This window comes from Aricia agestis, chromosome 21 (assembly GCF_905147365.1).
Source record: "Aricia agestis chromosome 21, ilAriAges1.1, whole genome shotgun sequence".
NCBI lineage: Eukaryota > Metazoa > Arthropoda > Insecta > Lepidoptera > Lycaenidae > Aricia > Aricia agestis.
Window position 1 is genome coordinate 2,665,997 of NC_056426.1, and position 144,179 is coordinate 2,810,175.

The 144,179-nt window shown below is 38.4% G+C and overlaps 3 protein-coding genes and 1 long non-coding RNA gene across 6 annotated transcripts; 2 read left to right on the plus strand and 2 right to left on the minus strand.

Moving 5' to 3' along the window:
* Positions 1-820: 820 nt before the first annotated feature.
* LOC121737659 (linear gramicidin synthase subunit C) lies at positions 821-37,819 on the minus strand. The gene is made up of 17 exons (XM_042129325.1): positions 37,742-37,819; positions 16,023-16,149; positions 15,365-15,512; positions 14,904-15,037; positions 11,244-11,420; positions 8,879-9,105; positions 8,163-8,439; positions 7,259-7,426; positions 6,802-6,960; positions 6,432-6,571; positions 5,917-6,007; positions 5,291-5,503; positions 4,775-4,916; positions 4,202-4,344; positions 3,263-3,409; positions 2,301-2,458; positions 821-1,915 (listed from the first exon to the last, which is right to left on the minus strand). Exons 2-17 carry the CDS (start codon positions 16,138-16,140, stop codon positions 1,769-1,771), a joined length of 2,589 nt encoding a protein of 862 aa, XP_041985259.1. The 5' UTR covers positions 16,141-16,149; positions 37,742-37,819; the 3' UTR covers positions 821-1,768.
* An 18,724-nt stretch (positions 37,820-56,543) lies between these two features.
* LOC121737562 (cilia- and flagella-associated protein 58-like) lies at positions 56,544-86,328 on the plus strand. The gene is made up of 19 exons (XM_042129216.1): positions 56,544-56,688; positions 57,576-57,704; positions 59,224-59,317; positions 59,673-59,808; positions 60,431-60,608; positions 63,369-63,488; positions 67,621-67,815; positions 68,005-68,126; positions 68,567-68,706; positions 69,293-69,431; positions 70,254-70,303; positions 70,676-70,854; positions 71,918-72,127; positions 80,279-80,429; positions 81,748-81,872; positions 83,582-83,739; positions 84,880-84,997; positions 85,512-85,578; positions 86,132-86,328. The coding sequence occupies exons 1-19, from the start codon at positions 56,608-56,610 to the stop codon at positions 86,305-86,307; spliced, it is 2,568 nt and encodes an 855-aa protein (XP_041985150.1). The 5' UTR covers positions 56,544-56,607; the 3' UTR covers positions 86,308-86,328.
* Positions 86,329-89,537: 3,209 nt separating this feature from the next.
* Positions 89,538-114,724, minus strand: LOC121737563 (C-terminal-binding protein). Of its 3 annotated transcripts, none has more exons than XM_042129220.1 (13): positions 114,588-114,724; positions 107,552-107,618; positions 100,608-100,735; positions 95,759-95,873; positions 95,013-95,157; positions 94,293-94,424; positions 93,680-93,879; positions 93,065-93,164; positions 92,559-92,689; positions 91,979-92,149; positions 90,874-90,986; positions 90,177-90,291; positions 89,538-89,859 (listed from the first exon to the last, which is right to left on the minus strand). In XM_042129220.1, exons 3-13 carry the CDS (start codon positions 100,688-100,690, stop codon positions 89,797-89,799), a joined length of 1,368 nt encoding a protein of 455 aa, XP_041985154.1. In that variant the 5' UTR covers positions 100,691-100,735; positions 107,552-107,618; positions 114,588-114,724; the 3' UTR covers positions 89,538-89,796. The 3 variants fall into 3 exon arrangements, with proteins under 3 accessions (XP_041985154.1, XP_041985151.1, XP_041985153.1); XM_042129217.1 differs by having other exon boundaries at positions 91,979-92,161; XM_042129219.1 differs by lacking the exon at positions 107,552-107,618 and having other exon boundaries at positions 91,979-92,161.
* Positions 90,502-94,632, plus strand: LOC121737564. Its single transcript, XR_006037157.1, has 3 exons — positions 90,502-90,684; positions 90,716-90,719; positions 94,622-94,632. It is a non-coding gene; the product is annotated as an uncharacterized LOC121737564 (long non-coding RNA).
* Positions 114,725-144,179: the final 29,455 nt, after the last annotated feature.

The following is a 144,179-nucleotide window of genomic DNA, read 5'->3' on the forward strand; positions in this document are numbered from 1 at the left end:
TACCTACCTAAATGAAAAAAATAACTAAAAAAATCAAAAGCTTATTTTTTAATTTTTTGTTTTATAGGCAAGTATTTTTTTTTTGTATTAAGAACTCTACAAGAATTCCAGGGTCACAAAAAAAATCAAAAAGTTACTATGATGACTTATAAATAGACTTCCGGTGCCTCAGTTACCTTTACTTTGATCCGCTCCTGTTCTCAGTGACGTCATTGCAATGACATTTAACATGCGTACATACGTCATTACTTATTTCGAAATTAAAAAAAAATACGGTTGTGGAATATACAAGTCGCTGAGCAAGTCGCATACGGGCATCAGACATTTTAATAATTATTTTAATTATCATTTATTGTCTCTGAATCCGACAGCGTAAATATGACCTTTTAGTTCTAGGTTTACAAATTATTTATGTTTGGTTTATGTATTTATTTCTTGTAATTTGGATACATACGATGATACGACAAAATAAAATGTTTGTTGTTCTATAATAAAATTTTATTAGTTTTATACAATTTATCGTTAAGTAGGTAACTACACTATCACAAAAGTAGCATTTACTTGCTATTATTAATAGCATTTACTAATATTATGTCATGAAGATCTTCTTGGCTTATTTGTCTAAATTGACGTTAAAATTGAAGTTAAAACTTTGTAACAACTAACAGCTGAGATATTACTGAGGAGCGCCATCTATTGGTGAGTAGTACTACTCAATAACACTACAGTGAGTTTGATTTAAAAAAATATTTCTCACTTTGAATTGTCATTATTAGTTATTAGAACTCAAAAGCTATCTTAAAATAAATATATATTGACATCGAAATTATAAAAATAAAATAAGTAATTATTCAAGTATAAATACTAAATTTCTTCAAATTCTAGTCTATCTACAACTGGAAAGAAACCTATCTCACTTATATTAACTATTTAAACCAGTTTAAATATTTGAGACTCAATTTTAAAACTTCCAACCATTACTTATATAGTTGAGAAAACATTATAGCCACTAGCTTTTAACTAAAATATCATAGTTTGAGCTCATCCTACAAATTATAATTTTACAAAACTGATTTCTACAATAGATCATCTTAGTCAGCCAAGGCAAAATTATGCTAACTATGATTCAACTAACACAGTTAACACATGGTAGGTAATATAATACAATATTAACAATAAAATGTAAATTTCGTTTTATTTCTTTTCTTTCTATATGAGTATTTTCTACTCTAAGCCAAGAAAAAAATACATTTTTGGTTTATAAAAATTGTACAATTTAGCATCTTTCATATCACAATACTGTATGCATTGGTTTCCAATCAATGTATCCAAATATCTTTATCACAGATAAAATTTCATCACTGGGCTAGCATATACGCTTGAAATATACTTTGATAATCATAATGAGGAAAAAATATATCTAGCCAATATATCATGTAGTTACCAGCAAAATAATCTGTCCTATTTACAAGACTTTACAGACAGAATATATTACATTTTCAACCCTTTAAATGATAGAATCAAAAAATACAACATCAAGCTATATGCCTTTCCCTATAATTTGTACTTTAACTGCCAATCTCATCTTTAAAAGCTATAATATTAATCCATAGCTTTTGATAGGCCTAATAATTTCTAAGCTGAGGATAGGCTGTAACACACCTTTCACATGAAAAACTTCAAACTTAAATTGCGTACACACCTTCAAAAGAGAGCAATTTTGGGTCACTTTTTGCCTTACACCTTAATATACTACAGATAACTTATTCTAGTGAGATTCTATTGGCTTCCAGCAAACTATTGCTCTCATATCATCAGGGGCTTGGCCGAAAACTCGCACGCCGTTTGAGTCTACGTATTGGTTCACTTGGTAGTCCAATAGCGTTTGGAAACCGAGCACATCTCTGCCAAGTTGCTGTAAAACATAGAAAATATTAATATAATAATGTTAAATAAGATATTTTAAAGAATTTTTAACGAAAATTTCTCAACACCCTACGCGTGACTCGTGAGGTAAGTTTGATATTATATGGCGCGTATAGATGGCGTTGTTTACTAGTTTCATCGTGCTATTATTTTTGTGTTATGCGCTTTTATTTTGTTATTAATTTTTTTGTAACATTTTAAAACTAAGACACGACTAAGACATGAAATTTTAAATGGTTCCATCGCCTTTAGCTACTCGACATGCACAGGAATATACTTTTAGCCAATTTGCAATTAAACTTCTCTGAGTGCGGTCGTTAGCCTTAATAAGTAAAATATAGCCATCAATCGTCTCAGCCTTTTTCTGTAGGTACCTGTGTAAGCGGACTGGTGTTAGTAGTGAACACTCCTAGAAACCGCCTCTCTCTCGCCGCCTGCTCCGTTGCCAGTTCTAACGCCCGGATGGCGAGGACGTTCTCCTGCGGGGACAACGACGCTGACGTGGCCATCATGAAGGAGTGGAGGATTGTGCCTGTGGAGTTCGATTGGTAAACCTGAGCCAAACATTGCTTCATTTTGGAAGACAGTGAATAATATATAAGAAGGTGTTTTTGTAAATCGTAGATAAGATTATTTATAAATTAAAAAAAATACTTCTGTACTGAACCAATGTGGGCACCTAGACGATTTTTGTTGCGCAATATCATTGAACAATATCATTTAACAATTTATTTTACAATACGATTGAAAGTCGTGCGCGTTCAATAATATTGACGGTCAATAATATTGCACAATACGTGATATTGAACAATAAAATTGATCGTCTAGGGGCCCGCTAAAGCAAGGCTTGTGACAGCTTTGGTCATTCAAGAATTGTACAAAGTAGGTATTTGTCTTGTCTTTTGACGAGCTAGTTGTCGTCTATTTATAATCGATTTTGTACATCATTATCAAGTACCTGTTACACCATATTATAGCATTTTTCAACAGTTTTATGAGGCAAGTACATATAACTTAAAGAAAAATTGACAAGACTGAATTAAGGTACAAGTTGGAAGCCGCCTACATGAAGTAGTAGCAGACGACGTGTCGTTGCGACACATCATTTCTATGTATTTCTATGAATGTGTCGCTAGCTTCATGTCGCTGCGCAGGGTATTTCATGGAAATACATAGAAATGATGTGTCGCGACGACACGTCGTCTGCGGTTGCTTTATGTCGTCCGCTGCCTACCGGCACATTTGGTTTCCGTTATTTCCAGCCTAACGAACTTATAGCTCTTCGAATATTTTCATTTTTCATGCATTGCAATAATCACAAAAAAAACTAATCTACCTTTCCCCTCCGGCAGCATGGTGTCTCTAACTGAGCCCTCTACATACTCGAGGAAGGCCATGATCTTGCCCAGCCCGCCTGGCAACTCCACTTCCGGCTCGTCACGAGCGTCGAAGTTGAGAGCCACGGCTAATGGTGTTCCGTTGGCTGAAAGAAGAATTAAAACGATAAAATTCATTAGGTATTAAAATAAAAGAGAAAAAAAAATCGAGATTGATTTGCGCCAGTCGATAAGTAATCAAAAATGCCTTTGACTGCAGCCAAAGCATCTTTAACGAGGCAAATTGTTTATAATCTTATCTTCTTATATATAAAAATGGATTTCCAAATGTGTTAGTAGCGCTAAAACTCGAAAACGGCTGAACGGATTGGACTGATTTTAGTCTTAAAATATTCGTAGAAGTCCAGGGAAGGTTTTAAAGTGACACGAAGTTCACCGGAACAGCTAGTATATTATAAAAATGGATTTCCAAATGTGTTAGTTGCGCTAAAACTCGAAAACGGCTGAACGGATTGGGCTGATTTTAGTCTTAAAATATTCGTAGAAGTCCAGGGAAGGTTTTAAAGCGACACGAGGTTCACCGGGACAGCTAGTATTACGAGTATATATAAATAAAAATAAAATTAAAATTTTGTAAGTCTCGCAAAAACTAAGAAACGGCTGAACCAATTTTAGTAATTTTAGTCTTGAAATATTCGTGGAAGTTGGGAGAAGGTTTATGAGTTAAGTGATACAGTGATACGAAGTTCACGGGTCATCTGGTTTTAAATCTAATATCGCAACAACAGTTAATGCTATAATACTCTCGATGTCAGCTTTAAAACATAAAAAGCTAGCATAATAAACCCATTTGGATACTACGATGCTACACACATGTCACATACAACCTCTCACGTTGGGGGCTAAAAGTTTCAAAAATAAAAAAAAATAAAAACTACCATCAGTGAGCACTCTGCTCAGCCCAGCTGTCAGTAGCGGCGCCCAGCACGCCTGCAGGCACAGCGCATAGTCCTGTTTCTGGATCTCGTTGAGAAGACACTGTTCTAGCTCGGCCTTCTCGTAGAACGAGGTTACTATCATTCTGTGAAAAATATTCATAAAAAATATATTTAAAAAGTGTTTTGAGTTCCCTATTGGACGACAGATGGCGTTGCACAATGTAGTTAGAAAATCATAATATTATGAAATTCAAGGCCCACCTTCATGCATTGCAACGAAACATTTTTATTTTTGATCTTCACTTGGGTATTTAAGTATTAAATAAATAATATTATAAAATAGAATTTTTGCGTCTGCGTGATTCAAAGTCTGATAATACATAATATTTATGTGGTGTCTCAAGTTTTTACAGAAGTTTATCTATATAACAGCTGATGTTGATTGATTATTAAGTATTATTGTTTTAACGTTAGCGAATCAAAGTTGCAAGTGAATAGAAAATCTCGCTATTAAAATTATAAAAGTATGGGATAGCTAAAGAAATAAATTTTAATTTTCGATAAAATACTCACTCAAACACATGGTCCTTATGTTCGTCCCTCATGGTCTCCACTTTAAACTTGTTCTCGTTATCCTCGTCGGCATCGTCGGGGTTGGTGGTCAGACGAGAGAGTACTTCGCCCAAGTTAGACGCGTTGAGGAAGTCACTTATTTCTGAAATAAAAAGAACAAATTAAAATTTTGTATATTATTATATTTAGCAATATTTTGCGAAGATTTTCGCGGAATATTGCTAAAAAACGATAGGTACTGATTTTGTTAACTACGAACAATTTTTTTTTGAGTTGACAGATAATAACTATTATGTTAGTCAAAACTGCGTAAGCTGAAGAAAACTTGGCGTATATTTCTGTATGTATTTACATACATACAGAAATATACGGCGAATATATTATGAGCACGATTTTACCTACCTTCAGTAGTCTAATTAATTCGAAACTTTGCATTAAATTTTGGAAAAAAAATGTTTATTTAGTTTTTTTTTTACTATTATTTATTACATTATAATAACAGATATTTAAACTCACCAATATAATACCCCTTGTCTCGCAACCTGGTGATAGTGTACACTGAGTTGAGCGAGTTCCCTCCCAGCTCGTAGAAGTTGGCGGCCACACATAGGGCTCCGCGCGCCGCCCGCCCGAGCACCTCGCCCACTGTCTCGAAGAGCACCCTGGCCGCCTCCTCCTGGCCTGCCTCTACACCCGTGTAATCGATGTCCAGGGGTATGGTGGAATCGTCTGGAATATAATAGCGGGCTTACTACTGTAAAAATGTATGTAATATAGAAGTAATTGATTCATAAGAAGTTTAAACTGTGAAGATATAAGTACGTCATTTGGTCGGGTTATATCAAGTTGGATGTGATCTTTCGGCTGGGTTTGACAGAACGCGATCAAATTACGCAGGTCCCCAATCTGCCTCCGAATTCTTTGATTATAGCACATCTACTGGGATGAAATTAATTCATTTCCATTTACATTATTCCAGCGCTGGATTGTCGATTGGGATAATGTAAGGTGGCTATTATGAACTTACTTTTGCTTTTCACCGCTAGACGGCGCTTTTTGAAGTGAGCGTAGTAAGCCCAAACGTGATTTAAAAAGTAACTATAGTATAATATATTAAATTTCTAAACCAAAATAAATTTTACCATTATTATTTGTGTTTTCATACATCTTGAGCAGCGCTTGCCTATCGACTTTGCCGTTCACCAGCAGAGGTACTGTGTCTATGACGAGCACCTGAAAATAATAATAAAAAAAAACTGTAGTTTTATTTACTATAAGTTAAATTTTATTTTGTATTCTGAATGTTGATACTTATTAGAGCTAGGAATCTTTTTTAATTTCTTAATTTATTACTCTACAAGATAACGCCCGCAACTCCATTGCACCAAAATTCACTTATCACGTCAAAACGGCTCATTTTTCCGGGACAAAAAGTATCATGTCCTTTCACCTTTTATCTCAGAAAAATGCGTCGCTAAAAGGGGTCTAAAGTTTATATAAATTAAATAGTATTATAGCGAGATGAATTAAAAACCTTGGTGGAAACCTCAGCCGAGGCCCCAGGTGCGACGGCATATAAATATAAAAATACTTCATTTTATATTGGCTCGTGCGTGCATTTTATTGGCTTATAAGTCATAATACAATACAATCTTACCTGAGGGATCATGTAGTGTATGAGAGAACTCTTCAAGGCCGCCTCAATGTGGTGTCCAGCCATCCTGGCGTCCGGTTTGATGGTCACGAAGGCCAGGATCTCAGGGTTGCCAGTTGCCAGACCGTAGCATAGAACCACAGCTGGTAAATAAAAATACTTAGCATAATTTTTTTGTATCTTTTGTATTAAAATCAGTTGAGTATTTTCAACAAAATCTACAAAAACAGTAAATTTTTGTTTGAGTCATGAATGCAGTCTTGTTACTTTTTGTCGTAAATGCTTAACAGCGTCCATTTAGGATAACGCCGTGATTCTTCTTTTTATTTAAACCACTTTTTTTCATTCATTCACTTCCATGAACTTTCCTCACCTTTATCAACACCCTGCACTGCAGACACAGCTCTCTCCACCTCCTGGAGATCCACCCTGTGTCCTCTGATCTTCACCTGGGAGTCCGTACGGCCGGCGAACAAGATCACACCCTTCTCCAGTATACCGAAGTCCCCAGTACGGTATAGACGTCCAAAGCCTGATGATGAAAAAAAAACATGTGGCACTCGAGAACTGATGCGGTAAAGCTATCACAGCATCTTTATCAACTTATACAATTATAATTCTCATTCGTTTAGTCGCACGCACATAAACACCGTGCCGAAGTCTGCCAAACTATAACGACGTTAGATAATGCACGGCAACGCCGCAACGCTGTGCCCGTCGGAGTGGGAGGTGTTAGGTTTATTTTTGTTATGGTACGGAGTTTCTTGCTTCGGTCGCCGCACTCGAAGCTCGCGATAAAAGCTATACAATAGCTTGATAATAAAACAAACCTGGATGAGCAGCATGAGGGTTATCACAGAACTTCTCCGGCGCCTGTCCCCCCACGTAGCCTTGAGCGAGGTTGGCTCCAGCCACCCACAGCTCGCCAGGCTCCGACTGCCTCGCTGGGTTCATCTCCTCATCCAGCAAGTATACCGCACAGTTGTTGAGGGGAGTGCCTGGAAGAGTTGATTTATTAAGCCGTTAGACTATAGATAAGATGTGGGACAAAAGAATACGTTAGGTATTTTAGTTGGCATATGCATTGAGATCATCAGATAATCGGAGGGGATAATAGGACAGGCTAAAACATCTAATTTACGTATTTATCTTATGTTTTGGGAATGGTTATTCAGAGAAAGTTCTTTGATCTTCTCTTCTTTTTTGACATCATTAGATCTCGAGTGGCTGCATTTTGGCACAGACTGCGCAACTCGGGCAATAGGATACTTGCGGCTATCTCTGACGACTACTACAATAATCTTATGTACGTGCGGTGGATCTCTGTTCACATGAACCAGAACAAAAAGTGATTTTTTTTTCTGACACCCCTATACAGTGTTAACATTATTTTACGTAACATTTTACACATACTCGTATCGTGTTATGGGTACTTATGCCTGAAATAAAGACTTTATTTTATTTTTATTTTTTATTTATTTTGAGCCCTCATTTTTCTTAAGTCCCATTTCCAGAGATTCTAAAAGCTATAATATTTCAGTGCAACTGACTTTTGTAACGATTTCTGATAATATTTAAGATTTCTACTAGACGAAATTATTCAAATAGATATCTTGTGAAAGCGCATATCTTGATGAACATTGTTTCTAGCATTCCATTCCCATCTGTCTAGCATACAACAGAAATAATCTAGTATAATATAGTTAATCCCAATACTCATTTCTCATTCCTCACCTATAGGTATAGTCGAGAACATATCCAACTGGCACATCTTCTCCATAACATAGTATGTCACATCACCCATCACCTCAGTACTGCCGTAGAAATTGGCCAGCTTGAACCCGTTCTGATCACCGAAGTATCTGAAGAACTGAGCTGCTAGATCTTTGCTGAGAGTTTCACCGGAACAGACCCAGAGCTTGAGATGTTGGAGGGGTCTGCTTGATGGGTCCAGGGAGAGATACATGAGAATGGATTTGAGGAGTGTCGGCACGAGGACTAGACGATGTATCTGAAAATGTAATGTAGTGTTAGTCGAAGAAATTAGAGCGGCCTCAGGTAATATAGACCAGTGGCGGCCCTAGGGGGTGCCGAACAGGGCAATCGGCGTCGACAAAGGCCTACCAAAGACCTTCTGTCCGGGGCCTCGCAATGGGTAAGGCCGCCACTTACATAGACTTTTTATTGGTGATAATGTAAGGTTTCCGGGGGGGTATTATTTTGCAATCAGAATAATTCGTTGCTACATCTAGTAGATAATACTATTTCTACCAAAAAAACCACGAGCAATATAACATAACCTCCTCCTCCTTTGAAAATATAATGTTTTCGTGAGTTATTATTTTAAAATAGGAAGTCTAGTTGATGATACTTTTTTTACCAAAACAACTCGGGTAAAAATATTATAGCCCACATTTTTTAAAGTCAGTTAAAAATGAGTCCATGCTCACCCGATGCTCAGCCAAAACCCTGACTAGCTTCTGTGGGTCTCTCGTGGTCTCTTTGGACAGGATGAGCAGGCATCTGCCATGGAGCAGCGGCCCCCAAATCTCACAGACAGAGTCGACAAACGTCAGCGCGGTCTTCCAAACGCACGTGGTCTCTGTATCCACGTAGGGCATGGTTTGGAACTGCCACCAGAGACGATTGCAGATTGCCGAGTATGGTATCCTTACACCTGTGAAATTTGGTATTATTTAATGAAGGTTTTTGATATTATATTTGCCACCAGGTGCCGCTATGTAGCCTTAGGGTCTATCGTGTCAAACCGCTGTTATATGTCACGACTCACAGTAATATGCCTATTTGATACCCTCAATGTAATGGGTAATTTTATATAAAAAAATATAGAAACGGGTCTAGTAATTCTTCAATACAAATCAAATTATAAAAAAACTAGCCTATTAGGCATCCGTAGGATACACGAATCTATTGACATCCTATTCATTTACAGAATTGGATCAGTGTTTTAAATTAGATAATTTTTAACGTCTTGTAGTTTCAGCATTATCATGTAAATCAACTTAATGCTACTTGTCAAAAGATGGCGCTTTTTAACGTATCCTAAAACATATTTCAATAATAAACGAAAGCAAATTCAGAGCCATACCTAACATGCTAAATTAACTTTTGCAATCTTCTTTATATATAAAACTCAAAGGTGACTGATTGATTGACATAGTGATCTATCAACGCACAGCCCAAACCACTGGACCGATCGGGCTGAAATTTGGCATGCAGGGAGATGTTATGACGTAGGCATCCGCTAAGAAAGGATTTTGATAAATTCCAACTCCAAGGGTTTAAAATAGGGGATGAAAGTCTGTATATAATAATCCTTCATAACGCGAGCGAAGCCGCGGGCAAAAGCTCGTAAAACAATAAAAGGAAATACAAAGTTTATAATGCAAAGATCCATTTAAGTAATTAAATAATAACAATTACCTAATTAAGTTTAACTGCACAGTAGCAGTTCTAAATCTAGTTAGACCGGACATACAAACCTTGTTTTTTCTCGATGATAACAATTATGTAATTGTGTGCACTAAACAAGGTTGCCTAGCGTGTGTTTTAACAATCGTAAGTTAAGGTTACTTCAATACGGAAAGATAAATAAAAACATTGTACCGTATGGTTTTAGAGTGAATTGGAGTTAAATTTAGATTGGACTCTGTTTTATTTTTAGCTCTGTTATATATTTTTTAAGTTCTTAAGCTGTACATAATATTATTTAAATAAGTATATTAGACCGTATCTCACAATAATTTAATTATTATTACTTTTTATCGCAAGATGGCGTTACAAGGCGTTTTTTAAATGAAGCATAATAATTATACCTAAACCTTTTTATAATAATATGACTTTTCAATAGAAATGACGTTTGATTTCTAAAGATAGATAAAGGCGCTATGGGTACCTTACCCATATTATTATTTATTAGCCACTATCAATAATTATAAAATATCATATTTTAATATTTATCTGACTGTTGCTTTCTTAGTCCAAGGAGTCTTTTTTTATGATAAGTACTATTATTTGGTCCAAACCACATACGTAAAATGTACTAAGTATCAGAGAAGTGGATTCATGGGCAGATGGCAGATCTACGTAATTTAATCGCGTTATTTATTTATTTTATTTATTTAACCGTTTATTGCACACAAAAAACATGTAACAAGTTATACTTATAAAGAAAGATGACACAACAAGTACTGCTTATCTCTAAAGAGATTTCTTCCAGCAGACCTAAGAAGAGAAATTTGATCAGAAAACATAAGATAGGGCACGCGTGCACAGATAAACACAAATGAAATATACAACTAAATGATTACTATGTTATACAGTATTATATGTACTTACAACAAAAAATAACTAAATTAAAATAATAATAATAACATACTTACTATATTATAATACAATATGTATGAGTAATTCTCCGATGCCCCTCAAAATGTGGTCACACGCTCTTTACTACTACACTAATAAACATACAGCCTTAGGACCAAACACACGTTATTCCTCATTTATATAAGTATCTGATTTCAATAAAAACATCTATAATTATTTATAGTTTTTGTTTAATGGGTTATTCAATGTCGAAATCGGGGGCAAAATCGGTGTTCTCCGCGTGTCACACTCTGTTAGCGCTTACGGAAAGCTTTAATAACTTTTGTATTCTATTCATTTATTCGCGTTATGTCAAATCCAGCCGACAGATCACGACATGAATTGAAATAACACGACCAATTTAAGTAGGTCCGTCAACTGCCTACAATTTTTTCGCTGGTATGTGTACCAGCCTACATCTTAGTTTACCTTTAGGTATCCCCGTGCTGCCCGAAGTGTACAGTATGATGGCGATGCTGTTGGCGTCCTGTTCCACCAGAACCTCCAACTCGTTGAGGCGGTCTGCTGGCAAAGCTGACGCTTCCAGGGACAGCTCCTCGAAGGACACCGCTGGGACACCGCTGCTTGTGAACATGGATGCGTTGGCTGGAAGAAGTTGAATTGAAGGTGACGCCGCGTTAAAGTAAAATTCGTTTTGGATATGTTTTAGATCGCTTCATAGAAAACAAGAAATGGAACAGCAAGAAATGGAAAGGGCGTAAGCGACAAAGTGGTTGTTGAATTATTCCAATCCAGCACTGGATTGCTGCTGGATTAATGTTAACGGCAGGGGCGTAGCGTACCTTGGCGGGGCCCCATATAAAATTTGTTTGGGGGCCTTAGGAAGGGTAAAGATTTCTCAAAAAAGAAAATAATGTTTGCTTAAAATTATAAGAAATATTTACTTATTCATCATAATTATCTATCTGTCACTTTTTAAAAAACAATTCAAATTAAATATTATTAACTCTCCTTGCCTTTTTTCTGCAAACTAATTAATTAAATCATTGATAGCTGATGATTGATGACTTTAGTTTTTCTAAATTTTCTGCCTCTATGGACAATAGTGACAGGTCTGACAGGCGTTTCTGTCCCATAAAAGTTCTATAATTTTTTATCAGTTTTAATACGCACAATATTTTACGCACCTTGGGGGCCCCCATAGGCGGGGGGCCCCGTATAATTGATACGGCTGATACGGCGGTAGCTACGCCCCTGGTTAACGGGCACTAGAATGGACTGAATTGCATTCCGGTACCCGTTTAGATTATTACAGCAGCAAGCCAGAGCTGGATTGGAATACTGGATTGGAATGTACACCGGCCATAAAAGTGCATTAATAAATCTTGTGAAATATATAAAAACAAATTTCAGGATAGCTGAGTCGAGCTGATGATGATTCTATTATTATTTAATTTTTCCCAGCGAGCGTACAACGACCTGCGCGTTCAGTACAACAATACTCTTAGGATGCTGTTGGGGTTGCCGTGGAGATGCAGCGCGTCAGCCGTCAGGCATGTTCGCCGAGGCGCGCGTGGACGGGTTCGCGGCCATAATGCGCAAACGCTGTGTCTCAATGCTGGCGCGCTTGCGATCCTCCTCCAACGGCATCCTAACGGCCGTTCCCAATATTTGATCTATCTCTGGTTTTGCCCTACTAGAGATAGGAATAGCTCACAATTGACATAAAATATATGTCTCTAATGTCTAATGTGAGTTATTCCTATCTCTAGTAGGGCAAAATCAGAGATAGATCAAATATTGGGAATGGCCGTAAGAGTTTTCACCGACAGATGGGAATCTCGTCTTCTACATAGGTGGATTACGATTCACTGTTGTTAATATGTAGTTAAAGATATGTAATTTTACTAACAATAGGTTAAGAATAAATTGTTACTAACACCTATGGATGAATAATCTGAAATAAATTATTATTATTATTATTATCTAGCCTGAAGCCAAACGAGCGTAATTTGTGAGTTGTGAGTCGCAGAATAATTTCGGCTGGCAGTAATTATACTCCATTCAGTTTCATACAAAAGTCCTGTGTGATTCACACGAGCGTAATTTTAATTTTGTGAGTCATGATTTGTATGAAAAGATTGCAGAATTTCGGTCGCGTATTTACGCAACTCACGACTCACAAAATTACGCTCATTTGGCTTTACCTTAAATTAAATCACCAACTACCAAGAAAATATCCTTTTTAACCTCCAACAAAACAGCAGGACGTGTATAAGTTTGAAGTGTATGTCTGTCTTTAAGGTGTGAGTGTCTGTCCGTGACATAGCATCCAAACGGGTGGACAGATTTCTGCTTTTTATTTGTTTAAAGGCTGAGAATTGAGATTATCGAAAGTGTTCTTAGCAATAGTTCATCGCATCGTCAGCCCGCTTAGTGCTGAACAATTTGGGTTTATCGTGAAAGGTTTTGAATTGGGTTGTTTAAATAAACTTTACCCCTAGTCCTTTTATTAGGGTTCCGTACCCAAAGGGTAAAAACGGGACCATTACTAAGACTTCGTTGTGTGTCCGTCTGTCTGTTTCCAGGCTGTATCTCAAGAGCCGCTATAGCTGGACTTCTGAAATTTTCACAGATTGTGTATTGACCCTTCGTGCGCGAGTCAGACTCGCGCTAGGCCGATTTTTTATATACCTACATATTTAACATCACCCGTAGTCCCCTTTGAGAATGGCTGATTCATACCATTCTCCACTAATCAGGCAATAACAGACTCCCTATTAATACAAATCAGTGACCATTATTTAATAAGTACTCGTATTAACATAATTTTCACATAAACAATGAATTAAATTAACCTAAATTGTGCTTAAATTAGTCTTCACTCCATTATCAAGATTACATTGTAACAAAAATTATAGTTATTATAATTATTATTATTTATCATTTTGTATCTTAATAGTAAGTCATTGTTTTCTCTAATAATTAAAAAAATATTTTATTTATGTACTTAATTTTAATTATTTTAAACACTTAAGCACAATTTCCTACTTAGATATTTCTTCTTATATATAAAGTGTGACAAAACTAAGTGATTATAGGGAGTATAAATGTGTCCTTTAATAAAAAAATACTCTTTCAGCGCTGCTACTTTCACTGTGAAAGTAGCAGCGCTGAAAGAGTTTTTCTTTTGTTATTTGTATGGGTAAACGCCCCAGCGTCATAAATTTTTATATACAAAAGTTAAAAGAGTATACTCTTTCAGCACTGCTACTTTCACAGCGAACTCTATACAGAGCACCCATACACACGTCCTAAAGTAATATGACTTAGTTTTCTTACACTCTGTACTTATATGCGTATTATTAATTATTATCTACGTAAGCAAAAGATAAAAGCGCAAAAAAACCTCATCATAAGTTCGTTTTTTTAACCGACTTCCAAAAAACGAGGCGGCTGTGGATATTTTTTTTTATTCTTGTATGTTCAACGATTACTCCGCCGTTTGTGAACCGATTTTTTCGAAAACAAAACAAAACTTGCTTGTTCTCTGAAATGAAATCAACAAACAATCTTTTGCCTTCACCTTGATTAACATAAAAGCGTGTTCAGTTTTTATTTAACCTTTGAAACTGAAAAAAAAACCTACCTTCTGTTAATTAGTTTATTTATTTCCCTAAATCCCTACGTATTTGGTCAAATATGTCTGAATAATAATATTATTTAGATCAGCTATTCTCAAATTAAGCTCCGCCCAGCCCCTGGGCTGCCCTGGGCTTGTAGGGGAGCCCCTAGCAAGCGATACATAAATTGTTTTCAGAAATGTGATCAAACACCAGAGTCCAGCATGGCGACAATTCATTCAAAGACAAAACTTTCATTTTCTTTGGGGGTTCATCAAAAATGATACTTCTGAAAAGAGTTTTGCCACCAAAAAAGTTTTAGAACTGCTAAATCTGGTGGATGGATTCCAATTTTATCACCAAAGCGGTTCTTAAGATACAGACTGGAGATAGACAGTCGACAGACAGCGAAGTCTTACTTAACAAATTCCACTAATGGTCCTATTCTTACCCTTTGGGTACGGAACCCTAGAGTGAAAACTGTAAAACTGATCTGTTAACTCACCAGTCTCATCGTATATAACAAGCGAAGGCTGCGCGTCCCCCAGTATGTGCGCGATCCTGTTGGCGGGGAAACTGGGCTCCATGGGGAGATACGCCCCCCCACACTTCCAGATACCCACCAGGGACATTATTGTGCTGGAAATTGTAAGTAGATTAGAATGGGTAGAGACTGTAGATAGGGTTAATATATTATGTTGCTTAAAGAAGAGACAATAATTAACACTAAATATTATTGTTTTTTTTTTTTTATTATTCGCCCCTTTTTAACACTAAGGTTTAGTATTAATTAGGGGTAAATGAGAACCCATACTTTGTGTACAAGTATGGGCTCCCATTTACGCCTTATTAACGCTTTGGGTACAAGTCAGAACCGACACTCAATTTTGAATTACAACGGATTAAATGGCAACATACTTTTAGGTTTCGGTTCCAACTACATCACCTCTCAGAACCATAACTCACTTGTGTGTGGGCTGCATGCACACAGCTATGACATGGTCCCCGTCCCGGTTGGGGCCGCTGGGCCGGGCGTGAGCGGCGATGGCGCGGGCGATGGCGTTGCTTCTTCCTTCCAACTCCGCGTAGCTGACCCGCACGTTGCAAGTTTCATCTAGAAGAAGAATTTTATCACCATTTAGAATATGGATTTGCTTGTGCGATTCCCTTCAAATATTATTAGATGAGACGGCACTGTTGGATTACATTGATAATGGTTCCTTCGTAGCTATTGTCTACTAGAAACTTTCAATCTTATTGTCAAATAAATTGTTCAATAATATTGTTCTATGATATTGCACAATAAAATTGATCATCTAGGTGCCCACTTGAGATTCTACAGCCACTATCAAGTTATAAAACCCCCGCTGAATTCATCATAAACTATGCAAGACTTCAAAACGATCTGAGAGCAATCCAAATCAGGCTTCCTGAAATTTTTTCGAGAAGTTTTCATTTAAAATTTGTACTTAAAACCAATTATTGTAACCTTAATAAGTTTCTCAATTGTAACTAAGGGAATGAGCGAGATATCATCAACGCTAGTAATCCTTACTTAATGGAGCCCCATGATCATAATATTTGTTTGTGTAATGTGAGAAATAAATAATTGTATTATTATTACCAGCATACACCAAGGCGGTTCTGTCGTTGGCGGCCATGTTGAGGTGGTGCGTGAGCGGGGCGAAGGGAACCGCCGCCCGCCCGCCCGCCACCACCGACACCTGCGGCAGGGAACCCATGCTCTATGTCTGGAATAAGACATTTTTGTTTATTACCCAATTCTGGGTTTGGTTTCCATTAAAATATGAAACCCATTACAGAGCTCGGCTTTAAGCTAGTCTGGGCGAGCGAAGCGAGCCCTAGTATATCCCACAACCTGTACATTTTGTGGTACACTTTACGGAAAAACTATCACGCCTATTGGTTTGTGCCGTAACATAGCAATCTTTATTTTAAATAATATTATGTAGATGTGTTATTACCAGTCAGTCAAGGTGTGACGACGCTAGCCCTCACAAAGCACGGCTTTTAGCTAGTATGTATCTTATATATTTAAACGAGCAATTCTTGTATATAAATATATAATTGGAATCTCGGAATCGGCTCCAACGATTTTCATGAAATTTAGTATATAGGGGGTTTCGGGGGCGATAAATCGATTTAGCTAGGAATCATTTTCAGAAAATGTATTTTTATTCGTGTTTTATCGATAATCGATAAACAGAAAAATATGACTCTTCCTGACATTGTCTGTCGATTGCGTCATATTGCCCTAGAGCCCTAATTATAGGGTATAGCCCAGAGTAAGAGCCAGACACAACCAGATTTTAGTTATAAAAAAGCTGAATGTTCTCCTGTATATGACCCCCCCCTAAACATGGGGAAATGCTTTACGCATCCCCGGCAATTTGGGGATATCGGCCGGGGTATGTGGGACTCCTGCTACCCACTAAAACCCACTTTTATTTGAATATGAAGTTGCACCTAAAAGCTACAGCTTTTTTTTTTTTGAAATAAGGGGGCAAACGAGCAAACGGGTCACCTGATGGAAAGCAACTTCCGTCGCCCATGGACACTCGCAGCATCAGAAGAGCTGCGAGTGCGTTGCCGGCCTTTTAAGAGGGAATAGGGGAGGGTAGGGAAGGGAATAGTTGAGGGTAGGGAAGGGAATAGAGTAGGGGTTAGGGGATTGGGCCTCCGGTAAACTCACTCACTCGGCGAAACACAGCGCAAGCGCTGTTTCACGCTGGTTTTCTGTGAGAACGTGGTATTTATCCGGGCGAGCCAGCCCATTCGTGCCGAAGCATGGCTCTCCCACGTATATGTGTACATTCAATATCATATTATATGGTACTATTATTCTAGATTCTAGTAATTAAGAAGAGTTTTCTGAATTGCTTAAAGAACCTCGTAGGAGTGGCATCAAAGGGGCATTATATTAATTGCTATTAATTTTCTTTAAACATTTTCCTCCGATTTTCTTTACAAAATAAACTGGTAATAGTTTTCGAATTAAAAGAAGAATTAATTAAGAGTTTTCCTTGTGAATTATGAGAAATAATATTTTTTATTCAGTTCCAACTAATAAAGTTCGATAGACTTTGGTTTTTAACCGACTTCAAAAAAGGAGGTTATCAATACGACGCGTATGTATGTAATATTTCCAGAACTGCCCAATTTTCGTATATGTTAGTCTATATCAGCATCTGAACAAATGTGCCAAATTTCAAAAGTATATGTATGTATGTTCTTATGTTTGTGTTCAGATATCTCTGGAACTACCATGTGTTCTGATTTCAGTAATTCTTTTTTTGTTGTACTAGGTATTGTTCAACTTAGAGAATAGTGCTAGTTTCATCAAAATCGGTTAAGTAGTTTTGGAGCTAGGGAGTTATAATTCTCAATAACGTACAATTTTGAAGTCGGTTTTATCTTTTTAAAATACAGCTATTAAATTTATGAAATATCCTAGGAAATACTTTTATGGTCATTTTACCACTAAATAGCTAAAGACCGGTCGACGAATGCAAACAAATTCGGTCACTGACATGTAAATAACTGAGTAGATGACGCCCGCAGCTCCGTTGCGCCAAAAATCGTTTATCGAGCGGAAAACGTATTTTTACCGGGATAAAGGTACCTATCCTATGTCCTTTCCCGGGACTCAAATTATCTCCATACCCAGCAAAATCGACTCCACAGACATAGATCAAGAAAGATACCGCATGTCGCTCCATTTGTATGAAAACGATCGTGCCACTTTTTTACCACCTACTGTGACGTACCGATGATGAGAAACGTGTCCATTATCTTGGCCTACAGCTCAATAAGGCACTTTTAGGCATTTAAGGTACAATTCCGTGACATGACATGTGCATCGTGACAGTCGCGCGTGACCTACGACTGTCGTCGGCCGCTCGCGACAATAGTCATTGTATGAAAATGTATGGCACCGTTTCTAACTTTGACAGACGCGCGCGGCCGACGACTGTCACGATGCACGGAATTGTAAAGGTATAATTACAAAGGCATTTTTAAAATTCCGATTGACGTCCGATTCTGATAGCAGACTAAAGAGCAGACTTTCGAAAGACGAGCATTGCTCGTCGTTTGGGAGCGTGATATGGTACGCGAAGTACATACACATGCGGTATCTATCTTGCTCTATGTCTGTGATCGGCTCACTGGTTTGGGTCACAGACAGACTCATTTGCATATATACAGGGTGTAACAAAACTAAGTGATAATACTTTAGGGTGTGTACATTCCTTTCCATTCCTTGTAGAGAGTTCACTGTGAAAGTAGCAGCGCTGAAAGACCAAATTTTTTTTCACTTTTGTATGGGCAAGCGATCCAGCGTCACGAGCTTCCCCATACAAAAGTGAAAAAAAATTTTGGTATTTCAGCACTGCTACTTTCACAGTGAACTCTCTACAGGAAACATATGTACACGTAGTTATGTTACACCTTGTATAATATTAGTAATGATGGATATTGCAATTATTTTGAGCCATAATTTGTTTATCGCGCGGGGACGGTTTATTTATACTACGACGACGACCTCCGTGGCTCAGTGGTTGAGCGTGTTTTCAGCGCTCAAGTCTTCGGTTCGAATCCCACCAACGGAACAAAAAATTTTCTATGTTCCTGGGTCTTGGATGTGTATTAAATATGTGTATCATATAATAAAAATCTTAAATATATGTATAGTATAAAAGTATTAAATATATTTCCGTTGTCTGGTACCCGTAACACAAGTCCTTCAGGTACTTACCACGGGGCCAGACTGACGTGGTGTGAAGCGTCCATAGATATTATTTATAGTAACGATAAAACCTACTAGGTAGAGAAAGCGTCAATATAATTCAACGCTTAACTTCATAAAGATGATGATGATGATGATGATGACAAGTTCATTGACCGTCTTCGCTTCACCAGTTTTTATCACCGGGTCATGGTTGCACGTTCGCTCGCCGAACATTCCAATATCCTTCGCGATCCTTGTATCATATCAGTAAACATCGGATTATATGCATAAGTATGCATATGCAATTACAATATGACTCTTGATTGTGCATATTTCATTCATTGTACGTGCATATTTTGTGCATATTTCAGCCATTTTACGTGCATATTTGTATGCAAATATGCAAGTTTCAGTACTTTGATAATGCATATGCATATCAGCGTTAAACTCCTAAGGGGTCATCCATAAAGTTGACATACTGTACTCGGCGAAACATGGCGATAGCGGTCATTGACTCCCTGTCAAAAACTTGTCATTTTCTTTATAAACCGTGATTGACAATGAAGTGTCTGATGTTGTCAATAGCGGTTTATAATTTTATATAGAAAGTGACAGGGAGTCAATGACCGCTACCGCCTTGTTTCGCCGAGTTCAGTGTAAATGGGGGGAGGGGCCGACGAAGTGTGACATAGAAGAGAGTCCTTGTCACAAGGAAGGAAAAGGGGTCCTATGGGAGGGTTGCACCAGAGGCGTGGTTAAAGTTAAGGTTAAAGTTATGGTTATAGTTAAGGCTAAATTTAGCTTTAAGTTTAACTTTAACCTTAACCTTGACCGGAGAAATTGGCAGATGACTGTTGCGTTTATTTTTTTATTCATGCTACAGGTAACGGGATTGAGAGTATAAAAAAAATTCAGTATCAGTAAAAATCGACAGGAAAAATATTTCTTAACAATAAATTTTCACGAAAAAAATGACGATTTATGTAGGTATGAGCGGTTATGGTTAAAGTTAAATATGGCGTCCTTAACCAGAGATTTGACATTTCGCACTGTAGTTATAGTTAAAGTTATAGTTATAGTTGAAGTTAGTTGGTGCAACCCACCCTTAGTTATGCGACATCACATTTTAAATGGAATAAATTGTATAGCTTTTAAATATTGAGGTGGTTTAATTTTTTGATGTAAAATTGTAAAGTGACGTCACATTAGGGAGATGGGAGTCTCACCAAAAAAAAAACTAGGCCTTTCCATCCATTGTGGATGATTTGTAACGTACTTTCAGAGCGAAGTGACCACTCCTCAAATACCGTAGTTCCTGGGACAAGATTTAAATGTCCGTGTGGTTGCCCAAGCACATACGGCATTCTCGCAACATAGTCAGCCTAGTCCAGAGGAAAGAACTAGTCAATACGTCTGGGACCAACTATGTGCGGGTTTCCTCACGATGTTTTCCTTCACCGTATGAGCGTCCGTATTGTGTACTTGAGATCAGGAAATCTTATATCTTTAAACGAGCAATTCTTGTATATATATATATATATAATTGAAATCTCGGAATCGGCTCCAACGATGTTCATGAAATTTAGTATACTCGTATAGGGGGTTTCGGGGGCGATAAATCGATCTAGCTAGGAATCATTTTCAGAAAATGTCTTTTTATTCGTGTTTTATCGATAATCGATAAACTGAAAAATATGACTCTTCCTGACATCTATTGGCGAATAATAATACTATTTTGTTGGTAACTAATTGTTTAACGACCAGCAGATGGCGTTATTAAGTAACACGAAGTCAATGAGTGTTTTTGCTATACCGAGCAAAGCTCGGTCATCCAGGTACTGTATCATTGTTACGCGTCCACCCGGGAATCGGGATCGAACCTGCACCTTCTATGAGTGCGAACCAAAGGCCGCGGATGCTCTATGACAAGGAAGGGGGTCTAAAAATTATGCAAATCGTGTGACGTACTTTATGGATGATCCCTAATGCGTGATCCTTGTACATCTGCTAGATATTTAAAGACCTAAGTAGATGAAGTGGCTAACTACTAATTTGATTTTTTTGCATAAATGGAGACTGTAGGACTATCGCGAGCCAGCCCGTTTGTGCCGAAGCACAGCCATCTAGTACTTAGATGAGTGAATGTATACTAGGTAAAGGCCGTCAGTAATTTTGTATTGGGCAATCGCCGCTCACTTCAGGTGCCACTGATTTTATTATCAGATCCACTAGGCATGACGTTTTCTATATCGCTTAATCTGTATAGAATCGCCGATCAAAAATGGAATTGACATAATATGAGTCGAATGTCGACTTTATATTATCGACGCTTATGTCAATTTCTATAAAGAAGCGATAAAGAAAAAGTCTTGGCTAAAGGGCTAGATCTAACATTAATCTTATATCTTTAAACGAGCAATTCTTGTATATATTATATAATTATATATAATTGGAATCTCGGAATCGGCTCCAACGATTTTCATGAAATTTAGTATATAGGATAGGGGGTTTCGGGGGCGATAAATCGATCTAGCTAGGAATCATTTTTAGAAAATGTCATTTTATTCGTGTTTATCGAATACCGAGCAAAGCTCTGGGAAAGAGTTGAATACGATTGGAAAAGGGCTAAATCTAGCTGGAAAAGGGCTAAAGCCGAAAAGCACGACCGAAGCTAAATGCATGTCGAAGGTAATACAAAGCCTATCTTCAAGAATGAAGAATTCTGAATTCGTTCGATGTTCGTACAAAATAACAAAAATAAGTGATAATACTTTAAGGTGTGTACGTGTTCCTTGTAGAGAGTTCACTGTGAAAGTAGCAGCGCTGAAAGACCAAATTTTTTTTTCCCTTTTGTATGGGGAAACTCGTGACGTTCGGGCCCTTGCCCATACAAAAGTGAAAAAAATTCGCCTTTCAGCGCTGCTACTTTCACAGTGAACTCTCTACAAAGAACACGTACACACCCTAAAGTATTATCACTTATTTTTGTTACACACTGTATATATCTTCAAAGATTATAACTTCATTCGTACAAAACATAAAATTATCTTCGAAAATGATGGGCTCGACAAAATATCTTCAGAAACTACATACAAACAAGACTTGTTTAGTGTTAGATATCAAATGACTATTTGCCTACACCCCTACTGCCCCCCGCAGTTTCCCAAAACAATCTTAAAGTTTTCCACAGCCTATTATTAATCATAGTTTAAAAGTAACATGGAACATTCGGCGACTTAACGTGAAGTACAAAAAGACAGACAAATTGAATTTTAAGTATGTTAGCAAAAGCATCATTTTATTAGTCATAGAACGTTATTATTTCGTAACACGACCTTACAGTCGTAACTCCGTCTGTCCGTCACTATTATTTAACTTTATTTCAATGTCAAGACTTTTATTGTAAGCAAATAACAGGAAAACCATGACGTCAAAGTAGTAAGTACACTAGGTGACGTTGACGTTGACGAAAATTTAACTGGGTACCCTACATTTTTTGGGATAAAATATATCCTATGTCCTTTTCCGAGACTCAAAGTATCTCCACACCAAATTTTTGGCTGCTTTAGGCATAAGGCCATTTAGCCGAAACTTTTTCGTTTTCGCTTCGTTATAGAATCGCCGATCAAAATGTATGGAATTGAGATAAGACGAGTCGAACGTCAACGTCATATTACCGAACGCTTATGTCAATTCCATACATTTTCATCGGCGATTCTAAAACGAAGCGAAAACGAAAAGATTTTGGCTTACCCCCCAGATAATATACCTAAGTTATATTACTTATATTTTTTGAAAAACAACCTCTTTCAGATCTTATCTCACTTCACCTATAATTATCACAAAAACACAACCCTTTTTCATTAGTCAGATAAGATGGCCTTATAAAGAGAGGTCACGAAACCGCTGGGACGAAACGTTTCCGTAATTTTAGTACCATCTTCACATTTCTTATTCACATTTTTTGTTATTAGAAGGTCAATTTTATAATTGTTTATAAATACAAACGCACTTTTAATTTTATTCTCCCTTGTATAACTATATAGTTTTGACATTCATGTAAAATGTAATACTCCCCATACCGGTTTCGGTGACGGTGGCCGGTTTCATTGAAACCAGCCCAGCTACGCAGGAGTAATTTTATAGTGCCCAAGTGTGTGCGCAGTACACAAGAGCACTCTCTATTCCTTTTACTCTCATAACTCAGTGGGACGGAAGACCGACACGACTGGCGAGAGATCAGGCGCAGGACCGACATTTTACATGCCCATCCGACGCATGGATCATCTTACTTGTCAGACAATCAGGTGATCAGCCTGCATTGTCCTAACCAAACTTGGAAATAACATGTTTCCAACGCGGGATTCGAACCCACGACCTCCGGAGTCGAGAGCGACGCTCTAACCACTAGACCACGGAGGCGTTCATGTAAAATGTAAATGTAAATTAAAACAACATTTTAGTGATAACAGTAATACAATGAATGCGATTAATTATAAATCCGCAAATATTGTTTCCCCGATCATAATAATATTATTAACGTTATGTATTGTAAAATTTTTCAATAAGCGTTAAAACTATGTTTTTATTTAGTTTATAAGAAGTTATTTTTTCTTTTTTTCAATTTTTTTTTTGCCTTGTCTCCTACTATATATTTTAAACATAATATTGTTAATTAATAATACTCATTTCATTCACAATATTTCATTTCATTTCATCCCATTGTCACCTTTCATTGGAACACATTTCATCCATAAAAAACTGTGCTGTATTATTTTGTATTTTGTTAAATGTGATTCTGTTGGTGTATCAATAAATAAATAAATAAAATTCTCGTGTCACAGTGTTTGTGCGCGAATTCCTCCAAAACGGCTCAACCGATTTTAATGAACATTCGTTAGGCCTGAGAATAGGTTTTTATCGATACTAGAAATAATTTATATGGCAAATAACGTTTGCCAGGTCAGCTGGTAGTAATATATAACTACAATTATTATTTCGCCCGCGACTCCGATTGCTATAAGCCAAATATATTTGTTTATCATATTATTAAACTTACCGTATTTTTTTCTGGATGAAAAGTGTCAGTATGTTCTTTCCCAGGACTCAAAGTATATCTACACGAAAAATCAGCAAAATCAGTTCAGCGGTTTGGGCGTAAAGAGAAAACTTTAGATATTGTGTTTTATTTGTGTTTAAACAGATAGAGCAACAGGCACATTTTTAGGGTTCCGTACCCAGGGTAAAAACGGGACCCTATTACTGAGACTTCGATGTCTGTCCGTCTGTCTGTCTGTCCGTCTGTCGAATACTAAAAACAAAATAAAATAAAAAATTAAGTGGGGCTCCCATACAGAAAACACAATTTTTGGCCTAATTTTGCTCTTAGATAAATGCTACGGAAACCTTCGTGCGCGAGTCCGACTCGCACTTGGCCGATTATTTAATATTATAGTATGGATCTCCCTTACCCTTCGAAAATCCAGTTGGCATTACCACAATCCTTTTTACACACAATGTTAAATACTGGATCGATGATAAAAAAAAATGAAAACCTGAATATTATGTTCATACGATAAAATATTTTTACCTTGACAATCACATTATTTTAAAACATATATCCGCATTTATTCTATAAGTGAAAACAAAAGTTTTTATTTATAAGTTTCACCTTCACTATCTTTTTTTTTTGTTTCAACGTTTTAAGTAAAGGGGCATCCGTAAATTACGTAAGCCTACTCACATCAAATACCGATGAGGGGCAAGAAGGAGTCTCACAAAATGAAAAAAAATCATGGCAGCGAAGACAATAAATAACAGACTTGACACATATATATATTTGTGCACTATTGTATATATATAAAACAATTATATATTATGAATGTATATCTATAACTATTGTATTAACATATTAATTTTAAGGTATTTCAATATTCTCTGTCCCCTTAGCATTTTGCACCTACCTCACTAGCTCTGCAGCACCCATAGGTTTGGCTGGAAGAAAATGCCACAAGGCTTTAAGCCCGCCTTTGTGCAACAATGTGCAAAAGTTTTAAATCTATATATATAAAACTCAAAGGTGACTGACTGATTGACTGACATGGTGATCTATGAACGCACAGCCCAAATCACTGGACGGATCGGGCTGAAATTTGGCATGCAGGTAGATGTTATAACGTAGGAAGGCTAAGAAAGGATTTTGATAAATTATAATCCCAAGGGATTAAAATAGGGGATGAAAGTTTGTATATAATAATACTTTTTAACGCGAGCGAAGCCGCGGGCAAAAACTCGTGAATCTAAAATATTATCTTACTTTTTACACGAAAATTCAGAACATTTGTACTTATATCTAGATATCTTACCATAAAAAGCTATGTAAAATCTCTTTTATCGTAATTTATACAACTTGGTTTTCGTCTCGACTAATGCCATAAAAATTGCAAACATTTTAGGCACATTTTGCCAGCGAAATATAACCATCCATAGTACATAATATCATAATTGCGAAAGTCTATCTATCTGTCTGTTACGGGTTACCTCTTCATGCCCAAATCACTAAACCGATTTTGTTGAAATCTAGTTTTTTTTACGACAGCTGAAATGTATCACGTGGGCTCCGGCCTGACCGAGCATAAAACCTCGCTCGGTCGGAAGATCTTCCTTTGTGGCCTCCTCGCATTTTCCCACAGTTAATTAGCTGAAATTATCGAGAGTGTTCTTAGCTATAGTTCATCATCATCAAACCGCTGAGTATTGAAGGGTTGATCTACTTACTTATTTTTTTTTAATATGATTTGAAATAAATAAATAATTATTACTTTAAATTTTAATATATTTAAATAAATGTGAAAGTGTGGATGTTTGTTACGCTTTCACGCAAAAACCATCAAAAACTATTCGTGCATGACTCTCGGAGGTATCAGAAGTGGCATAGCATAGGATACTTTTTATTTAAAAAAATATGTTTTGCGAAAAAAAAATAACGTGGACGCGGACGAAGTGGCAACAGCTAGTGAACAATAATACAACACCTTATTTTACCGTGAGATAATTTTTTCATATTGACTGTATTAGGTGAAGGCTACGTTTAATGGTACAATTATACTGTTACAACTACTTTAAACTATCAATCGGCAATTATTAATAATGCAACTCAAATTATTTAATAACACTGTTTAATAGGAAGCAGAACTCGCCCGGCTGTCACCCACGCCGTTTTAAAAAATAAAAAATAAAATAAATATTTTGTTGATGTATGCGTAGTTCATGGTGAACTAATGCAACAATCTCGATCATGTTTTCGGTTTAAAACAGAGAAGCTAGATCAAAATCAGCCTAGCCATTTGGATGATACGATGCCACGGACAGACCCACACACAAACTGACAGACAGACGGACAGATACGGACGGACAGACGTCATATTTAAACAAACCTCTTTTCTCGTGAGAAGAGGTGCTGGCGATAGGATGAGGCCTAGCATCATGGGCGTAGCGAGGTACGGGCAGGGCACCAGCCCCCCTAGACAAGTGGCAAAACGCTAACGCTAACGCTAACGCTACAAAATGTATGGGATTTGACATTAGTATTCGCTAGCGAAGCGATGACTTATGTCAAATCGCATACATTTTGTAGCGCTAGCGTTAGCGTTAGCGTTAGCGTTTTGCCACTTGTCTAGGGGGGCTGGGCAGCTGCATAAATGTCACGCCTCGTCCTCTCGTCAGCATATCTTTCTTAATCTCTCTCTCTACATCCGGGTTCTGTATCTCGAGGCTGTATCTCAACGACACGCCTCGTCCTCACGCCTATCTTTCTCTCTCTGTCTCTCTATCTCTACATCTGCATCTCAGCGTCACGCGTCGTCCTCGCGGCCCGTCACGTATTTGAATATGAGACAGCACCTGTTTCTTGCGGGCTCGCTTTCTCGTCAGTACCTCTTTCTCAGTCTCTCTATCTCTTTATAACTCAACGTCACGCCTCGTCCTCTCGTCAGCACTTCATTCTTCCTGTCTCTCTATCTTTACATTACAGATGTAAATCATATATTATAATATACGAGCTTTTGCCCGCGGCTTCGCTCGCGTTAAGAAGTATTATTATATACAAACTTTCATCCCCTATTTTAATCCCTTGGGGTTATAATTTATCAAAATCCTTTCTTAGCGGATGCCTACGTTATAACATCTACCTGCATGCCAAATTTCAGCCCGATCGGTCCAGTGGTTTGGGCTGTGTGTTGATAGATCACCATGTCAGTCAGTCACCTTTGAGTTTTATATATATATATATATATATATATATATATATATATATATATATATATATATATATATATATATATATATATATATAGATTATCATAGATAAAAAGTATTTCTATATCTCTACATCTTTCTCTCTATCTCTACATCTGTATCTCAGCGTCACGCGTCGTCCTCACGGCCCGTCACGTATATTAGTGTCGGTCAACGGTCACGCGGCCTTGACACACTAGCCCACGGTCTGCTCTGATTGTTATAGTAAGGCTGTGTGCACAGTGACACTGTTTACTTCGTGTGGATGGTTTTGTACCATCGAGGAAATTGATTCCTAGGCAGTTGACAGACCAACGTCATATGGTCGGATCATGTCAATTCATTGTGATCTGTCGGCTAGGTTTGACGTAACGCGACCAAACTACGTAGGTCCGCCATCTGCCTAGGAATCATTAACTTCGCTGGTAGTACAAACGGTATAAAAAATATAGTCTCAAAAACAGCTGCAGATTACCAAATTTTTCACGATGTTATTCATACCTTATAATGATTTATTATTGTAAAGTCTGTCTGTAACGTCTTCACGCCCAAACCTCTGAACCGATTTTTCTGTTTGGTAAGAAGATACTTTTTATCCCGGACAGGACTTAAAGGGCATAGATGGTTTTTAACCCGGAAAAATGTACGGTTCCAATGCGATAAACGAATTTAGGCGCAACAGAGTTGCGGGCGTCATGTAGTGCTTAAGAGGGCGACTAACCCAAAAAATCAAACATCGTCCTTCTCTCTTCACACTTACGTCTTTCATATGCCAGGTGAAAAATGACGACGCGGAATCATCGCCAAATTAGTTTTTTCTCAATAACTCGATAAATATACCACATTTGAAAAATCCGCTAGGTCGATCTCTCAATGATAGAGTTTTATACAATGTGTTAAAATATAAACTTAGTTCAATGCACGGTTATAGCAAAAAATGAAAAATTCGTGAAAATTAGATGTATCTTTGTAATTTTTTTCTATCGAGAAAATTTTAAGATATTGTGTTTTTGCTCAGGGCCTGTAGACAAGTGGCAAAGCGCTAACGCTGACGCTAACGCTAGCGCTACAAAATGTATGCGATTTGACATAAGTCATCGCTTCGCTAGCGAATACTAATGTCAAATCCATATATTTTGTAGCGCTAGCGCAAGCGTTAGCGTTAGCGTTTTGCCACTTGTCTACAGGGGCAGATCGGATTCTTGGAAATATAATGCAGTTAATTTTAGAAAATGAAACAATTCGGGGCTTATTTTCAAGTATAAAAATGAATTATAAAATCGAAAATGTTGGGTTAGTCGCCCCCTTAATATATTACATAATATATTTTTGAACTACCACGCTTAACTTTTAGGGGTCAAAATCATATAATTATTATAGACAGTGTGCACATGGTCTTACTTCATGCTTTGTATTGTCAAACTGTTATTTAATAGTGGCATAATAGTGTTTTACGAGCGGTCAAGGTTCACCCAAAACGCCTTCAAGACTTGTCGTTATAATATCATAATAATTATAATGGTGCAAATCCTGGCCTGTCATATTTTTAATTTTACAAAGCTTATGAAGCAGTACGTGGGGCAGCCATGCTTCGGCACGAATGGGCGGGCTCGACCGGAGAAATACCACGTTCTCACAGGAAACCGGCGTGAAACAGCGCTTGCGCTGTGTTTCGCCGAGTGAATGAGTTTACCGGAGGCCCAATCCCCTACCCTATTCCCTTTCCTTCCCATCCCTACCCTCCCATAAGCCCTCTTAAAAGGCCAGCAACGCACCTGCAGCTCTTCTGATGCTGCGAGTGTCCATGGGCGACGGAAGTTGCTTTCCATCAGGTGACCCGTTTGCTTGTTTGCCCCTTTATTCCATAAAAAAAAAACATAATAATTGCATGACGATTTTTAGGGTTCCGTACCCTAAATGTAGAAAATGGAAACAATTAATTCTTCAAGTCTGTCTAACCCATACCATATACATAACCATAAAGTTAATATTACCTATCGGAATTCCGATCGGGATCGGAATTGCGATCGGGATCGGGATTCCGATAGGTAATATTAACTTTATGGTCTAACCGTCCGTATGAGTTTTGACACAGTCACTTTCTTTATTTCAATTATAACCTAAAAATAACGAAAAAAATAAGTTGAATTATTTACAGTAAATCTGTAAAAATGTCATACATTCATACTCGTAATGTAACCTAATAATCCTTGAAACAAAACGCGAGTCTCTCCGCCACTCCCTCCCCCCCTCCCTCACGTAATTTGTGGACATCCCCTTTTAAAACGACCTCGAACTACGCACTATCAGCATATTATTTCGGGATAAAAATTAGCATCTTCGTTTCATTAGAAGCTGACCCTCACGCATCGCATCGCATCATAATATCATTACTCATTTTTATTATGAATTTTGTCGCAGATATTTGCGATGCGATGCGAATTCGCAGTTATGTGTGGGAGCCCTAAATGCCGTTCTAGACAGCTTGCAATATTTTCCATTGTCGCTGGTGGCGTATTTATTTTCATTTTAACGAAGACTTCCTCGTCCGCATATTTTACATCGAAAACAAAGTAAATAATAAATAGCTTTACATAATATTTTTATTTAAAAACACTGTGGGAATACACAGACAACAAAAGAAAGTTCAATTATGTACTTATCTATAGAGTGTAACAAAACTGAACAGTGATAATACTTTAAGGTTTGTGTCCTTTACATAGAGTTCGCTGTAAAAGTAGCAGCGCTGAAAGAGATTTTTTTTTTCACTCTTGTATGGGAAAATGCGCTTGCCCATACAAATCACAAAAATAAAATTACTCTATCAGCGCTACTACTTTCATTGTGAACTCTATATAAGGGACAGACTGTGGAAATATATTTTATACTTTTATACTATATACATTTATTTAAGATTTTTATCATCCATCCATGAAACAGGAACATTGAAAACTTTTTGTTCCATCGCGTGGCGGGATTCGAATCCGCGACCACCGACTTGAGTAATAGTCACTGAGCCACAGAGGTCGTCAAATAATAGGTATTTTGTAAACGTGTGTCCTTAGATGTTAGATCCCTTTGGCCTTCGCCACCTATTGTATTTCAAATCGTGACAACTCAGAACTCCCGTATTTCCTTACCTTGGAATGTTTGAAATCACAAGTCGGGTGCATACATTTCGGCGCTTACTTCCGTTATGCCAAGGTTACGAATTATCATGTGTGATAATAGTTATCAAAGGTAGTTATTATTATGTCTAGTGGTTTGTGCAAGGAATATATAATTATCTAAGTTATTATTACAGTAAAATCGCTGACTTAACTTTCAGTTAGCAAAATCATCGATGAATTAAAATAGCGCTATTGATATTTTGAACCAAACATTTCGACGCAAAATTCGTTTACCGTCAATTCCTGGAACCCAAAGTCGTGTCATAGCAATTATTATCCAAATCTTCTTTTCAGTGGTTTATGCATTAAACGCAATATATAAAATAGGTCACACACTTTCGCATTTACTTTATAAAGAACAAAAACTCAGTCCACTGTCCAACATCTTTCAGATTTTGGACAGTGGACTGAGTTTTTCGTTTCTGCCGGGAAGAAATTAGGAAAATTATTAATATAACTTTGTAATCTGAACTAACAACTGATAAGTCATATTCTACTGCGCACACTTAGGCACCAATATCGAAATTTAGGAGCTACATATTAGGGTCCTAAACTGAAATACTATCAGAGACATTGATGCATAGGCATTAGGCAGATGGCGAACCTAAGTAATTTGGTCGCGTTATGTTAAACCCAGCCGACACTTCACGACTAGCATTGAATTCGCATAATCCGACCAAATGATGTAGGTCAACTGTTTATGAATCAATTTCGATGGTACTTTCAAGTCCGTTGCCACCAACTAGATGTAGTTACGAAATCGACGGCCCTGAACAGGAAAATGCACCTGACGCGGACGGCCGCGGCAGGACGTTGCAATAAACTCTAGTGCTCGCGAGTAGGGTTGTCACTTATGAAATAAATTCCTAATTGTAGTTACAAGAAATTAAAAGCATGTACAATTATACAGGTTGTAACAAAACTAAGTTATAATACAAATCACAAAAATGCTCTTTCAGCGCCGCTACTTTCACAGTGAACTCTATATTAGAGACACATGCACAGTGTACTGCAACCTTAAGTATATTATTACTATCTTTTATTGCAACTGTATTTATAACTAGATGGCCCGGTGAAGTTCGTATCACTTTCTGCCTAATATGTATAAGCAATAGAGCCTTCCATGGAATTTCACGAATATTTTAACGGATTTCGATTTAACTGTTCTCGAGTTTTAGCAACAAGGGATTAGATTTTTTATTTTAAAAAAATCGTTCTCCTACGATAACCTTTTCTTGTATTGTTGACAAGGAAATGCATGTATATATTATAGCATTTTCAAAAAAACCTTAAATATTACAAATATTACTCAATCGAAAAAGTATAATGATTCCATGGGATGATAAACAAAACCTAATCTTCTTTACGGGCAACAAATACACTATGTCGACGAGTACTTGGGCCAGTTAGTTTCGTTTGGCAATAGACAAGGAAAGGAAGTCGATCGCCGAATCGAAAACGCCTGGAACAGCTACTGGTCCATGAACAAGCTGATGAAGGGAGGCTTACCAATCTTCCTGAAGCGCAGACTCGTCGACATGTGTATTTTGCCCGTCCTAACCTACGGTGTGCAAACTTTGTCATTGACCGATTTGCAAAAGTCCCAACTGAGGATTTGCCAAAGAGCAATGGAGCGCAGTATGTTGGGAGTAAGTCTTCTGGACAAAATAAGGAACACAATACTGAGCTCACAAACAAAATCACGGATTTAGGAGTTAAGGCGGCTAAGCTAAAGTGGGATTGGGCTGGCCACGTTAGCCGTATGCATCCCGACCGCTAGGCAAAGATATCGACAGAGTGGGTACCTGAAGGAAAAGATGGCGCGATTAGCTGGAGGCGTACCAGCCGGGCTGGCCAACGGTGGCGCTGGAGCGAGACAAGTAGAAGACCCTGGGGGAGACCCGGATACCACCTGCAACTTTTCGCCATCGTCCCACGCGAAAAACATACCATCCTCATCACCTTGATGAGTGGCAGTCTTCCACAGTGCGTTTTTCGCGTAACTTTCTGCCGCGCACTGTAAAACTCTGGAACGAACTGTCACCAGCAGTATTTCCGGACCTATACGACCTGCAAATCTTCAAGAAAAGAGCGTATTCCCTCTTAAAAGGCCGGCAACGCACCTGCAGCTCTTCTGATGTTGACCATAGGCAACGGTAGTTGCTTACCATCAGGTGACCCGTCACCCGTTTGCTCGTTTGCCCCGTTATTTAATTAAATAAAAAAAAAACCTTTGTCCAGCAGTGGGATTGGGAGGCTAACCAAAATAAATCTTCTTTAAGTATACTTTTTAATTTCTCACTTGTGCCAACCCTATCTGCCCACATGCACTTCACATGTCAAGTATTTCGATCACGCCGCTCCGTTCTCATCAGCATCAGACCACTTCAGACCACTTCGGAGTTCAGACAAAGCTTCCCATCATCACCGAGTCAAATCAGGCACAGAGGTGATGGGAAATTGAAAATGGTTAGAAACGTAGCGGTCCGGCAGACGTTGTCACTTGTCTAATGTGATGTTTCTGAATTAGGCTGATTTGTGAATCTGAACCAGCTGGGCGCCACCCAAAATAATTTAAAAAAATCATTCAAATCGATCTGCAGGATCGAGGCTGGAGGAGTGACATACAAACGTACAGTAGAATTATATATAGAGAGCGTGACAAAACAAAGCGATAAATATACTGGGTGTGTACATGAATCCCCGGTATAGTTCACTGTGAAAGTAGCGGCTTTGAAAAAAAAAAAAATTTAACGTTTGTATCGAGAAAAGCACGACTCTGCGCGCATACAATTAAAAAAAAAACTTAAACTATCATACAGTTGAAATGTCAAAAACAGTCCTTCCGTAAATACTGTGTGCAGCCGGCCGCATTTGGAGAGATTTAATGATAACTTTGGTTTTTTGAAGAGTTTAAAAAATGTACGGAGCTTACATCAGAAGATTTTGACATGAGCCCCATATATTTTCTGTCAGACACTATATTAAATTAAAATTAAGTATTAATTAAACGGCTGTTCATGAATTAGGCTGTCCACTAGCCTAGTAAACTAATCACAGTTGGCCTTAAGCAAAAACCCGTCCTTACTTTCCGTCTTGACGGCCGCATATTCGACAGAGGACTGACCTCAATGTGTTATATAATTGCTATATTTTTATTTTATCTATCGTTGTTTATGATCTAATATTATTTTGCACAGGATATAATTATTTAACACACCTTTTTCAGCTTTAAATGTCTTCCTATGGCTTGCTATTACGTTTTTAATTTCTTGCGGTAAAGATTTGGTATGGACATGTTCAGGCAATTAATTATTCATACTAATATATTGAAATTCTGACTGTCTATCACCTCGTCATGCTTAAACCGCGGAACCAATTTGGATCAGGTATGGAGACAGTTTAAGTATTTATTTTCAACTGGCCTTTCATGATATTCTCGATTTTTCTTAGTTTTCAGACTATGGACGAAAAATAACTTTAATTTTACAATGTCATATTATATAATATTTTGATAGTAATGAAATTACCTATAATTTTTGGAAAAGAAAATATATTTTATAAATTGAGCCGAAACTAGATTTTGTCTAATTTTTTATTTTATTCGCGTGAAAATTCGTTTTTCCGTGATGAAACCTATCCGTTGTCTTTTCCCTGGATCTAAAGCATACCCATCTATATATGTGTAGTGAACATCTAAGGTAACAGACAGAAAAACTTTTATTTATAATCATAAAGTTAATATACCTAGCGGAATAGAGAAACAATGAGCTGAGCAAGTGAGATGTCACTATCAGTAACACTGGGTGATAAAAGAGACGCGTGATTTGAAGTGGCAGAACCATTTTTTCATCTGTTTTGACATTCAGTCTGCACTTATCAATTTGACAATTTGAGCTCTAAGAAAAATGTATACAGGAACATCATTTTCACGCACACGTAAACAGATTTGTACACACACATGTAATTCAATTTTGGTTTCGTTTGACAGCTCGAGATTGTTTCTCTATTCCGCTAGGTATACATAATATTAACTTTATGCTTATAATATACTTGAGTATGGATATAAAAAAAATAATTAAATCACTTTACCACAAGCAAATATTACCATTAATATAAATTATTATAAAAAACGGCCTCACTACCGTTTTTCAATTATTACAACTATTAAATATAATAATGTAAACACATGACGGAAGCGAACATTAATAACACATAGGTTATAGGGCTTAAAAAGTACTTAAATACAATTACTAGACCAGCCATTCTCAAAGTGTGCTGCGCGGAGCTCTGGGGGTCAGTAAAGGCCTTGGTGTTTCTCGAGAGACATGAACTGTTTTTAGAAATTTCATCAGAGACGGAGACAATTCATTCAAAGAAAAAACATTATTTTTTGTGACTCCGTCAAAAATGTTATTTCTAAAAAGAGTTCCACCACCAAAAAAGTTTGAGAACCGCTGGTCTGGAACATTAGGTCCTGCTGAGTGTTAGAAAAACTTGTGTTAATATACAGACAATTCGGAGCTAAGGTTTATATACAGGTAGAATGTAGATACATGAAATATGTATCAAAACAGAGTAATACTTAAAGATGTACATCATTCATCAATCCCTTGCATAGAGATCACCGTTTCCTTTAGTATCCTTAAATTGTTTAAGTAGCTGAAAGATCAATTTTTTTGTGATTTATTTGCCCAAAAGGGCAAGTGCCCCAGTGTTATTAATTTGCTCAAACAGAAGTTAAAAAGTAACTCTTTCAGCGCTGCTACTTTCACAGTGATAGACACAGGGACTTATACATAACCTGTAGTACTATATCACTTTGTTCTCTTATAACGTGTAGAGTTCACTAATTTGAATATACATTAATTTTAAAAATCTATTTCACCAACTTAAATTATGTTTAGATGCGAAGTTTAGAATTTTTTAGTTTTTTTTTTAATAAAAAGCACTTAATTTTCTAAGGAAAGTATCCAAAAAATTATAAAAGACCCCTTGCGCCAAAATTCGTTTATAGATCGGGAACCATGCATTTTACCGGGATGAAAAAAAGTATATCCGTACTAAATCAGCAAGATCGTTTTAGCCAATTGTATTATAGTAGTACTCTTCACGCCACAACGGTTTCAGCCGTTTGGGTATAAAGAGGTAACAGACAGACAGACACACTTTCGCAATTATAATATTAGTATGGATAATATATCAGTGACATATACAGGCTGTAACAAAAATAGGTGCTAATACTTTAGGGTGTGTACGTGTTCCTTGTAGAGAGTTCACTGCGAAAGTAGTAGCGCTGTAAGACCAAAAATTTTTTTCACTTTTGTATGGGGAAACTCGTGACGCTCGGGCCCTTGTCCATACAAAAGTGAAAAAAATTATCTCTTTCAGAGCTGCTACTTTCACAGTGAACTCTCTACAAGGAACACGTACACACCCTAAAGTATTATGACTTATTTTTTTACACACTGTATAAAATAAATAATATTATGTATTTCAGTTGAGATATAATTAACACAGTAGCACAGAAGTATTTTCTCTTCCTGGTCAGTGGACTGACGTTCGAATAACTTTTTTTTAACAAAAAATTAATATGTCACTGGAACATAACAACTTTTGTGTTGTTTTATTCATAATTAATTAACATGTTCATATTGAAAATTAAAAACAATTTTTAGCACGAATGAAGTACTATAATAATATCACATAATATTTAACATTTTGAGAGACTACTTAATCCACACTAACATGTCTTTTCGTGATAAAATAATCGTCCTTCCATCCTTTCCCAAGACTAAAGAATTCTCAATCAAGATTGACTTTGTCTATGATTTTCATGAAGAGGGCTAAAAAGGAAATGCATATAGATCTACCAGTGGACTGAAAACCAACAATTTATAAAATTCAGCACTACATAGATCACAAACTCAGAATAACTCAGAACTAAAAATAATAATAATAATACTTAATAATAATATAATAATATCTATGGACGCTTCACACCACGTCAGTCTGGCCCCGTGCTAGGTACCTGAAGGACTTGTGTTACGGGTACCAGAGAACGGAAATATATTCAATACTTTTATACTATACATACATTTAAGATTTTTATTATATCTTACACATGTCAAGACCTTTTTGTTCCGTCGGCGGGATTCGAACCCGCGACCCCCGACTTGAGCTGCCAGACACTCAACCAATTGAGCCACAGAGGTCGTAAAATATTTACTTATAGCAGTACGTAGTGCAAATAAATTATGAGAAAAGTTTTAAGAAAATTACTTTATGGAAGTCAAATAAAAAAATCACGTAAATCAAGCTATCATTATTTCTATTTTAATTTTTAGGAATCGACGAAATAATATAATAATATCTATGGACGCTTCACACCACGTCAGTCTGGCCCCGTGCTAAGTACCTAAAAATAATGTTGGCTAATTCTCTACATATTGGGTCTTAAAGTTAAAATAGATTAATCTATTATATAAATAGTAATGAACTTTCAATTTAATCTGGCTCGAACTCGAAAACGGCTGAACTGATTTGGCTAATTTTAGTGTTGAAGTATTCGTAGAAGTCCAGGGAAGGTTTATAATTAGGACGAAAGTAATACGAAGTTCACCGGGTCATCTAGTTTATATAAAAAGTTTTCATGAAACTGAAATGTATACTGTAAAATTAATAATAACATAATTTTTTGCTTAATATATTGTATAAGTTTTGATAGTATTGTAATTTGTAACGTAATTACTTAAATTTTTTTTATGGATATTAAACTGAGAATAAAATTATCATTACTTATTATTATTATTAATAGCGTAAAACTGACATGCTTTTGTTACATAAAAAGCTTGATTGTTGTATAATGGTACTGACCTATCACAATGTTCCTTCATAAAACACTTGACGTATGGCGCAAAAATTATAGTTTTTTTATTTTATTTAAATTAGTGTTATAGACAATAAAATATATTAGCCTATGAACCTATTAAAATTGGCATAACTTTCCCCAAAAAATTTAAGCCCCGAAATATTTTTCGCACCAAAAAAATTTTTCAAAATTTTCACTGCCGAAAAATTTTTTTCTTTCTTATTTATTGTATAAAAAATATCAAGTTTCGTACTTACTTTATACACAAACACACACACCCCCGCTTGTACACTACTGCGCTAGTCTATGCAAGCGAGACGGACTGGCTGCTGGCGGTAAAGCGCTGCTATTATATAGACTACAGACTACAGTGTTGTCCTACTGTACTATCCCATACTACTGTACAGTGTACGTCCTACAGGGTATATTTAGCCTGAACGGTATAGACCTACAGCTTTTTTTATGAAATAAGGGGGCAAACGAGCAAACGGGTCACCTGATGGAAAGCAACTTCCGTCGCCCATGGACGCAGCAACAGAAGAGCTGCAGGTGCGTTGCCGGCCTTTTAAGAGGGAATAGGGTAATAGGGGAGGGTAGGGAAGGAAATAGGGAAGGGTAGGGAAGGGCCTCCGGTAAACTCTGCACTCACTCGGCGAAACACAACGCAAGCTCTGTTTCGCGCCGGTTTTCTGCTGGAGCCCGTGATATTTCTCCGGTCGACCCGGCCGCGGCCCATTCGTGCCGCAGCATGGCTCTCCCACGTCAGGTGACCCGTTTGCTCGTTTGCCCCCTTATTTCATTAAAAAAACTCAGTCAATCAGCTAGTTATAATTAATGCAGAAATGTGTTTGTCTGCTCTTCACGCTTCAACCGCTGAACCGATTTTGATAAAAGGTATGAAGATACTATGAGTCTTTGGAATGATCATAGAATACTCTTGAAATGAATATGTACGATTCCGGCGTACTTAGTGCGTTTAATAACTGCACAACTTGGTTGCGAGCATCAACTATGTACAATGTATACTATCAGAGAAGTTGATTCCTAGGCTGATGGGGGACCTACGGTAGTTTGGTCGCGTTACGTCAAACCCAGCTGACAGATCACAAGTGTCTAAACATACTAGGCCGAAGTTACGCGGCGTAAATTCCGCATGATTACCTACGCCCGCAATGTATTTTAAATTACCGATGGCACACTATTCCGTCGCGTTCCGTCCGTATTTTGTATGCGTTTGACATTGCGGACGTAATCATGCGGAATTTACGCCGCGTAACTTTGGCCTAGTGTGTTTAGACACTAGCATTGAATTGACATGATCCGACCAAATGACACGTTGGTCTGCAACTGCCTAGGAATCAATTTACTACATAGTACTTAATATACGTGTATTATATTATAATTTATAAACAGACATAATTATAATATTTAATTAAAGAGATAAGTAGCGATAGGTCAGTGACCGATAGATTCTCGGCGTCCGGGCTATACAAAGTTTTCACTTTTTGCAAAATGCATTTTATCATGCTCATTTTCCTTGACAATAAATTATAATGTGCATTAAATAGATCAGGAAAATTATCACCGTTTTCCTCGTAATTTTCTTGTTGCTGAAAACTTTCAAGCAGTATAAATTAGAAACGGGAACGCACTGAAAGATCCTCTGGTATAGCTTATATTCCGATAGCTGTAGATATGTACTTAATTAATCTTGATCATGACCTTGCATCTTATGAATGAACCTTTACCTTGTCCAAAAGATTTCGTTATTTTTAATGAAAATAACTAATTTATTTATTTAACCTACTTCAAATAGATAATAAATAAAGAGGCAGCTATATAAAAATAGTGAGTCATAATGGCCTGGCTAACATAATATAAGTACAGACCTATTAATTAATCTATTATTTAATATAGACCATGTTAGTACTGTTAGGCTTGTTATCCCTAAAACATTTTTTTCATTTCATTACTATCAAGCTAATTTTTCGTGAGTAGATTAATTTTGATAAGACGAACAACAATTTCCTTTGCGAAAAATCTCGAAAGTGCTAACAAAGATAGAAAGGATTTAATATTTCGATTTGATGGTCCTAAAATATGGATTGTTCTTTGTAGGACAATGTTACTGTTAAATTATATAAATATTAACCTATCAATATACAAAATTTCCGCTAGTTAGGCCGTAGGGTTCCGTTTTAGGGTTCTGTAGTCAACAGGTAACCTGATCGACTCTCGCAACATTTTTCTAAATCCTTGCGCTTGTGTCATTGATCCTTACAGTTCTGTACTTATTTATAACAATCATCTTATCTTATTAATAGTGAAATATATGATTATTATTATTATCACAGGTCAAAAGATATTAGAGGGATTCCCATACCGCAAAACTGTCCAGTACAAGTAATGAGCATAAGTAAACTGTATTAATTAAACATTATAATATTTGCACATGATCTGCGCATACGCAGAGGCGTAGCCACGTGACGTACACATGACACTTGCATCACCGTTTATTACCATGTTTTATCCCGGAAAAATGTACGGCTCCCGCGCGATAAGCAAGTTTTGCCGCAGCGGAGTTGCAGGCGTCATCTAGTTGAATAAAACCACGAAAAATTTTGTTTACAAGTTCAGAATAGAAAAATGTAGACTGATGTAAAATAGTCACATAAAATAGCAATTATTCCTCTGAATCAATTCAGCCAATGAATTGACAAAACTGTCAAACTGACGAATGTCAAATTAGTACGATTTACTAGACATGAATTGCAAGCAGAGTGACCATTTTGCGATTTAAAAAAAATGAATCATATTATGATTCATAATATGATTCTATAAAGCGACCATTTTAGCCCCGCTGATTGTATGAAACAGAGCGCGAACCTTGCTAGATCTGTGGTCTGAAAGGTGAGATACCTATTATACTGCACATACATACACTTGGGCACTATAAAATTACTGCATAAACCTGGTTTCTATGAAACCGGCACCGTCACGGAAACCAGTACAGGCGTTAATATTACATATTATTATACTATATAGATGACATACGTTAAGCAAGATGTTACTGTAAACACCGTTATCCTTGAAACCATCAAATAAGTCCGTCAAAATGAACAACTTTTTCTATGAGAAGAATGCTGGGAACTCAAAAACATCCGTCTTTATATCCATACAAATTGCCGATCCGGGCATCCGTATGGGTATGAAGACGACATTTTCTTTTCAGTTCCCAGCATTAAACTCGTAGAAAAAGTTGTTCATTTTGACGCGCTCATTTTTTGTGGTTTCAAGGATAACGGTGTTTACACTAACATACTGTATATATAACGTTTTGATTGCGTTGGAACCGTATTTTTTTCATTTTGATGGGCATTTGATGGTTTCAAGGATAATGGTATTAAAACTAACACACTGTATACAGTGTGTAACAAAAATAAGTGATAATACTTTAGGATGTGTACGTGTTCCTTGTAGAGAGTTTACTGTGAAAGTAGCAGCGCTGAAAGACGAAAAAATTTTTTCACTTTTGTATGGGCAAGGGCCCGAGCGTCATACAAAAGTGAAAAAAAATTTTGGTCTTTCAGCGCTGCTACTCTCACAGTGAACTCTCAACAAGGAACATGTACACACCCTAAAGTATTATCACTTATTTTTGTTACACCCTGTATAACGTTTCGGTTGCGTTGGAACTTGCAACCGTATTTTTTCCAGGATAATGCTTATCCTATGTCCTTTCCCGAGACGCAAAACTTCAGACTAAATTTTATCTAAATCGCTTTTTCAGGACTCAATATATCTGCATACCAAATTATAATCGGTAGAACTGTTTAGGCGTAAAGAGGTAACAAATAGACAAATAAAGTGTCCAAACACACTAGGCCGAAGTTACGCGGCGTAAATTCCGCATGATTACGCCCGCAATGTATTTTAAATTACCGATGACAAACTATTCCCTCGCGTTCCTTCCGTATTTTGTATGCGTTTAACATTGCGGGCGTAATCTTGCGGATTTTACGCCGCGTAATTTCGGCCTAGTGTGTTTAGACTCGACACTCGCATTAGCAAGGATAAATCATACTATTTACCTTTCTCTTGAGGAGTACCGGAAAACACACCATGTGTACTTATGACATGAGTCAGTGTACAATATGTCACGAGGGAAACCCTAGACCTAGATGAGACACGTGGACCTAGGATGCCTTGATAAACGGTTACAACTTAGATAAGACCTAGGTTAACAGTTACGTAATACTTTTCACGTCATTTTACAATGCTATATTTTTTAATCTGGTTTTATTTACTTTTGTAATAAACGAATGATGCCCGCAATTCCGTTGCCCAGAATTTCTTTTATCATGCGGGAACCGTACATTTTTCCGGAATGATCAGTAACTGTACACTTTGCCTTGAAGGAATTGCTTCTAGCGGTAATGCTGCCAAATCGAACTTATTATATTTATGTTGTTAATTTTTTTTTTGTAAAAATATTTGTTATTGTAAAAAAATAACCCTAAAAATTGCTGGGTTGAGCACAGAATAACAGTTTATCCATTTATATTATTATAAATGCGAAAGTGTGTCTGTCTGTCTGTTACCTCGTCACGCCCAAACCGCTGAACCAAATTTCATTTGGTATGGAGACACTTTTAGTCCCAGAAAAATCGTACGGTTACCGCGCGATAAGTGAATTTCGGCGCAACGGAATACGCATGATGACTATTATTTTTTTCTCATCGGTAATTGAAAGACACTTAAAAAATAGAAACATCGTTGAAAGAATGACTCTGATAGCTTAAAAATTCACCAAGATATGACAATTCAAATATCTCATTAAAAAAACCTGCCCGAAACGCTCCATACAAAGTGCTACGAAAGTATGACGTCAGTCTTTCGTAGTTTGTACGCATCGGGAGACAACTTTCTTCGACAGGTATATTAAATATTGCGTTTATGAAAGTGGTTTGATAACAAAAGTTGCTTTTAATTGCATAATCGAATGGTATACAAATATTAAAAAATTGAATTGTAAAGAAAAACGACTTGAATACGCATAACAAAAAAAATACAAATGCTATTCAAGCTGAAATTTTGGGAACACTTATTTTTTGCCATGATTTCTTTAATTTATTAACAAAATTCGCTAATCTTTGACCTTGTCATCATCCCTATTGTGGGTATTTAGTAGCAAATACTTTGCAGAAGACGTTACTAGAAAATGTTTAATGCTCATAACGGTAAAACAATAAAACACTGATTACAATCATAGGCTTATCAAGGACGATCGTAACGTCACCATCATCACTGATCATCATTTAATTATGTAATTGTTTCCCACAATAAACAATAGCAAAAAACTCGCAGTGTGAAATATTCTTTGTTTTTCTCTCTATTCATTTTCATTTTTTTTCTCTCTTCGTATTCATTTTTTTTTCTCTCTAGAACGCCTCCGTGGTCCAGTGGTTAAGAGAGTGGCTCTTGACTCGGAGATCGTGGGTTCGATTCCCGCGTGGGAAACATGTTATTTCCAAGTTTGGTTAGGACAATGCAGGCTGATTACCTGATTGTCTGACAAGTAAGATGATCCATGCGTCGGATGGGCATGTAAAAAGTCGGTCCAGCGCCTGATCTCTCGCCAGTCGTGTCGGTCTTCCGTCCCATTGGGTTATGAGAGAAAAAGGAATAGAAAGTGCTCTTGTGTACTGCGCACACACTTGGGCACTATAATACTACTCCTGCGTAACTGGCCTGGTTTCAACGAAGCCGGCCACCGTCACCGAAACTGGTGTGGAAGTTTTTTTTTTCTAATGCGTCCTTCTTGCTCTTTGGTGGATCAATACAAGGGATTAATAGTAGAGGGACATATGACATATCGACTCCGATCTGCAGGATAAAACGGTTATCAGTAGAGTAATTTTATATAACTTTTGGTTCTTTAACATAATATGTATTTGAAAAGAAGAATTATTATTATACTCAGATTAATTTTATTTTATGAGTTTTTTTAGTAAATTCGTTCTCCGTATAAAAACTATTTACATTGTAATAAATTCTTTTATCACAATATGTTCAGCGGTTTGTGTTTTGCTAATTAAGTTACTGATATCGATATACAAGATAAAGATCACGGGAGCTAACACACACCCTTGAGGTACCCCGGCTTTGACATTGACACAAAATCGCTCGCTCGCGTCGAGAATACTTTTATTCCAAGGTCAATATGTCCAATGCTTCACATAAGCCTACGATGAAAAAAGTTGGGGAGTTTGTTAATTAATTGAAGTAGTTCTTGTGGAATAAGGGCAGTGATGAGAAGCCAAACAAAAAAGGGTTTTAATGCAGACTAATAAAGCAGGTCTTTGAACCTACTTCCATACCATAATGGCTGTTGTGCCTATACTGATTTTAATAGTTTTTATGATGTCAATAGTAGGTTCGGGTAACAGGTGGGGTTACAGAATTTATAGTTTTCCCGATTTTCTCCTTCTCTGATATCCATATCCATTCTTACTTATATTATAAATGCGAAATTGTGTCCGTCTGTCTGTTACCCCTCCACGCCCAAACTGCTGAACCATCTATACATACATACATATAAATAAAATTGGAGTGTCTGTTTGTAATATTGAAAGAACCGGTTTTTACTACATGCATATGAATCTATATACGATACATACACCAAAACAACATTTTTTACAATTTTTGTCTGTATGTCTGTCTGTCTGTTTGTTCCGGCTAATCTTTGAAACGGCTGGAGCTATTTTGCCGGGAATTTTTTTGGTAGATAGCTGATGTAGTAAGGTGTAACTTAGGCTACTTTTTAACCGACTTCCAAAAAGGAGGAGGTTATATTATACTTTTTTCATATTTGTCAGCGAACTATCCATCTTTGTTATTATACTACATATGTTAACGCGGACGAAGTCGCGGGCAACAGCTAGTTTTGATATAAAAATATTTTGAGGCCCGCGAAAGATAAAATGACACTTTTTATCCCTGAAAATGTGTAGTTCCTACGCGATAAACGGAGTTAGGGCCTTATCTACGATGAGAAAATTCTGACAGAAAAATATTTAAGTACAAAGCAATATCATTGTCAGGTTATTCAGGATGCTAGTCCTAGTATAAAGTTGTCAGGTTATTAAGGATGTCATGCCACTCCCAGTATAAAGGGACTATCCCTACAGCCACAGATGACTAATTGTTCTCAATACCACCATAGTAGATAGGCCTTGGTAGAACAGGTTACGGGCAAAGGGATTAACCTTACAAAGACTTTAGAACGTTGTAGATATGGCGGGAGAAGTGAAAGAAGAAACGAAAAAGAGAATAGGGAAAATAAATAATAAAACCGGCCAAATGCGTGTCGGGCCACGCGCAATATACGGTTCCGTAGTACCGCTAGTTTTTAATAATTTTTGTATGGTCAATGAATGTACATTTATAACGTGTTTTTACTAACAACATCATCTCAGTTACGTTCAAAGGGATTTGAACGTTCCTTACTTCGCCGAATAATTTTTTTTTAGTTGATCGACTATTACTCAAAAATTACTTATTGAATCTTCTTAGCCGTGAATCGTGATAATTTTCCTTACTCCCGTGATTTTTTTTACATTTCCAGAAGCAACCGCTTAGCTGGTAGAAGGGATGGACACTGGATTTTTCCACTCTAAAACTTAATATTTCACAAATGAATCCCTAAATCGGAAAATGATCTATGAATAAGTACTCGTAATATTTAAAAAAAAAACTATCCAACGACACGGCGCAGTGGGGTGGACGGAAAAAAAATCATCCCCGCTTGATGTGTAAGGGAGGTACCATAAACAAATATTTTTATATACCATTTTGTGGGCATCACATTCATGCCGAATTACAGCTTCGTAGGACTTATAGTCACTGAGAAAAACCGCGGACAGGCAGAAGGACAGACCGAAACTATAAGGGTTCCTTGTTGACTACGGAACGCTAAAAATGGATTTTCAATTTTGTTAGTCCAGGGGGGGTGAGCCAAAATCTTTTCGTTTTCGCTTCCTTATAGAATCGTCGATGAAAATGTATGGAATTGACATAAGCGTTCATTAATATGACGTTGACGTTCGACTCGTCTAATGTCAATTCCATACATTTTGATCGGCGATTCTATAACGAAGCGAAAACAAAAAAGTTTCGGCTAAATGGCCTGTTATCTATAACTTGAGAACAGCTGTATCGATTGAGCTAATTTTGGTCTTAAAATATTCATGAAAGTCCAGGGAAGGTTTAGATTAGGAGTGAAGTTCATAGCTATTAATAAAAAAATGTATTGTTATCATACGTGACACATAGTGCGAACCGAAACGTTTAAATTGCATGTAATTCGAAATCAGAAATACAATATTACATTTTATTTATTTCACAATCTTTGTTATTTGTTATACCTACGTCGAGTTCAAATTAAACCTGCTCAAATCTACTATCCGTTAAAGCTATAAAAATGAAACTTCTGTGAATAAAAGAGACCATTAAATTTTTCCTCAAAAATTTTTTAAATACCCTATTTCTGGTGGTGATATTTCCATCTCAAATGCTGAACGTCTCGCCATGTCTATCCTATCTCTGAGTCTTTAGATGCCCGTATGCAATGTGCGTAATGTGCATGCCATCATTATGTATTTGGACGACATTCTTCCTCATTCGAGTTATGGCATAATTTTGAGCCTTCCTCTTCCTTGAGGCATTCATTCGAGTTTTAGCTGTTTCTTTGTCTAGGAGTTCGCAAAAAATGTTTGTCGTTAAACAATGTGAACAAAAACAAAAGATTTTGATCAACAAACATAAATTTACATTGATCGTTGAGATCTTGGTTACAAGTTAAAAGATTTTATTGTTTGTATGTTTACTTCTTTGCATTTAACTACTGCATCGGTTTTAATGAAAGTACGAATATAGAGATTAGGACATAGGCAACTAGATGACGCCCGTAACTCCATTGCGTCAAAATTCATTTTAACGGGAACGACGACTGTTGCCGAAAAATTACGAAAATTTCTATGCGCATTATCACTTTGGGAGCACTGTATCTCCATACCAAATTTTAGCAAAATCAGTTTAACGGTTTCGGCGTGAAGAGGTAACAGACAAACACACTTTGAACTTTCGCATTTATAATAATACTAGCTATTTGACCGAGCTCTGCTCGGTATTCGATAAAACACGAATAAAATTACATTTTCTAAAAATGATTCCTAGCTAGATCGATTTGCCGCTCCCGAAACCCCCTATATACTAAATGTCATGAAAATCGTTGGAGCCGATTCCGAGATTCCAATTATATATATACCTATATACAAGAATTGCTCGTTTAAAGATATAAGATTAGTATGGCTCGCGAGATCCTTCATAATCTACAACAAATACAATAATATAAAGTTTGTTCACACCAAAACATGCAAAACAAACACGGAAGGAAGCAAGACGCCATCGCGAAATTTCCCATACAGTTACACAATACCAATGTCGAACTTAAGACGTCAAAATACATACATAAAGTTGAAATACCTTCATACATTCATAAAATAATAAAAATCGGCCAAGTGCGAGTTGGGCTAATATTAAAAAAAAGGAAAAAAATGTCTTTTGTATGGGGCTCCCTTTATTAAAATTATACCTATTGTCATCATAAATACCAAGCAAAAAATGTTTAAAAAATCACTTTTGTTTTATGGGACCCCCCACTTAAATATCATTTTTTTGTATTTGTTCTTATAACAGCAACAGAAATACATAACCTGTAAAAATTTTAACTCTCTAGCAATAACCGTTCTTGAGTTCCAGCCTGGATACAGACAGACAGACGGACAGACATCGCAGTCTCAGTAATAGGGTCCCGTTTTTACCCTTTGGGTACGGAACCCTAATACGGCTGCACTCGAGGCAGAAAAAAACGCAGTTTGTTTTTATCATTTTTTTCTCAAAAATTTTGACAAATTATTGCAATGTCATTAGCTCATAATATTGTTATGTAAGTATGCAAAGTTTCGAGTTAATTTGACTTAACCCTTAATTAGTCGCATGGTGTCAAATCACTTTCAAACCGAAAAAAATATGTGCTAGAGTTCTAGGAATGCAACGACGCTCTCGTTAATCTCCTAACTCCTATCGAGGTATCCTAATAAGTGGTAGCTAGCTCTGGTGCATGCGTCGCTACTCTTTTGAGCGCTGACCCCATGCGACCACTTATGTGACTTTTTTGTCACAAGATAAGTTTCTATTTTTGTAATATTATGTTTAATTGTTTGATTATTCTATTAATAGCATTTTCTTACATTATTTCTTTGTGAGAATGTCAATATTTGTCAAGACAGTGTAGTACAATAGCGGCTGAAAGGTTTCTGAAGATCAAATATATTTTGTGAGGCTAGCCTCCGAACTTTGAAACTATACACCGATTTTTGATGGCCCATGAATCGGAAAGCAAGATTGAAGAGTCCAGTAATGATTTTAAAAAATTATCTCTGACCACTGGATGGTGATAATATATAATAATATAATAATAATATATTATATAATATTATTGTCTATATATGATAGAAATGTAAACACTAAAATACTATCTAAAATATACAGATATATTATATATACAAACTTTAAATATAAAACTATAAAAAGAAAAACTTGCCCAAGTCGTCCCCATCTGGCAGAGTAAAGTAGTAATATATTTTATTTTTTGCAACACAAATACACATTCACAAATTTTACAGATTCATACAGTTACAAAATAAACTTACTTATTTACATACTCAAAAAAAAAAAAACAATGTGCGAATAATCAAGGATAAGACATACAAACACTATCTGATATACAAATCATAAACAACACTACCCATATGTGATCAATGCAGCAGGCAAAGGAGATCAGCTGTGCATCAGTATCATAATAAGTATAGTTACTTATAATTTTTTGTTAGTAAATAGTAGTCCCCAGGTACATACATTATGTCTTCACCGTACAATAAGTATACCCATATTTATTGTATGCAGGCACATTGCATTATGATACACATTCACTCATATAAGATAAGATAAAATAATGATGATGATCAGGGGGTGATGACCAAAACTGCGTAAAAAATCATAAAAGTGAGGAAAATATGTTTGTCAATATTATCTCAAGATCTAATTCCTTGGTGCTGCAAAAAAAACTGGTTATCAGAGTGAAAAATATATTTTTTTCATCTCAATCTCAGCTTTAGTGATATTTTGGACATTTCGAGACAGAAAAGAAGTTGATTAATTTTTTTTTTGTTGTAAAGAGACAAAGAAAGGTTTTTGTTGATTAATATTAATAACAGTTAGGCCCTCTAACAATTTGCATAATTGATACTTCGTTTTATTCATTTCTTCAACTTAATTTTCACTATTTTGTATGGGGTCAGTATAGACCCCATGCGACTACTTGTGTGATTTTCTTGATGCGCCTAATTAAGAGTTAAAAATCGTGCTCAAAGATTCCGTTACATACATACAGCCCGAGCTTATAAAAGCTCTTTTTTTTTCTTTTTTCTCGAATTGGATAGAATTTTATCTATAATAGATTATTTCTGTCGTTTTCTTTTTATGAATTACAGCTCCAAGTTGCCGAAATTAACAGCAATTCTTTGCCCATTTTCTCTAAAATGTTGCCGAGTTACATATTTTTTTACTCAACTGTTTCATATTAAAGTGGTAAAAAGTAATTCCAACATTGTATAGACGACTTTCTCAACAGTACATTGTATTTTTTTCATACCGTTAAGACGTCAATACTCAATACAATCCATAAATAGGTGATATTCTAAACCTTTTACAGCAAAAATCACAAAAATGTCGCGGGTTTGAGTTGGATTATTAAAAAATACTTAAAAAAAACAAAAATCTAGCTCCAACATTAGATTATAATTGAAATGATCTTACATGTTGTGCATTAAAACTTATAGAAATACTGTAATTTAACTGTTAAATCACGTATGTTAATCAGCGGAATCGGCAAAATTTCGCATTCGGACTCTTAATAAATGTAAAAAAATATATAGGAAGATAGAATTCAGGAACGAACTACGAATAATAACAACTACGCACGAAAACAATTCCAGTTATCAACTGCCAAACATCTTGATCCAAAATCAAGCAGATAACGTCATTTATAATGCCTCAATTATGTACATCAAAAACCGTAATTGCTGTTAGATCTGATGCTCAATAATTCTTGTATTTGACTTTCAGATTAGGTACTTTTATTTAATTTTATGCGAATCTCTTTATTGTAATGTCATCATTACAATTTACAATATACCTATCGGAGGCCCAATCCCCTACCCTCCCCTATTTCCTTAACTACCCTCCCATTTTCCCTTCCCTACCCTTCCTTAAAAGGCCGGCAACACACCTGTAGCTCTTCTGATGCTGCGAGTGTTCATGGGCGACGGAAGTCGCTTTCCATCACTTCTTTTCATTAGTATCAAAAACGGACTTTCTCTCGCTCTCTATCAAATCAATATCAAACTAGGTATCATAAGAAGATTGTGCGCACCGTACATGACCCGTTTGGTCGTTTGCCCCCTTATTTCATTAAAAAAAAAACTAACGATAACACCACCGTGGTCCGGTGGATTAAAGAGCGTGTCGCTTGACTCGGTCGTGGGGTCGTTCCCACGTTCGAAACGTGTTACACGCGAGTAGATGTGCAGGCGCGCGGCTCGTTTTAGTATAGAAGTCGCGCGGCTGCCGCACTGCTCGCGACTTAATGGGAAGGCAGCCTTAGAGCGTGGCTCCCGAAGGTCGTGGGTTCGATTCCCGTGTAGGAAACGTGTTATTTCCAAGTTTGGTTAGGACAATGCAGGCTGATCACCTGATTGTCTGACAAGTAAGATGATCCATGCGTCAGATGGGCATGTAAAGTCCTGCGCCTGATCTTTCGCCGGGTCGTGTCGGTCTTCCGTCCCACTGGGTTATGAGAGGAATAGATCGGGTGTTCTTGTGTACTGCGCACACACTTGGGCACTATAAAATTACTCCTGCGTAACTGCCCTGGTTTCAATAACAGCCACCGTCACCGAAACCGGTGTGGGGGTACTTTATTTGAACCTTAACACACAGAAGTCGTCCTTATTGTAAGGTGAAGTAATAATAAATGTAACATCCATACTAATATTCTAAATGCGTAACTTTGTATGTCTGAATGTTACCTCTTTACGCCCAAACCGCTTAACCGATTTTGCTGAAAGAACAATGGCCAAATCGTACCAGGTGGGCGGTGGCGTCCCGATATGCCATTAGTAGCAAAAATTCCCTAATATTTTAAGGCATCGAAAATCATTAGAAATGTGTTTATAAATAGCCACAAAAAAAAGATCAATATATTTTAGTTTCGTTATGTTCTGACAGCCGGCGATCATTCGCAATCGTTCTATTTTTTGGGTAATTCTCTAGGAAAAATTGAAATAATTAGAAACGAGATCGCCGAATATACACTTGTAGGCCACACCGCAGTCGGGAAAAAGGTAGTTCTTAAGTCTAACCTCAAAATAATAGTAAACGTTATTAATTATTATAAAAAATCGTGGCTATTTAGACATAATTCTCAAACGGAACTATGTTTAGAGCATAAGAACAACCAAATCTAACTATAGTTTATTTTGGGACATCAAAAATAAAAGTCGAGTCCAGCTCCTATACAAATTTGGCCATGATTATTTGGTATGGATATACTTCATGTCCCCGGAAAGGACATAGGCTACTTTATAACCCGCTAAAATGTACGGTTCCGGCGCGGTAAAAGACATTTTGGCGCGATGGAGTTGCGGGCGTCACTTTTTCTTTTATGAAATAAGGGGGCAAACGAGCAAACGGGTCACCTGATGGAAAGCAACTTCCGTCGCCCATGGACACTCGCAGCATCAGATGAGCTGCAGGTGCGTTGCCGGCCTTTTAAGAGGGAATAGGGTAATAGGGGAGGGTAGGGAAGGGAATAGGGCAGGGGATTGGGCCTCCGGTAAACTCACTCACTCGGCGAAACACAGCGCAAGCGCTGTTCCACGCCGGTTTTTTGTGAGAACGTGGTATTTCTCCGGTCGAGCCGACCCATTCATGCCGAAGCATGGCTCTCCCACGTGTAATCAGTAATCACCACATCCTCTTATAACTTTATAACGTCTTAGTAACTAGTGCGTAAATGTTATTGTGTTCATCCGTTTCCGTATTTTTAATGCTCATCCTCAGGTAATAATCAGAACGGAAAATTGTATTGACTGATAAACAGGCCCGGATTTATAATAGGCCGTTATAGGCCACGGCCTAGGGGCGGCAGCGTCCATAGAGGCATCCTACAGAATACGTAGATACTATCAGAGAAGTTGATTCCTAGGCAGAGGTGGACCTAAATAATTTGGTCGCGTTAAGTGAATCCCGTTCGACCGACCACAGCTAACATTGAATTGATATTTACGTGGGAGAGCCATGCTTCGGCACGAATGGGCCGGCTCGACCGGAGAAATACCACGTTCTCACAGAAATCGGCGTGAAACAGCGCTTGCGCTGTTTCACGCCGAGTGAGTGAGTTTACCGGCGCCCAATCCCCTACCCTATTCCTTTCCCTACCCTATTCCTTTCCCTACCCTTCCCTATTCCCTTCCCTTCCGTACCGTCCCCTATTACCCTATTCTCTCTTAAAAAACCGGCAACGCACCTGCAGCTCTTCTGATGTTGCGAGTGTCCATGGCCGACGGAAGTTGCTTTCCATCAGGTGATCCGTTTGCTCGTTTGCCCCCTTATTTCATAAAAAAAAACATAAGCCGACCAATGACGTAGGTCCGTCAACTGTCTAGAAATAAATTTCCTCGATGGTACTGGGTACATAATATTATTATGGCGGCAGAAGGTGGCCTACTCTCATATGTATAAATTCGGCACTGCGTCTACACCGTAAATCCAGTAGGTGACCTCAATATTAAACATCAAGTCCAAAGTCCCACTACTCCCACGAAGCCCACGGTCCAAATCACGCCACAAATTAAATCAAGTACGCCTGCCGGTCCCGCTTCCTCATTATGGGACAATTATGACCCTCGCTAGCCGATTAGTGGCCTTGGACTGGCCTGGGGAATGTTAGGGGAGATGAGTCACGGCCCCCCGAAAATCTTAGCTTTGATGAGTGGTGGCTGGGGGGAAGGTCTATGCGAGGCCCAGCGGGGCTAAAATGGTCACATTTAGCAATTCCTCTCAATCACTTCAGCAAATGAATTGTCAAAACTGTCAAACTGACAAATATCAAATTAGTACGAATTACTAGACATATGAATTAAATATTGATATGATTAAAAAAATTAATCATATCATGATTCATATTATGACTCTCCAAAGCGACCATTTTAGCCCCGCAGGGCGGCAGGTCCCTTTGTCTTACGAAAAAACAACTTGCGAGGCCCCTGCAAGCGCGAGTTCGCCACCCTAGAGCCGCCACTGGCTTTTATCTATAATATAAAAATGAGTCGCTGAATGTGTTGCTAAGCGCAAAACTCGAGAACGGCTGAACGGATTGGGCTAATTTTAGTCTTAAAATATTCGTAGAAGTCCAGGGAAGGTTTTAAAGTTAGACAGCTAGTTTATAATATTAATATGGCTTATGCAATACAGGGTGCTTCCTTATACTAAACACACCGGCAAAATTAGAGGAACATAACAAAATTTTCATTTTCAAAGAAAAAAATCAAAAAATTAAGAAAATCTTTGAAATTTCAGTAGTAAGTTTTTAAGATAAATTCTCCATTGAAGAAATGCCTTGTTAAAAGCGTGTAATGCCTTCTATGGATCTCAAGAGGGCCTGGATACGCCATTCCATGCTTGCATTTTAATTGTCAATCATTTCCTGTGGGATATTCTCCTACTCCTCCAGTAGCGCCAACTCGAGCTCCTGGACACATTTTGGAGCTGGAGTTTCAACTCGTACCGTTCACCCATTGATGTGCCACACGTCTTCAATCGGATCCACATCCGTAGACCACGCTGGCCTCTCCACCTGGGCTACGCCAGCATCGTTTAGGTAATAATGCCCGATTTTCTTACTCTATGGACGCACATAAAATTGAAATTACTACCTAAAACTGTGTAAAAGGCACACCATGCAGTTCCAGGATGTCGGTGCTATAGCCCTGTAATGTCAAAGTACCATCATCTATAATCATCAGCTCCATGCGGGCTCCAAATCATATGCAACTCCAAACCATTACGAAGCCTGCATCATAGGCCACTGTTTCCGGTAAGTTTGATGGCCTGTAGCTTTCCTTATGATTTATCCACATTCTTTATCGCCTGTCAATACAATGTACACAGAATTTGCTCCCATCACTGTACAGCACAAGATTTCACTCACTTGTCTAATTTTGATGTTCACGCGCAAATCTTAGCCTGGCTCTTCGGTGTCCTGTCTCAAGTTTTGGTGCCCTTGCTGGCACTTTTGAGTTTAATTCAACTTCTTTGAGTCTTCTTCTTACTGTACAATCACTTACACGTTCAACTTGGACCTGTTCCGACAGGTTTCGTGTCTGCATAGCAGTTTGAGGTCGATTTCTTTAGTTTTGTTTCCTTACAAAATGGTCATCCTGAACCATTGTCACCCGATATCTGCCTTGTTTTCGTCTCCGAACGTAAGATCCAGTCTCTTTGAAGCTTTGAAAGTTACGATGAACCACGGAAGCCGACACACCTAAGGCCTGACTGACCGAACGGTAGGTGTGACCTTTCTCTATCGTGGTTACAGCTCTAGTTGTCGCAGATGCTGGGAAATCACTAATTTTGTATCTAAGCAATGTGTTCTTCCAAAAACCAAACAATCAAATGAGCTGAGCATACCTGGCACCCCGCTAAAACGCCATGCTTATCAGGAACACTTACAACGTCAATAATCGAAAAACACTTATTAGGGCATAATTGCTATAAAAACCTGTCAACTTGCCAGTTTTGTTCAATATTTTATTTCTTGAATGAGCTTAGAAGCTATAAAAAAGGCTTTCAGACAGCCCGACCCACTTGTGTTCAAGTTTTGGCCCTTTTTTACCCATGTTCCGCTAATTTTGCCAGTGTGTGTATGTTTATTAACCTCGAAAAAAACCAAAGTGAAACTTTCCGTGCTTTATCTGTTTTTACTTTTTTTTTCTTAATTTATAGGCATTACGTCTTAAGATTAAGTCGGCCTGTTTTTACTTTTATCGATTTACTTTTGTATGGAAAAGAAGTTCATTTCTTAAGAAACATCTTCTTTGTTCTTCTTTGTCATTACTGAAGGTCGCGCCTGGAAAAGTTCTCCTTTACTTTGGTTGTTAAGCTCTTCCATTTTGTTCGGTCTTCTGCTTCTCTAAGGGCGGCTGTTATTCTCAGTCCAGTGAGTGTCGTAATTTGGTCACATCATCGGGTAGGTGATCGACCCCTGGGTCGCTTGCCTTTAATTTTTCCCGTGACTATTAGCTTTTCGAGGTTGTCTGGTTGCCGGCGATGTGACCAAAATAGGATAAAATTCATAGAAGATTTTAAGAAACATAGAAGTTAAATAATTGTTACCCTTCAGCGTTGCTACTTTCACAATACACTCTAAATAAGGAAAACACTTTAGGGTCTGTATGCTCTTCACATACACTCTAAAGGCATAAGACATTAGCATCATGATAGAGAAACCATTTTACATTTAAGCGCAATCCAAATGCCTGCTACTTCGGCATTGCCAATTACTTAACACAGAAATTAAAAATAAACCAAATTACATAATTAAATCAAATTAAAATCTTATAAAATGGCGGACGAGCTGTCACCGAGTAAGCATTCATAATTCATCGATAGACCTTGGTTAGATTAGAACCGAGATTAAAAAATATTATTTGACGTGGCCTTTAACTGAAGATGGACAAAAAGTGGCCTTAGGTTTTAAGTTTGGTCTAACTCTAGCCTCTAGGTTTTAACTGCCTTTCGAATAAGCGTGCTAACTAGGTGTTGCCCGCATCTTTAACCATAGATTTTAGAAGTACGTTGCAACTCAAATTAATTTCTGCACAAACGATTTTCCTGTTATGAGGTTGCAACAATAAATTCCGTGGTGAAAACTATCCTTAGTTCTTTCCCGAGACTCAAATCACCTCCATGCAAAATTTCATGAAAATCGGTTCAGTACGCCCCCCTTTTTAGCGCGAATAACAGAGCGACCGGCACTTTCTTTATTATTAGATGTAAAATATAAGTATGAATATTATGACATTCGATTAGCATTCGATATTTTGATTAATGCTATTAAAGCATTACTAAATCATATGACGTTACGATTTTAACGCGGTTGGATGGTGGTTAAATTAATTAGCTAATGAATTTGTGTACCTACTTCTAGTAGTTTCTACAAAAACCTATACCTAGCTACAATATAATATTCATATATTTTTTTTATGTAATAAGGGGGCAAACGAGCAAACGGGTGACCTGATGGAAAGCAACTTCCGTCACCCATGGACACTCGCAACATCAAAAGAGCTGCAGGTGCAATGCACCTGCCTTTTAAGAGGGCATAGGGAAAGGTAAGGAAGGGAATAGGGAAGGGTAGGGATGGCAATAGGTTAGGGGATTGGGCCTCCGGTAAACTCACTCACTCGGCGAAACACAGCACAAGCGCTGTTTAACGCTGTTTTCTGTGAGCCCGTAGTATTTATCCGGTCGAGCCGGCCCAAGCATGGCTCTACCACGTTTAAATATGCACAGCATAGACTTCAAGCAAAAGCAAAAATAAAAATTCACATCAAACGCGGAGCAAGCACATACCTAAATGCTTCAAGCATCAAGCAAACATTGTAAACGGTCAATATGCTTGAAACAAGCTAAAATCTACGTGCTTGACGCCAAGCTGCTTGCAGCTCGTCTCAGAACCCCTTTTAGTTTAGTAGGTTAACATTGGAGCGACAAACCAATTTATTCGCCATTAATGATTTGACCTAGTTTTAAAAACATAGCGCCGCCATCTTCCCATTACCATGGCGACGAATCAACAAGTGTCATTCTAGTCAACACCCAAATAAACTTTGTACAGATATTTTTCTAGATTTTCTTAATATTTTAGTGATATTTTATAATGGATGTGGCTGATGACGATGACTTTGCCACCATGGCTTCGGGCAATGAAACTACAGAGGCGGAGAAGGAATATGAAAGGGTATGTGAGAAGTTTACATGAGTTCTGCTTGCAGGACTAATTTTCCTTGTTTTGTGATTGTAGTTTCTTTGACCCAAGGATGTTTTGGGTGAGAAAAACCTCCTCAACCCATGTGAGCACCAAAAAATTGAGGTTGGTTTGTGAACATTGGCCAAAATAGGTAGGTCCAATTAATAAGAAGTAATATTATAAATGCGAAAGTGTGTCTGTCTGTCTGTCGCGCCCAAATCGCTGAAGCGATTCCGCTGAAATTTGGTGTAAAGATACTTTGAGTCCCGGCAAAGGACATAGGATACTTTTTATCCCGGAAAATGTACGGTTCCCGCGCGATAAATGAGTTTTGGCGCAACGGAGTTGTGGCGTCTTTGAACTATTAAGTCAGTTAAATTTTGAGTCCCTGAAAAACACCGAAGAATAACTTTTACCCCGAAAATACGTACTTTTCCCGTTGTGATAAACTATTTTCAGTGCAACGAACCTATGGGTTACATCTAGCTATGTATAAATCTTTACCTTCAAGGAAAGAGCGTATTCCCCCTCAAAAGGCCGGTAACGCACCTGCAACTCTCAAGACGCGGTTCGGCTCTGTGATTGGTCCAAACTTTGACAGCCAACCAATAACAGAGCCTGAACCGTGTCTTGAGACCGAGATGCAACTTGAGTACTGACTTTTTATACCGGCCTTAATGTTGCGAGTGTCCATGGGTGATGGTAGTTGCTTTCCATCAGGTGCACCGTTTGCTCATTTGCCCCTAAGTGCGCGCGCACCTCTTTGTTCGCCTCATTCGATCACACTTTTCGTAACGTTCTCTTCACACATTTACCTGCAGCTTACTCCCCAAGTTAAGCGTGCGTACTGATGATTTTCTTCAAAATCTGATTTCTAGATTCTCGAGGACCTACGCGACGCCGAGGGTATGAAGGTATACGCTGACGTCTACACCAAGCTGTTCGACTCGTACTTCGCACTGAAGGATGAGAATAGAGAGAAACAGGAGGAGATTGCTGGTCTACATGTATGTACCATTGGAGAAATCGATTCATAGGCAGTTGACGGACCTATGTCATTTGGTCGGGTTATGTTAATTCAATATTATGTAAGCCATACACGCTACGGTCTACCGACCTCTCCGGTATGCCTGCGCAGGTGTCAGTCGAAAGAATTGATTTTCGATTTTGCGCCGGTCGCCTGCGCAGGTCCAAAACACTGCACAGGTTTATTCCCACATACATTCCGGTCTACCTGTGATACCTGCACATAGCACAGGTGGACCTCTCCGGTAGACCGTAGCGTGTATGGCAGCCATTAGTCGTGATCGGCTACGTTTGACGTAACGCGACCAAATTACTAAGGTCCTCCATCTGCCTAGGAAATAGGAATCAACTTCTCTGAATATACAATTGGAGGCTGTTAAGCATCCGTGTACTAACCCACAAAAATCACATATTGAGCTATGAATGCAGTTATGTTGTTTAGGTGATTTAGAACAAGACTGCATTCAAAATTCAACGAAAAATAAATTTTGGGTACTACACAAATGCGTAACAGCGACCAATACAAGACTCGGTGATTTCTCATTGTAATTTAACCTTTGACTGAATGAAATCCCACCAAACGCGAGTTGAAATGCACGATTTCGGACGGCACGGCGTAAAGCAAGTTTTGCAGTTAGTTTTATTCTAATTATGCACATTGTACAGTTAAATTAGTGCTTGGCAATGAGTTTTTTTTTTCAAACCGTACAGTTTGTTTTAATTTGATAATCTCAGGAACTACATTTTAAAATTGATATTTAATTATTTGTGTACTGCATAGTCCATTCAATACGGTAAGGCAAGGTTTCGTACAATTTACTAGTTAAATAACAGTTTAAATATTTCAAATGTATTTTGGTACCCTTGATTTAGTGGGTAGACCTTTGGTTCGCACTCTTATGAGGTTCGATCCCGATTCCCGGGTGGAGGCGTGTACCAATGAGACATTTCCTGATCTCAAGTACACAATACGGACGCTCGTACGGTGAAGGAAAAACATCGTGAGGAAACCCGCACATGGTTGGTCCCAGACGTATTGCCCTGCTCATTCCTCTGGACCAACCATGTTGCGAGAATGCCGCATGTGCTTGGGCAACCATACGGACATTTAAAATCTTGTCCCAGGAACTACGGTATTTGAAGAGTGGGTAATTCACGATTCGCTTCGTTCTAAAAATACTGTATATAAATTATAAATCATCCACAATGGATGCAAAGGCCTTGTCTTTACTCGGTGCCGCTTAAAATACAGAACTAAAATCAATAAATCACATGTTTTGTATTAGAACATAATTTAAAGTAAGTAGCGTTCTCAAACTTTTTTGGTGTCGGAACCTTTTTAAGAAGTCACATTTTTGACGGACCCTCCAAAAATAGAATATTTTGCCTTTGAATTCGTTGTCTCCATGCTGGTGTCATTGCTAAAAACAATTTATGCTTTTGTGGAGAGCTCCGGGGAGCACACGTAGACTTTTTAGTAATATCAAATTTCATTTTCAGGAGAAAATCTCCCGATTCGACTCCACCCTGGAGCAGTATATAGCAGAGTTGAAGGACTCCAACAAAACCATAGAGAAACTGCGAGCAGATATCGGTAAGTGTTAAGAGCCGTGACAAAAATTTATACTTACATTCAACGCTGTCATTTTTGACAGTGTTTTTTTTTCATTATTTTAGTTTCAAAGCACCCTGCCTGAAATTATTAATCCTAGAAAGTTGAAGGTGACCAATTTGGTTATACAAAATTCGATCGCAGTTCAGTCGCAAATTCTGTTAAAATTCAGTCACAAGTTTCACCGACCAATTTTCAACTTAAAGGAACATGAATAGAAGAAGTTAGAAGAAGGCCACGCGCTCGTAGACTTTTAAACTAGAAGGAGCCGGTAATGACTAATCTTCTCTTCTTCTAGAGGAAGCTCTCTAATGACTTATCTTTATTTAACTTCTAGAGGAAGCCCGTGCGCTGGCCGACGCGATGCACTCCCGGGAACTGGCCAGCGTGGAGAGTTTGGAGACGATGAAGAAGAACGTGGCCAGGCTAGAGAAGGAACTGGACGCGAGGAAGAGAGTCGGGGATGAGGACGCGTGAGTGATTATGATGAGTAGCTTATTGGTGATGAGTACTAGCTAATTGGTGATAACTTGATGAGTAACTTATCCCCAATGATTTATCTCTGATAAGTGTAAGAGGTGGTTTATAAGCCATTCTTTGAAATAGGCTACCCAACACCGTGGGCGCAAGTCAATAACGTGTATGTTATTGTATAGGCCTCACTTAATTTTAAGATCGCTTGTCAAGGAAAGCTCAGTGCTCAATTTTAAAATTATATATTAGTGGGGCAAGGAGTGAGCGGGGTGGGTGCATGCAGGCCGGTTACACCATTGGTAGACATCGACCGTGTGTACGTGTTCCTTGTAGAGAGTTCACTGTGAAAGTAGCAGCTCTGAAAGACGAAAAATTTTTTTCACTTTTGTATGGGCAAGGGCCCGAGCGTCACGAGTTTCCCCATACAAAAGTGAAAAAAAAAATTCGTCTTTCAGAGCTTCTACTTTCACAGTGAACTCTCTACAAGGAACACGTACACACCCTAAAGTATTATCACTTATTTTTGTTACACCCTGTATAATTAGGCCCTCGGGCTACGGCATGTAAAAATGTATTGATTCAGAAAGAAACAATGGTAACTCAAATTCTGTTTAAACACAGTGGTGCAACCTCAGCTGTGAAAGAAAAGGAGCGATTCGAGAAAGAGATAGCGCGGCTGACGGGAGAGTTGGATGTGGTGAAGCAACGACTGGCCAACTCCGCCAGCTATGTGGAAGAGCTGGAGCAGAAGAACAACGCAGCTGAGGAGAGTATAGCGAGACTGGCGGAGCAACTTGAGGTAAAAGAGATGGAAATACTAGCAGTGTAGTTGATGATGAAAGAGTATAAGCAGTGAAAGACAGAAGTAATGAGGCTGACGTACCAGCTACTGGTGAGAATGATGGTGTATTGAGAGACATGGTGAGTCAGGCAGAACAGTTTAAGATGATATAGATAGTGCGGCTGATGGAAGAGTTGGATGTGGTATAACAACGACTTGCGAACTCCGCCAGCTATCTGGAAGAGCTGGAGCAGAAGAACAACACAGCTGAGGAGAGTATAGCGAAACTGGCGGAGCAGCTTGAGGTGAGAGAGATAGAAATACTAGCAGTATGGTTGAAGATGAAAGAGAATGATGGTGTATTGAGAGATACAGTGAGACAGGCAGAACAGCCTAAAATGAAAGAGATAGTGTGGCTGATGGAAGAGTTGGATGTGGTAAAACAACGACTTGCGAACTCCGCCAGCCATGTGGAAGAGTGAGAACAGAAGAACTAGCGGAGCAGCTTGAGGTAAGAGAGATCAGAAAGAAATAAATAGATAGAGTTGGTGTAAGAGAGATAGATAGAGATAGTGATGTTGATATGAAAGTTGATAACGAGTGTGATAGAATTATGAGAGACAGAGGATTAACAGGTCTACAAAGCAGCTAGAGTTGAAATAGATAAAATGACTGGTCAAAAAGCTGAAAAAAAGAGATGTAGAGCCACCTAGCCATTTGTAACTATAGTTATTAATGGATAGGTTGCTTTTGGCAATTTATCTTATATCTTTAAACGAGCAATTCTAGTATATATATACTAAAATAATTTTCGGAAAATGTCTTTTTATTCGTGTTTTATCGATAATCGATAAACTGAAAAATATGACTCTTCCTGACATCTATTGGCGAATAATAATACTATTTTGTTAGCAACTAATTGTTTTAACGACCAGCAGATGGCGTTATTAAGTAACACGAAGTCAATGAGTGTTTGCTATACCGAGCAAAGCTCAGTCATCCAGGTACTAGTTATTAATGGACAGGTTGCTTTTGGCAATTTATTTATTAAAATATTTTCTAGTTTCTAAACTATAGAAAATATTTTTTGTGACATTTAATTACAATTTTATGTTATTTTGCAGCTTCTGTAAAATCGATTTAAAATTTTTGTTTACGCGCGATGTAATCTCAGTTTCCTTTTTATGTGCTCGCGGCACTGCTTATATTGTGAGTCGTTTACTGAATATTGTTACAATGGAACTCTGAAATCACATGAGGAACTTACATTGAGATATCAAAGCTAGTTTATCTGAATGTAGCCTAAATCAATTCATGACTAATCTAAGGTCTTAAACAGATCTATAGATCAGAATCACTAATGACTTTTTTATTGGGGATAATTTTAGACACGCTACCGTCGAAAATTCTAGTTAACTCCTACGTCCTAATATTAAAATAGTGCGTTTTAATTTGACCCTTATGCCAAATACTTAAAGTCTATCGCAGACGTACCTCAAACGTAATATTTTCTACCTAATAAAACTAGTCTAGTTGGACTAAAAACTTCTAGTCTAAGAGCCAGTCCACACGGCGCGTTGCGTCGACGCAGCCAATGCCGTAAATAGGGCGGTGCCACCGGTGCCCAGGCACAGGGCGTAGACTCTGGGGGGCGCGAGAATGGCCAGACCAGACAGATCCTTATTTTTCGAATTGCTCCCGATAAGTTTCCGCTGCGCCCCAGAGATGTTTCCCAATGTAGTAAAAAAATATCCACAGCCGAACATATACCTCCTTTTTGGAAGTCGGTTAAAAAACAAAGGTGCAGTTAGAAGCTCGCAAAAAAGGCTATTTACGGCACTGGACGCAGCGCTGTATTATTGCGTCAAAGCAGTACCCACTCCCTCCTCGTCTCGACGGGTTGCTGTCCGTCATACTGTGTGCGTTGCGACGACGCAGCACGCCGTGTGAACACCTTGGATACCACGAGCTCACAGAAAACCGGCATGAAACAGCGCTTGCGCTCTGTTTCGCCGAGTGAGTGAATTTACCGGAGGCCTAAGGGCCGGGACACATAAACACGACACGACGTCGTGTGGCATCGTGGGAATCTACGACAAGCATCGTAAAAAACTACGTCGCGACATCTTATTACGTGCCACGATACACGGCACGACGCTGCGGCCGTCGATACAATGCAGGGTGAATTGTCGCAGTTTTAAATTTTGATTTCTTTAAATTTGATTTCTTTAAATTTTGAATAACACGCATCGTGAGTTTCTACGACGCGACGTCGTGCCGTGCACCGTGGCACGTTACGATGTCGCGACGTAGTTTTTTACGATGCTCGTTGTAGATTCCCACGACGCGACGTCGCATCGTGAAACGACGCCGCATCGTGGTACGACACGACGTCGTATCGTGTTTATGTGTCCCGGCCCTTAGGCCTATTCCCTTCCTTACCCTCCCCTCCTCCCCTAATACCCGATTTCCTCTTAAGCGGTCGGCAACGCACCTGGAGCTCTTCTGATGTTGCGAGTGTCCATGGGCGACTGAAGTTGATTTCCATCAGGTGACCCGTTCGCTCGTTTGCCCCCTTATTTTATAAAAAAAAATAAAAAAAATCGCGTGGTTTTCAGGTGAAAGGTAGTGTTGTTGGTGTTCCCTAGTAATATGACATAATAATATATTTTAGGTAATATATAGATCATATAAGTTTTAAACAATATAATATGTATTATAATTTATATCAAGTTAATTTCTAGTAAACAACTTTTCAGTAAATATATTTTTTTCCAGGAAGCAGACAACAACGCAGTACGGACGAGCCGTCTGGTGGACCATCTGAAGAGTGAGGGGGCCAGCATGAAGTTGGAGATAGACCATCGGGGACACAGCATCAATGAGTTGACTGATAAGGTAAGCTGAAAGTATTAAGGCGACGCCTTGATAATTTGGCTGTAGCGATATCGATTTTTTGCAGTAAAGCAAATTATTTTTGCCTACAAATAGGCTTATATAACTTTTTACCCTTAACCCTCCGTGCACCACGTGGGGTCTGACAAACCCCAGACGTACAACAATTTTCATAACTTTTTTAATACTTGTGTGATTTTTTTGACGCTTTATGTAGCTGGAGCTGCGACATTGCCTTACCGTTCGGCGGCAGTAGTTTAGGATTTTCTTCACCGATGCAACGAACACACGTGCACAAAGTGTGCTGGGGTCCCACAAACCCCACGTAGTTCAGGACGTCGTTAAAAAGTTGTATAGACAGAGTATTGTGAAATGTGAAAAAATCTATTTTTCTCGCATATTTGAATTCATCTCGATATAATAAGTACTCGTGGACAGGTTTATGAACAAATGAACTGTGACTTTCATAGGAGAAGATTTTAAAAATCGCAAAGATATAAACCATGGATACTAAGAGGTTCTTGAAACAGTTTCACCAATTTCTTGACAAAGCAGCCCCTGGACCATCAGAAAAATTATCAAGATCAATAAAGAAGTATTCAGATTGTATCAGGAAGATAAATTAAAAATTCAAATACGGTTGTGAGCACAATAATAGACCTATTTGCTTACACATACCGTGCCCACTTTCATTGTAAAAAATGTACTGATTTCAACTTGCTTGAATATCGTATAGACTGATTATATTAAGTTAATATTATTCAATTTGTATTCCTTATATAGTTAGTTTTATAATTTTAAAGCAGTACGGGAAATAAAAGGTAACTTTTCAACTGTGAGAGCTCACCAAAAAAGAGTCTATGTTTTACTTGGTAAAAGATTACTAAATTTTCATTTTTGGGTGTAAAGGATTAAAAATGGGAGTTATCTCGGTAAGTATCGTTTTATATTACAATTAAATAGACAAAAAACAGTTATTTGATATAAAATGAACAAATAAATACAAATTACGCATTCCTTGCCCAGATAAGTCTTGGGGTTATTTTTTATATATTTAAATATATTTAAATGTATAAAAAATTCTCGAAATTGAATTTTTTATTCATTATGAATTATTGGAACTAACTAAACTGAAATAAAATTACGCATAAAGTATAAACACACCATTACTGCTTACAACCCTTTTTACCGGTTAAAAAGCAACCAAGGTCCTTTCTCAGGCTCTAGAATATCTGTGTATTAAATTTCATTACAATCGGTTCAGTGATTTTGGCGTGAAAGCTAGACAGACAGAGATACTTTCGCATTTATAATATCTTATATCTCTAAACGAGCAATTCTTGTATATATATAATTAGAATCTCGGAATCGGCTCGAACGATTTTCATGAAATTTAGTATATAGGGGGTTTTGGGGGCGATAAATCGATCTAGCTAGAAATCATTTTTAGAAAATTTCATTTTGTTCGTGTTTTAGCGAATACCGAGCAAAGCTCAGTCAAATAGCTAGTTATATATTAGTACATGGATTTGTACAATAATTTTACAAGTAAAGGTCTTTACACTTTTACAATGTAAGGTAGGCATATTATGTAATATAAATAATTACCTATTACCACTAAAGTACTAACTATTATGTAATATAATATTATTATTACGGCCCCTTAATTAGAATATCATGTTTTCTGTGATTGACACAAATTCCTAGTAATAGGAGCGGCGTTTTCAGAACATAGGGCTATAATTGTTATTAAATGGGTAGTATTTAATCGAGTGACTGTAAATTCCAGTTTTAGGTGTCAAAATTACTAAATTTGGGTTATAGAATTACTATTTGAGCGACTGAGAGTGAGTGACGAGAAATTAACAGAACAGCAACTTAGAAATTATTTATTTGAGTTACTTAAAATACAAAATGAGCAGCTTTATAATTTTTGAGCGACCTAATATCTGTTTGAGTGTCATCGTTACGTCCTACATTTTTTTCAATATTTGGCAAATGTAATTTTTAATACTGAGCGGGATTTTATCTTAAATGAAGTGTTTCGAATACCAAAAACCACTTTGAAAAATACACTATTGAGCAGAGTATAATGAGCACACATTAAAACAAAAAAAATTAATATGAAATAACTATTTGATGAAACACTTTTATTCAGGGAGTACTACGGACAGGGATAGAACAATTTTTTTTAATTACTATCAAGCAAATTTTTTGTGAGTAGCTTCATTTGGATAAGAGGAACAACAATTTTGTATATGAAAAAAAGTGGTAGATAACAGAGATAGAAATGATTTCATACTTTGATTTGATGATCCCAAAATATGTATTGTTATATTTGTAAGAACTTAATTAAATTATATAACGGTAAAAGTTTAGAATCATACCCAACGATTTAGGGGGATAGTGGAGGTGGTGGGAGGGGGAGGGGGGGTAAACCCCGTTTATATATATAAAAATCATTAATAAATTACACAAATTATATTCCTTAACAAAACGTCAAAGAAATGGGTAAAATTTTAATGGCGACCTGTACCAAAAAAAACAACTGGCTTCAATTATGATTCGACGGAGCCTCGCTACGCGGGGCTCCTACTTCTGGGTGGTTTACAAAAAAATAACCGCATCTAACCTAACCCAAAAAGTCGTATTGGTCCGCAGCCCAACTCACCTGACTGCAACTATTCGTCGCCTCGCCCCCATTCAAATTCGCACGCATTTAACAATATGTAGTTTTCATTAAAACACGTATCAAAATATTAAATATAAAGCCTCAAATAGAATATCAGTAACCAATTATCATTAATAAAGCGGCTCACAAAAGTTTGCTCAAAATGAACTTTTTAGTAGCTCGTAATAAATAACCTCACTTAGAAAAATTTAATCTATATTTAATATTGAAGTTGCCCGCTTTGTATTTCCAGTCACTCACTTAGTAATACAGTCGCTTGGATAGAATTTTAATATCTGAAATAGATTAATCGCAATCCACATTTTGTAAGCTCGTTCTGGATTTTATTATAAATCAATATTAGTCGTTAGTTTAGTTTATTTTTCGCTTAGTCAAATTAATACCGCTCATGTTATTAAAACAGTATGTCCATCATCAGTCGCAAAGTAATTTTTATTCTCTCGTTTTATTATTTCCCTTATTAAATTAGCTGTTATCACAATAAAAATATACAAGTAAGTAGTTTTAAAAACTATAATTTTTCGAACTACTGGCCTGTATGTCGGGATATATCCTGATTACGTAAAATATATTTTACATATTTGAAATGTGCCAACAAGGTAAACACTAAACAACAACAGTGACGTGCCAGTCAAACCAAGCCATTAGTGCCGAAGCATTCCCACACAGTAATTTTTCATTGATCATTCTATTTTGGGCCTTTTTTCCTACTACATTGTGACGAATCCGGAATCACACAAAATACCGTTTAGAAAGGCAATCATGAATCAAATATACACGTCTTGTTTTTTATAAAAACTTCGATTAAATACCGAAAGTAGGAAATTAATTGCCAACAAAAACGTAATTAAAAGTAGAATAGTAAAAAAATTAGGTTTAAAATAAATAAATAAAAATACATCAAGCTGTAGTTTTTTAAATAAGTATTAAAAAAGAATCCAATAAAATCTGGTACATACCTACATAATCCAATAAAATCTAGTAGGTACTAGTTATTATTATGAATTTTATGAAATATTGATAAGTACCTTATATTTTGTTAAAATCAGGTTTATTAGTAGTTAGTAGTTATAGCAGAATCCTGATAGTCAGTCGTATCCTGACAGACAGACAGACATTCTTCGTTTATTTAATTTTCTAGTCGAAAGAGAAATAATGTGATAAGAAAGGGCTTTGTACTGTAAATATACTAACAACATCTTTACTCTTCGTTTAAGCTTTTTTTTTGTAGGGTGAAAAGAACGACTTGCTAATAATATTACTATTTATTATACATATTATAGTAATCAATAAAAAAATATCCTATGTTCTCTCCCGAGACTCAAAGTACCTCCTTACAAAATGTAATCAAAATCGGTTCGACGGTTTAAGCGTGAAGAGGTAACGGACAGACACACTTTTGCAATTATAATATGAGTGGATGTGTCTAATTCATAATTTTAGGTCAGCAGAGCCGAGCGTGCGATAGAGAAGCGGGACAAGCAACTCCGAGACATCAACAGCAGGGTTGAGGCGGCGCAACAGGGCCAGGAAGCAGCGACGGCCAAGGCGGCGCAGCTGCGACAGCAACTGGACAGAGCCAATGCAGAGCTAGACAAGAGCAAGCAGGCGGTCAGCATCAGCGCCAAGCAGGTCAAGGTGAGGGTGACATTGAAAGCGCCATATCTCTTTCAATAGTAAAAATCTTATATTGACAAAACATCACATCAGATGATGGTGATGACAATGATGATGACGGTTATGATGATAATGGTGTATGTAGCGAGGATGGTGATAATGATGATTGATAACGCCATTTCGGTCTTACTAATGATCTAATGTTGACAGAACATGACATCAGAGGTGAACAAGCTTAAGGCAGAGGTGGCGAAGTGGACAAAGCAAGAGGCACAGCAGGTTAAGAAGTACCAGCTACTAGAGCAGACGAAGTCCACCGTGGAACAGGAGCGGTAGGTATAAACGTAAAGATAAAGAAGTGAAAAGGTATTTGTAAACCTTTAATAAAAAGGTATTTGTAAGTAGTAAAGAAGTTTATTAAAAGGGTAGAAGGGCAAAGAAGCAAAAATATATTTGTGAGGAAGTTTGTTAGAAGGGTATAAGAAGGAGATACGGTAGAGATTATAGCAAAAAGAAGTTAACGTGTATGAGGTTGATGGAGATATAGATATTTAAGTTGAAAGAACAAAGTAGAAAAGATAAAATTCAATACTTCTTTAAAAGAGTTGTAAATAGGAAAGTACTTGCGGGGTAGAAAATAGAAATTAAATATTTAATATAGTAAATTGTAATCGTATTATGTAAACAAGTTTATAAGGAGACAGTATAGAAACATGACTTTAGAGAAACTAAAAAACCATATCTTGAGCATAATATTTTTATCATTTGTCAGAAATCAGTTGAGACAGCAGGTGAGTGTGATGGAGAGGGAGATACTGCAGAGCAAGAAGCAGGCGGAGGTGGACCGGAGAGAGATAGAGAATATGAACAGAGAGAAGGAGATCATCACAAAGAACATGCAGAAGATACAGTGTAATGTATAGTTCTGACAAAACCCTGTAAAATTTAATACTGTACTACGTACAATAATCGTGTAGATGATGTTAATGTTTAATAGGATACAATATGTACTACGAATAATAAAAACTAAGGAAACCTAACTCCCATACCATAATATTACCGTTTTAAATTTGGTTCCTTTCGATAAACAATGTAACGTCAGCCTGATACCGCTCAAGGCCACCTAAATATTGCAAATGTATTGAAAATGTGTACCTAGGGGCTAGGTACACTTTTTTGACAAGTATTGTAGAACATGTTTTTGTAATTCCTCCGTTTTTATTATTCGTAGGTTACTTAGATAGTTTTTATTATTCGTAGGTTTCATACCTATTAAACATTAACAACATTTCTGAACTAGATATGGTAGAACGTCGTATGCCTGTCGGGATGTTTGGCTTGGCTTCAATTAATACCTATTACATTTTATTGCTATCAGAAGTGAAATGCCAGCAAGTATTGTACGCTATTCATGTAGGTTATTGTAGCAGTGACAGCATGGATGATAATGATGATGTCAATTGAGGAATAAGTAATAGATTAATTGTTATAATAACAGCCGAAGCGATGGAGAATCTTCAGATGATGAACAGGCAGCAGCAACGGCAGCAGCAGTTGGAGCACGAACTGCAGCAAGCGGCAGCCGCGACGAACAGACAGCGCCTCGCGCTCACACAGCTTGAGAAGGACAAGGACAGGTATTGTAGAGAATAGAGAACTGGTGGTAGCGAAGATAAAGCGCCTGATACACGGTTTAAAACAGCGGTTGAAAACTGAAGTCTGAAACTGTGGAGATAGTTGTTTTATCTACACGGTTTCCAAATTTAGTTTTAAACCGTGTATCAGGCGCTTATGTAATGTGCGTAACTAAAGTTTTTCGTGAAGAACAAGGACAGGTATAGTATAGACTATAGAGTGAGAGAGAGACAGCAACAACTGTCAAATGGGCAGACGCCCAGAATCTCCATAAAAAGTGGGCTCCTCTTTTTATGGAGATTCTGGGAGACTTCAAAGAATATTTTTAACTTTTTTTGCTCCGAGGCTTCCACATATTTAAAATCGGGCCTTCTTGTCTAAAGCAAATAAATACTTAAGATTATGCCACTATTTTTTAACTTGCGATTTAAATAAATCGTCATAACAAATCTATGCTAAATAGAGTGTTACGGAACGAAAAGGTCAGATGCAAGGTCTAGTTATATTGAACGGTTGTTAATTGTTATATCAAATTAGATGTTGACAGTAAAGTATTTGTAGTAATTAAATTGCTAATCAATAAAATCGTTTTCAATTTGTTTCTGTGAAGATGAGAGCTATGTTAATCATTTTTAACATAATTAAAGATAAAAGAAGGAGGAAATCAATTGTACTTATTTTTATATTTTTATGTCTTCATGTCGTCAAAAATTGGTTATAAATATAGCAAAACTCACGAACTTTACATTTTTAGGATTCCTGTCTGTATCCATACTCCATATCCATAAAAAAACTTTTATTACATGAGATTGTTTGTTTCACAGAATGCTAGAAGAATCTATAGCACTCAATGAAAAGATCGACGATTTGTCTGGTAGGTTACTTTTACTACTTAAGCAACTGTTTATTTCGCTTTGCAGAGGTAAAACTAAGGGACTGTTTCATTACTTACTGATAAGTTCCGGATGGGCTATCAACAACTGACAGATACTCTATCAGTCAGATAAGTTAGATAAGTCAGATAAGTTGTGGATGGCCTATCTAGCTTTAAGGTCTGTCTTATATAAAATTACTGAATGTAGCAGCGCTGAAATAGTTACTTTTGACTGTCATGTTTCTATGACATAATATGCCTCAACATTATTTTGCCCTTACAAAAAAACTACTAATTCAGCGCTGCTACTTTCACAGTGAAACGCTATACAAGAGACATTTACACACCCTTATAGTTTTTCATTCTGCACAGAGGAAGTCCGTCTCCGCAACGCCGATATATTGGACCTAAACAAGGCGCTGCGGGAAGCCTCCATCAGGGAGAGGAAGGTGTCAGTGGCGCTGGACAGCAGCCGGGCTGAGAGGAACGTCCTGCACAAGAACCACACGGAAGCGCTAGACGAGATACAGGACCTGAAACAGAAGATTAAGGTAAGGAAGAAGAAGTAGGTAAAGATGTGAGGGACACACTGATGGACGGATAGCCTGAAGCCTCGATCAGGAAGAGAAATGTGTAACAGAAGATTAAGGTAAAGACGTTGGAGTAGAAAAGGATACATGGAAACAGACTGATGGAAGGACTAACGGCCGTTCCCAATATTTGATCTATCTCTGGTTTTGCCCTACTAGAGATAGGAATAGCTCCCAATTGACATAAAATATATTTTATGTCTAATGTGAGCTATTCCTATCTCTAGTAGGGCAAAACCAGAGATAGATCAAATATTGGGAACGGCCGTAAAAGATAGCCCCGACAAAACTTCTTTATGCCGAGGGAGGTGTATCAAAGATTATGGTAAAGTCGTAGCAGTATTAAAAGGTGCCTGGACAAGTAAATGTGTCAGTGGCGCTAGACAGCAGCCAGGCTGAGAGAAACGTCTTGCACAAGAACCATACGGAAGCGCTAGATGAGATACAGGATCTGAAGCAGAAGATTAGGGTAAGGAGGAAGAAGTAGGTAAAGATCTGGGGGACAGACTGATAACCTCGAGCCTTTACCAGGAAGAGAAAGGTGTATCAGAAGATTAAGGTAAAGACGTTGAAGTAGAAAAGGAAAATGGTTGAGAGAGGAAGTAGGTAAAGATATACAAGATGACAAACTGACAGACAGACAAATAGCCTCAAGCCTCCGTCAGCGAGAGAAAGGTATAACAGAAGTTGGAGTAGAAAGGATACATGGAAACAGACTGATGGAAGGACTAACAGGTAGCCCCAACAAACGGTAAGTCATGGAGAGGAAGGTATTCTTTGGTGTCTCGTAAGAAAACTTGAGGGCTAACGTGGAATGGACGATACGTGTCTGTGTGACGTCATTCTTGTTCAAAACCGCGGTCGCAGGACAGCCAACATGGCGGAATATCAAATTATTTATATACTTCTTCTTCTTTTTTATTAATGGCTCCATTTATATACTATCAACATAATGCTGGCCTACTTAAAGATATTATAGTTATTTCAAAATATATTTATAGACTGTAAATCTCCATTGTTTCAGATGCTAGCCTACCAGATTGAACAACTCAAGGAGGACATAACAGGCAAGGAGGTGGGCCTCAAGTCCTCTGAAGGTGCTCTCCTCAAGTGTAACAAGAGGGTGGAACTACTGAGGCTGGAGGTGCAGGGAGGACAGACAAGATTGGCCGAGGCTAAAGCGGAGATAGCCGCCGCGAAACAGGAGGAGGGGAAACTGAATAGGATTATACAGGTGAGAGAGACACAATGCCGGTTTTGGCCGGTTTCAACAATCTAATAGCAATAATCGCGCGAGCGATTGCTGGGTGTCATGAATACCACAAACAATGGTGTCATGTATAGTGATCGATTGCAATCGTATTTAGCTGATACGTGATACAAAATTGCGATATTGGAGCAATTATCGCGCAATAATTGCTATCGCATTGCTCTCGTAAAATACGTGTAACGTGATACGGGGGCGGTTAATGTCTGTGTATCAGCTCTGGATTTATGTTTAGGTATTAGGCAGTACATACAGGCCATGGCCTATTGGCGGCAGTGTCCTATGGCGTCCTAGAGGGGGCGGCAGCATTATAGAATGGCGGCAGAGTTCGTACATATAGGGGTGGCCTATACTCCTAAAAATATAAATCCAGCCCTGCTGCATATTATAAACTGCTTAAAATAGCACAAGAATAACTGTCCATGTATGGAAAAATAAAATTGCAAAAAAAATTGCAAAAAAAATCTGGCATGAATGATATTTATTATTTTAAAATGTTATACAGTAATTACTTTATCAACATCTTTTGTAGCAATATTATAAATGCGAAAGTGTGTCTGTCTGTCTGTCTCTTACCTCTTCCTACCGCTGAACCGATTTTGCTGTTTATGATGGATATATTTTGAGTCCCGGGAAAGGGCATAGAAAACCTTTTTATCGTGACGGTTCTCGCGCGATAAATCATCTAGTTATTTACATTTCACCGCCTTGAAACACTAGAGTCTAGACTGTAAAAAAACATTGCTAAACGAAGCGTATGAAATGACGGTCACCCTTCATATTATTATTTTGTTTTTATTAAATAATTACATCCATTGACGTCAGTAAATAGTCCTTGCCCACAGCCCACGGTTTGCTCTTACCGCCAGCCAGTTTTATGATGTTAGACTGTAGATAACACCGGCCGCTCAGTCGCGGCAAAATCGCGCGGGGACCGTAGATTTTTCCGGGAAAAAAGTGTCATGACGTGACCACACGTCCCGCTTTGGGCGGGACAGTCGCGCTTTCAGGCAGTCTGTCCCGCTGTCCCCCGCGAGGCCGAAATTGTACCGCTTTTGCAAACAGACCAAACGACAAATATTTATGTATAAAATTTAAGCGCTGATTGCCGCTGCACGTCACCATGGCGAATGAGTTGCTGGCGTTTATCCAGCACGCCATCGACACAATGGACGAGGTTAGCATAATGCAGATCTGCAAGTCCTCCTTCACCAGCGAGGAGATTTGCCAGGGGAAGCATTTGCTCTACGAGACGCTCGGCCAGAGCGCGAATATGCCATCGCGACGGAGGGATGGAACAGAAAGAAGAAGGCTGGTATACATAGTCAGTGCTTAAGATGCGACCCGATCTCAAGACGCGGTTCGGCTCTGTGATTGGTCCAAATTTTGACAGCCAACCAATCACAGAGCCTGAACCGTGTCTTGAGACCGAGATGCATCTTGAGTACTGACTATTTATACCAGCCTTAAACTGTCAAAAAGGCGACTAGTCTCTAGCCAATGACATAAGAAACACTTTTTATGTCATTGTCTGTAGCCTTATCACATTACGGCTAGCCGTATTGAATAACGTATAGCGCCGAATGCATTCCGGCGGTTTTTTATTCAGCCGCATTCAATCCGGCTAAACGTCGACACGCCGCATTACAAAACCGCGCCGTTTTTTAAAACGGCTAGCCGTAATGTAATACGGCTAAATATACAATCCGCCTGCGACATATATAACAAATACAGGACAACGATGTCATCATTAATTATCAGTTCTTTCGATAAATTTCGATTTAACAAAGGACCTACAGTGCGATGACCAAATAAAAGAATTTGCAGTTTGTTTGTTAGTTTGAACGCGCTAATCTCAGAAACTACTGGTCCGATTTTAAAAATTCTTTCAGTGTTAGATAGCCCATTTATCGAGAAAGGGTATAGGCTATTTTTTATCACGCTAAGACTAATAGGAGCGAAGAAATAGAGGAAAATGTGGAAAAACGGGGAGAAATTATTTGACAGGGCTTATTTGAACGCGCTAATTTTAGGAACTACTGGTCCGATTTGAAAAATCCTTTCAGTTTTATTACTAGCTGTTGCCCGCGACTTCATCCGCGTGGACTTTAGTTTATAGCTGTTGTTCCCGTACATCGATTGAGTCGTTTACGCGTAAATAATAATAATAATAATAATATCTATGGACGCTTCACACCACGTCAGTCTGGCCCTGTGGTAAGTATCTGAAGGACTTGTGTTACAGGTACCAGACAACGGAAATATATTTAATACTTTTATACTATACATATATTTAAGATTTTTATTATATGATACACATATTTAATACACATCCATGACCCAGGAACTTTGAAAACTTTTTGTTCCGTCGGCGGGACTCGAACCCGCGACCCCCGGCTTGAGCTACCAACGCGCTCACCACTGAGCCACAGAGGTCGTCGGAAATCAGTAAAGTATATTGTGTGGGAACCACACATTTTTCTGGGACAAAAAACATTCCTTGTCCCAGATTCAAATTAGAATCTCCAATCTCCATACCAAATTCCATCAAAATAGATTGAATAGTTTACGCGCAAATCATAAAAGTATATTGTGCAGTAACCGTACATTTTTCCGGGACAAAATGTATCCTATGTTCTTTTTTGGGAATCAAAGTATATTTATACCAAATTTCAGCAAAATGGGTCCAGCCGTTTACGCGTGATGTCGTGACCACGCGAAATACAACGTTCCGCGCAGCTTCGCCCGCGTAAATTAGATATTTAAAAGACAAATTAGTCCACAAAAATTAACCTATAATCCTTCACGTGGTCTACTTCTTATCTGTGCCAAATAACAGAAAAATTTCTCCAGTAGTTCGTGAGATAAACCTTTTCAAATAATTTCCCCTGTTTTTTCCACATTTTCTTCTATTTCTTCGTTCCTATTAGTTGTAGCGTGATAAAATATAGCTTATAGCCTTTGTTAATAAATGGACTATCTAACACTGAAATAATTTTTCAAATCGGACTAGTAGTTACTGAGATTAGCGCGTTCAAATAAGCCCTTTCAAATAATTTCCTCCCGTTTTTTAAACATTTTCCTCTCTTTCTTCGCTTCTATTAGTCGTAGCGTGATAAAATATAGCCTGTAGCCTTTCTCGATAAATGGACTATCTAACACTGAAATAATTTTTCAAATCAGACCAGTAGTTCCTGAGATAAGCGCGTTCAAATAAGCCCTTTCAAATAATTTCCTCCCGTTTTTTCAACATTTTCCTCTATTTCTTCGCTCCTATTAGTCTTAGCGTGATCAAATATAGCCTATAGCCTTCCTCGATAAATGGGCTATCTAACACTGAATTATTTTTTTAAATCGGACCAGTAGTTCCTGAGATTGGCGCGTTCAAACAAACAAACTAACAAATTCTTCCGCTTTATAATATTAAGTATAGATATACCTACATCACTACAGAAAACAGTTTCTTGTCAAAATAGCAATTAGTTGAGTAATCAGGTACAGGACAGTACAGTACCCCTAAGCAGTATTAGCCCAGGGCCCCACAAATTCAAGATCCGCCCCTGAGTGTTAGTGTTAGTTTTTAGTATAATTGTATGTATGTTAGTCTATAAGGTATTTATAATAAGGGCCAAGATGCCTGAGTTAAATAAATAAAATAAATAAAAGTATTTTTATGTTTGAAATGCCTGTGTAATGCTTGGAAGTAACGCGCTCCCATTCAACAAAATATGTGGTTATTCTGCCATATTTTGCTTATACAGGCACTAGACATTCACAAAATACTCAATTGTATTTACGTCTATACTTTCATAATTAATAATAAAAATTTATTTATTAAAATTAATTTACTTCATGTAAACCGCAGATGTCCCGCTAATGTTTATGAAAAATGTTTATTTTAAAATATTTCTACAAAATAAACAGACATCTATTATTTATAATTGAAAATAATTTATGTCATTACCACTGCGTAATGATTTCACGCAATAAAATAAGTTTACGATTGTTAATTATTGCAATTAAATTAAATATAGTTTTTAATTGTTTACGCATAAATTTTAATATTTATATTTTTACTCTACAAAGAACTAATTAATCTTCTTACCTTATGTATCCAGTGGTGCAGAAAATTCTAGCTTGGCTTTCAACTTACAGGTCGTGGTTCTATATCCGTGATTATTAAGTACTCACATACGGTTTTGCTCGATAGTTATACTCCGAATCGAAGGAAATTACATATTTGATATAATATTTAATTCCCTTGAGCCGGCTCGAAGCGAGCCTTCGAGCTGTCAGTTTTGCGGTCCACACGGTGGTTATTGCTCGATTTGGAGTAAAACTATCGAGCAAAACCATGTATGAGTACTTAGCAATAATTGAATGACAAGTTGTGTCCAATTTTAATAAAGACCATGCAGTCTAATCACCTAATTATTGGCTAAGTGCTGTAAAATTGGCTGGTTCAATCTAATAAGCCCACGACGCGTTACGTAGGGGAGCCCAGCTCAAAGCGGCCATAGGAGGCAAAGCGGCCACCCTTAATATTTCGGTTATTTATAAAGGCCGAGCAACGTTGCTGCTCTGGCGCATAGTGAATATCCCGCCCCGCCCCGCGCAGTGATGCGGTAGCGGTTGGGGAATACGCGAGTATAGCGGTTTTAGTGCCAAAAATATTGGAATTGCACGTTTTATTAAAAAAATGCAAGGTCAATTCTTCCTGTTTGAATTATTTTCTTGTATATTTGAATGCTTCTATTTTCCCGGTGTCGTTGCTTATCTATTTAGCTTTATCTATGTTGTTTTTATTCTGGAGTATGATGAAAAATGCGAAAGAAAATTATGTTTAAAACAGAACGGTTCCCAAAGGGCAAAGCGGACCGGGCAAAGCGGCCAATAGGCCGCTAAGCTAAATGATAGTTTTTATATGATAATTACTTAAAACTATTATTAGATGGTGAACAAACTTATCAAAAGAAAACTATCCAGGGGTCATGAGAAGAGACTACGATGGCGCGAGCTATTAAATATGTTCAACAAATCGAGGTTCAGTCAAATTAAAAAAACATACCATCCTCATCACCTTGATGAGTGGCAGTCTTCCACAGTGCGTTTTTCGCGTAACTTTCTGCCGCGCACTGTAAAACTCTGGAATGAACTATCACCAGCAGTATTTCCGGACCGATACGACCTGCAAACCTTCAAGAAAAGAGCGTATTCCCTCTTAAAAGGCCGGCAACGCACCTGCAGCTCTTCTGATGTTGCGAGTGTCCATGGGCGACGGTAGTTGCTTACCATCAGGTGACCCGTTTGCTCGTTTGCCCCCTTATTTAATTAAAAAAAAATTGTAGAAAACAAACATGGTCATACTTTAAGGAGACATTTAAAAACAGGAATATATCGATAAAATTCAAATCAAAGTTTTATTGATATACTAGTCCCGGTGAACTTCGTGTCACTTTAAAACCTTCCCTCGACTTCTACGAAAATTTTAAGACAAAAATTAGCCCAATCCGTTCAGCCGTTTTCGAGTTTTAGCGCGACTAACACATTTGAAAATCCATTTTTATATATAAGATTTTGACTATTTTTTTTTTTTTTTTTTTTTTTTTTGTTTTTTATAATTTCTCATCCCCCTAACTGTGTCAGGGCTTGTTGCTATCTTCTTATTACATTAATTTGTTCTTTAGTATTAAAATTTCTTAAACAAAAATTTCCAATAAATTGCTACAAATACTATAAAATTAAAACAATAAAAAATAATAATAATACGGCACAACATTCAACTACCCTAATATCACAGCTTACAATCACAATAGTTTACTAGAATTTCTCTTGTTCACAACACACACTATTACAAAAAGAGAGAAACAAATCTCTCCTTTTTCCCCCAGGATGGCAGGCAGATTCTCACCCGTCATCGATGTGCCCAATTCTTGCTCAATATCATATCTATTTCTAGCAAAAATTGGACACTCGAATAACAGGTGAGGAACCGTCTCCTCAACTCCTGGCTGACACAGGCACGACGGATCCTCCTTCAACTTGAATCTGTGCAAGTGGAATGCGAATCCGCCGTGTCCAGTCAGAATCTGTGTGGTGTGGTGTGTGATGTCTATCTTTTTGACTATTTTGTATGCAGCAGCAGCGCTTGGGAAAAAGAGTTTCGTGACTCCAGCCGTCCTTGCCACCCCGTATCTCCCGTCCCATTCCTCAATCGTATCCTCTCTCAAAATACGCTTGACGAATGAAATAGGACACAGATCGTAGTTAGGTTTCCTTCTCAATCTCAGCGCGGCCTCCTTGGCTAATTCGTCAACCCTCTCATTCCCTCTCAACCCTGCGTGCGCCTTAATCCAAAACAGGGAGACCTCCCGCCTCTGCAATGCAGCTTTTCGGAGGGCAGCCCTTGTTTGCACTGCCAGGGGATGAAGGGAACTAAGGGTGAAAGCCTGGAGAGCCGATCTGGAATCGCTAAGGATACCGACCTTTGTCATTCCACTCTTGCAGGCTATACTTACTGCTCTTTGGAGCGCTAGAAGTTCGGCCTGGTAGACGGTGCAATACGGCGACAAAGCAAGCTTGACGGCCTTCGTCTCGGCCTCACCCTTCCATATGGAGAGAGCGGCTCCGACTCGACCCTCAATCTTGCTGCCGTCCGTATAGATCCTATGGATGTGGCTTTCAACCACGTCAGCATACGAGTCCTCATCTACCATCCCGAACCTCAGCTCTACCTGCTCTGCCGGATGTGGGTCCTCAATCGCGGAAGCCATTCGTTCCACCTCTCTGTCCCTCAATGCCGGGTAGGACACTCCCTTCTTGATCTCATATAGTCTCGATGCTTCAAGTATTCTGAGATCAAGAGGGATACTCCCTCTTGATCTCAGAATACTTGAAGCAGCCAACAGCAGCCCAGTCCAGCCAACAGCAGCGCAGAGTTCAGGGAGACGGTCCGATATGCTTTGCAGATCTTCAGGGCAAAACCCCGTTGCACGGAGTTGAGCCTTTTTTGGACCCCCATCTTTTCCACGGTGGGTGCCCACGCTGCTGATGCATACAAGATAGTTGGTTCTATGACCGCCGTATAAATAATCTTAACTACTTGGGGGTTAAGCCCCCAGCCTACTCTAGGGGCCCTGGCAAGCTGCTTGTAGCGCGTGATTGCCTTTTGGCAAACGCTGCTAACGTGGGCGTTAAACGTCAAGCCTTGATCGATAATTAAGCCCAGAATCTTTAATTCACTGTAGTATTTAATTTCCACACTCCCCATTCTCAAGCGCGGTGTGTCATATTTTAGTCGCCTTGCACTATTTTTATTTTAAAAGAGTTGATTATTTTTTATAAAAAAATATTGTGATTGTTGGAAGATAAACTCCTGTCAAGAAACCTCAGAAACCGGGCAGAATCGATATAAGTAGCAGTCTATAGTATTGTTTTTGTTAAATACCTATTTTTGAACATTTTTAGCATTCATTTTATAAAAAATATATTTATTTAATAGAAAGAACATTTGGGCTGGCCACGTTGCCCTTACCCCTATGGCCGCTTTAGGCGGGCCCTCGGCCAAAGCGGTTTTTTGACAGGTTGTCGTATTATGTGAACCATGAGCTAATTTTAAGATTTGGGTAAATATGAATCATACATAGCAGAAATATAATAAATGCACTATCTAGTAGCACATTTTTTATTTCGTCTTTTTTTCAAATTTAAAGTTAAGGTGGCTACTTTCAGCTGACCTCCCCTATTGGCCAATGACCGTACGGTAAGGTTTCCGAATCGAACGGAATTCGTGAAACACCTTGGGGGCCATCCATAAAGTATGTAAGGAGGGAGGAGGGGCTCTAAGGGGCAATTTCATCAAAGAAATGGAACGCGTTCAATGTACACTGAACCGGTTCAAAACGTATAAACGCGATTCACATTCGTGACATCACATTTTAAATTTAATAATTAAAATATTACTGAGGTGGTTATAATTTTTAGATGTAAAATTGCAAATTTGTGACGTCACTGTGGTGGTCTAAAAATCAATAAAATAGTTTAAAGTACTTTATGGATGGTCTGTTGCTCGTTTCAATGAAACCGCCCATCGTCACCGAATTATAACCGTCGATCCAGGACGGCGACGCAGCTCGAGCTAAGCTGTCCAAAGAGCTGGAGGGTCTGGTGAACGAGAGGGACGTCGTCGGCGCGCAGCTGGTGAGGAGGAACGACGAGATCGCGCTGCTATATGAGAAGATACGGATACTTGAGGTCACGCTGCATAGGGGTAAGTGGAGTGGAATAATAACTTTTTAGGGGTAAGTGGAGACGAATAATGGCTGTTTAAGGGTAAGATGAAATCTACAAGGTGTAACAAAACAGAATACTTTAGGTTGTGCGATGTGTAGGTTTCTCTTGTACCTATCGAGAATAGAGATCACTGTGACAGTAGTAGAACTAAAAGTAACTCAGATGACAAATTCATGACGTTTGGGCATTTCCAATTGAAACGTAGAAGTCTGCGACTCTTTTCTTCAACAGACCTGCAATATAGAGCAAAGTCTTCCCAAAATCACTCTGACATTGGCAACTCACTGAGGCCGCCGTAATAAAAAGAAGAAGAAGAAGTCTGCGAATTTTTTTGAGCGCTCCCACCCCAGAGAACTCTATACAAGGAACACTGTATACACCCTAAACTGCCCTAAAATATTACCACGTCTTATAATTCAGGGTGTGACAAAACTAAGTGTAATACTTAAGGGTGTGTACTGTGTACTGTGTATGAGTCCCGTGTATAGAGTTCACTATAAAAGTAGCAGCGTTGAAATAGCTTTTTTTACACTTTAGTATGAGGAGCATTGCCCATACAAATCATTTTAAAAAATTTAGTCTTTCAGCGCTGCTACTTTCACAGTGAACTCTCCACAAGGAACATATACACACCCTAAAGTATTACCACTTAGTTTTGTTACACTCTGTATTTTATTAACACTTCATAATAATATTACCTCTCATGCTTTTTATGAAATAAGGGGGCAAACGAGTAAACGGGTCACCTGATGAAAAGCAACTTCCGTCGCCCATGGACACTCGGAGCATCAGAAGAGCTGCAGGTGCATTGACGGCCTTTTATGAGGGAATACTGTAATAGGGTAGGGTAGGGATGGGAAGGGAAGGGAATAGGGGAGGGTAGGGAAAGGAATAGGGTAGGGGATTGGACCTCCGGTAAAATCACTCACTGGGCGAAACACAGCGCAAGCGCTGTTTCACGCCGGTTTTCTGTGAGAAAGTGGTATTTTACTACACCCTGTTAATGCTGTTTTATATCAATATATTCGTAGACGATTAACGGCCGTTCCCAATATTTGATCTATCTCTGGTTTTGCTCTACTAGAGATAGGAATAGCTCACAATTGACATAAAATATATGTTTCTAATGTCTAATCTGAGCTATCTCTAGTAGGGCAAAACCAGAGATAGATCAAATATTGGGAACGGCCGTAAAAGAGACAATGATAATCGATAGGCCAATGTTAAAAACTCTGCATGATCCGCGACCGTACTTGATGATCTTTCAAACACCCTTAATCATGGTTCTCTCTCAGGCGAGCGCCAATACGCCTCACGCGTGGAAGACATTCGTCTGCTGCGGCTGGAGATCCTGCGACTGCGGAAGGAGAAGAATCTACTGTCCAAGGGCATTGAGAACATGACCGATCTACGGCTAGAGGTAATATTTTGTGTCTGACAGGACTAGGGGCCTGATTGTATGCGTTGCGTTGCGGTCTGAAATGAGCCAGGCAACAAAACTGAGTTGCGCCGTCGTATCGCAAAAACAACCTTTGAAAGGCAATGTAGTTTTTTGCGATGCGATGCCGCAACGCAGTGTTGTGGCCTGGCCCTTAGAGCCTGTCCACACGGGCGTTGCGTCAACGGTGCGTCGACGCAGCGCTGCCGTTTGCCGCATAGCCCGCCACACGGGCGCTGCGTCATCGCAGTGTTATTACCACTATTACGAAGCAGTGTTAACGTCAACACCTCCTCCCGCTTCGTCTCGGGGGCTGCTGTCCGTCATATTGTGTGCGTTGCGCGCTGCTGTCACGACGCAGCGCGTGCATCTTGGTTATTTGTATAGTCTGTCATGAAAGTGAAGAAATTAAAAAGTGGCAACATCGTAGTGTCTTCCCTTTCAAATCAATGTAAGAAAAAAGGGATGACACTACGATGTTGCCACTTTTTAATTTCTTCACTTTCTTGACGGACTATATGTAAAACAACGCAACGGCTGCGCTGCGTCGACGCAACTCTGACGCAACGCGCCGTGTGGACTGGCTCTTATGCATTTCACACTACACTTTTGAAATTCGAAATAAAAAATGGTTAGAATTTGAAAGTAAGCCATTTCTTACTTGGCAATGCGTCAAATTCCACACTTTTGATATCTAACTTCGCCATCCAATTTATCGAATGTAATTATTATTTAACTGAGAACTATTTTTATTTAAACCTTGGCAAAATTATAACAATAGGTGGCAACTGGCACCTGATATAAAAGTTAACAAATAATGTCGATACTTATCTGCTTTGATAATATTATATTATTGAACAGCACTGGCTCCGGCGCGGTCTTGAACCGTCGTTTTATCTAAGATTTTATTGTTTTATTGCATGCAAATGGATAGGTATATTACTGCAATGTTTTTACGCTTGAGGCAGCACAATCGTAAGCTGCTTATCCATTTGAGGCAGACTCAGGGCGAGGCAGCCGCTCGACCCGCACAAGTGGAGACGCTACCTCAACCTGCCGCGCCATGAGGCAAATTCGTTGCCGCGGGCGGAGCCATATTTTGTCGGTTTTTTGGGCGCGCTCAAACTTCAAATAAGCCTCACTCCGAGCCGTGCACTTGGTGGAGACGGGCGCACGCGTCTTGGTGTCATCACGGTCTTGCTCACTGGTTTCGGAGGTTTCGGATCAAGGTGAAGCGACATGCCTCACCTTGATCCGTAACGTGCCTCGAGCCTATGCCTCGGAGTGAGCAGCCTCGGTTTGCTTCAAGTTGAGGCTGCTCGGCCTGAGTCTGCCTCAAATGGATATGCAGCTATAGACAGCAAACAAAAAGTTTTGTTCGACGTTTGACAACGTTTCTGTCAATATTCTGATATAACATGTGCAACATGTCTTTGGTCGGATTGTTTACTGTATGTGCTAGTAGCGTCTTTGCTTTGACTGCAGTCTGTATCATGTATTTAGATATTTTAACAGAATTTAGTCTACCGCACATACCCATCACAGTATCTCATGTGTGGCCAGGATCGACCACCATATCCAACTACGAAAAGTGAAAACCCTTTGATGTGATCTCAAATTTTGACGCAACGGAGTTGGCAGTTGCCGGCGGGTGACGAAATCTAGTGGTTAAAAGATAATCCTATCCGCAGGTGTTCAACCTGGAGCGCGAGCTGTGCCGGTGTCGGCTGCGGGCGCGCGCGCTGGAGCAGGCGCTGGCGACGCCGCTCAACGTGCACCGCTGGCGCAAGCTGCACGCCACCGACCCGCGCGCCGCCACGCTGGCCGCCAAGCTGCGGGCCACGCACAAGTAAGACGAGCTGTATCCCCTCCCCCAGCTGTTACACCGGCAGGCGCAATAATTGTCCGGCGACACGAATGGACCGATCTGGAGCAATTAGTGGAGCAATATGGGGCAATTTCTATAAATTGTGGCAAGTTGCTGCTTGTTGACGAGAATTGGCTGGAGTGGAGCAATTTTAGTTGCCCGTATAAGCGTTCCTTTAGCGTGGTCACCATAGGAGCGGTTTCTTTCTACGGAAGAATAGACAAAGTGACAGTAACACAAAGGAAATCTGTCAGTTTGTCCGCAATGTCTGTCAGCGTTTCTATTCTTTCGCAATTCTACTGTGGATTCTACTGCTGGACCTACTAGCACTCTGGGCGCTAGTAGTGCTAAAACTGGCACTGTTGTTAACTCCGGTTTCCTCCAAAAGCGGTGCCATGTAGCGGCCGTAATACAGAGGTGGATGACGTCACTAGAACGTTGTCTATGTAAGCAATACGGCGCGGTTTTCTAGAGAACGGTTAGGGTCAATAATTTACACTAGCGCAGAGTCGAAGCGCATCGAAGCGAATTATTAAAACTAAATATAACAAATTCAACCTTAACTCCAAAGCGTTAACGCAGTTTATTATTTCTGAGAAATTAAAAAGGCGCGCGCATCCGCGCGAATTCGCGTGAATTCGCCCGACCAACGCTGATTGGCCTCGCAGTAGTAATGTATGCGTTACGCTCTGGAGTTAAGGTTGAATTTTCTGTGTTCAGTTATTGGGCATTCGCTTCGCTTCGACTCTGCGCTAGTATAAATTGACCCTTATTGACACCGTAATGTTAGAAAGTGGTGCCGTTATTTGCATGACGGCCGTCATGTCGGTGTCGAATGGTCTGTGAACGTTTTTTCGTAGCGGTAAAGCCATTTTCAAGGACATTGCACGCACCTATTATTGTTCAAAAAGAGGTGCGTCAACTGGACCAGCGAGGTGATTAAATTTTAATTGATTTTGTGCGGGTTCATAAGATACTATATAATGTAAAGCATAAACACTACAGACAGACGGAGACCGTTGAACTCTCGAACATTCCACGTGCCTACAGCCGTCTTTTTGCGGCCGTCATATTGCGTCCGTATAAAAACGGCACTGATTCCTTAAATACTGTTGTTCCCAGGAAGGTGGTGTCGCAGAGCGAGCAGCTGGTGCTGAAGGAGCGACAGGTGACGGAGATGCGGCAGCAGTACGAAGCAGTCAAGGACATGCTGGCGCTGCAGCCCAGCCCCGACCTTCAGGTACACACGCTAGAACAGAACTACTTTTATAGAGTTCCGTACCCAAAGGGTAAAAGCCACTAAAACTAAGTCTTCGCTGTCTGTCCGTCTGTCTGTGGGTCTCCACAGGCTGTATCTCAGGTCAGGAACCGCTATAGACTTCTAATATTTTAAAAGATTTTGTGTTTCTGTTGCCGCTATAACAACAAATAAGCTGAAAAGCACTATTTTTACGTCGTGCACGAGTTCGACTCGCACTTGTCCGATTTTTTAAATTTTGTATGGAGAAAGAAGTTCATGAGTCATGACTCATGAGTCATGACGTAAGAACATTTTTCATAGAAACACAAGTCAAAAAATACTTTTTTATTGCTGCTACTCTTACAGTGAACTCTATCCAAGGGACACGTACACATCCTAAAGTAAATTCACTTTGTTTTGTCGTAGACGACCTTATTTTCACCAGTATTAGGCTTGCCGTTAACCGACCCATTCGTGACGATGGTTTGTGCTTATAGTACGTGAATGTTTTCAGCAAGAGCTGAGCAAAACCCAGAGAGTTCTCGCGCAGAGGACGACCAAAATGAAGTGCCTTGTGGCTGGTAACAATTATTATCATTTCTATAATACTAGTAATAATAATATAAGCGCGAAAGTGTGTATGTCTGCATGTCTCTTCGCTTTTCGCACTTGAACGACTGAACCAAAAGAAATGGATTGAATGAATGAATATTCTTTATTGCTTTTGATTATTCTGATGTGTCAAATACGAAACTAGTAAGTACTATAATTTTAACAAATGTACACTGTGCTGTTTTTTTTTTTATACGGGCTTTGGCCCACCACACATTTCCACCACTGTATCTCCTGTGTCGCCAGGATCGACAGCGATATCCAACCACGAAAAACTATGATCTCAGGGAGCCCGAGGGACATGCTAAATCTGTCTTGGGACCCGCAACGAAATTATACAGAAGAGAATAGGAGTAGGAAGAATTCCAGATTCCCTCCCCTTAAAAGCGGGAGACAACATAAGAACTGATGGGGAAGCAGCACAATTAATATTGGATAAAATATTAATTGTGCTGCTGCTGAATGTGCTGCCTGTGTGCCTATGTCAACCTATATCTAACACGTGCACTGCACGTTTTCCAGAGCTGAGCATGCGCGAGCGTCAAGTGACGGACCTGCGACTGGAGGTGGACCGAATCAACGCCGAGCTGACGTCCTTCAAGCAGAAGTATTACGATATGAAGCGAGTTCTAGACGCAGACGAGGCGCGCCGGCTGAAGACGCCAGTCACTCCCGCTAGTGCTGCCAAAGTGGTATAATAAAATGTTGTTACCTTTTGATGTGTTGTGTTTTACTTGTATTCAGTTTGTAATATAAGGGAGATCGCAGACGGCACACTTTTTGTGTGATCGAGTCTGCGGCGCACATACAATCTGTATGGCCGCGCCATGCCGACTGTATGTGCGCCGCAGACTCGATCACACAAAAAGTGTGCTGTCTGCGATCTCCCTAAACTGTAACAAAACTAAGTGATAAACGATAATGCTTTAGGATGTGTATGAGTAATATACAGCATGACTGGTGAGACATGTTCAATACTCGAGGACGTGATATTTGGCTATTACATTAGTTATAAAAAATATATATCAATTGATCACTCAGTAAATGTAACTTAAAGTTAAATAATTATTTACCCAACGCATGGACACCGCGCGCAGGGGGGAAGCGCGCGGCGCGGGGCGCACGCAGCCGCATAGTAATTTACTAAGTGTCCATGATTCATTTATTTAAAGGATAATCTGGTAAAAAACTTAACGTTGTTAGTGGCGGCCGAAAGGGAAGATCTTACAACCGAGCGAGATAGCATGCTCGGTCAGGCCGAAGCCCACTGACGTCATTTCAGACGTTGTATATATCTTGCCGTTCTCCGAAACTTCGATAGCGCGATGCAGGAATGTTAGGCGAATTGTGGGTACCGCCACAAGTACCTAATTTTATTACATAATTATAATGAGAATCGAGTACTCTCCTTAAGTATTGATCGTGTCTCACCAGTCATGCTGTAGAGTTCACTGTGAAAGTTGCAGCGCTGAAAGAGTTCATGTATGATCCAAGACAGATTCAGTTTACCACTTTTTTACCTTTAAAGTACCTCTTGACTTAAAGCAGCGTTTCCACTGCCCAGTGTTAAACAAATTTTACTATACTAGTTGTAGGATTTGAACCCACAGTTAGTTTTAACCAGTCATGACATCGGATATAGGGAAGAAAATAAATAAAACCCACAAAATCATTAATCCGAAAACAATAGTTTTATTTAAGAACTTTCATTTTCTCATAAAATATACACATTGTTTTTGTCATTAAACTAAACTTGTAAGTAAATACTAACTTTAAATACCAATTTTCTCATGTTTTTCGGATTCCTTTTTACTTATCCATGGCCCGTAATATTCGCCTGTCAAAATTTACGCTCCGCATCATGTACAAATCCATATTCACTTATAAACTATGTATTTAAAAGAAAAAAAAATCAAAAATGAAAAAAGCATGATTTTGTACATTTTCAAATGAAAAAAAAAACACGAGACCTCCTGCTTTCTTGATAATAAGTGTGATGATAGTATTCTACAGTCCTTTGTCACTTAAAAATAACAGTTCGAATGCTTTTCGCTCGCTAGCGCGACTCAAATGCGTACAAATGCTGAAACAGGGGCGGGGCGGACGCACTCGTATAATATGTAGTATCGATATCGATACTCAATCGACATTCATCGATATTGTTTATCGACCTCCGCCATCACTAGAGCTGACGAGCTAAGTGGCTACAAAAATAATTATCATCGGGACCAACAGTTGAAAGGTTACAAAACGGATTGTCATTCTAGTGATGGCGAAGACAAAGCACCCTAAACTAAAATCTAACCTGTACCGATCGGGTGTATAAACAAAATACCATGTATCTTATATAATATATAATTTCTGTTAGACAAATTTTACATCTAACTCGATATTGCTTATAAAATAAACGCTTTCGTCTAAACGTAGATCACAATCATTAAGTGTCGAACGTAAATGTAGCCTATGTGATAAAACATTTGACACAATTACACTATTCTTTAGAAAAATTTTTATCAAACATCAATTTTTTTTCACTAAATCGCAATTGATTAATAATAATCAAACGTAATGCTTCCTACCTACAGAATACAGTCTGAAACTCCCGTAAATACCATATTCGAAAGCAAAATCTATTATTTTTACGTGTCTATGTGAAGGAAAATAAATCGAACGCTAATTTCAGTCAAGCGATAAAGAATCATCAAACCTCGAAGCGACACAGCTCAGCAATACCTATGAACTTTTAAAATTGCTCTGTAATTACTAAACAAGTACTTTTATTTGAGTTTTGGAGCTCGAAAGTTAACTAATTATGTATATCATGTGTAAGTATAGTTTAATTTCTAATCACTGAACCGCGTCGCGTTTTAATGCAAAAAAGTGAATATGAGTTTTACATAATCACAACATTATTGCATACCTGTCAAATGTATGGAAAACTAGCTAGCTCCCATACACTTGACTACGTAATTCAATAACGTCACGAACGGATAACATGCTCATATCAGAGCAGTTTTATCGTTTGCAGGGGGCTTATTCTCATGACCTGAAAGTCGCTACGCGCAGACTATTTCACTCGAGTATCATACCCAGCGACGTTCGAGCCACGAGAATACCCAGGAGCAGGTATTCGGGAAATTTCGACCGTTTCGAAGCGTTTCGCGGCTTCGGGCGCCGCCCCTCCCCTCACACACACATCGTCCCGCGATCTCACGCACACATGCGCAGCCTGTCCTTACCTAACACAACTATCCCTCCGCTCGCGCTCTCGAGTTGGGTGGGCCGCATCTTCTAACCCTCTCTGTTACATACAACCGTCATTCGCTGGAGTGAGACGAAAGAAATTGGTTTACGTGTCGCTCTTCATTCGCAGTAGTAATGGAGAATTTTCAAGTTTGTGCTGACAGCCTGACTGACATGAACGGTTCATGTCAGTCATTGTTTGGTGTCGAAAGGAATATTGGGAAACCCTTGAGGTTAAAGAAGCTGTTGGAACAGTTTGCTAGCAGCAGATGTATCAAAAGTGATACATCTTCTGCTAGCAAACTGTTCTATATAAGACTTCTACCTCGAACTTTGTGGCGACAACACATTTATATGGTTACCATGGCGCCCGTTGCACGGTTACCGACGCCAAATCCGAAACAGAGTTCTTAGGGTGTTAGCACAACTCGACGTTCGAGAGAAGTCAGGGTCAATTCAGACAGCAACGCGACACGTAGATGCATTTCTAAATTTATATTGAATTGACACACTTCCATTGTGTGAGGCGTCATGCAAGTCTGTCAATTCAATACAGAAATGCATCTACGCGTCGCGTTACGGTCAGGGCCCGTACCACGAAACGGTTTTGAGACTCCAAACAATCGGACGAGAATGACACATCCTGCTTTAACAACGTCATTTCACGTTTGTTAGAGTAGGACGCAACATTGTCGTACGATTGTTTGAGTCTCAAAACCATTTCGTGGTACGGGCCTTAAATTGGCCTTTAGGCCCATTAGGCATGTAACACAGTAGGACAGAGAACGGCCCGACTCAACGCTCACTTAACTACAAGTTGCGATGGAATAAAACTATTGTTTGTGTTGTCGTACGGTACTGTAACGTAGCGTGCGGGGGCCGGGGGGCCGGGATGGGGGCCGGCTGGGGGCCAGCTGTGGGCCAGCTCTAGGCCAGCGGGGGCTCTAGTGGACGTCGGAGCTCTCCTGCTTCATTTGATGGTTCGCCGGGTCCGAGGTGTTGATCGGCTGGAAATGAGAGAATTGAACGCTTAAGTAATAAATTTTAGTCATCAGTACTATCAGAGAAGTTGATTCCTAGGTAAGTGGCGGACCTAGGTAATTTGGTCGAAGTCATCCGACAGATTGAATTATCATATTCTGACCAAATAACGTAGAACGTCAACTGCCTATGAATCAATTTCTTTGATGGTACATCATCATAACATTAGGTTTTTGTTTCTAGACCTGTTAGGTCTCTACTCTCTGTCTAGACTCTAGACTTTGGCAGTAGTAAGAGCGCATCCCGCAGGCTCGTGCACCGCGGTGGTATAATGTGTACTGACCAGCGTGATGGGCGGCTGCTGCGGGGGCGGCTGCGGCGGCGGCTGCTGCGGCGGGAGCGCGGGCGGCTCGTGCACCGCCGTGGTCGAGTGGGCCGCCTGAGCGCCGCCGTAGTACCTGTCATTATATAACAACAATTAATACAAATGATATTAACTTATGTACTCGTTGGACGTGGCCTGTGCCGGCAGTGGTAGTGACTAGTCTAGACTAGTTCCACTTAGCGTTAAAAACGATCAAAACGCTCAAACAAAGTGGAAGGCATTTTGAGCGTTTTGATCGTTTTTAACAATGACATTCTATGTTACTAACGTAACTAGATTGGCAGATTACGGCAGCAACGCGTTGCCACTTTCGAAGATGCCTGCAGGCATATCTGACTTATTATAAATACATAATGACATATTAATGACTTGACATCGTCTTTTGAACTATCAAGTGGTTACTGGTTACGCGTTTCTGAGAATCGTTTGTAAGACGTTGCTACTCTAGTATTTTAGAAACTCATTGGTTTTTAACGCTAAGTGGAACGTGGGGTGAGGCTTGTGTCCTATTTTTTTATCGGTAATAAAAAAAATCTTCTCTTATTATAAATAATTTGTCTCGGTGTTTGACTTATAGCAGACATTCTCGGTCATGACCAATATTGTAACTTTGTTCGGATCGTCACTTATTTATGTCAACCCAACAATACAGTACCCGCTGCCATTGATGCCCTCGCTGTAGCAGCCGGCGCCGACGACCGCGCCGACGCCGCCGCCGACCGCCGCCGCGCCCATAGGTGGCGCCACTGGAGCGAGCACACGCGCGTTCTGAAATACAAGTCAGTAAAAGTTATGTTAGTGTTTCTTACAAAGTGACATAATTGATAATTATAGGCGTGTTTATAAACTTGTACAGCTGAGCAAAAAAGAGTGGGTTTTAAATGAGGGCTCTTTTCTTTTACTATAGACAAGCCTACGCTGCTATGCTTACAAGTATTATGTTGCCATAAATATAAACTTAGTTCCAGCTGTTACCGCGACAGACTCTCTTTTGCCAAGGTGTATCGTCAGTTTCACGTATTTGACTTTACTTTTTGTTGTTTATTACACACGGACTGAAGAAGATTGCATTAAATAAATTCGCCATGAAACGGCGACGTAGAATGCCAAAATTACATTGCATTATTTGGGCAGCTTAAATTCGGTCGGGCTTAAGTTCAGCGGCTAATTATTTTGTAAAATAATAATTAAGGGTGGGTTGCACCAGCGGCTTGGTTTAACTTTAACCTTAACTTTGACCGGAGACATTGACAGATGACAGCTGGTCCAACAAGGTTATAAATGAACGTGGGCGGGGGCGCTGCTGGTAAAGGAGAACTGTCAAAAATGGCGTTTTTGTATGATGACAGCGTTAGTTCCTTTTTTCGCCACGTGCATTTAAAACCTTGTCGAGCTCTATGGTTTAATATGGCATCTTGATGGCGTCCATTTTTAACTTTAACAAAAGATTTGACATTTTGCATTGTAGTTACAGTTACAGTTATAGTTAAAGTTAGTTGGTGCAACCCAACCTTAGTCTCTTACTTTATTACTTCTGCATTTATGGTGTGTTAAGATCGCTGAATATGTTAAATAATGTATGTAATTAATTGCACTGTAGGTTCTTGGTGGAAATAAAATGTGCAAGTAAATTGTGTTTTATTATATTATTATGTAGGAGACTTAGATCATACACTATAGACTTTGATCATATAATGTTATATTATGTAGGAGACTCAGATCATACATTTATAGACTTTGATCATAATATATATACGCACCGGCGCCGTCCCGGCTAGGAAGTAGTCCTTGTTGACGCAGTTGCGGAGGCCGTCGGGGATGCGGCCGACTATCGCGCGCCGTATCTCGGACGCGGCCATCTCACGCAGCTCCTGGGCGGACGCGTCCGAGTAGAAGGCGGCGTGCGGCGTGCACAGCACGTTCGGCGCGTCCTTCAGCGGGCCCTGTGAAGGGTGCACGTTGTAGTCGACGATACTAGTATAACTTATGACATAAAAGTGCCACAATATCGTGTGTTGCTCTGATTAAAATATTAATGTATCGTGGTCCAGTGGCTATAATATGATAATAAATAATAATAATTTATGAGCATAATATTTTTTTCTTAAAGGATGCGGAGCGATCATGAAAGATGTCTAAATGATATTATGTTTTATGCCAGATTAGGTTATGAGAGTAAAGGAATGGAAAGTGCTCTTGTGTACTGCGCACACACTTGGGCACTATAAAATTACTCCTGCGTACCTGGCCTGGTTTCAATGAAACCGGCCACCGTCACTGCAACCGGTGTGGTATTATTATTATTATTAATAAGAATTAAGAATCCCTCTCTACACCCACCTGGAATACATTGAAGGGCTCGTTCTCGTGCACGTCGAGGGCGGCCGCGCGGATGCGGCCCTGCTTCAGCGCCGCCGCCAACCCCTCGTCGTCCACCAGCCCGCCGCGCGCCGTGTTCACCAGGAACGCGCCTGCAATAGGAAATGGACTTTAGAGCAAGTGTATGTAGGTGTTAATTTACATTGATAAACAAAAAGATCACATAGTCGCGTTTTACTTATGCGCGAACCTCCTGTTCTTCCGGGATAAACATTATCCTATATCAAGTATATTCCATTATTATAGTCATCTATGTCGGTTTTTTTTTTAAGTGTAATAGTGTAGTAGTGAGTCTAAACAGACATAATTTTCATTATTAGTATGGATATTTGATATGAATATCAAATATGTACACACAACACATACAATGTTATTATATCATTCGTTTAATAATAAATTTAAAGATTCAATAAGTCTTGTTTCATATTCTTACATTCCTGAAAGTGATATTGTCAGAAGCAACATACCTGGGCGCATTTGTTTTATAGTAAACTCGTTAATCAGGTGGTGATTGTGCTCGTTTAGACTGCAGTGCAGTGATACACAGTCACTCTGAAATAGGAGATCCTGAAATCATAAATAACACATTGTTAAAACTATTCCTGTTCATACATATCACTCAACAATACATGCTAAACTTGTCTTGTTAAACTGATCGCACATTTGTCAGTATCGTACGAGTCGAACGATTCGCATAGTACACGAAATGCGAGGTTTCACGTCATTTCATACAACGTTTGATATTCTAAAATGCACCATATTCAATTCTAAAATAATATATTCTACTGTGACGTACAGCAAAATCCATTAATAAGCTTTCACTATGATGATTTATAAAACAAATTAAAATTATTATAATAGCAAGAACAGTGCAGAAACAGTAACACCATATAAAACATTAGCAGACTTTCTAATTCAAAAATAATAATAATAAAGGTGAATACCCATTAGTCTCATCCCTTTTCTAGCAGAATGGGACCGCCGGGGAATTTTAAGGTTAATATAAAATGTTCAACCAATTTTCAGCTCTATGCAAATTTTTCACTGGTCGAATGTAGATTGTTTCTGGATAATAAAAATACCTGTAACGTATAAACCCTAGTCAACCCCAGCGACTTCTCAATACCGTCGGGCAGGTAGGGGTCGTAGAATATGACGTTGAAGCCGAACGCCTTGGCGCGGAGGGCGACCGCGGAGCCGATGCGGCCCAGGCCGACTATGCCGAGTGTGTCGCCGCGGATGCGCGCGCAGCCCGCCGCCGCCTCGCGGACTTGCTCCGGACCTGAAGTGTATAGGGGACGTGGGTTAATTACAGTCCAGAATCTAGATGACTGATGCACTATGAGAGAAGTTGAAGCACAGGCAGATTGCGGACCTACGTATTTTGGTCGCGTTTATTTCAAACCTAGCCGACAGATGACGTCTTACGTTAAGTTGACAACCGATACGATACGATACGGGTATGGTTGATACGATAATCCGACCAAATGGTGTAGGTCCGTCAACTGCCTATGAATCAATTTCTCTGATGAAAATCATCGAGGAAATTGATTCCTACTTCCTAGGCAGTTGACGGACCCGCGTCATTTGGTCGAGTTATGTGAAGGAAAGGAAGGTTTGACGTAACGCGACCAAACTACGTAGGTCCCCCATATGCCTGTGAATCAACTTCCCCGATGGTGTATCACCACTCACCTGTGAACTTCTTCCCCTCGCGCACCATGTTCGCCAGCCAGTACGTCCGCCGGTACAGGTTCAGTATGAGACACATCGTCGTGTCCGCCACCTCCTCCACGCCGTAGCCCGGCACGTTGCACACCGCTATGCCTGCAACCGTGACAGGGGAAACAATTAGTAAACAGATTTATGTATAAGCAGCACTAAGCAGTATAGGCTATGGCCTATGAGGGGCAGCATCCTAGGATGGCGTTGGCGGCAGAGTTCGTACATAGGGACGGCAAAATTAAAGTGGCATGTGCTCTGTACTCATAAAAAATATAGACCCGTGCCTAGGTCACACTCAGAGACATTTATGATTATGAAATGAATGAAGAGTTTGATAGATGATGTATGGGGCTTATGTCAAAATCTTCAATTAATTGCAATTAAGTGTAACTATTCGTCTCTGAATGCAGCAGTAAGTGTTAGTCAGAGCCTTTCGCCAGCGATAGTTATTATTAAGATGATGAAGTTCATTGGAAAAATGTTTGGCTCATAATATTAGTCGTCACCTGCGGCTATTTAACCGACTTCAAAAAACGAGGGAGGTTTCTCAATTCGACCGTATATGATATTTTTGTATGTTCGCGGATAACTTCGCCGGTATGTGAACCGATTTTGATGATTCTTTTTTTGTTAGAAAGAAATACTTCAGAGGTGGTCCCGTGATGAGGAGTCATCATCATCATCACTCACCCAGCTCGCCGGCCGCTTTGACGTCGATGTTGTCGACGCCGGACCCGATGCGCACGATGATCCGCAGCGCCTTGAACTTCTCCAGGTCCTCCTTCGTGAGGATGATGGTGTGCCACATCAGAGCTCCCACCGCCTCGTTCAGCACCTGATGATAGAAAGAGAGAGGTGATTACTTTACATATAATTTTTTGTTTATCATTAAGAAGACCAATAATCTTGTGGGAATAGGAGTAGTAGCCGTAAAGGAATATCTTCCGACCGAGCAGTCGCGGTTTGCTCGGTTGTATACAACGTGTAACAAGACAAAGTTATAACTTAGGCTGTGCATGTGTCCCTTGTATAGTTCACCGCGAAAATAGTTGCTGCTGTTGAAAAAAAATACTCTTTCGGCGCTGCTAATTTCACAGATTACTCTATACAAGGGACAGATACGTACCCGAAAATATTATCACTATGTTTTGTTACACATTGCATATGGTTGCACCTATAAAACTTCGATAGCGCGATGTAGGATTGAGGCGCTAATATACCACCAAAAATTAACGACACTTGAGGATGATTTTGTCGAAACCGGTTGTGTAACACTTTAAAATTGTAATAAAATATATCATAAAAAGCTTAAAAAGCTTTAGTACTATAAAACATGAATTTCCACCGAGAATTTCTTTTCGATGGGTTAGTTCCAGAACCGGTGGTAGGCCTCATGTAGACGTTCTAAAAGTGTTCTGAATTCATTTCAATCTCACCTTCTCGTGTATCTCGGATGTGGACTGCGCGTCGCAGAAGGCGACCGTCGCCACGTCCTTCAGTATCGGCATCTCCACCGTGCAGTCCCGCCCGTCCAGCAGCGCCACCAGGGGCCTGAAACACACAACATATACGTCAACAACATGTAACAGGGGCCTGTGACATCGACACCTTAGCCTCCTCATCGAGTACATCATCCACATAATGATGATAGTATCATGTTGATGGTATGATGATGGTTATCAACTATCATGATGGTAAATAAACAAAACAACACGTAACTTTTGTAGTCGGCGCAAAGTAATATTGACAATCACGAATGTTGCCAATCAAGAGGTGCACAATCAGTTCCCTACCTAAATTCATCTTGTATTTTTATTAAAGTTGTAAGGAACTAAATTAATTCAAATTTTCAAATCTTTAATTGAAACGATAATCAGCTTTTCCTTAAAAAGAAGGCACTACATGAATAAACTACTAAAATAACCATCTTCATATAACTAAGAGGCAACCAAAACCGCGTCGTTAACGCAACATTAAGACACGATTATTCACAACTTGAGCTATAAATCCAGACTCTATTCAGTATTCCTGAACTCATCGCACTAACTTCTAAGACACATATGTTATTGTTGGATTTTGAACTCTATTCTCATAGCAGTAAGGTTTACTTTAGTACAAACTTATAGTACTCAGCGTGCAAGGAGATAATTCTGAATTTAGAACTCTATGCCCATAAGGTTAAGGTACACTATCGAAATAAATCTTAGGTTATTCAAGAAGCCTGCAAGAAATTATTGCTCGATTTGCATCTCTTTATCGAGGTCATAAGAAACACATTTATTTATTTATTTATTTGGTCTGCCAACAGGTCTACATCTTATAAAAAACTTATTTCACTAAGATTACAACACAAACCTCAGCATGCAAATAATAATATATTTATAGCGAAATTGCTTTTATGCGGTAGATGATGACAATATCGCACATTAAGTTGGGTAGGGGATTTCTGCTAGCACTCGCTTATAAGGAGCAAGTTTGTGAGCGGTAGTGTCAACATCGAACTCCTTGTACAGCTTGTTATGGTCTCGATATATTCTCGGTAGCATGCTATGATGGCCTAAATTGGTTCTTTAACCCTTTACAGAAAACACCTCTCGCTTTCTAGAGTTAGGTCTTGGAACAGAAAACATTATTCGTGACAGGAAGTCAGGACTGTTATATAAGTTATTTAACATTTTAAAAAGAAACATCTGATCAGTTATCCACCTAGGATGCTCAAGTTTCTGGATATTGAAGTATTCTAATCGTTCGTCATATGTATTTAAAACATTATACTTTTTTTGGTGAATTGTTAAAAAGAATAAGAATTTTCGTTGAACCGCTTCTATTCTATGGCATTGATAGTGTGGACTCCAGACCGGGGAACAATACTCCAATACCGTTCTCACAAGCATAAAATATAATAATTTAAAGGGCGATGACGTTTTAAAATCTTTACAGTTCCTCCAGATAAAGCCCAGCATCTTGAGAGATTTAGTCACTATGGTATCAATGTGGTTAATAAACGTTAAGTTTTCATCAACAATTACACCAAGGCCTCGCACCTGGGATACCCGATCAAGATTTACATAATTAATGTGATAAGAAGAAGCGATAGTGTTCTGCTTTTTCGAGAATTTAATAAAACTGCATTTTTTAGCGTTTAAAGGAAGTTTGTTAGTTTCGGTCCAAATATGTATTTGATCTAGGTCTAGCTGTAATTGAATGATGTCAAGATTGCTCGTTAAAATTTCTAGCACACAAACATACATACAAACTTCTAGCACAGATACCTCTTTCGTCGACTTGGGGCTCTACGTCAAGGACATAAGGTTCATTATCAGGACATAAGGTTCATTATCGCACGAACTGCGAGTACAGCGGTGCACAATTTGTTTGAATTCCGAGCGCGAATGTACACGGCTCATTAGGCGCATTCAGTGGACGCGATTTATCGCGACTGTACCGGGAATCAGCTAATTAGATTTCCGTACCCAAAGGGTAAAGACGGGACCCTCTTACTGAGACTTCGATGTCTGTCCGTCTGTCTGTCTCCAGGCTGTATCTCAAGAACCGCTATAGCTAGACTTCTAAAATTTTCACAGATTGTGTATTTCTGTTGCCGCTATATCAACAAATACTAAAAACGAAATAAAATAAATATTTAACATGATACAACAAACGTGTTTTTTTTCGGCCTTTTTGGCTCTAAGTATATAAATAATGGAAACAGCCTGCCTGTTTCCATTATTTATATATTGACTTGAATTTTTCACAAAGTATACTTTAAAAGTCTAAAGGGCCCCAAACAGGTCGCCGGCAGGACGTCGCCTGACAGTTAATCGGAAAAGACGACAGACTCACAGTTCCCCTGACGATTTTGTATCGACGGTCAATGACTGTCAGGCAGCCTACCGATCAGAGCCTGCAGGCGGACTGTTAATGTGTAGGACCCTTAACAATCACAATATCATTGCAATGTGACGCGTCAATGCAATATGCCCTAAGTCCTAACACGGAAAAATGTTGATGATTTAGCTGACAGGTCAATGCACAGGCCATACCCTAAGAGCTATAAGAGGCCTAGAGTCTATATTATAATCTTAATATTTAATAAGTTAATGTTGGCACTTGGCATCCACGGTCCACCAAAAAAGGATGAATAATCATATTGGGTTAAATAGAGAATAAAAGTTACTATTCCAAGAATACTATCAACAATCATTGTGAAATTAAACCCATACAAGAATACGTTATAATTAATTGAACCTGTCCAGTCAACTAAGTCAATTTGATTAAACAAAACTACTCCCAATCAACCAGCCTGACCGTATTATAACGGTATAATTAAAGCACTCCCCCTTCCCTCAAGCGATTAAACTAACAATTTAAGTTCTGTACGGGGAATTATAAAGCGGTTTGTCCACTGCCGACGTCAACGGACCGTCCGCGTCACCGAGAACGAGATTATATTGGGCCGATAAAATGCTATCGTATGCCTAGGGCCTAGGTCCTATGCCAAGGATGGCGAACCTTTACGTATTAATGTGCCCATTTTCTGAAGAAATCTTCAGAGTCGTAAACGTGTAATTCTTAATTTTTTGTGAATGATCTATAACCTGCATTTTTGTTCAAAATAATTTCGATACTAGTTTTGCGTACTCAAACTTTTATGTCGTGTGCACTGCCTACTGGTGGTACGCGTGCCATTGGTTCTTCATCCCTGACCTAGGCTAATAGGTACTTTCATTTTGCTCTACGCTTTTGGTCGCTAGACCAATGTCTGTAGAAAATTAAAGCCCAGGTCATAGGTCATAAAGTAACACTATGTTTGAAAATTTTTGTCGGTGACGTCCCGGCAACGGTCGTGGACACGGGGACGGGTGAAAGTTTGTTCTCCCCACGAGAAAGTAATAGGGGTGGGGGGAAGTAAGTTTAGCGGGGAATTACCCAAACTTTACTTTGGTACTCGGTGCAGACGAAAACAGATTTGACAAACTTCGCAGTGGTGTGGGGAAGCCCCCGATAGGGTTGGCAGTTGGCCCGTTCGTCAAAAATAGACTTTCGGACATTACGGTACGAAGCCGGATATTTATAATTAATGAGGATTTTGAATTTTCGTATTGCAATGACATTAAAATAAAAAAGGCAAAATTTTGTGAGTGTTTTTTTTATATTTTAAAAACTTCTCTTGATCAAATTGATTATGGTAGTAAATTAGGCTCTAGCCTCTGGAGTAGACCATAAGCTAAGTACTATTTGCGCTGAAAAATTACAGTGTTCCTGTTGGACTACATTATACGATACAAAGATCCTTACAAAAAGAAATCTGTGATCTTGAAGGTGAAATAATTGTAATTAACACTACCAAAAGCATTTCACACAACTAACAACGCTCTCTCTCTCACTAATGTACAATCAGAAATACCAGAACTGCGGGGCTAAAATGGTCGCTTCATAATATGATTCTTTTTTTTAAACGCAAAATGCAAGTCTGCTTGCAATTCATGTCTAGCAATTCGTACTAATTTAACATTTGTCAGTTTGACAGTTTTGACAATTCATTTGCTGAATTGATTGTGAGGAATTGCTAAATGTGACCATTTTAGCCCCGCTGGTAAATTTGGACCGGAAACTCAACCAAAAAGCTTAATTTCCCATTTTTTCCGAACGCGTGACAGCCCTACACTCGGGGCACGTTTTGATGGAAACCAAATAGGATTAGCGGGCAAAGAAAAGAAAAAGAAAAGAGTCGGCAAACTGAGCCAAAACGGCCGGACACGTCCCTCGGATGTGGGCGTCGCTTGAAACTAAATTGGAAATTATATCTTACATAATATTGTGGATCTTTTGTGGCGAGATTTATTATTTTGGCACTTTGAAGCTTTTAATGCTTTGGTATACGTACGTATTACAATAAAAAAAACTATTACACTGCTTCAAGCAGCGGTAATATTGCCCAAGTGTGTGCGCAGTACACAGGAACACTCTCTAGTCTCATAACCCAGTGGGACAACGACCGACACGACCGGCGAGAGATCAGGCGCAGGACCAATATTTTACATGCCCATCCGACGCACGGATTATCTTACTAGTCAGACAATCAGATGATTAGCCCATAAACTAAACTTAATAACACGTTTTTAACACGGCATCCGAGTCAAGAGCCACGCTCTAATCCACTGGACCTCGAAGGCGTTGTTCATTAGAGCTACATAATAATGCTGGTTTTCATAACACCGAATATGACACTGTGACACCGAACTTCAGGGGATAGATCAAGTTTGCAGTGGGTCTCACTCTCACCTCGACTGCAGGGGCCCGTTAGCGATGGGTCCCCTCATGCTATCCATGCGCGCTCTCTTTGGCAGCATCTTGCGTTTGTCCATTTAAAGCGGCCAAGCCGCTTTAGTCACCGCTCCGCAGCGCGTCACCTGAAACACAATAACATCTATGTAAATATACTTGTAACATCATCGCGCCTTCTATTTCATTAACATTGAAAACGAGAGAGGCAAGAACAAAATACATGGATTAACTACATCTGTATAAACAAAAATGAATTCTCAATTTTGTGGAAGTCCAGGGAAGGTTTAATTATGAGGAAAGTGATACGAAGTTCACCGGTTCATCTAGTAAACAATAAAACTGATGCCTGTGACTTACGAATTATGTAAAATAATGCTTTGTAACGAGAAGCCTTGTAAATACTCGTTTCGGTCTACATGGATGCCTTGGCAGTTGACAGAATCGGGCAAAACTTATAAATGATCAATTAATGGTCCTTATGACGGTTATACAAGGCACGACGTCTACGTTTGCCCAATGCCTATAAATAATCAACGTTGCTTGTGCATGATGACTATAATGACTATGATGTCTATATGTCTACAATAATATTTATACATCATTGAAATTGTGATAATAGGGATGATGACAAGGTCAAAGATTAGCGAATTTTGTTAATAAAATAAAGAAATCACGGTAAAAAATAAGTGTTCCCAAAATTTCAGCTTGATAGCATTTGTATTTTTTTTGTTATGCGCCTTTAAAGTTGGATATTCAAGTCGATTTTTTTTTCAATTAAATTTCATAATATTTGTATACAATTCGATAACTTATGCAATCAAAAGCAACTTTTTTTTTTTTTTTTTTTTTATTTTATTGAGAAAGCACAATACACAGTACAATCATAACAATACAAAGCTGTTGTTTACATTATTATCTAAGCTGGATTGCAACGTAATACTATGTGCATGCAACTAATCTAAATTTATTAATAGGTTAGCTCCTCTAATATAACTATAACATGATATTGTGTTGTTAAAGTATTATAAAATTGTTGTTACACTTCACAGTTGTTAGAAATAAACAAGTTATGGAGGATGTCTTTCAGACTTTTTGAAAATGAACTAAAGTTTTTATTAAAAATGTCCAATTCTGAGTAATCTCTAGCGAAATCATTGTATTGCCTGGCCATGCGTGTCAGTGGGTTAAAGTAGGAGATGTTGTTCTTATATACTTGTAGAGCAAAAACGTTAGTGCGTTTAGCCCTGCGAGCGCTATATTTAGTATTTAAGTGAATGTTTGAGAGCAGATCCGGTGATTCAATAATATAGTGAATAATTTTGTAAAAGTGTGCTAAATCAAAATAAGTGCGTCGGCTTTCAAGGGTCTGTATTTTGAATTCTGAAAGTCTGTCGTGATATTTTGATTTTGAGCGGCCCGGGCTATACCGGTAGCTAACGAGTTTGAGAAATTTTCTTTGAACACGCTCAATGTTATTTATATGTGTCTGGTAATTTGGCGACCATACAGGGCTCCCGTACTCTAAGATTGTTCTCACTAGGGCTGAATATAAATATAGAGCACTTCTTGGCTCCCTAAAATTCTTAGTTGTTCTTAGAACAAATCCCTGTATTTCATTTGCTTTGTTTATTATGTGGCTATAATGAGCTCGAAATGAAAGTTTTTCATCAAAGAAGATGCCTAGGTCTTTTATTGATTGCACGCGGTTGAGTGTTTGTCCATTGATATTATAGTTCCATATAACTTTGTAATGTTTTTGGGTGAAAGTTATTACTGAACACTTGCTAATGTTCAAATTCATGCGATTAGCTTGGCACCATTTAGATATTTTATCAATATCTTGTTGGAGCGCTTGACAATCTTCTATGTTTGCTATGAGTTTAAAGATTTTCAGATCATCGGCGTATAAAAGGCACTTGCAAGTTAATTTTGAGATAAGGTCGTTGATGAAAACAACAAAAAGGAGGGGTCCTAGATGTGAACCTTGAGGAACTCCCGATCCAACTGCAGTAGGTGAGGAGACATAGCCCTTTATTGCGACTAACTGAGTTCTGTTCTTAAGGTACGAGCATATCCACCTGTATAGGTTTCCGTGTATACCGTATGATGCTAGTTTTTTACAAAGCAGGCAATGATTTACTTTGTCAAAGGCCTTTGAAAAATCAGTGTATATTGAGTCCACTTGACCACTGACAGAAAAGGCCTGACAAAGATAATTTTTATATTCTAGTAGATTTGACACCGTTGATTTACCTTTAACAAAACCATGTTGTTTGTCAGAAAGAATTGGTTTGAAGTGATTATATAAATGGCTATATACTAAAGATTCAAAAATTTTACCAAGACATGATAAAATGCTAATGGGACGATAATTTGTACAGTTAGATTTATCTCCAGACTTATATATCGGGATTATGTGCGCAGTTTTCCATCGATCAGGGAAGATACCGCTGACTAACGACTTGTTGTAAATGATGTGCAATGGAGTAGATAGTTCTTTGGCAACTTTTGTTATGAAACCACTTTCATAAACGCAATATTTAATATACCTGTCGAACAAAGCTGTCTCCCGATGCGTACAAACTACGAAAGACTGACGTCAGTCTTTCGTAGCACTTTGTATGGAGCGTTTCGGGCAGGTCTTTTTTATGTGATATTTGAATTGTCATATCTTGGTGAATTTTTAAGCTATCAGAGTCATTCTTTCAACGATGTTTCTATTTTTTAAGTGTCCTTCAATTACCGATAAGAACAAAAATAGTCATCATGCCTATTCATGAGCCAACCAAATTTAACTAGGGAATACTCATATTTTTGACCGTAACATTATCCATGTAAAGCACAAAAACTTCATCCCTCATTAATCGCCATACAAGACAAGTTCTTGGCTTGCTCGGTGACGTTGCCACTTGCCACACTCCACGGAACCACAAAACAATGAAAGACTTATTGTCGTGCAATAATTACAATTGGCAGACTGTCAGTGTGCCAATTGTAATTATTGCACGAGATCTCGGGGAGTCTGCAGTGTGCACTAAGGGCACAGTATAAGTTACATACAGTAGATCGACTCGGTCGTTTCCTTTTAATCAAATTCGATCAACAGTCAACACGGAGAATAGATTCTAGAATAAAAGTGTAGTTTCTTGTTCAATCTTCCCATCAAACTATAAATAATATTTTCATGAAACATCAAAACCATCGTAAAACGCTTTCTTATCGGAAAACTCCAAAATGTAGTCTTACGTAGACGAAGAAACTTAGAACAGCATTCAAGTTTGACGTAGATGAGAATATTGCAGTTTTTTTGCTGTTTTAGGACATTTAGGGCCTGTTTCACCACTACTACCTGATAAAGTGCCGGATAGGCTATCCACAACTTATTTGACAGATTCTCCATGCTCTATGTGTCAAGTTAAGTGATGGATAGCCTATCCGGCACTCATCAGGAAATGGTGAAATAGGCCCTTAGTTGTTTGAATGTTGCATTAAAATAGTAGAATACTTCTCTACTGACCGGTATCAGAGATCTTTTGTCATAATATGTTTATATCTATTTACTAACTCTTGTCATTGGCTACCATCAAATCATTTACCTACATTAACCAATAAACATCGCTGTTGAATAACCTCCGATCAAAACACCTCAGAAAACAGTTTTCAAAATTATTTAAAGACTTTACGCATCCAATTCAAGCGTTCTAGTGTGGAGATGGCCTACTGTAAATCATGTATGCTGTGGTACAAGGTTGGAGGGAAGCCAAAAGCCACTACAACAGTACAAAACGCGAAATACATTGTTACAAACGTCAAAGTCATAACTCTTCGCAAAGTGCAAACGACAAATTAGAAACGACTGAACTTCACTTTAGATATCAGAGGTTTTTATAATTCTTTGTTAAACTTCTGTTATTTCCACCAATCTTAGATACTAATATTATAAAGCGGAAGAGTTTGTTTGTTTGTTTGTTTGAACGCGCTAATCTCAGGAACTACTGGTCCGATTTGAAAAATTCTTTCAGTATTAGATGGTCCCTTTTATCGAGGAAGGCTATAAATGATCACTCTAAAGTCTTTCGTAATAAAAACTTTCGTAATAGTACTTATAGTGTTAAGGTTAAAATATTGTTTCTCATGTAAGTGACATAAATTGTCTTATTGAGAATAATAAAGATCTTTAAACCGAAAGTCTAAGACCACTAGAAGCGAAGAAACAAAGGAAAGTGTAGAAAATATCGGGAAAATTATTTGAAGCCGCTTATCTCGCGAACTACTGGATGATTTTTTAAGTAATTTGGCACAGATGTAGAGTAGACCAAGTGAAAAGACATGGGCTATTTTTTGCGGGAAAATGTACGGTTTCCGTATAATTCCTAATTTATGCGGGCGAAGCCGCGCGGAACGCCTAGTTGTTAATAAAATATGTCAAGGACGAAAAACAACAAACATAGGTTTTATACTGACGTACGTATATCTGTGTTTGGCATGTATCGTTTTCGAAAGGACGAACGGATTTTGATATAGTTCTCAATAGTTATTTATTCTATAATAACTTACGTTATAATTAACTGGAAGAATTCCCGCAATAAAAAGCATCCTTTGTCCTTGCCAGTGAGATCCACTGACTACTCTACAATCTACGTCTATGGCCATTAAAAAATTATACATTAATTTCGGAGCCTAATCGATGCAATCAGACTAAACTGGTAAACATCTAGCTCCTGATGCTCACGCTTATCAGACGCGGAAACCGGTTACCTGTGTGAACCTCGTGAAAAACCTAACCGGTAACCGCACGAGGGAACCGGTCTGCGAAGACGGGTCCGACTTGTGAGACATCACTTTAGCACACTCACGACTCCATTATAATCGCCGCTATTTAAAAGCCATTAGGCGTCTGATGATGGTGCAAAAATTATACAGTGCTCCCAAAGTGATAATGCGTAAGTAGTGGATATATGTACGTTCTGGACCACTCATAAACCAGTGTAAGAAGATCTCTCTGTTGTGTGTATAATGTATGTGAGTGGTGTGTCATGTTATGTTGGTATTTGTTGAAAAAAGGTTGATTTTTAATGATCATGATCAGCGTCAGCAGGTGTAGGTGTGTGGACGGCGGCGGCGGCGACGGCTGCGGCTGGTGCTGGTGCTGCGAGCTCATGAGCGCGATGTTTATCACTACAAAATGTACGCATATCATCATATTTTTCATAGCTACGATTAAGAGCCTTATAATAGTTCTTAAAGTGTAGGTTTTTCACAATGGCAGCGGAGGTGCCTTTATTTTTTTTACAACTTTATCATTACCTAGGATATAGCTATACATTTTGGAGCGTAGTCCAATAAACTCTCTGATGATGCAACCATTACTCTCGTCTTTCATTAGACCGATTTATGTATGTAAGCACACCGACTAAACCACCGCGCGTGCTCCCGCCAAGGACAATTATCATCTTCCCAATCCTTTAAACCACCACCACAACAGAAACAAACGGTCCTATCTCCTCGACCTGTATAGAAGAAACCAGCATCCGCAAGTTGCTCCGCCGTCTGACGCATACGCTTCGGCCAGTCTTCAAAACTTCTCAATCGTTGCCATTTTGAACGGAAAATTGGAAATTCCACTCTCTCAAACACACCATCACGAAGTTCATTAATTATCGACTGTAACAACAATGATTCCCTTCCACACGTATCCATATTCATATGAAAACTAACATCCCTCACAACAATAATATTATAAAACTCTATTAATAGCACACACATCATACCTTATCATACCAGATAAGAAAAACCACTATAAAATGTTACATTGCTAGCGCGACCTAATTATGACGTCATAGAAAACATTAAACTACATTAATAAAAAATACCTCACAAGGTCACACAAGCAGTCTCCGGTTGCCTAATTAAAATAATTCAAGAAAACATCACAATAATCACGCAACACCCCCGTGACCTCCTTACCCCACCCACCAACCACCAACACCGCGCTCATGAGCTCGCAGCACCAGCACCAGCCGCAGCCGTCGCCGCCGCCGCCGTCCACACACCTACACCTGCTGACGCTGATCATGATCATTAAAAATCAACCTTTTTTCAACAAATACCAACATAACATGACACACCACTCACATACATTATACACACAACAGAGAGATCTTCTTACACTGGTTTATGAGTGGTCCAGAACGTACATATATCCACTACTTGCGTATAGTAATTTTTGTAATTTTTCCACAACGGTCGTGTTTCCCGAGCGTCGGAAGATGTCGCTGCAAACGCTGTTTTAAATTTAACTTTAAGAAAAAACACCACTTTGTGGCGACGTAGTGGCGCCAGAAGTTGCTTGGACATTAGTCCATGTAGTTATAAGCTTATAAGTTATAACTTATAGCACTTATTGACGGACCGGCGACAACGGACAGCCACCGGCTATATGACATTTACTTCTATTTCCTTTGAACAAGATGCATGAAAAAGGCCCTAAATCTCGTTTAAAAAGACTAAAGAGCCAAAGTCTTGTCAAATTGAAACAATAAAATATGTATATTAAAGCGGATTTACATTATTCCAATCCAGCGCTGGAATTCACTGGAACGTACTGCGGGGCTAAAATGGTCGCTTTGAAGAATCATGATATGAATCATTATATTATGATTCATTTTTCTAAAATCGCAAAATGCAACTCTGCTTGCAATTCATTTCTGTATTTTTGCACTGATTTGACATTTGTCAGTTTGACAGTTTTGACAATTCATTTGCTGAATTGATTGAGAGGAATTGCTAAATGTGACCATTTTAGCCCCGCTGAATTGCATTCCAATTCCATTACATTCCACTGCCCACTTACATTATGACCAATAGCAATCCAGCCGGCAAAATAATGTAAACCGTCAATTAAGTTATGAATGAAAGAATGAAATATGAATGATACTCACAATTTCTTGGCATTAGTCATTAGGGTCGTGGTTGAACTCCGCTTGTTCTAGCGCGGTTCATGTTTACCTGTAAACAAATTACAAAATTTAAGGCTTTAATTTTACACATAAAATACAATATCATAATATAAATAATGATATAATTTATTTATATATTATCATTTATCATACTATTTATATATCATAATATTTGATCCGGCAACATTGTTTTGCGTCATGACTCATGGCAGTGTTTTTCAATACTTTTTGTGATGCGGCCGCCCACGGTTACGGTATACAAAATATTTCGCGAGCCCACCCCACCCTTTCATTTTTTAACAAGTAAGTACCTATAACCTACCTAACATCTATGTTTATGAATTTTATCATTTACCCTACTCGATTCGTCAATCATCAATCTTTTGGACTTTTATTGTTTTTTTTTTTCACTAAAATAGTGTTCTCGACCTACAGGTACCCTCCAGGGAGTCGCGACCCATAGGTTGGAAGTTGGAACAATCGAAATAATAATATTGTTATGCTCGACTCTTCTCAGCTTGAATAGATAAACTTCAGTCAAGAAACCCTACAAACCAGGCATTAGTAAACAAAATAAACATCCAACCATTCATGTTTACCCCACCCTCGTAACAATGACTATGCCTCCCGCCCCACTCCGTGTTTACTCGTGTATTGAAGCGGCGCGCGTTCTCGGAAACGTTTATCTCGGCATTATCACAATAAAAATATAATACAGTAGACCATTTACTGAAATGAATGCTAAACTGAATAAAAATCGGCCAAGGTCGAATTGGACTCGTGAACGAAGGGATTCCCTACCATTTTATAACAAAATAGACAAAAAAATTCAAAAAGTTGAGTCTTTTTTATGAGAGCGAGGGGTCTTTTTTGTGGGAGACAAACATGCACGAGAACCATCTCCGTAGTAATCCAGATATCAGACAGACTGATTAAGAGGAGTCCACACCGCCCTTTTTTCCATACAAACGTTGTACCCTGTTTCCTCCCTGGATAATGCTAGTAGAGTTATAATTTTTTTCCTGAATATCTACGGCCACTAATACAATGTCCCTATGTTTTCTTTTTTTTTTCATAATTTAATTATTAAATAAGATATGAACATTCAAAAACCCAAAAAAATGGCCAGATTTTCCGCTGTGTACAAACATCCAGAAAACAGATTTGGCTAGATTATACAAAAAAAATAAAACATAGGAACACAGCTCAAGCCTTTCTTTAATCTTTAATGAAAAAAGTACTTAAATCGGTTAAGTTTTGAAAAAGGAATCAGGGGACAACGAATCGTTGATTTTCTGGATTTTCTGCAGTTGTCTCTATCGCGGTATAAGCTTGAGGTAAGGGAGACAGCTATAGATATTACACGTACTTTTTTTTTCATTTCTCTAGCCCCTGGTGTATCCTCTTAAGTGTTGAAATAACTAGTGCAGCTAAACATTCAAGTACTCGTAAGTACACGTCACATGCGTAAAACTTGTGTACATAATATTATGTTGCACGAGTTTAATTTCAAGGACACGGCCGAGTTACTGTACTGTATGTTATTTATAATGTGGTATTACGTCTCATCTTGAGTCGTCACCGGCTGACCGGGGTCGACCTTGCGATCAATAAATGATACTTTTTCACACTCGCAGGGTTGGCACTGGCCCAGTATTTTTAAAACCTGCAACTAAAACATTTTTAGGTATGATGTGATGCTTCGTGGCATTGCAGAAAGTTTAGCAATAGAGTAAAAAATATTTAATAAGAAGCTATTTTTTTTATAAGCACGGTGTTTTGTTATGTGCACAGTTGCACACTACTGTATGCAACTGTGCACATAACAAAACACCTATATCAATTACCAGAGGACACCAATTGTTTCGCTCGGGGTCCATTTTGAAAATTTGTTGAAATGAGTTGAAAAAAAAATTGAAAATATACCATCCTCATCACCTCGATGAGTGGCAGAGTCTTCCACCGTGCGTTTCTCGCGTAACTTTCTGGCGCGCACTGTAAAACTCTGGAACAAACTGTCAGCGGCAGTATTTCCGGACCTATACAGCCTGTAAACCTTCAAGAAAAGAGCGTATTCCCTCTTAAAAGGCCGGCAACGCACCTGCAGCTCTTCTGATGTTGCGAGTGTCCATGGGCGACGGTAGTTGCTTTCCATCAGGCGACCCGTTTGCTCGTTTGCTCCCTTATTTCATAAAAAAAGAGTAATAACCTTCGCGGTGTTGCTTGTTTGGAATTAAATTGGTGCAAGCTATTGACATTAAATCCTGGAGATGTTCATCAGGTCGAGGCCGAAATTAATTTTTAAGGAAGTTCTTTGAAAATGCTTGGTCCCCACACAACGGGCCGGCGCGCGGCGGTCCGGATGCGGACCGTGGTCCGCCATTTAGTGACCCCTGACCTACACCTAGTATTAAGTTAGTGTTACTACTTGCAAAACTTCCTTCTTTATTCCATATTTTTAAATAGGTCAAATGACAAATCACACAAGTGACAACCCTACACAAACGCGCCTCTCGTTCAGTTGACAGTTGACACTGCATTAATATAGCAACACACTCACACATAGACATTAATAGGGAGATCGCAGATTCGATCGCACAAAAAGTCTGTCGTCTGCAATCTCACTTAGTATACATTCACGTATTTTATACATTATTAGTATCTATTAGACATTATGAATAATTAAAATATTTGTTGTGAATGCAATCAATAATAATTAATAATTATTAATCATACTATCACATTGATTGCTCATAACTGGAGAACATCAGTCACATTTTCCGTATAAAACATATCCTATGTCCTTACTCCTTTCTCGTCTTTCGGAACAAAACATATATCTAAAACACATTTAATCAAAGTCGGTTAAACGGTGTAGCACCTCTTGGCATCGCAGACACAATAGATATTTAATTGTTATGCGGCAGCCGGCTGCCGCTTGGAGATGGGGATTGATAGGTTAAGAATAAAAAGGTAACAGATAGACACATTTTAGAATTTATAATAACGAATGTTGATTAATTAATTGCTTGAACATTTCCAGGGACTTAAATTATTATCACACTACCTACGAATAATAAAAACTAAGGAATCGTAACTCCCATACTATTACCACAATAGACATAACGACCAGTAGTTCGACTGCAAAGAGACGGACATGTTTCAATATCTGTCAAATTCGTCGGGTTTCACTAGGATTATAAACGGAATGTGCCTCGCGCTTGCTGATTTAATTTATTTTTAAATATTTAAAATAAAGATTTCAAAATTGGATTCTGACAATTTTAATCTCATGTGCCAAAACACAAACAACAATACGACCAAAGAGGAACACGTCCAGCGAATATGTCTTAGTTTTAAATTCGTAGGTAACAAGTTAACAACCCTAGCGACGATTTTCGTCATAATACGTCAAATTTAAAATTTTCAACATCAGTTCTAAGACGGCATACTCTATCATTCTGTCTACTCTGCTATTACCGTTTTAAATTTGGTTCCTTTTGATCTGTCATGTAACGTCAGCCTAGTACCGCTCAAGGTCACCTAAATATTGCAAATGTATTGAAATGTGTAGGTACACTTTTTTGACAAGTATTGTGGAGCATGTTTTTTGACGGAGTTACTATTCCTTAGTTTTTATTATTCGTAGGACACTACCATAAAAGTTAGACAAGTCTATAAACTAAAAAGGCAACGGATAGACAGACATTCTTTCGCATTTATATTATTTATTAGTACGGATATATATTTTACAACTGTTCATAACGTAAGCGCAACAAAGTCAAGGCTATCGGCGCGGGCGTTATCAAGTTCGCCGTCCATTCGTATCGCCGACTTTATGACGGATCGATGGCGGAGTATGAGGAAAGGGAGAACATGCACACTTGCATAATAATATTACTAGCCAAAAGCCGAGCTTTGTGAGGACTCGCGTCGTCACATCTTGACTGACTTATGATAACACATCTACATTTAAATAAAAATCGGCCAAGGTGCGAGTCGGACTCGCGCACGAAGGGTTCCGTACCGATACAGAGCAAAAATAGGCTAGAAATATTAAAGTAAATAAAAATTTAAGGGGGGAGCCGCCCTTAATTTTTTATTTATTTTAATATTATTATTAAATATTAAAGTACACATATAACAAAAGAATGTGTAAAAAATTCAAGTCCCTACCTCTTGCCATTAATGATATAGAGCGAAAAAGGCCGAAAAATCACGTTTGTTGTATGGGAGGCCCCTTAAATATAAATTTTATTTTGTTTTCAGTATTTGTTGTTAAAGCGGCAACAGATATACACAATCTGTGAAAATTTCAGAAGTCTAGCTATAGCGGTTCTTGGGATACAGCCTGGAGACAGACAGACGGATAGACAACGAAATCTTAGTAATAGGTAGTAGGGTCCCGTTTTACCCTTTGGGTACGGAACCCTAAAAATTACTATGTTAGAGCACAAATCAATAGGCGTGATAGTTTTTCCGTGAAGTGTACCACAAAATGTTCAGGTTGTGGGATACACTAGTTAGGTCTCACTTCGCTCGCCCTGATAAATGCGTAACTGTGTTTGTCACCTCATAACGCCCAAACCGCTGTACCGATGTTGCTGAAATTTGGTATGGCGATACCCTGATTCCCGGAAAATAACATCCTACTATCCTACTAATCCTACTAATATTATAAAGGCGAAAGTTTGTTTGGATGTATGGATGTTTGTTACTCTTTAACGCAAAAACTACTGAACGGATTTCAATGAAACTTTACAATAACATAGCTAATACATCAGAATAACACATATGCTACAATTTTAACCGACTTTCAAAATGGGGGAGGTGTTATGTTCGTTTTCTTATGTTCAACGATTACTCCGCCGTTTGTTAACCGATTTTCAAAATTTTTCTTTTGGTATATAGGGCATCATCCCAATTTGGTATTATATTCACAAAAGTGGGGATCTGATGAAGGATCCATAAGTAATCGAGGGAACTCCTCAAAATTTATAGGGAAACATGTTGTGACTTCGGTTTCGTGAGAAGTATTCTAAGCATATGCTACGAACAAGTAAGATTTTGCACCGAGGTATACCTGGTATACCGTGGTTCGGATGGTGCTGAGAGAACTCCTGATTCTTTATAGATACAAGTTTGGGAGTTTTTGGCGTTGTTTTAAAAACGGAAAGCATATGCTACTACGCAAATTACATTCATCATCATCATCACTACCATATTATACCATGCATCATCCTATGGTTATGAGTATGACTTATGAGCCTATAAAGACCCTGTTATAGGTACTTTTCATAGTCTTTTAGATCGAGTCTCGAATTTGTCAAGCGATAATTAAAAAAAATTATACCTACCTAATATTATTAAACCTGAAGAGTATAACTAAGGTCCGATATAAAAACTTATTTCTGTGTTAGATAGCTCATTTATCGAGTAAGACTATAGGTTAAAATATATCATCACGCTAAGACTAATACGACCGAAGAAACTCAGGAAAATGTGGGAAAAACGGGGGAAATATTAGAAATTATGAACTACTGGAGCAATGTTTATGGCAATATTTGGCACAGATATAGTATCTGTGCCAAATATTGCCAGGAAAATGTACGCTTTCCGTAAAATTCGTAATTTACGCGGGCGAAGCCGCGCGGGACATCTAGTAGGATATAAAAATTTACGGTTCCCGCGCGAGTCTCGGAAAAGGACCATAGGATACTTTTAATCCCGGAAAAATTTACGGTTCCTGCGTGAATTTTAGAGCAAACGGAGTTTCGGGCGACATCTAGTAGGGAATATTTTTATGGCTGGGGACATTTAGGGTCGCTTAGCATTCAGTATTCACGATGGCGCTGACTTAATTCAATAATAGAATACGTGCTCGCGAGCGCAAAATACCTACAACTCCTGTGGGCTGTGAATTGGGATGTATAACCAGATTTAAGAGACGTGTCAACAAATTCTCTGAGAACTCCAAGATTTTTGACTAAAATAGGCTTAGGTCTGACCGCGCATCACGCATGGCAATTGGCACCATGATAGATCGGAAGATTTTATTAGGCTTCTTCTTTCCAAAGCTTAGCTGCATTGAAAACGGCTAATATGAGTTGGCTCTCAACTCTCAAGATCAAATTATGTCTAAAAATTCTTTGAAGCCCTTTCTCCTGAACATCACTGCTGTTTAAAGAAACGTACGTTCTAGGTCCAACATATTGTGTTGTATCTAGGTTTAGACAAACCTAAGATTATATTAATATTATTATAAGACAAGGTTGGATATCCCGAATGCAGTTCAATGTTAAATTGGCCTTTAACTAGACCTACAGGATTGAACCGGGGGAAATTGTACCTTGACCCTTCCTTGATGAGGAAATTTGAAATTTGCTCACACGAAACACTATTTAATAGACCGATTCAGGTACATTTTGATTAGGTAATTGGGTCAAATTGTCAGACAGACTTTATATAGAACATTATACAGAATTATTGTAAACCCAGAGTCCACCCTGAGGTCTCTATAACACATAACCGCGGTTTCGCATCACATCATATTTTTTATTTTTCCAAGAGTTTTGCCGCAGACATTTGCACAGCAATGCAAATTCGCAATTAAGTATGAGAATTGAGATCCCTTAAGGCCTGATTACATCTAACGAGTAGTGGTAAGACAGTCTTCTTAGCCGAGCCCATAATATATGGTATACGTTATCGAGTGCTCGGCCGAGGACACTGTCTCCAAACTCTACCAAGTAGATGTAACCACATGGTATCACCAGAGTAGACAGAAGTCAGAACTACGGAGTTCTGTCTACTCTGACTCCGTCGACTTTAAACAAACGGGCGAATATACTAGAGAGCGGCGAGTACCACTTTCGACATTTTTCACAATGCTTACTGAATTACTACGTCAAACGTATAAAAATTCGAGATCTTCTCTGAGTCGGCGTACTCGTTAGCTGTTAGTCCTGTTTACTCTGGTATAACTACATAATATTATAATATGAAAAGGTATGCTCACCAGCGCTGCACTAGTGACGTAGTAGATCACCGATCCATGGGCGCACCGTCGTCGACACGACGCCGCTCGGCGCCACACCCACCCACACTAACACAACACACACAGACACACACACACACTGACACTACACCGTCCACCTGCAACAAGAGAAAATGCGTTAGGGTTGGCACTTTGAAAAACAAAACTTGTGTTATTTGTAGGGAATGGCAACAGCTGCTGTGATTCCACTATTTACAAGAGAGAGACAAAACACTTAGGTACTACAAGTCTTCAAACTACTACAATAAAATTATGTTAAGTATATCGTACTTCGTTGGAACCTCTTCTCCGACATAAATACTAACCTATCTTGGGACTCATAGAAACTTCATACCATTTTTTTTTAAATCCAGCAGTTTAAGCGAAATATTCATACAATAAATTGATTTTGACGTAACGCGCGCTACATCACTAGATTAAGTTTTAAAATACGTAGTAATGTAGAGAAAAAAAAAGAAATTATACGGCCGAATTGAACTTTTTGGAAGTCGGTTAAAAATGATTCAGACACACAATACCTACACAATTCGGTAGGGTTATCGCGAATCAGATTGTGCAACATAAATAATTCAGTGTTCGACCTGGGTTATTCATGGGCCATGGCGGGCGGCTGGCGGGCGATATAAAAACCGCGTATTTATTATGCCACTTCCATTTTCCTCGTGCATATTCATTCCGTATGCGCATTTCATATCAACCGTCCCACGAGCTGCACGATCGCTCTACTTGGGTGAAAATACCTTTAAGCCGTGTCCTTGAAACTAATCAAATCAAATAATTTTATTCAGAGCAAAATTCTTTACAATATCTTTTCTGAACGTCGAGACTTATGGTACCTACCACCGGGAGTAGTAGTAAACTTAACTAAGAGACAATCCCCCGGTTTCTGAATGTGCCTGAAGTTCCGAACGTTCAAGTGAACGAATTAGCTACAAAACAAAAACAACTTATCTTGTGTATCAAAATATAATATGCATCATAGTGAGATAAGGGGACACTTTTAGAGGGTGCAAATGTTATTTCTAACTCAAAAAATAGTCACCCCTAAAACCCACCCTTATAATTCCAAGTCGATTTTCTTCCACCCCACAGTGATTGAAAATTCTAAAAAAAATCATGCTAGTATATTTATAGATCCTACATACGATGGTAATATTTTCAACCTGCGGACTCACCCCTAAAACTTACCCTTAAAATACAAAGTCGATTTTCTCCCACACCACAGTGATTGAAAATTCTAAAAAAATTCATGCTAGTATACTTATAGATCCTACATACGATGGTAATATTTTCAACTTGCGGACTCACCCCTAAAACTTACCCTTAAAATTCAAAGTCGATTTTCTACCATACCACAGTGATTGAAAATTCTAAAAAAATTCATGCTAGTATACTTATAGATCCTACATACGATGGTAATATTTTCAACTTGCGGACTCACCCCTAAAACTTACCCTTAAAATTCAAAGTCGATTTTCTACCATACCACAGTGATTGAAAATTCTAAAAAAATTCATGCTAGAATACTTATAGATCCTACATACGATGGTAATATTTTCAACTTGCGGACTCACCCCTAAAAATTACCCTTAAAATTCAAAGTCGATTTTCTCCCACACCACAGTGATTGAAAATTCTAAAAAAATTCATGCTAGTATATTTTAAGATCCTACATACGATGGTAATATTTTCAACTTGCGGACTCACCCCTAAAACTTACCCTTAAAATTCAAAGTCGATTTTCTACCATACCACAGTGATTGAAAATTCTAAAAAAATTCATGCTAGTAAACTTATAGATTCTACATACCATGCTCATATTTTCAACTTGCGGACTCACCCCTAAAACTTACCCTTAAAATTCAAAGTCGATTTTCTCCCACAACACAGTGATTGAAAATTCTAAAAAAATTCATGCTAGTATACTTATAGATCCTAAGTAAGGGTAAGTATTTTTAATACCAAAATTGGGTATTAATTTTTTTAGTTTATGGTAGACTTTTACATGGAACTGCCCTGTTATCTATTATTGACAAATATTTTTAACTATAAGGCATCTATTATTTAAACTTATATTATTACTTCCAATGAAATAAAATACGAAAAAGATGACTGATAAATGTATACTTACCGAATGACACAGAGATCCTTTAGCAATCGATGAAAACGACACACCGTCGATGTTTTCTATATTTTTAATTAGTGTAGGTATTACTTCTGCGAGAGAAACTTTTTTTGCTGTGGGTTATTTTAAATAAATTAAACCAAGTAAAAAACCACAATGTCTCGAAATATCTCAAAGCGTTACGTCACAGATGGTCGAGCTTGAATGTAGTCGTGGAAAGTTCCATAAATTTTGAATTTTAAGGGTACCTAAGTTTTAGGGGTGAGTCCGCAAGTTGAAAATATTACCATGGTATGTAGAATCTATAAGTCTACTAGCATGAATTTTTTTAGAATTTTCAATCACTGTGTTGTGGGAGAAAATCGACTTTGAATTTTAAGGGTGGGTTTTAGGGGTGAGTCCGCAAGTTGAAAATATTACCATCCTATGTAGGATCTATAAGTATACTAGCATGAATTTTTTTAGAATTTTCAATCACTGTGGTGTGGGAGAAAATCGACTTTGAATTTTAAGGGTAAGTTTTAGGGGTGAGTCCGCAAGTTGAAAATATTACCATCGTATGTAGGATCTATAAGTATACTAGCATAATTTTTTTTAGAATTTTCAATCACTGTGGTGTGGGAGAAAATCGACTTTGAATTTTAAGGGTAATTTTTAGGGGTGAGTCCTCAAGTTGAAAATATTACCATCGTATGTAGGATCTATAAGTATACTAGCATGAATTTTTTTAGAATTTTCAATCACTGTGGTATGGTAGAAAATCGACTTTGAATTTTAAGGGTACGTTTTAGGGGTGAGTCCGCAAGTTGAAAATATTACCATCGTATGTAGGATCTATAAGTATACTAGCATGAATTTTTTTAGAATTTTCAATCACTGTGGTGTGGGAGAAAATCGACTTTGAATTTTAAGGGTAAGTTTTAGGGGTGAGTCCGCAAGTTGAAAATATTACCATCGTATGTAGGATCTATAAGTATACTAGCATGAATTTTTTTAGAATTTTCAATCACTGTGGGGTGGAAGAAAATCGACTTGGAATAAATTATAAGGGTGGGTTTTAGGGGTGACTATTTTTTGAGTTAGAAATAACATTTGCACCCTCTAAAAGTGTCCCCTTATCTCACTATGATGCATATTATATTTTGATACACAAGATAAGTTGTTTTTGTTTTGTAGCTAATTCGTTCACTTGAACGTTCGGAACTTCAGGCACATGTTTCTGAAAGGCCTGTCAAATCACTGATCAACTAACACTACTGTTAATTGAGCATGAATGTCAAATCAGTTTGAGTTTCTGATACATTGATCAGCATAAAATTAACTAAACTATGATCATTTTTAATTTGACTAGCGATTTGTTTGTTTTCGTTCATTGCTTCACAATTAACTATCAAAAATGCAAATTAAATGTCAAAAGAAGGAATTGCAGACTGTCATTGCTTTCAAAAATGTTCTGGGAATTTCAAATCTGATACTTTTTGAAACATTGTTCAGACGAAAATTAACTAATTTGTTAACATCTTGATTTGACATGCGATTTGTTTATTTTCGTTCATTTGTCAGAATTCCGAATTTAAATTTTTCAGACGATATCGAATCCTAAATTCTTCTTCATTATAGAAATGAAATTGATTATAATATACATTTTTTGCTGTTAATGTTAATCACACAGGTTGCCAGACGTCCCGTATTTCCCGAAACGTCCCGTATTTTAAGCATAGTTTAAAATGTCTCGGCGAGACTGACTCTGTCCCGTATTTGAGCCGTACTTCGTTTTTTTTTCATTACAGAAACGATTTTTCCTTCGTTTTTAGTATGTTTCGTGGAAACTGGAAACTACTACTACTACTAATTGGAACTATTATAGGCTGAAAAAAAATCTGGCAACACTAAACACACCAACAATTTTTAGACCACTACCGCTCGTATCATGGCTTAGTAAATAGTATCTAACGTCGTATTTGTTTACTTTCAACTCCGCGTGGTGACTGGTGGGGACGCTCCCCTCCCCCCTGGACCAAGAGGGGACAGGGGGGAGAGGGGGCACGGTACAATTCCACATGAAACCGCGTCGCCGGCGATAACGTATCGCTAACGAGCAACGGCCGACCCTCGCTTAATGACCTATATTGTACTAATGCGCAATGCACAGTTTTAAGAGGAGATAAGCGTAGTGGTGTGTAATTAGTAATGCGTTCGCAATAGTAGAAACTAGGAAATAGTCACATAGTGTAGTGATCAACAAAGTGTGACATGGTGTAACAAGGAGGGGGGAGGGGTCGTTAGTTTTTTGACATCCGTACTAATATTATAAGTGCGAAAGTGTTTCTGTCGGTCTGTCTGTCTGCTCTTCACGCCCAAGCCGCTGAACCGATTTTGCTGAAATTTGGTATGGTATCTCCATACCAAATTTCAGCAAAACTAACAAAACTCATCGACCATCTAACAAACCTATACCTACGTCCTACACTTTACCCTCCATATGTACCTATTCCAAACCTTTGTAACTTGTAAACCCTTACCAAAACCACCAACAACAAGACTACACAATCGCAACATAAATTCACTTAACCCTATCTCGTATTTGAGATAAGCCGTCCCGTGGGGTCTGTGAGACCCTGGCTGTTTATCGGTTCTAAGGGGCCGTCCATAAAGTATATCACACTTAAAGGCTCCCCCCTTTAGGGATAAACAAAGTGTGACATGGTGTAATAAGGAGTGGGTCCTTAGTTTTTTGACATCCATACTAATATTATAAATGCGAAAGTGTTTCTGTCGATCTGTTTGCTCTTCACGCCCAAGCCGCTGAACCGATTTTGCTGAAATTTGGTATGGAGATACTTGAGAGTCCCGGCAAAGGGCATAGGCTACTTTTTATCCTGTAAAAATGAATTTTTGGCGCAACAGATTTGCGGGCGTCGTGTAGTCACATTTAAATGTAAAATTGCAAATTGACATCACACCTAGGGAGGGGGGAGCGGTGTCACAAGCTTCCACCACCACCACCTGTGACAACGGGTGGGTCTAAAGGAGTGAGCAAACAGAGACGGGCCGTGCCGGGGCTCAGTGTGCCGGGGCTCATCGCAAAAATCCGCCTCCATACAAATTGTATGGAGGCGGATTTTTGCAAATTGATGTAAAATTGCAAAGTGCCATCACACTAGGGAGGGGGGAGCGGTGTCACAAACTTCCACTACCACCACCTGTGACAACGGGTGGGTCTAAAACCCATGAAAATCGTGTCACGTACATTACGGACGGTCCCCTGGCTGTTTATCGCGTCTAATTAGTCTCTATCGGGGCCGGCCGCCGCTCTTGCAGACCCAGTGACTGGGGTTCGACGACCTATCGATTGCGGGCAAGGGCACGAAGTGAGAGGCGGGCGAGGGTTGTTAGTTGTTACCGAGTTGAGACTTGAGAGACTTTATTGTATAACTAGACGACGTATAACTCCGTTACGCCAAAGGTCGCTTATCGCACGGGAAACGTACATTTTTCCGGTATGAAAAGTATCCTATGTCCTTTTCCATCTCTCAAAGTATCTCCAGACCATGTTTCAGCAAAATCGGTTCAGCGGTTTGGACGTGAAGAGGTAACAGACAGACGGACACACTTTTGCATTATAATATTAGTATGGACGTATGGATTATTCGCATTCACGTTTCTACGGAAATATCAGAATTACTTTATACAAATGTGGTTATTTTTCTACACAAATGTAATAAATAACATGTAACACACATACTAAAGACAGCCGTATTGTACCTATAAAGTTTGGCATGTTTTTCGGTTCCCGTAAGCTTTATAATGGCAAAAGTTTAACATCATAATAACTATATCGCAATTCGCACTCATTATTTTCAATGTGATACGCAATAACAAACTAAATGTCTGTTTCTTGTTGTTTCAATGTACAAATAATCCTTTAGAAATACATTTTTTAACTAAAAAAGGCCCATTTTCTTTTCTATCATGTGACTTTTCCAATGTGCCATCCAAAAACGAGCAGATCTTGTATAGTTCTTGACTGTAAACCTTTTTATTAGTAAGGTTATGAGTATGACTTATGAATGTGTATTTGCCCGCTAGACCGCCACGTACATACGTCTACATACACACACATTTAGCTGTTAATTAAAATTAAACCTAAGCAGTAAGCAGTGTTTTTCAACTTTTTGTTTCTGGTGAGGAGGGGTCGCCAGAGGTCGAGAGAACTATAATTCCATAGGCGAATTTTTTTTCATACCATCGCATCACAATAAAACTCGAAAAACATTGACTTATGGTAACAAAGCAATGCGCCTTAAAAAATTGAATTTTATTTACAGGCCACGGCTGGACTGTATGGAAATGAATGATTTGAAAGTCTAGGTTTCCCACGGCACCTAGGCCGGGTGTCTAAAGTACCGTTAGTGCTAGATTGATCTCGGTCTGCCACAGACATAGTTATCGGATAGACATGGCTTTGGGGCTATCCGTAATGACTTAAATCTTAATGTGTGTAATGCTGCTATGAAATTGCCGTTTTGTTTAAGAAAGTTGAAGTACTTTTATAACCGACTCCCAAAAACGAGGAGGTTATACGTTCGGCTGTGGATATAATATACTTATATTTTTTTAGAACTCATTTATTTCTGTACAAAGGTACTAATCTCTCCTGCAATCAATGCATCTTTGCCAACGCAGTATAACTTATCAGCGATAATAGTGATAAGTGATACTGCTGATATGTTGGATGCCCTTTTTGAAAAAATATGCTGGACGGGAGACAACACTCTTGAAAGGCGTTTTGTACTGCCTCTTGGAAATTTAATTTTGTGAAATTTTGGAAAAATAACAATAATCGGTAGATGCAAGGTCTCGTGAGCATGGCGGATGACGGAGAGATTCCAAACCCAGCTCTTGCAGCTTAGAGAAGGTCAGATGTGCAGTATGGGGTCTCACAGCCCTACATAATTCGTACAAATGAGACAACAATCCGACCGTTTTGAAGACGTTAAAGGGAGAAACTCCACTGCCGACAAAACTTCCGCAAGTTATAATGAAATTCACGACCAATAAAACTTGCGAGAGCGGGGACTAACCCCAGATATACATTCCGCTAGGGCTGTCGCGTAACAGAAAATCTGTTATATAATTTACAAGTCAAATGAACAAGTACCTTTGCAGCTCATTATCGCATATTATAGATTCAAAAGTCTCTAATATCATGTCTTTATGTGTACTTCAAATGTGTCTTTGAAACGTCTCTGTATGATTTAAGTATAAAATAAAGGTATAATATAACAAACATTGTTTCATAATTTAACGAGTTTCTACGTTAAATAGGTCCATCTGCAGTGAAGATGGATGACCTTCTTCACGTAAAGCCATGGAGAGCAAAGAGCATCCGTTACTTTATGATTGCTCTATGATGCACATTCGACATCGGTCATGGACAATTGAAAACGAATATCTCTACACGTCGGTATTGCTTGTATTCGTCCCTCTTGGGCGGCATCCGATATAATAAACTTGAATTCCATCCCTTCATTCTGTTGCGAATTTTAGATAATGATGCCATAAGTATCCAGACTTCTTTCTATTCTCTACGCCAATGTGACCTACATCGTCCCTTTTATTTTTTCCTTGACCTTCCGTAAGCGTCAACCCTGCGACTCCTCACAAAGTTATGAAACAGGGCGCGCGGGGGCCGCACAGACGACTGCCAAACTTATACAAAGACAGAGTTACTTCCATTAAATCTTTTGCAACAAACTTGGCCGGTCTCCGCTGACTCCTGTCTGTTTATAACTTACCTACGACTAACCGCATATTACTTGACCTCTATGCCGTCGTGACAGGGTTCATTATCATAGAAATTAAAGGTAAAACAACCATGAACGGTGTTGGGCACTTTAAATATTTCAAATCATTATTGCTTGAACTCTATGCCGTAGAGATAGGGTTCACTATTACAGAAATCAGGGGTAAGACAACTGTGAACGACATGAAATGGGCACTTTAAATATTCGTCGGATATGACTCGCTTGGCCAACTTGAAGGTGACAATGTAACGTTATGCATATATCTGCATTTTCATTTTATGATATTCTGTAAGCTATTGTAGAAAGACTTAGCATTATTTAACTGTATTCTGTAAGGCGTAAGCTGTTGGAACACACACACAACAGTAAATGGCAGCAAACAGTGAGAATCAGAGGAATTACTCTTGCAACCCCCTCTGAAATAAAATTAAATTACATGTCACTTCTTATCGAAACTATGATGTACGCAAAACAGCATACAAGGTAGTTCGAAATTTGAAATTCGCATGTAGGAGTTGAGCGCAAGTTCTACTAAAGTTGGCGCCCAACGTGGGACCGCGAGGGTAGTAAGCGAAAACTTTTACTTCGAACACACAAACTTTGAACGTACTCTTGTTTTGTTACTATGTGTATATATTATTTTTACATACATTTGCATTTAATCCATACTATAGTTTGTGCGTTCTAAGATGATATGGGTGACAGCTCTCATATTCCTTGCTACGGTTTTTTTTTTACAAGAAAACAAAAAAAAACAAAATGTAATAAATTATATTCCATCTACAAAAACAAATGTTTTCTATAATTGTAAATGAATAAAAATGAAAAGTTGCTAAATGTTAACTTATTAATATAAAATTATATTATTAAATGTGAAATCGGAGTATAAAATAATTGTTACGAAAATATTTGAACATTGTCAGATGCATGAAACGGAACCTGTGTCAATAGAGGGTAACACTGTTGAATCGAAATCAAATCGATAAAAAAGGGCAGCCATCTTAAATCGCCGGCACCACTGAAATGTCAGTACGAAATCGATAATTTCGATTGCAATTGCCTTTACGAAATGATTCGATATTTTTAAATTATCGATTAATTTTTGTTAGGTAACTTCCCTACTATTGTCAATTATAATGTGTCACGCATATCATCATAAAACGCACAAACTATAATATCGTTAATGCGAAAATGTGTCTGACTGTAATCTCTTCACGCTTACACTTAGGAGAAACGTATGAAGATACTTTTGATTCCCTGGAAAGGACATCTAAGGATAGTTATAAGTAATCGAGGAGTAATGTACGGTTCTTTATGCGCGTATCCGCAGACAATGATGTAGCTATGTTTCTCATTTAAACGCTGCAATATACTCACAAGTTTTGTAATCCTCTCTCTAATTGAAATAGCTATCATCGTTGCTAAAAAATATAACCTGCTATTGATTTTGTGCAAATAATTCTCTACCATTTTCTATATCCGGTTTAATACGAGTTCATTATAATTCGATGACGATGAGGTGAAAATAACAAAGTACCTATGTAATATGTAAATCATAAAAAACTGGTTCAAGCGGGTGATGTGCTCGACCTTGGCCTTAAACCATGTCACAACAAGGAGATCTCATCAATATACATTATGAATTACTAGCTGTTGCCCGCGACTTTGTCCGCGTGGACTTTATAGTTGTTCCCGTACATCGATGGAGTCGTTTACGCGCAAATCAGAAAAGTATATTGTGTGGGAACCGTACATTTTTCCGGGACAAAAAGTATCCTATGTTCTTTTTCGGACTCAAAGTATCTTTATACCGAATTTCAGCAAAATGGGTCCAGCCGTTTACGCGTGATGTCGTGACCACGCGAAATATAACGCTCCGCGCAGCTTCGCCCGCTTTAATTAGATATTTCAGAAACATATTAGTCCACAAAAAATAGCCTATGATTCTTTACGTGGTCTACCTCTGTACCTGTGCCAAATAACAGAAAAATTGCTCTAGTACTTCGTGAGATAAGCCCTTTCAAATAATTTCCCCCACTTTTTCTCTATTTCTTCGCTCCTATTAGTCTTAGCGTGATAAAATATAGCCTATAGCCTTCCTCGATAAATGGGCTATCTAACACTGAAAGAATTTTTCAAATCGGACCAGTAGTTCCTGAGATTAGCGCGTTCAAACAAACAAACAAACTAACAAACTCTGCAAAATTATAATATTAGTATAGATAATATTAAATGATATTTAATTATTTATCAACTTTAGAATACATAATTATGTGATAGCACGAATTTATGTGCTGATTTGGGAAAAATAATAAGTTATACAATAGCGATCTTGTTACATGTACAATTTGTAAGAAACTGGTGTATATTCGTAGCCAAAATAGGACAAATCAAATAAGGCATACCGGATCCTCATGCGGCATTTTCTGACGGGCTAACATGTCCTCCATCGCAAGGGAAATGTTAATATGTCAGAAAATAAGTACATATTATTATAAGGAAATTTCTTCTGAGGCACATAATATTACCATTACATCATCTATTCAGCAGTTGTCTCACCAAAAAACCATCGAGGAACATGACTAACAAACCGTGTGAACAGTGCACACAGCGCATACAATCAGCGATTTAGACGTTTGCACAATAGCGGCGAACGGAAACGACGAACGACGCCAAAAAACCAGGGTCGAGGCCGACAGAGGACGAAGTTGCAAGTTTGCTGTTTAGCAACAGCAGGGTCACTGAAAGACAGTTTAGTTAAGAAATGAATGAACCTGATCGTAATCGAAGCCGCCTGGTGATTGCGACTTTAGAGGAATGAAACTTCTAATTCTACATGTTTCTACATAATATTATGTTGTGTGAAAGATGCGAAAACTTATTTCTTTTAGATTTTCAAGTTAAAAACACTAAGACAGATCCAAACTGTGCCTCGCCAGTCGCCGTATGATTACGCAGTCACTAATGAATTAATAAATAATAGCTATGTCCACACTATGCGCTTTCGTCTTCAATTTTCGTCGTCTTCTTACATTCAACTTTCGTTTTGGCGCATTCAATAAAATTGAATGCTTCAACGAACGCAACGCCAACATTGTCATTTTTGTTTTTTGGATACGGTCAGAGGGCATGCGTCGCGGGCACGCCTCACGTGCGCTATGAACAAAAAAAGGCACAATGTGGACAAAGCTATTGACGCAGTCTGGTCAACAGAAAAACACCTGCTGGAAAAGTTCGTTACATTTTTTTATATTTTAAAGAATTCACGTGGTCAAGGTTACGCATTACTCTTCATATTATGCACCCATCGATCTCGGTAATCCAAAGTAGACGGAATTACACAAACAAACTAAACTTACAACAGAAATTTGCTACGTCCTCAATTACGACTTCAGCCCAATACAATAAAAAAAACCTTCACACGACCCCGTATCTCCATTCACTGGAACGGAAAATTCAACTTCAAACAATAAAACCCGAAAACAAAGGGCGAGCGCCCACGAGCTCAATGCTCATCCAGTCAAAAGTTACCTTTCATCCCCTTTAAGGTAGCCTTTCGAGGCGCGCGTCTATAGCCTCAGTGACGATGCGGCCTGCGACTGCAAAAGGGGGTGACAGACGTGCGAGTAAGTACGCGGACTTATGACTCGGCGATCTTAATAAAAATAGTGTGTCAGAAAGGAGCCGCGAGCCGAGAGCCTGGGGGCATGGTAATCCAGTGTGAGCGATTCTCGTGTGTCACCGACGCGAGCTGAGTAAGTTCGCGAACTTAAAACCCGCGTGCTTTAAGTTCGAACGTCTATCAGGCCTTTAAAAAAGGTGTGGTTTACCGTCGACCACAGCGACACAATCGCGGCGTCTGTGACAACACTGACGGCAAACCATTCCAAATTTTTCACAGTTAAGGGCGAAGCCAAACGAGGGTAATTTGTGAGTTGTGAGTCGCACAATTTCGGTTCAACAGAATTCTGCTGCATTCAGTTTCATACAAAAGTCCTGTTTGATTTCACACGAGCGTAATTTTGTGAGTCATGATTTGTATGAAAAGATATGTACGCGGCAGAAATTCTGCGACTCACAACTCACAAGTCACAAATTACGCTCGTTTGGCTTCACCCTAAAGAGCGAGCATCTGATACAGAACAGATTACAGAGCGACAGATGACCATCATGACAGAGCGAGAAATGTTCTGTGCAGATGTAAATTCTAGGCAATGTCATTTGAGCACAGCGACTCTAGCGCGGTGCGTTTTCTGCTGTTGCGTTCGGGAAAACACGCGACGCAAGCTGAACGCTGAAATTCTGAATAATAAGAAGAATACATCTGCAATCTGCATAGAAAATCTGTCGCTCTGTCGCGGCGTCACTGACGCTACAGACGCTCGCTACGAAAGGCCACCTTTAGCGGCCACCCTATGGAATCTTTTGAACGGCAGCATTCAATAACGAGGGTGACCCTCCCCTCCCCCCTCCGTCGCCCGCCACCGCCCGCGCCACAATCAGACACACTTATTGACCCAATTTTTTTCCTATAACCGTGGATATTCGACATGAAACTCAAAACGGCCCGACGAGTAGGGTTGGAACTTGAAGCAAATTTTTATTTAAGTAACGTTTTTTTTACACATTTAATAATAACTAGCTATTTGACCGAGCATTGCTCGGTATTCGATAAAACAAGAATAAAATAACATTTTCTAAAAATGATTCCTAGCTAGATCGATTTATCGCCCCCGAAACCCCCTATATACTAAATTTCATGAAAATCGTTGGAGCCGATTCCGAGATTCCAATTATATATATAGCTATATATACAAGAATTGCAAGATATAAGATTAAAATAATTTTTCATCTTAATATAAGTATAAATGACGTATGGTAACTAATAACTCTACGTATTCGTATTTCATTTAACTTCATCGAATGTAATTTATCATTACAAAAGTACGTACTCATAATTTTTAAGGCTTTTTAAATCTTTACGACATAAAGATTAAGTCGGCCGATAGCAAATATCTGACTGCATGTATGACATCTACGATGCCTAATGCCAAATCCCATACATACGACTTCGAAGTTCGAACTTTGCAATGAAAACCTTTGAAAGCAAATAGACACGCTCAAATGACCAAAACGCAGTCAATCCTACAATGCGTACTTATTTGTTTCAAACAAAGCCTAGATATTATCCCCAAAATAAAACAATCTATCAAGTGCCAACCCTAGCCGCGGGGGGAGCGGGGGCAGGGTGCGGGAGGCGAGAGGGGGGGGGGGGGGGGCACCACGCGCTGCGGTCGTCGACCCCACCGGACCGCGCGCCGGCCACACCGGTGTGCACACCTCGTTTCGCGAGTCGCGACTCGCGATTCCAGCCCGGCTTAGACAACTCCAAGTGTCATCATCACCTGGCTCCTGGGCTAACCGTTACAGTACTTCTTCTTCTTCTTTAAAAATGACCTCCCTTAAGGAATAGCCAGTGTCAGATCAATATTATTGTTGTACGTCAGTTTTGTTAGGAAATCGCTATAACAAGACATCCCAGCCTTTAGTCCCTAATCCCTACTGACTTTCCACTATGTTATGTACTATTTTTTAACCGACTTCCAAAAAGGAGGAGGTTATAATATGTTCGGCTGTGGATATTTTTGTTGTTACTTATGTTTTGTTTGTAACATTCCCTACTTTTAAGTTACATAGTAAATGAGAAAGTGTGTTTGTCTGTCTGTTATTTCCTCACGCCCAAACCACTGAACCGATTTTATTGATATTTTATCCCGTTTTTCCTTTCCTTTCCCGGGACTCAAAGTATAGCTAGAAATATTCTAGCTATACTTTGAGTCCCGGGAAAGGACATTGGTTACTTTTTATCCCAGAAAAAATAAAATTAATTTTGGCGTAAAGGCAAGTAGGCCTGACTTATTCAAAATAAAACAGAAACAACACCATCACAGGGCATTAGTACACGATGACAGCAAGATGTACAGTGTACAATGTACGGTGTACCCCATTTAACACAAAACAGATGACAGATGGCGACAATTATAAACGAATTAAAAACCGCTTTCTAGCCTTGCGTCGCTTCTGTCATTGAAAATATTTTCTTATTTATGTACTGTACAATCTGGAATACATTATTTTGAACCGTATAACTCGGCATTTAGAATAAGACGTGGTAACTGGTAGCGAATCTGCCGTCAACTCACAACTGTACGCAACAAGTCTGTAATCTGCATATTATCTACAATTGTAGAGGTAAGCTGATGAACTAGATAACTAAGATTTTACAACATGAGAGCAATTACTCATTTTTACCCTTATAATTTGAACAAATCTCATAACTTACCTACTTCATTATGACTTATGTAGCTAATACATTGTGTAGCTATCCTTATTTTTTTTCATTTTTCCGGCCTCAATGTCAATTTTTAAATTGTTAGTTACCCACTTCATTCACTGCGTTCTCAAGTTAAACCTATATATTATAGTAAGTCTACAGTTATACCTATATATAGTAAGTCTACAGATAATTTGCTTAATTGAAGACAGAGTCCGAAAGAAAATTCCCAACAACAATCCTAGAAGTTTCTTTCCATTTTTAAAATGGAAGGAAGTTAAAAAGTTACGTAATTATAACTTGTTTTAAAATTTAAATTAAAGGAGCGAAGTTCGTACATTAAAATATTCTTATTACGAAATTTGAATGTCTTCGAAGTCAGTTTGAACTCTGGCCCACTTTTGTATTAATCATCATTATCAGTTCGATTTGGCTCAAACATCTATCTTCTATAGGTATTTAAAATAAAACCGTATTCTAAATTTAGTCTCGCTAAAACTTTAGTACGGCTACACCGATTTAGTTAATTTTAGTCTTGAAATATTCGTGGAATATCAGGATAGGTTTATATTTTATAAGTGTTACGCTCAAAGACCGAAATCACTCAATGAGCCAAAAAAATGGCTCACAACGCGTTGTGGTCACAGTGAAAGCCACGACGCGTCGTGGCTCTAATGAAAACGGCCATGACGCGTTCTGGCAACCACAAAAAGACCACAACGCGAAATTCGTGTCGTGGCTGATATGCTATTCGTTTTTCTTCTTGATTTGTTCTTGATTGATTAATCGTCCATAGGTATGGAAGATTATATTTAAATTACCACGCGTACTACAAAATATTGTTTCTTTTACTAAATCACTGCATAACGTGTTTTTCATTATTATTTGACAATATCTATAGTTCCATAATATCCGTGCGTAACATAAGCATTAATTAGGAGAAAAATGATACTAATTACGATACGAAGTTCGCCGGGTCAGCTAGTTTGGTAATTCTTATCAATTATCTGAATAATTAATCCGGAAATACTGCTGGTGAATGAACTGCAAACCTTCAAGAAAAGAGGGTATTCCCTCTTAAAAGGCCGGCAACGCACCTGCAGCTCTTCTGATGTTGCGAGTGTCCATGGGCGGGTAGTTGCTTACCATCAGGTGACCCGTTTGCTCGTTTGCCCCCTTATTTAATTAAAAAAAAAAACATATGGAAGAAACGATTTTTCAAAAGTATTTGAGGTTCAAGGTCTTTGATGTAAATTAAAAATTTTGTGTGTAATATAGATCCAAATAAAATAGTCGTAAATGGGTGTTTAATTTTCTAAATCTCGATTTTAATAACATACACTCACGCGGACGAAGTTGCGGGCAACAGCTAGTACAATAATAAAAAACAAAACTTTTCAAATCTGGAACACGACGTTCGAAAATCGAATCATACTCATAGACAAGTCGTCCATTGTCGTCAGCGCGGCAATTCGCAATTCAAACGCCTCTAAGATGGCCGGCGCCATTTGACAGATCAATAAGTTATGTAGCTACAAACTGTGTACTGTGTAGGTACTAGGTACCGACTTAGGAGATGTACAGAAGCTGGTTTACACTTGGCTTGAAACACACATATAAACCGAATTCGAATTTTAATTAAACGTTTATCCTTTGCTGTATTAAATAATTTACGGAGCCATTGTTTCATCTCCAAATATTTTTGCAATGTGCATTTTAGAGATCCAGTTGTTTCAAATCGACAACTACATATACTAAAATTAGCGAATCCTGTCTGTAGCGGTCATTGACCCCCTGTCAAAAAAAACTTGTCATATTTCATTGTTTTCTATACAAACCGCGATTGACAATGAATTGACAGATGTTTCTAGTACAATGGCGATATTATCGTATTTTGTCCCAAATCTCATAATACCACAGAATAGATAATAGTACAAGACTTGTGTTGGTTTGAAATTGCATAATAATTTTGCAGCTTAATAGGAAACGGGCTGAATCGAACGAGAAACAATTCTATGTACTTATATTAATATTGAACCAAAATAACTACAATTGCAATACAATAATATCGTTCTGTCTAGCCTCCTTTAACGCGCGATAAGGAAATTCGTTCCAATAATAGTTATAAATTATAATATAAATTCTAACCTTAACTTTCGTATACGATGATTAATGAATAACTAACTATTAATATCAAGAAATTAACCTCTCACACCTTCACATATTATCACTAGTATCATGTGTATCTACAGTGACACATACATCACACTAATGTCGCCATTTATCTGTTGTGGCACTATAATAGTGGATGCTTTGAATATTTTACATGTAGAAAATTTATTGAGCATTAGAGAAGTGAAGTTAAAAAATATTCTTATGTGTGCTTTGCATACTCCGTTATGTTAATAGTTTTTTTTTTTAATTGTTTTTTTTAAGTAAGGGTCAATATACATTTGTTAAGTGACGAAGCGAGGCGATACATTTTCAAATGAGCCACTGCAATGCGACGCGGATGGTGAGTTTTAATATCTTATACATAATATATGTATAAAATTCTAGTGTCACAACTCACAATGTTAGTTACCGTACTCCTCCGAAACGGCTATAAGTACTGATTTTTACCAAATTTTACATGCATATTCAGTAGGTCTGAGAATCGGCTACTGGGTACTTTTTATTTTGATAAAAGCATAATTGCTGAATAAATAATAGTATATTATTACAACTCGAGACTGACGGCGACCATTGTTTGTGCGATGGGATAGCGATGGACGTTGCCATGGTGACAATGACATACTTATTTAGCCACTTCATCAATAAAAGAATATAGGTAATGGGTGAAATACTTTATACGGCAAAACAACGTTTGCCGGGACAGCTAGTTGTGTTACATAAAGAATGACTCATTTAAAATCGTCGCCTCATCAGCATGTGAACTTGGACTAACTCTATACAGAATAGAAATCTATAGAGAAAGGCTATCTATACATATTCCCTGTGGTCGACGATATAACATGCGCACCGGAGCGACAACAAAACGACACACAAAGCCGAACCGCGGACAATGAATTGAAAAGACAAATTCAAACGTTTTTCGTCGGTTTTCCGCACGAATTTGCCCACAGGCGGTCACAGCCACGTTCGTACAAATATTATCTTTATACGTACGTGTACACAGATAGAACAAAAGCCAAGTTGACAAAAAATGTTCACTTTTTAATGTATTAAGTGTTTTTATTATTTAAAAAAAAAACTTATCCTTATGCTAAGAGTTAAGACGCTGTTGTCATGATCCCACCAATGTAAAAACTAAGAACTATCCTCTGTTACCCTCTTGACTACGTATCTGTGAATAAAATATTATCTTGATTCTATTGTTTGAAAAGGCTTCGCGAATGACACAAATCCCTTAAATTTTTATTTTCAGTTTTTATGTGAATTTAAGGACAGTCATCCTGACTAAGGGCGGTGAACCGACAGCCAAATTCATCGCATATTACGACGATAATATGCAGTGAGACTCTAAAACGAAATACGTATTGATCGACACCGGACACGGTGACTTTTAAAACCCACACATACACCAGCACAATATAGCGTCATATCTAACGCCGTTATTTTTAACTGCATCGTCGTAATAAGCGATGACAATTTGGCTAGGGGTTTACTTATTACTGTCCTTAATCAAGAACTTAAAGATGACTTCCTTAACGTTTTGAGCAGTGACCAGTACACTGGGTTTTATTTCGGAACCTACTCTATATGACTCGATATTTTGACATAAACGTTGCCAAGTGACACCTATCACCAGAGTAGACAGAACTAAAGAGTACCAGCTCGACTTCAAATAAATGGGCGAACATACGCGAGTTGGGCGCGAGTACCACTTTCGACATCTTTCACAATGCTTAGTAACGCAATAGTAATAATCAATAAAAATAGTATCAATGCGTCGCCACGTACGGCACACAACAAAATCTCGGCGGTACCAGCCTAGTAAAACTGGCCGAGATTTTGTTGTGTGCCGTACGTGGCGACGCATTGATACTATGGCGCACACATACAAGCCGCGCGCGGTGCCTTTGTATGAAGATAACTTACTTCCCCTCCTTTTACTATGCTATGTTAGTACGGTGCGCGCCGGCCGATATGAGATACTAGACGTCAAACGTATAAACGAGATCTCTACTGAGTCGGCCTACTCGTTAGTTCTGTCTACTCCGCCATTACTATCAGTTGTTGACTCATCTGGCGGCATTTCGCAACGTTTTGGAATAGCAATAAAAAAGGCATTTCAGTTCCCGTAATATCTATCATCTTTATCGGTTCCATGAATATTCATACACCATCCTGCCTGGTTAGGGGTGTCACTAGCATTAACTAGGAGAATAAAAAAAATGCTTTTATTTATTCGAACTATAAAAAAGAAATGTAGTGAAGCTTTAAGTAAATATTTTTATTCCTTTAATGCACTAGATTATAGAACAAGGAATTAAAGAAAAAAGAATAAAATATGTATTGTTTAAACATATTACACAACATATTATTTTGTGCCACGTCTCTTATAGCTTCAGTTTGGACTGTAACTTGTAACCAAACTAACTGCAACAACTAAGAAGACTATACATTATACACTTTCTGTCACACTATTGTTATAAAATAACTTATTTTAAATAATAATTTAACGTCTATCGTCAGTGCCCTAAATTCTAATGCTATGAAAAAACCACAGTTCTCCATTTTTTCATCTAAGCATTTCAACATTATCTGAGACATACAAAACGTAAATAAAACAATAATAATCATCTGAATTTACAGGGTAAACAACAACACCCTCCATCCGACATTTCCCCAAGCAAATAAGTGCCAAGTGGCAACCCTAGCGTCGGGCATTATTTGCATACCATTAGAATATATTATAGCAACTATAAAGATAGTGCCCGAGTGGCCTCATGTCAAAATAGAAGCACGGAAAGGCAATTAAAACATGGATATAGCTTTTAATACCGAAGCGAATCGGCGAACTTAATGTTAATACGGTAAAAACCGTCTATAGCGACGAGCACGTCGTTATAGACGTGACGTTATAGAAGTTGGGTATTACGACAGAATTGACTTACCAAATAATAAGAGTGAAAATATTATCTCAATCACCACGCAGTGTCACATACGAAACAAAATAGACATAGTACACAAACTTTCCATGAAGTGAACGTATATCTCTCAAATTCTTCCCTTTTGGCGACTAGAACTTTACAATTTAGCGACTAAACCACAATAGACATAACGACCAGTAGTTCGACTGCAAAGAGACGGACATGTTTCAATATCTGTCAAATTCGTCGGGTTTTACTAGGATTATAAACGGAATGTGCCTCGCGCTGGCTGATTTAATTTATTTTTAAATATTTAAAATAAATATTTCAAAATTGGATTCTGACAATTTTAATCGCATGTGCTAAAACACAAACAACAATACGACCAAAGAGGAACACGTCCAGCGAATATGTCATAGTTTTAAATTCGTAGGTAACAAGTTAACAACCCTAGCCACGATTTTCGTCATAATACGTCAAATTTAAAATTTTCAACATCAGTTCTAAGTCGGCATACTCTATCATTCTGTCTACTCTGACTAAACCGTTACAAAGTCTTGACAACTATCATTGTACAATACAAATCTTCAATTATGGAACGTAACCAAAATGTCACAATATAAACGTCAAACGTCACACGTTACCATTTCAGGTCAACCCGTCGACTGCCGCGCGAACCTAAGACGCCCAAAACTTTAATGACCCATTTTGATACTTACAATTCTATGAAAATGTAAATTACCTTGCGACTGTACGCGTTAGTTGTTCGCGATTGAACACGCTCCACTGGTTGCGATGTTACTATAACCAAGAAATGAGAATATCACCATTCACCAGTCAAAATTCTTCCGAAACTGACCCATTTTGACACTTCAATATTTTATTACCACGAGAGTCGCGACTGTTATTACACGTCAGTTGTGCGCGATTGTACACGCGGGAACTGGTCGCGATGGTACTACAGACGCACAAAATTTGGATGACCCATTTTCACATTTACAATTCTATGGAAAATTCTAATTACCTCGCGGCTGTACGCGTCAGTTGCCCGCGATTGTACACGCGGGAACCGGTCGCGATGGTACTATACTAGTGTATTGTCTGGCCGATGTTGCTACGCGATTTAGCCACACTCGAGGATCCGCCATTCAACGCATTCGCACGTCGACGCGCTCGACAAATACTTAGGGCTGGCAACGTGCTTAAGAAAATAAATTAGTCTATTCTTGCCATAAAAATTAAAATTATACCTAAATCCTTATACATACCTTGACCAAGATAAAAAGATTCGTATCGTATGATAAATAAATCATTTTATATTTAAAACTTACATTTTATAGAATTTATGCAAACTGGCAGTCGCTTTGAGAATTGAGAGGTTTGTTCCAGACAAATTCAGAAAAATCTGTCCCATCATTATAACTTACCAAATTATGAGATTTCATGACGTTGTCGTAGCCTTACGGCCACACTCAGAGTGAAACATTAATTACTTAAATGAAATTAATTTAAAAATTTTGACAAAGACCCATCCACCCATACATTATCTGTCAAACTCTTCATCAAATTGAAGGTTAAGGCGGGGATTAATCTCAATCAAAAACGATAACCTTGCACACAACCAAAGACCAAGCGTATACGCATCGCATAAGATTCATTTTAGCTTAGCATAAAACTGTAACTACTCGGGCGGATCTTCTCTATTTTTCATGTTTTATTTAAATATCTTTGGAAATAAATATTAAGAAACAAAATTGTTCAACAGAAACAAAAGAGATTTTAATATACATTTACTAACAATTTATTCAAATAAAATGTATAATTATCCTAGTTAATACTTATATTTCGATGAAATAGATTTTTTTCGGAAGTGAGTTTGTAAATTAATTACAGCCAAAGTATTACGTTTTATTAAAATGTTAATGGTTTAAGGTATTTTAAATATTGTGCTTTATATCTCATATTTTTTAACACTTCGTTATTATATTGGAACTAGGTAAACCGGGAGTCACGGAATAACAAATTGGGGTTTATCCTCGCCTTAATCATAATTGAATGTCACTGAGTACGGACTACGGAGGTTAGTCGGCTATCCAACTCCACGACATTCATAATTAAAACCACCAAAATAAAAATAAAAAACTCTTCAACGACAGCCCTACCTAGTCGCCGAGTAAGGAAAAGTTCAAAGTCCGCGCTCTCGTTTTCTCGAAGTGGGGTCACATACGACACAGCTATATAGACATAGACAACAGACATAGCTTAGAGAACTGAAGACTTGTGTGAACGAAGTTGGTAATTAACAATCTGAAAATTTACGGTTTTGCATCAATGGAGACTTTTGGACCAAGAAAATGATTTGAAAAAAAAATTAGGATTTTACGTACAGTTAGATGATGAAGCAGGTAAGTTACAAGGTATGTTCAAATTAAAAGGAAAAAAATGAGTAATTGTCCTTATGTTATAAAATGCTAGTTACCCACTTTATCCACTCGTTTTTTTTTTTTCGAAAGGGTCTAAGCTACTGGTCTGGTTAAGACCATGGTAGTTTAATCGTGGCTATAACTAGTCTGTTGCTAGTTGGTTTTATCCACTCGTCTTCGACTGTCTAGTGTGCGTGGGCACTTATAGGCAGGAGAACCGTTTTGCGCGCCGACTTTAACGACTTTAGACGACTTCAATCGTTAATCATTATGAAATTATTTTCTAATGAGGAAACTTAACTAGAAGTCTTCCGGCAGAGACCATAATTTTCCAGTTATGTGTTTTTAAATAATATAAGTTAAAACTTACACTCCGTTTTTGCCATGGATTTCGGTGTTATGATAAATTTTAACTAGTTTTATTTATATTCTACATTAGCCCATGCTAATGTCATAGCTGTATTAAACACTGCTTCTTGCTGTGTCTCTAATCCCTATACCCATGTTTAGATCTTTAAAAGTTTTAAAGACAATCATTTATAGGGACACAACCGTAAATATAACGCATATCTACACTACTATTATAAAGAGGAAAGATTTGATTGTTTGTTTGTCTTGAATAGGCTCCGAAACTACTGGACCGATTTGAAAGATTCTTTTACCATTGGAATCCTACATTAATTCTGCTGAACATAGGCTAAATTTTATTTTGGAAAAAAATAGGGTTCCGTAAGATATTTGGGATTTTCGGACGCAAGGTGTAAAAAATCAACCAGAAATGTTACTTTTTTCGCGTACGCTGTCTAAACTATAAAAGATAGAACCATAAAATGTTCTAAGTAATTGTAGATCTTTTAAATATCTACAAAAAAGTCCGCGATACACTATACCTATCTATGTTGAGTGAGGCACAATCACCATTTTTTTATTAAAAAATCTTGATATGTTTTTGGACTACATTTAAATGCCTTTATTTTACTCATGGCAATAATTCTTATCAAAATAAATTATTTCATTACTAAGTACAGTTAATGTAGATAATATTTGGTCTTTGAATGATTAAAATTGGACGTTTTGTTTTAATATTATGGCGAAATTAAAATATTACGATTTCTGCTACACGGTGCGAATTGGGCGTCGCGTCGTCAAGGCGCGCCGCGCGGGTGTGCTCGCCCGGAGAGTCCACGTAAATATTAATTATTATTCCCTCGATCATGGGAATCGCAGACACAATAGATTTATAATATAATAGTTTAAATGCGACAGCCGGGTGCCACTTCATTGATGGAATAATATTATAGTGCTTCATTAATTCATTACGTTTTGAACGACTATTATTTTTGTATTAATAATCAAACATAACACTTAAAATATAAAAAAAAAAATACAATAAAAATGTGTATAATAATTATAATATAGTAGTTACAGGCTAAATAGTGTAAACCATTTTTATGTTCTGCTTAACATAAACATTGACTAAGAAATAAAGATTGAAAAAAAAATATTTAAAAATCAATGTCCACCCATGCGAAGCCGGGGCGGGCCGCTAGTTTATAGTATAAAACTATAACCGATAACTTATATGTTATAACAACGTCGCCGGGTCAGCTAGTTTTATAATAATAACAGATATGGTCATAGTATAGAAGACAATACATTATACACACTTTACTATACTATAGTGATCGATTCAGCCCACTGACGCGGTGCGGTGACGTTATTAACACAATAAATCACTAATGGTCGCCACACGTCGCATACCGCCATTACGCATAGTGCATACTGCATAAATAATATAGTTATGTGTATACGCATTTAAATAGCACAGCATAAACTAATTTTCTTAATTTATGTGAAGTGAAAAACATTTCATGTCCGTACAGTTATTAATCAAAGGTGACTGACTGACTTCGATTGACATAGTGATCTATCAACGCACAGCCCAAACCACAGGACGGATCGGGCTGAAATTTTGCATGCAGGTAGGTAGATGTTATGACGTAGGCATCCGCTAAGAAAGGATTTTGATAAATTCCAACCCCAAGGGGTTCAAATAGGGGATGAAAGTTTGTATATAATAATACTTCTTAACGCGAGCGAAGCCGCGGGCAAAAGCTCGTATTATATAATATGCGCAAGTGGGTATGTCTGTTACCTCTTCACTCTTAAACCGCTACACCGCTTCGGAACTCGAAAGTATTACAATACTAAATGTTACTAAAAAAAACTAGTAAAATTTAGTATTGTGATACTTTCGACTTCCGAAAAAGGGCTACTTCCTTTCTCGGAACTAGAAAGTATCACAATACTAAATACCTCTGACAATTATAGTACGGCTCCCGCGCAATATTTAAATTTCGAAAACATGTTATGATTTACTGAATATCAATCCTGAATATTCCTCACACACTTTCGAGTCCTTCCTCCTCAGCCGGTGAGGTGCTGACTAAGTAAATAAATGATATTCGAACGTCATTTTCAATTTTTCATTCAGCTGAACCCATTTTGCTAGCCCATAGAAAAAAACATGGTCTAGCAAAATCGGTTCAACTGTAGACGATCCATTTTCTAGTTTCTAATCCGTGCCTAAGGGTGAAGCCAAACGAGCCTAATTTGTGAGTTCTGAGTCGCAGAATTTCGGTCGCGTTAATATATTTTCATACAAATCATGACTCACAAAATTACGCTCGTGTGAATCAAACAGGACTTTTGTATGAAACTGAAGAATTTCTGCGACTCACAACTCACAAATTACGCTCGTTTGGCCTCACCCTAATACCCATTTACAATAAACGCCGACATTACGTTGACGCCGGCGATATTATTCGTAACAAGGTCACCGCTATCGTCACAAATCCCAATTTCACACGACTACGCGGACTACGTGCCACATTGTAATTTGTCATCATCACATTTAGTCGCCGACGAAGCGGAATCGTTTACTCTGTGCCACAATGCAAAACGCTGATAAGCTATTAATACAATAGCCAATATTTGTTACTTGTCAACAAAATTATAATATGTGGACCACATTCCATATACATATGATACAAATATTATAAATGCGAAAGTGTGTTTGTCTGTTCGCTCTTTACGCCCAAACCGCTTAACTCATTTTGCTGAATATGGTATGGAGGTACTTTCGAGTACCGGGAAAGGATCAAGGACGTACTTTTTATCCCTGAAAAATGTACGATTCCCGCGCGATAGACGAATTTTGGCGTCCAGTATCCACTAGTAGGTACACATTAATTGTTATCAATTGTATTCGTGATTTGTCAACGAAATTATATGAACCACATATTATTTAACTTTGTACACCGCGTGACACTGTGACACCGGTGACCCACAATGCATTCAATATTACGAGTGGCATTGGAAGGGTTAAAAAGGTTTATAATGACATTGGTGCCTGAGTTTTTAGATATTAACCAAGTCTGAAATACAGACTGTATTCTCATTCTAGAGTAAACAAATACGACATTTGTGCCAAGTAATAGCTTCACTAACGAATATTCCTATCAAGAAACATTTGCGAGTGTCCATGGGCGACGGTAGTTGCTTACCATCAGGTGACCCGTTTGCTCGTTTGCCCCCTTATTTAATAAAAAAAAAATTAAAGTAAGAATATTGCAGAGAAAGAAGAGTACTTGGAGTTGGAGATCACTAATTTTTTGATTTTCAACTACATAATATTTATTAATTTAACGCTTTTTGAATTGTCACAGACAGTGACAACCCTATCAAAACTAGCCAAGTCAAGGTTTTTCTGTCTCGCTCTCTTATTTGCTGTACTAGTTTCATTATAACCATGAGAATTCCCCTATCCGGGAAATGTTTAGCGGAATCCCCGGGCGCGGATACCGCAGTCCGCGTTAGCTAGTCGGTGTAAAATCTAAGCGGACTGGAATAAGCGAGCTAGGGCCGCCACTTGCCAGTTTTTCTAAGTCCGTTATAACTTATAAGAAAAAATAAAAGTGATATTGATTAAGTCAATTTATTTTCGCTCAACACCTGTCAGACGCCACAATAATTATTCTTTATTTTCTGGTTGGTATACATAATTCTTATAGTCACCAAGACAAAATAATCCATAATAATATTACAAAAGCAAGAGTAATGCCAAGATTTTGATAAACATTGGCATCATAATGGTGGCCATACACCATCCTTCCTATCGTCCATTCGGCATGATGGCATGAGTTATGCTCAAATAATACCTTTATGGCGTTATAGGGGTAAGAAAAAATGAAACCAACTTTTATTCTCGTTTGTGCCAGCCCTAGCGTCGGAAGTCGGCTCACGGCTGGCGCCCGGCGAATGCATTTGATATTTGAAATCGCAGCGCTGAACACGTACGGGAGGAGACGCGGCAAGTTTTTATTTTATAAAATCACACTGCATTCCCGTACTATGCTCTCCTCTTCTATTATTAATATTATCCTTATTCCTTGTCCTTGTTTCTTATGAAAGTAGAATATGTAGCACTGGGACTATTTCAGATTCAACGTAAAGATAGGAATAGTGCAGCTAGTCTAAGGGCCTGTTTAACAACTTTCTGATAAAGTGCCGAATAGGCTATTCACAACTTTTTGGCAGATTCTCCATATTACTTGATCTGTCAAGTTAAGTGGTGAATAGCCTATATAGGCACCTATCAGGAAGTGGTGAAACAGGCCCTAAATGCCCCTCGAAATCATCTTAAAAGAAACTTGAAAGATATTGGCAACGCAGCAGTAGTGTACTGTGCAACGGTAAATATCCTGCAGCTTACTTGCGTGTGCAACATACAATTTCTTAAAACATTTCTTGAACTAGTCAGTAATCACTAATCACACTTCTTTCACAGTCGGATAGAGTCGGTTTCCGACAGGATATTTTCAATACATTTTTGATCGGCTAACGCCAATCAACAACGCTATTGACAAGATAAACTCCTAGCTAAAAAGAAACCGAGCATTTTGCAAAATAAGCGACATCGATATTTACCAATTAGGGAGGTATAAACAAACAAACATGCTAATAATTAGCGACGGTGTGAAGGCGTGAAAAACACACCTTCGCAGTACAGTAGAATATTAAACGAGTTGTTAGGGTTGTCACAAATACCTGCATTAGCAAGTTTTAAATTAATTATTACTTAATTACCAAAATGATCTCTATTTCATGCTACAAGTTCAATTTCGTTACGTCATTGTTTTTTTTTTATGAAATAAGGGGGCAAACGAGCAAACGGGTCACCTGATGGAAAGCAACTTCCGTCGCCCATGGACACTCGCAGCATCAGAAGAGCTGCAAGTGCGTTGCCGGCCTTTTAAGAGGGAATAGGGTAATAGGGGAGGGTAGGGAAGGGAAGGGAAGGGAATAGTTAAGGGTAGGGAAAGGAATAGGGTAGGGGTTAGGGGATTGGGCCTCCGGTAAACTCACTCACTCGGCGAAACACAGCGCAAGCGCTGTTTCACGCCGGTTTTCTGTGAGAACGTGGTATTTATCCGGTCGAGCCGGCCCATTCGTGCCGAAGCATGGCTCTCCCACGTATCTGTTTATCGCGTGGAAACCTTTCTCGAAGGAAAAAAAAACATCAATAGTTTCATCAGTGTAAACCATAAAGTTAATATACCTAGCGGAATAGAGAAACAAAGGCCTGAGCAAGAGAAATGTCACTATCAGTTATAACACTGCGTGGTAAAAAGAGACGTGTGATACATGACAGCAGTACTCTTTTTTGACGTCCAGTCGGCACGTGCCGCACGTTGACAATTTAATCTCATAGAATTCATGTTCAATCATGCTTGTGTAAGTGTATACGTACACATATTTTTCACACAGATGAAAACCAATTTCGGTTTCGTTTTACAGCTCGAGATTGTTGCTCTATTCCGCTAGGTATATTAACTTTATGGTTTAAACACGAAAGAGGTATTAAACAAACACAGCTTCTCATTTGTAAGTTGTAACATTAGTATCTATTCCACAACTCTACAATGAGAGAATCACATTTCCCTTTTGAAAGACATTTTGGCACATGCATGAGGTACAAACCATAAGATCATACATTCACATACGTGAATCGAACAACGTATTTTTGTCAGCCAACAGTCGACAGGGGTATGAATATTTGAGTGTCCAGAGCTAGATTGGACCTGGGACACCGGGCACACGAACTCATCGAAAACCAATCTGGAGTGTAATACGCTTACTGAATATACACTATACCAACGGTGCGTGACGAATCCCAAAAAATGTACATTTGGTTGTGTTTGATTGATTGCTTCCATGTTGGTTTCTGATGACATTTCTTAAAATAAAGTTATGAATCGCTCGCGGAGGTTACAAGGTTTTTGCGGAATCCCAGTTGCTCCGTCGAGCACACTTCAAGAATGGCTGCACTATCTTTACTTATAAAATTACATGTCCTGACTGACTGACTGACTGACTGACTGACTGATTCATCATCGCTGAGCAAAAACTGTAAAAGTTACAGCCATGAAATTTGGTGAGTAGGGTTGTTTTATTAAGTAGACACCCACAAGGAAGGAATTTTGAAAATTTTACCCCGAAGGGGGTGAAATAAGGGTTGAAAGTTTTAATGAAAGTCCGTCATTTCTTGAGTTAGAAACATGAAACTTTATTTTTGGGTTACTGATTAAAAATGAATGGATACGTATTTAAGCGTTTTTGGAAATTCTACCCCCAAGGGGGTGAAATTGGGGTTGAAAGTTTGAATGAAACTCCCTTATTTCTTGAGTTAGAAACATGAAATTTTATGTTTGGGTTACTGATTAAAAATGATTGGATACGTGTTTAAGCGTTTCTGAAAATTCTACCCCCAAGGGGGTGAAATAGGGGTTGAAAGTTTAAATAAAAGTCCGTCATTTCTTAAGTTAGAAACATGAAAGTTTATTTTTGGACTGCTGATTAAAAATGAATGGATAGATTTCTCTTGAAGGCAAAGTCTGCCACATCTGAAGGTGCATTTTACCATTTCCCAAGGTATTTTTTGCTACATCTGACAATAAGCCATTTCTAGTAGGTCTTTGCAACAGCCCTTCCACCATCTAGTTACGGTCTAATACCCCGGTTGGTGAAAGTTTACGTCACAAACGCAAGTCCTTTAAAACTGGAAACACAATGCTAATTAGAATCAAAAGATTTTGCCATTCCTTAATTTCCAATTTCTGAAGGCAAATTCGAACACATGTGAATTTGCATTTAACACACACAGATAAAGGTAAATTCTGCCATTCTTAAAGGGAATTTACTGACGATTCATTTTGCCACACCTGAAGGTATATTTTGCTACTTCTAGAGGTCTCAGCGACAGCCCTATCATCCAGTTACGGTCTAATACCCCGGTCGGTGAAAGTCGGCGACACAAACGCGAGAGTCGAGACACGGTCAGCGGTAGCGGTTAAACCGAACCGAATATCGACGACTTTCAGTTCTGAGAACACTGAGAATCGAATACTTTCATTGTATTGGCATTTCTTTCTGGTATATTGATGAAATGAAGCGGCGAAAGTAATACAACGGGTCTGTGTCAGCGACCAAAAACATTAAAAACCTATACAGTAGATATACCTACACTCTGCATCTAGAATCTAGATGTTGCTAGCAACTTCCTTCACACAGAAATTCGTTTATAGAGCCTGGAGAGTCAGAACGTACATTTTCTAGTGATAAAAGTTTTAGGCCGGCAACGCACCTGCGGCTCTTGTGCGTTTCCATGGGCGACGGTAGTTGCATTCCCTCAAGTGACCCGTTTGCT

Coding starts and splice junctions, on each gene's coding strand:
- LOC121737659 (XM_042129325.1), bottom strand. CDS start 16,140: ATGGGTTCCCTGCCGCAGGTGTCGGTGGTGGCGGGCGGGCGGGCGGCG. Junction 15,513..16,022: donor AACCGCCTTGGTGTATGCTG/GTAATAATAATA, acceptor TTCTTCTTCTAG/ATGAAACTTGCAACGTGCGG. Junction 4,917..5,290: donor AGACAAGGGGTATTATATTG/GTGAGTTTAAAT, acceptor TTTTTATTTCAG/AAATAAGTGACTTCCTCAAC.
- LOC121737562 (XM_042129216.1), top strand. CDS start 56,608: ATGGATGTGGCTGATGACGATGACTTTGCCACCATGGCTTCGGGCAAT. Junction 59,318..59,672: donor GAAACTGCGAGCAGATATCG/GTAAGTGTTAAG, acceptor TTTAACTTCTAG/AGGAAGCCCGTGCGCTGGCC. Junction 70,304..70,675: donor AAAGATCGACGATTTGTCTG/GTAGGTTACTTT, acceptor CATTCTGCACAG/AGGAAGTCCGTCTCCGCAAC.
- LOC121737563 (XM_042129219.1), bottom strand. CDS start 100,690: ATGGACAAACGCAAGATGCTGCCAAAGAGAGCGCGCATGGATAGCATG. Junction 92,690..93,064: donor TATAAAACAAATGCGCCCAG/GTATGTTGCTTC, acceptor TTCCTATTGCAG/GCGCGTTCCTGGTGAACACG. Junction 89,860..90,176: donor AGCAGCCGCCCATCACGCTG/GTCAGTACACAT, acceptor TCTCATTTCCAG/CCGATCAACACCTCGGACCC.